This window comes from Tetrao urogallus (genome assembly GCF_951394365.1).
Source record: "Tetrao urogallus genome assembly, chromosome: 7".
NCBI lineage: Eukaryota > Metazoa > Chordata > Aves > Galliformes > Phasianidae > Tetrao > Tetrao urogallus.
In genome coordinates, this window is record NC_136820.1 from 6,981,143 (window position 1) to 7,125,321 (window position 144,179).

The 144,179-nt window shown below is 41.5% G+C and overlaps 1 protein-coding gene across 2 annotated transcripts; it reads right to left on the bottom strand.

The window, feature by feature from the left end:
* Positions 1–10,524: 10,524 nt before the first annotated feature.
* On the bottom strand, positions 10,525–107,597 carry ARPP21 (cAMP regulated phosphoprotein 21; the record flags this gene model as incomplete). 2 transcript variants are annotated; one of them, XM_079538639.1, is made up of 20 exons in its annotated part: positions 10,525–10,782; positions 11,939–12,087; positions 45,882–46,008; positions 54,185–54,448; positions 56,734–56,838; positions 58,958–59,127; positions 63,924–64,154; positions 70,385–70,614; positions 73,607–73,666; positions 75,388–75,425; positions 81,244–81,345; positions 83,068–83,176; positions 97,580–97,720; positions 98,589–98,648; positions 100,153–100,231; positions 101,450–101,600; positions 105,619–105,708; positions 106,510–106,545; positions 106,989–107,030; positions 107,430–107,597. In XM_079538639.1, the coding sequence occupies 20 exons, from the start codon at positions 107,595–107,597 to the stop codon at positions 10,525–10,527; spliced, it is 2,610 nt and encodes an 869-aa protein (XP_079394765.1). The 2 variants fall into 2 exon arrangements, with proteins under 2 accessions (XP_079394765.1, XP_079394766.1); XM_079538640.1 differs by lacking the exon at positions 106,989–107,030.
* Between the last annotated feature and the right edge of the window lie 36,582 nt (positions 107,598–144,179).

Sequence of the window (144,179 nt, forward strand, 5' to 3'; positions counted from 1 at the left end):
TGAGAAAAGTCATTCTGTGAGAAAGCATCCCAGGCCTTTTCTCTCCAGCTGCGACCCCTGGGATACGCTGCACTGATGCATGTTGAATGGATGCATTCTGCTCTTTAATGCTGCTCAGTAAAACATATTGGGGATCCAAAGAGTGGGTGATAACAGGAGACAGCAGGCAGTGCTCACAGTCATCGGTCTCCCTGGAAAGATTTCTGTTCCCTGGGTGCCCTTTATCCCACGTCTCCCTGCCTGAGAGCTGGACGCTGGGCTGCTCTAATTGTCTTGTCTCCCCTCTGTCAATAGAGAGAGGAGCTGAGACTTAAAATGAACCATCTATTCTACCCCAGACACTGCGCTCTCTGTAAAGGATTTGTCTTCACTGTGAAAACCTGAGGTAATAGCTCTTCCCCTAATGAAGGCAGCAGCCGCAAAGGGACGTGTGCTGTTCAGGCAGCACCGGCTGGGGCTGGCTCTAATGGTGCTTTTTTTCTGCCTGCGTTTCTGTGTGAGCTCAAAAGATCAGTCCTCTCCCGCAGAAACGCTCCCACCATGTGGTTATTAGCATCACTTTCATCTCCCCTCTGGATCTCGGGGGTAACAGAGAGTTAGGCATCCTTTTCCTAGTGATCTTATTCATATTGCTGGCATTAGAAATGCCCTGGCACCTCATGCAAGACCACACCTGGCCTTTTTGTGCTTGTGCTGTGCAAAGATTGCAGCAATAAGCACAGAGAGCAGGCAGCCGGGCTGTAACTACTCTTGCAAGCCATGTTGCTGCCGCAGGCACATGCCCAGTGCTGCAGAGGCTTTGCAACAAGCTTCTAGCAACGTGGTGTCTGCACGACCTCCCAGAAACTTCTCAATCCCTTCCCTCTTATTTACACGGAGCACAGCTCCACAACACAAAGAGGAGGGGATGAGGTGAAAAGAACGGTGAAGACAGGGAGGGGTCTGGAGGGTACATGTGAAGAGCTGCTGAGGGCCCTTGATTTGCCCAGCCCAGAGCAGAGGAGCTGTGCCAGGGGAGAGGTGGGTTGGGGGTTAGGGACAGGGTCTGCAGCAGAAGGCTGTGAGCATGGAACAGCCTGCCCAGTTACCTTGCTCTCAAGTATTTCTGCTACTTCTGAACACAGAAGAAATTCTCAGCTTCTCACAGAAAGCTGTATTCCTTCGCACATTTTAAGACAGTCACTGGTACCTTCGTATTTGAACACCACTCCCTGTTTTGTAAAAAAAAAAACCTCTTGCTGTATTGATAAATTACAGCCTTACCAATGGAGTCCTGCACTGGGTGAATGGTTTGAAAAAATTGAGCTTCTCTCTACACGCTCATCCTTGGTCAGTGTGAGTTACTCTCACCAAGAGACATTTATGCTAAACAGATACACACATGAAAAGAAAAAACAGAAAAATTAGTTCTTTGATCCAAGCCCCAATTATTTCTTCAGCAAGGAGAGGCAATGCTTCTAGTTCTCTACCACAGAACATCTGCTGTAGCACGAGACGGGCTTCTAAAAAATACAGTTCCTGTCCAAGGGAGCAGAGAAGCACATGAATAAATGATAGGACAACTCTTAGATCAAAATTTTTCCAATGCAGTATGAATGCTTCATGTCCAGAGCTCATTCCACTGTAGTGTGACAGCTCTGATGCCTGCAACATCTTTATTTGCACATCTGCAGTAACTCCTTCCACCACATGCCAGTTATATATAAGCTTTCAGTCCCAGTGGACTGAGGAGATAAAAATCTACACATGAAATACTTAAAACAGACAATTTTTTCCTCCTCTCCATCTCCAGGACAGCAGGAAGGCTCCAGGTTTATCCAAATGTCCAGACTTTACCTGAGTGTCTTCCATATAATTTGGACCCCTTTGTCATTTCCCAATAATGCACTGATAATTTTAGCCCAGCAGAAGAAGGCAGCGAGCCCTGCGTTGTGTGATCTTCCAATCTCTATGCCAACAAAAGAGGCATCAGTCCCCATAGTGTTGGGGATGTGCTGCCCGGTGGTGTCATGCGCCCGGTAGGAAGGAGGACGCTGAGTGCCAGAGGCAACGCTGAACTGCAGCACACTGCACAGATCAGCCTTTCATCTGCGCAGATGAAACAAAAAAGAGCAGCCATTTGCATGTATAGGAGGGTGGTTCAGGTGCTGCACGTGAACTTCATGCAATTTCATTCCTTAAGTACAGTCAGGAGCTGAATCTCGAGGGGGATTTTGGGCAGGGAAGCTCTGGGCTCCCCAACAGGGATGCTGGTGGTGCTCTGCTTCATTTCCTGTTACAACAATGCACCAAGCAGGTATGTGTGCATTACTCTGACCTCTGCTGTTTCTAAGAACCTTACAAATATGTGCTTCCATACAAATATGTACACACAAATATATGCATACAAATATGCAGACTTTAAGATCTGATCTCTTGGTTTCGCAACCAATAGTATCGTCTGTGGTGCTGAACATAATTTCCTTTTAATTCCCATAGCAATCTCCACTAGAGGATATGACACTTTTTTTTATGCTGGAGCCAGAATTTGTCAAAATTTACCAATTAAGATTTGATCTCAATGTCAATTTTTTCTCTCCTTGATTCTTAGATGAGATAATTTGGTGTCCCAATACCTGCATGAAATTTAACACATCAACGATTATACTGTGACCTCCTTCACTGTGTCCTGTTACCAAATCATTCCCTCAAAGGCTCAGCAACACCAAATGTGGGAAACTGAAGCACAGTTCACAGGAGATTTTGTAAAATCTTCATGTTTTTATTTGAAAGGCTTCAGAAAAGAAGTACATCTTTTCTCATCTTTATGAACATTTTTACTCAAACATACATACAAAGAAGGCCCTTTCTCCCACCATCTGTCTCCCTGTGGCATAATGTTTGACTCCAGTGGGATTGAAGTCAGTGGGAGCTAAATACAAAATTTGTAGTCTCATCTACTATCGATGCTATCACACTGAACCGGGCCAGTTGCTACAAGCAAAATTGCCGAAGGATTTCATGTCTGTCTTTTTCCTAGGAAGATACAGTTCTTCATCATGGTGGAGGTGATCTGGTGTAGATTTGCAAGCTAAACCTGGCTACTGCAAGTGCCTTGATTCAAACCCACATTTCACCCTTAGGGTTGAAAAAAAACATATAGGCTTAGGAACTCTGAATTCTGCTTTTTATCTCAGGATACACAGGGCTCTTTGAGGGGACTCTTCTAAAGCATTCCTCTAGAGAATTGTTTAGTAGAGTTCAATGGAGATAATTTCTCGGTTGGGGAGCATTTATCTTTGCTATAACATTGTCCTACGCTTACATTTCCTTTTTACAACTGTCTTTTGTAAAACTGCAACCACAACATAAAAGACAAGGTGGTTGGTTTTTTTTTTTGACTTGCTTTCCTAAATCTGTAGCCCTTAAAACTATTCCTCAGATACACAAGGATGAGCTAAGGTTCAGTGCTTCATGAAGAACAAGCAGGCTCGCAGCCGATCTGTCAATGAAAACTGGGAAAAGAAGACTTCAGTTCTGCTTTCTAGCAAGTCATCCATGAGTTTACCCAGAACAGCTGCTGTTCTTCAGCCTAAGAGCTAATCTCAGGTGCTCCACTGCAGTTTATTCATACAGTGCCTCCATCAATTAACCTCTGTTAAGTCAATTACAAAACACTGTAAAAAACACTCTTAGTAGCAACTATATCTGACGCTCAGAAAAGCCAGGACATTTGACCTAAAATTACAGATTATATAAAAATAAAGTCACCTGAAAAAGTATTTCAATTACTATCAGCTAAAGGAAAAACCTCTTAGCACAAAAGCGTTGTTCAAACATAATTACTCTTTACAAAGCTAATGAACAATTACATGCTACAGAGAAGAAATGAAAGATGATGGAAAGCTATCATGAGGCACTTCCCACTGGAAGGCTTATTACATCCTCAGCATGGCATTACATCCCTCTCGGAGCAGCAGAACAACATGCTGCATGAGGCCAGGAATGGTTGGTTGTTTGTACAGTTAGAGGCATTTGGCACAAGGATGAAAATTAAGCTCATGTTAGACTTTCCTCCTCCTTCTGATTCTTACAGGTTTTTTTACAGGCTGATGCCAGATGATATCAATGCTTTTTAATTCATTTATTAAGCACTAGATGATGAGTGTTGCTTTAGAGAAGGGCTGTATCTAGTCAGGCCTGAGGCTCATCACCAGTCATCTGTAACAGCATCTGGAGAAGGGTTAAGAATAGGGCAATTATGTGATATTTCTTTAGGCTATTATCTGTCTCTATGTGTACACAGGTTCTCTGTATCTAGCAACCTTCAGTACAGCCCCATCCCATATTTGAAGCCAAGCCTAACATCCCACAGCAAGCAGTGGAACAGGTTGTCTATACGTTCCCTGAGAAAATAAAAAAAGGGGGAAAAAAGGGTGCTTTGTTTGTTTTGAAAACTTCTGTTTTAATAAGCATTTTATTTCTTTTATTTCCCCTCGTCCTTGTATCAGGAGAGATAGTGAGGAGCCTTCTCTTTCCATGACTGGTGAGACATTGCATGAAGAACCACAGATTGGGGGTTTGTTCTTCTGCCATGCCATGTGCTGGAAAGCAGAATTTTTAGTAATATTATATGCAAATTCTAACACTACAAAACACACAGTGGTATAGCAGTACTTCATGCCGCTTACTGACTGCTGGACCAGCCAACCTTGGGAACACTATGTGACACTGATTATTTAACCATCAGTCCACTGCCACAAAAGCTCATTATATCCAATTTTCAGAGGAACAAGAGGAACCAGCAAGGAAGAGTCAACCCTTACAAGTCTTATGAGGAGTGGCTGAGGGAGCTGGGATTGTTCAGTCTGGAGAAGAGGAGGCTCAGGGGAGACCTCATTGCACTCTACAACTTCCTGAAGGGAGATTGTGGTGCAAAAGGGTCTGGCCTCTTCTCCCAAGCAAATAGTAGGACCCGAGGAAATGGCAAGAAGTTATACCAGAGGAGGTTTAGGTTGGATATTAGGAGAAACTTTTTCTCTCAAAGGGTGGTCAGGCACTGGAATGGCTGCCCAGGGAGGTGGTGGAGTCGCCGTCCCTGGTAGTGTTCAAGAGGCGCCTGGATGAGGAGCTACGAGATATGGTTTAGTAGCTTGTGGCACTGATAGGAATGGGAGGATGGTTGGACTGGATGATCTTGCAGGTCGTTTCCAACCTTGTGATTCTGTGATTCTGTGATTCTGTAACCTTTCAGCCAGGCGAGGGGCAGAAATTCAATTAGAAACAGGGATCTTTTGCACTGAGCTCATAGCCACTGCTTGAGAGAACATGGTGATGTTCCACACCAGAAATTGTATGATGAGCTAAGCATGAAGATGGGGGCATTTGTAAAGAATAGGTCCTGGGCTAAGTGTGAGTAGCATATTCCTGAAGTCTAAAGAAATGATTCTCCTCAGATGAGTCAGCATTGTGCCCTGGCAGCCCAAGGGGCCAACCATACCCAGAGGTGATGCATCAGGCCCACACTGCCAGCCAGGTAAGGGTAGGGGTTGTCCTGCTGTGCTCTGTGCTGTGTGGCCTCACTTCCAGCATTGGGTGCTGGATTAGGCATTGCAATCTGAGAAGGACATAAAGCTGTTGGGAAGCATCCAGAAGAGGGCTAAGAAGATATAAAGCAGAATGAAATATAATGCTTTGGAGTTTGTGTTACTTCTAAGCTAAGAATCTAGAGCTTCATTCTTACAGAAAACCATTACATTGTTTGAACCATTGCTTCTACTTCCTTTTGAGAGACAAAATACAGTCAATCTGAGATGTCACCATTAAGTGAATGAATTAATGAATGAATGACTAAAAAGATGTGACAACTGAAGAGGTTTATTATTCAAACATTTTATTTCCAGAAGGTGCATTTCTCAAACGTATTTCCAGATATTATCTATCACCTCTCAATTTAGGTACCTGCAGTGGGTCCCACCTGGGGTGCCGGCCCGTCCCCTGCCTGTGCCCGGTGAGAGCTGCAGGTGCCATTGGGGCAGGACGGGGCTGCCCCTGCACGGCTGCTGCGAGGGATGAGGTGAGGAGGGCCCGAGGAGCTGCCGCTCTGCTGCCTGTGGGTGCCGGGGAAGCTCCTGCTGTGCTGGGCCAGGTGTAAACCTGTGTCCCGTGTCACATGGAGGAGCAGAAGCGAGCAGCAGAGGCTGCTACTTGGTGGCAGCAGGGAGGGGGCCAGAGGCTGGCATGTTTCCCTGTGTGCTGCTGCAGCAGGTCTGGCAGGGCTGGAGCAGCACTGGTTTGGGTGGTGGCTTTCTTAGGGCGCTTGAATGGTGGGGCCCTATGGGTGCTGCTGTCTCTGTGCCTTCTTCCTTTGGTGCTGCCAGCAGGCTCCTGTCTCGCCCAGCAGCTGCTCCCTGCATGGGCTGGGCACCTGGTCTGCTCCTCAGGTGGCTCTTGTTCAGGAATTCCTGCAGGGCAGGGGCAGCCCCTTGCTGGCAGTGTTCAGGCAGTTCTGGATCATCTCTCTGGAAGTGTGGGTGAGAGTAGAAGAATGCAAATACTCCATGGTTTCAGTAGCGTGGCGTCTGCAAGGCAGTAGCTGTGCATTCAGGTGGAGCACTGCAATGTCAGCAGTCTGCCAGAGCTGCTCTGTAGGTCCAACTAGAAAAAGACACCAAGTACGTCTAGCTGGGTTTGCTCAGCCCAGAGCAGAGGAGCTGAGGGGAGGCCCGATGGCGGCTGCAACTCCTCACAGGGAGCGGAGGGCAGCGCTGAGCTCTGCTCTGTGTGACAGCGACAGGCTGAGGGAACGGCATGGAGCTGTGCCAGGGGAGGGCCGGGTTGGGGGTTGGTAAAAGGCGCTTCACCAGAGCACGGTGGGCATGGAACAGGCTGCCCAGGGCAGTGGTCACAGCCCCAAGCTGCTGGAGTGCAAGAAGCATCTGCTCTCAGACACGGGGTTTGGATTTTGGGAGGTTCTTTGTGGAGCCAGGAGTTGGACTCGGTAATCCTTCTGGGTCCTGAATCAGATTTCTCTTTCAGCATTCAAGCACCCAGTGGTGGTGCCAGCATGTGTTGTCATGCTACAGAGTGGCTAACAGGGCAGAGTGGGATGCTGTCAGCATGCTGCTATCTCCCTGTGCCATTCCTTGCTGCTGGAGTAATTTATGCAGTCTGAGTACAAGAAGCTGTTCACATGGAGTTAAATGGAAACATAATGGAATACAGTTTAAGAAGGAAATCACTGGCTTCTCGTGTAGTACAAAGGGCAAAACAATAGCAGATGGCATCTGTCTTCTGTTAGGATGTATAGCTCACATGAGTTAGACACATCCAGAAATCTAAGCAGTGTCCTCTGATGCAGTCAACAGAATTCTTTGGGGTTTTTTTTTCAGTGCAAATAAAGAATTTTAAACAAAACAACAACAAAAAAAGCCAGTGGCAAAATATATACTGGGCCATGGGAGAACTTTCCATCAGTTGCAAAATCTAAAAAAGGAGAAAGCAAAAACACAGCCACAAAGCAATTCTGCAGCATTTTGGTTGCATTTATATACAAATTGCTTTCTTTTTTTCTCTTCTTCTTCTATCAGTGGCTGAATGCATTTCTAGTTTAATAGGAGAAAGCTGCTAAGCAATTCAGTTCAGAATATTTTCAGTAACAAAAGTAAAATTTAGAAAAGCTTAAAAAATAATTTTATGATATAAAAATTAAATTAGAGGTTAACTTTTGTACTTCACTTGATATGGAAGCAGAATTAATTTGTAATTCTTCCATTATAAATTCTTCCAGAGTAAAGCACCTACGTGCCCCACCATGTGAGATGTGTCCCCCATGTATATGTTACCTTAATAATTAGGACATTTTTCATGGCTGAGGGAGATCATATTTGGTTTCCTCTTATGCCTAAGGAGATTCAAACTCTATGGAGAGTGAGGAAATCATGGGATGTAGGCTGTGTCTGGGTGGTGGCTGTGACCTCCTCCTGAAGCTGCTCCATTTACACAGCAAATTAAAGCTGCCCTTCAGCAGAAATGTTTCTGGCTCTGCAGGTGGGTGCTCCTGCACGAGGCTGTCTGCATCTTTTATGTGAGCCATTCACTGACTAAGCAGAGGGGGGAATTCACAGCATTGGTCATGGATATGCTTGCCAAAGGGACGTGACCAAGACAGTGGCATAAGAAAGTGAGGAAATTGTGTTTTAACAGAAGTGACATTCCCAGGCTTTGCTTTTTGACTCCCTTCCCAGTTGCCACCACGTGAATCTACAGCCCATTGATGTAGGATGCTGAGGGGAGGTGGTTTTCAGCAGGCAATTCATTCGGATCTCATGACGCAGAGGACGATCGATTAGGTTAGAGTAATGCTTCGGAGAAGAAACAAGATTTCAATACAGTGGTTGCTAAGGGGTCTCTTTACTCCAGACACTGCGTACAGTGCTTTGCTTACCCTCCCCACCAGCTCAGCCTGCCCTGCCCAAGGTCACTGGTTGTCCCTCCTGCTGGATTCAAGCTCTGACTGGGAAGGACGGCCGTTCATTCCGCAATCACTCATTCAGCAGCGGCAAATCCAATTATGTGTCATTACATGAATGCTAGGAGAGAACCCTCAATGGCGTTTAAAACGTTAAAAAGCAAATAAGCCACGCGACGCTGGGTGTCTGAAATGAGAGTTCTGGGTCACAGGCAAAATTCAAATGTTGTGTCTTGATTTAGAAAAGGAAAAAGAATTCAATCAGTCTGCTCTCCCCAGGCGTTTCACCTCTAATTGAAGAGCGAGTCGTGTTTACCTACCTGCTCTTGTTCTTGACTGTCTCTCAGCAAATGAGTTGTGATTACTCTACAAAAAGTCAGTGTTCCGCTTTTTTACTATCCCGCAGGACTGCATTCCAGTAGAAATCCCACACTCTAAGACAGATATGTTTATCGTATGGAAAAGAAAAATATTTGTTTTAAATGTGGGTTGTAGCTCGTGTGATTCGTGCTCCCACAGTTGAAGTGTTTAAAGGAAATGCTGTTCTTAAGGGAAAAACCAAAGCTGCTTTACGTTTGGATTAGCCATGGCCAAAGGCATTGGCGACTACTATCAACATGAGTGTACTTAAAATCCTACTAGGACACATGCTGATTTTACACACAGAAGCATCTCAGGCTTTCTCATGATACGTGTGCAGAATTCTGGGGTGCACAACTGCAGTCTGTCTTAAAGAACTGATCTGAAAGCTGCTTAAGTGAGAGAAAAAAACACACTTGTCTGGTAAACACATTTGCAACTCAAATGTTCTCATCGCTGAAGCAGTCTGAGGAACTCTATGCAGCATTTATGAATGCAGAATAATTGATCAAAACAAGCTGGGAATTTGGGTGAACATGAATGTAATGAGAAACACCGCAAAAACTTTGATAAAAATCTAACTTTCTGGCAAAGCACTGTTCCACATGATTTAAGAGCCCGAGCCCCAAATGTATATTTCATCCCCATTACGTGAACGTAACGGATCAGATTCATGGGCAGTCATCCTTTTGTTTCAAATGTCCTTATAGCTACAGCAGCAATGACTGGGATGTATCTTTCTGTGGAAGAAGTGCTGGGTTCTATGGCTGCTGCACCAGTGGCAACTGACCTCCCACAGCCAGTGGAGGAGGTCTGCTGGACATCTGTGCTTTATGTTCAACCTCTTGAACGGGTGTAAGGTAGCGGCTGTAGCAAATCATGTTGGTGACGTCAGTGGAGCTGGGGACTGGAAATGCACAAATTTAGTTTAAGATAATCTGGCACCTCTGAGTGTGTATGCTCATATTTCTAAGTGGCCTTTGCAGCTATGGTGCTGTATATTAAGACGTTCAGCCTTTTCCCCAAACTCCCACAAACCCATTAAGCATAATTTTCCCCTTAGCCTCACCTAAAACAAGACAATAGAGAATCAAAGGGAAGATCACTCACTCAGAAACAGAGAGGAGACCAAGCAGGTGGTAGAAAGATGACCTTTCTCCATGAGGTCAAATAGCTTTATTGTGATTAAACACTACAATACAGTATATATCCATAAAAAAAACTCTATAGTGTATATAAATTATTCCTTCCATTCAGTAATTCTTGCTTTCGTTTGTTTTTTTTTTTTTTTTTTCAACTCCATTACAGCTTTGGTACAATGTGATTTTATTATATTTTTTTAAATACTTTTAGCTTCACAAACTCAACACAAAGTACAAAACTAATCCGAATCAGGGATATTACAATCTACACAGTGGTGTTCAGTGGTAGGAAAAAATCTTACCTCAATGAATTCATGTCACTAGCTAAGCTATAAAGGCATACCTAGCAGACATGACAAAAATATGCACCATTAACCAGCAAACATTTTTTTTTTTCAAAATTTTATTTTATTTTATTTTTTTACAGATTTTTCCAGCAGCAAATCACTTGAGCATAGTCAGTACTTATGTCCTCAACTGATCATTCTCTTGTGTTCCTCTTCATTTGAAGGCCATGAGATATTTGTCAAATAATGCACCGCTATCCTCGTATATCCGCGCTAGGCCACAGCGTCAGTACTTGACCTGCCACCCTGCATTGTTAATGCTCGCACAGTTTGTCCTGCAGCTGGCAGAAATAACTGGAACGTTATTGGAGGGGCAGTGTGGGGCAATCAACCGTAGGTTGTTCTGTGGGGCAGGAGGTATGACATTACAGTAAACAGGCATTCCAGTGGCTGTAAGTGTTCCTTGACCTGATTGATTAGGTAGCATGATTGGTTGTTGATATGATTGTTGTGGCAGTCCTTGAGAACCCTGGGTCATTGGCACCTAGGCAGGAGTAGAAAAACAGGTCGAAAAAAGCAGTAATTAGTAAATAAATTCAAGTAGGTCCTGAATATTTGAGTTTTCCTTCTGTCTGAATTTAGGTATACAGCATGCTCAAACAATGTCCTGCTGCTGCTCAGAATGGTTCCAATCTTTGAGGACTTTCTGTTAACTAGAGATGGGTTATAGCGAAATCACCGTGCTTCTTGGTACCATCAAGTGGCCCTGCCATGGTATATGGCTGAGGATGAATTGCCCACACCAGTGCAAATGGAAGACTCAACCCTAATATATTTAGGCCATTGAAAAAGTGCAGGGCTTCAACCTTTAAAACACATCTTCTGTATATTAAATCTGAAGACATAAAGGGAAAAATACACAAGCAATTCCTCCATTTCCATTTGGGTTGACGTCGTGTTTTCAGGGAAGCTGATGGAAGAGGTGAATGGATGCTTTATCAGTGCAATGTATGGAAATGGATTAACATCATTGAGTTTCATAACTTTCCAGAGGGATCGCCAGGAAACATAAGCACCAGCCACTTTGTAGGTGGTCTTGTATGCTCTTGTCATAACTCACAGAACCCAGGTATAAGGCAGACGTCTGGCTAACTTATGGCCTTGGTAAAACACAAGTCACATCCTTCCTAACTCCAATAAACAAATCTCTCTCTGGCCACAGCATGTCTCAGAAGGCAGGATGAGATCCTCTCTCTTAAGACACTGGCAACAGTCTTCACAGATGAGTGATTGTTAACTGGATCAGGCAAAGCCCTTAATTTTATTACAGAAAGCAGTACTGCACTGGCAGGAAAAAAAAAAAAGGGAAAGAGAACAGTGTTTCTGTCTCTTATTTCTTCAGTTAATTTTTGGCACAAGAAGTAGTGTAATTCCTTCGTGCTTTGTGAAGTTTCACCCGCACTGCAGGCTGTAATAAATAGTTCATTTAATGTATTCCCAACTCACAATGAAAATCGGGAGTATTAAGAATACATAAACAGGAAGCAGAGAAACCAATCTGACTTAAAAGGGCATTTATCTGGAGACCTCCTGCCACATGCTTCCCTAATGAAGTAATAAAGACCATTCCGTGACATGAAAACTTAATTCAATTACGCACTCTGCAAAGAAAAAAAAGCAGTCCTTGCAGCTTGTGATACCTGATAAGACGACATGGCTGGATACTGCACCATCATGCCTTGCACCTGGTTTCCCTGATTATTCATCAGGCTCTGGCTTTGGGGAGGCTGCTGCATTCCCATGAGGCCCTGGAACCCTTGCTGCTGGTTCGGCAGGACAGGCTGGTAACCTGCAAGAAGAATGCCACCTTCACATATGCTTTTGCTTTTAGGGTCGCAATTAAAACCATTCTCAGTCACGGTGAACATCCTGCAGCCCTGCAGGAGGGGAGAGGCCACCCTGAGTGACATGTGACGTCAAGATGCAATTTAAAGCCCTAGGCAGACACAAGGTGCCACTGGCTGCCAGTTTCTTCCTCTGAGGCCACTCCCCATGCATTTCAAGGACACCAGTACTTGGCAATCACCATCTTACCTGGCAGCTTTCCTTCAGGTCACACTTCTTATCTTCAGATTTGTGCCTCAGAGAGCACCCTCCCTTCCTCTTACCTCCCTTGCAATGCTCCACCAGTATGACGTGTACTGAGATGGCTTTATTTAATCAAGAACAGCATCTATATACTCAGCAGCTCCCCTTCGCAAAGTTTTTTGTACAACTGGCACATATATGACATAAGGGTCATATTCCATCCCACTCATTTCACATTTGGCACAAGAGGAACTCAGAAGTACCTGCCCAGGGATGGAATTTTGGTGCTCCTGCTCCAGGCCCCTGTTGGTCTGCGTTCAAAAGCACCAGCTTTTGTAGGACTGATTGAGAAATGGGCAATGCCCTGAAGATCTAGAGGGCCAAGCTGTTAAAGAGGCAGGGGCGTGGATGGGAAACAACGTGACAGCAACATGACCCAGCCTTGCTGGTAAGAGTGAGCTTACTGGTGGAGGCTAGTGGTTTCAGATGAAGAATTTTGCAAAAAGAAAAGGTGGAAACAGAAAAGAAGATGTAGAAAGATCCTTGTCCTTGAAAAATACAGCCAGCCAGGGTCATTATGGATCTGTGAATAATTCCTCCTCGAGTCATCTTCGTCCTTTAGCACTCATATTTTTAACATGTAGCTGTGCAGCGCACTACTAACTCTGTGGCAATGTTTTCAGAATAAGCATATTTCAGGCAAAGAAGAATTATCAGAAGCAGCAATGCTGTGTTATTTTTATATGAAAAATGTGTGTTGCGTCTGCTCAATTTATATTCATGAATAAAGTACATGGTTTGATACACTCAATGAATTGGAAATCATCACCTGAGTATTTCTTCATTATGTAAGAAAAATAAAGTTACTTATGTCTCTGTTTCTGACAGTCTATTGAGAACTGACAGTTTTCCTTCAAAACCTTTCCTGATGCTTGAGAAATGCTGGGGATCTCTGGGATCTCTGATCATTTTGGGGCATTAAGGATGCCTTTTCCATAGATCTGAATTAATGTCTCCCGTCAGCCAGGCAAAATAATAAAAACAAAAATTAATTCTGCCAGTGATTAACTTGGCTGGAATATAACGTCAAACGTCTCCCCAGTGCATCAGATTATTATACATTCAAATTTGCTCTTTTCCTGCACACAAACACAGAGTCAGCATATTTTTCAGTCACAAAAATTACCAATATCAGAAATGCTCTGACTGAAGTTTACAGAAGGCTTATGAAGCAATAATAAAACCGCAAGTCTTCTTCTGCTCCTTTATACCAATTATGGAGAGAGAGGGCAGAAAGGACAGAAATAAAAAATTTAGCACTGCTATTCTGATATCTACAGGACTGGAAATTTAAGCAGAGAGGAACTGACAGTGGAAGCCTCAAAAGAGAATTCATTTCACATCAGTGGCATTTGTCAAATCAAGGCGCAGATGCACCAATTACCAATGGACTGATGGTGGACCAGAGACCAAGTGATGCGAATCTGAGGAATGCTACCGAATATTGGACCTGGGCTCTGGACCATGATGCACTGACATAGGGTAGTGACAGGTGCTCCACAGACAGGCAGACACCACTGGGGTCAACATGAAGCAGCCCTGCTGTCAGCTCTCAATGTAACTGCGTTATCATTATTTTAATCAGGCTGCTGCTGATAGTTGTCTCTTCACCTCAGTGTTGTGCTCCGTATTCACCAATTAATTTATTGCCCAGTGCTGACATGGGTATCAACCTGAAACAAGTTATGAAAATGATGAGGTGCCACCTTTATGCCGAACACGTAGGTGTCATCTCACGGGGTTCAGAGAACTTCTACCTGCCAAAATGTACTGACAAAATCCTTCTCTGTATCAGTAAACACTGCTTAGTAGATCACAGAATCATAGAATGACTTGGGTTGGAAGGGACCTCAAAGATCATCTAGTTCCAAACCCCCTGCCGTGGACTGGGTTGCAAACCACTAGATCAGACAGCTCAGGAACCCATCCAGCCTGGCCCTGAATTCCTCCATGGATGGGGCGTCCACAACTTCTCTGGGCAGTCTGTGCCAGTGCCTCACTGCTCTCTGAGTGAAGAACTTCTTCCTAACATCTAACCTAAGCCTCCCCTCTTTCAGTCTATATCCATTCCCCCTTGTCCTATCGCTATCTACCTGTGTACAAAGTCAACCCCCCTCCTGCTTGTAAGATCCTTTTGAGTAGTGGAAGACTGCAATGAGGTCTCCCCTGAGCCTTCTCTTCTCCAAGCTAAACAATCCCAACTCCCTCAACCTTTCATCGTAGGAGAGGTGCTCCAGCTGACATTATAACCACTATGCAGTTTAGGTGCAAGAATGCAAAATGTGTTAAAAAGGTTCAAGAGCTGAAGTCTGCCAGGCTGTGGATTGTTATTTTAATGACCCCATTACTCTTTCTTCAGAGTACTTTCTTCAGCCCAGGGGGCACATACACCCCTCATCCATGTCCCAGCACAGAGTCCTCACTGCCCTGCCAGTCGAAGAAGACCTCTTTCCCACTCTCCTGTGCAAGTTATTTACAATGCTCTGACCACCCAGAGGGGCCTCAACATAAGCAGAAAAGTACTTCGGATGTACTCTAATGTGCTTCCAATGTGATTAGATGGAAGCAAAGAGATCTTAATGTAAGAATCTGCCTGCACAGTGTCCTGACTATTCTTTGTCTTTAAGGGAAATTGTCACTTCTGTGGTTCAGAAGCAGCTACTGTAGTCTCTTAACCACAGCTCCCTTGAATCATGAATTGTGTATGGGATGTTCAAGGTTACTGGTTGGCTTCTGTTCCTGCACAAAAGCGAGAGGAAAGAACTGGCACATTACAGCAGTCATTTGTACAAGAAGCTGTTAATACCAGAAAACAGGTGTTCTGAATTTTCCACCTCTGCAGCCCAAACTTGGCAGTTTTGACTCTTCATTTCTTATGTTTTCTCACACGGTCCAGAGAAAGAATGGAGATGGGAGAAGTAAGACTCCTCATTCCCGATGGCCTCAATATCTCAGCCTTTCAGCAGTGCTTGTGAAACTCTTATCATTCTAGCAAACCACCCATTTTTTGAAGGCACAGACTATCAGATTGCTGTTTCCCCAACACTATTTACTTTGTACACACACATGGTGGTTTCAATCTGGAACTCAGCTCTCTCATGCTTCTGACACTCATATTTTTCAATGAAATGAAATGACACGCTATTTATTTTTCAATGAAATGAAAATACGGTGTTCTCAAAAGGCTCTGGAGGAAAAGCCATGCATTGCTGGGCAGAGATGGGCCTTCTGGGGCTACACAGGTATCAGGAAATGGGTGAGAACAGGAAATGGCACCATGCTTTCTGCAGTAAGTTTTGTTCATACTTGCTCTTTTGCTCGTTAGCTTTCATACTACATAAAGTGTAATCCTTAAAAGCCTCTTTACTGTCCCCTGAGAACACACATACGTGGGTTATTTTCTAATGGCAGTACACATCAGATGAACCATCCTATTACTGTGAGCTCCTGGGCCTCTTTACTGCAATTATATCATCCTGCTCCATGTTATCTCCGCTACAAAGGAGGATTTTTTAAATCAGGGCAAACATGAGAGACATTGTTAAACAACCAGAGGAACAAATCGTGCGCAGAATTTCAATGAACGCCTCAGAGGAAAAACGAGCCTTGGATTGCAGTCTAAATGGAAGAGGCCGACGTATCATCAAGGTAATGCTCTGAACCTTTATAGCCTGCATCACCATGCTGACAGTCATCTAGCTGAGACCTCCCAGAGGGAGAAACACCACATGAAACACCCACAAATGTTTTAATTTCTTAATGAGGCTATGGAGCTTAAAAGAGAAAATGCAGTGGTCTCGCACCCCTGCCAGTACCATCACCCAGAGCTGTACTTATAGCAGGCTGGGTGCTCTGCTAGCCTCAGCACATGTCCTTCGTGAACAGCACATCCACTCCTTTCAGATTTGAAGCATATATTAGCAAGATAGCTTTATACTACGTGCATCAGCACTCCAGGTAAAAAGCAATCAGCACTTTGGACGATGAGAATTTTGCCTGGCACGACTCCCTGAACCGCATATCTTACTCTGCTCTCACCGCTTGTTTCTAACAGTGTCTTGCATTCCAAACTCAACAGATGCAAGCACATAAATTCGCAGTGGTTTTTGAGTGATCTGAAAGCTCATCTGCTTCCTTCAGTGCAGCTCTTCAAGAAGCCAAGCCGTGGTCACCAGCTAACCCAGGACACAACCAAAAGGTGTGTACTTTTGCAACACACTGCAGCAACCTGGCCAAGCCAAGTCCAAAAGGAATTCCAAAGGAAGACCCCAGGAGAGCTCATGGGGCTGGGTACAAGAGTTGGCTGGTAGATGGTTCTTGAGCAGAGTAGAAAATGGCATAATTACATTACATGGCTGGAAGATAAACCTAGAACTCTTCAGATTAGAAATAAAGTGCAAAATTTCAGCACAACCTGTAATTAGGAAGGGTGCAACTGACCTGGAGATGAAGTGCATTTGCTGTCACCTGAAATCTCCAAAATGAGAATGGACGACTTGCTAGGTGGCAGCTTAATAAGAACTTCTGGGAAGAAAGGTATAATTAGAGCATGCACTGTGTCCAGTACAATTCAGGCATTCAGTTACATGATCCAGACTTCAAAAACTTATGGAAAATGTTAGCCAGTTAGCTCTTGATATTTTTTGAGTCTTAAAATGAAAAGCACTGAACTCCTGTGTGTGACATGGATTCCCATTCCTTCATCTCTTTCCTTTGATCCCATACCAGTGTTGCCACCAAGCTGACCCCACATGCAAAGAACTCACATACAAAAGGTGACCGCTGAATGAATATTTCTGGGCTACTTCAGGTTGCTTCCCCCCATTGAAGTAATGGCTCCCCAAGTTTTGCAGACTGAATCTGATCAGTACCAATTTCCACAATTTTGCCAGGCTATAATTATCTTTAAATATTAAAATAAGGTATGAGTGGGATGCAGGTTTTGCTGATAATGATAGAAATTTAAAGTTACTAGCCAGAGAAGAAAATCTGGCTTTGTAAAACTACAATTCAGTCATGCCCACAGCAGCAAGTTTTGGCAACTCGCCTGTTTGCCAAATGCTCTGAGTTGGTCCAATCCAAAGCACCTGCAAAGCTGGAAGAATGAACAAAAGTGAAGCAAGCAGTTCAGCAAGAGCAAATGCTATCTTAACACAAAGAACCCTTTGATTCTCCAAGAGTCCCTAACTAGTACCTGTAAAATACAAGGAAAGAAAGCAGAGCGAAGGAAGTGGGCTCCGCTCTGCCCTTACTTGGGTTCAGGCCAGTTGGCCAAGCCATGGGACACGTGTGTCTCCCCCGTACAACTGAAAGAAGGAATGTGATGCAACAGATTTCAGCCAGCTAGAACAAAACCCTGTGTGCTAGGGGGGTGTGTTGGTACCTCCTGCTGATGCTCTTTGCCTCACATCTGTATTGCAACCAGATGTTCACCTCCCAAATACATAACGACCACCTACAAAACCTCCCCAAACACTGCTGGCTCTGGCGCACTGTGCTCAGCCTGGCTTCTCACATCTGCACTACGTGTTACATTTCCATGGCTGCTGAGGAAATCATTTCATTTTTTCCACTGTGCAGTTGGTCAGTATTTGGCTAGTTTCACACAAGTAGCAGACTGGAAGTCTCACTGAAAACATTGCTGTAAAATTAAGCTGAGCTGGATTTCAGACTGCAGTTTGGAATTCTCCCATAGAAGCCACGCTAATTAACATCTCCCTACTGGTGTGTCATTTTCTGCACCAGTCTGAAGATTTAAACTGTGTCTTGTGCAGCTGGAATCCAAAGCACTTTGTACACAGTGTTGTTGCTTCAGCTTGGATCTGAAATCTTATAGATGTGCTGTAAGCTGTATCTGCTGCAGTGAATCAATCCACTCCTACTGTGTCTGCTTTCTCTCTGCCCTTCACAAAAAAGTGTCTTCACCTAGTAAGACAGTTGGGCTTTGTGCTCCCCTTGAAGGCATCTCAGATAATTTATGGGTGTAAGCTGGATACCATGTGAGCTGGAAGGACAAATACACAGCAGCTTAACACTAAAAATCTATTTCCTTCCCCTCAAAACATTAGACCATGCAATTGTTTTGTTTTCATACACGCACAAAGGAAAAACAAGAGCACCTCTGCCTGAAAAGGTGGGGTTATAAAACATTCACAAATGTTTTGAAACAAAACAATTTACATTCTCAGTACATAATTGCCGTCAGAATTGCAGCTCCCAGGTTCCTAAATTGGCCTTAGCTCTGCTAAGAGCACCTTCCTGCTTCCTGAATCCGAATAACGGAATCATTGCTGGCGGGACCACAGAAAAAGGATCGCATCCAGCTGCATTGTAGAGCTCAGCAAGATGTATGCATCAGAGATAAAAGACTGTTAGACTTTATTATCATAATAGAAGGAAGAAAAGCATTGGTTAGAAGACAGCTTGTTCCCCCTGCTTTTCATCTGGCTTGCAAAAGTCTCTGTTCCACAAAGTCAGCAGTGCAAAACAGAGTGTTAAAGCTTTTTCACTTTCAGAAGAAGAAATAAAATGTGGAAGTTGGCTGCAATTTTGCATTATTTCAGAACGACCCATTTGTAGGATTTGGTTAAAACTGCTGATGAAAATACCTGTACACAAAAGAAAATCTGTTGCGCGTAACAACTCTGAAATCCCCCGCTGGGTAGTTATATCCAGCTGGTAGAGCAGAGCCTGTCTCATCTGCTGAAACCTCCCATCCTTGTCTTTGCCATTTATTCTTTTTCAAAAAGCTATGTGAAATCTTGTTTTGCAACCTCAGAGGCTGGAAGAAACCCAAAGCACGGAACATCTGAAGTATGGTTTCATGCACTGCTGCAGACACCACAAACAACAGGGAACTTCCCAGTTGCTAATAGAATGCAAAGATCAGAGGAATAACACATCCCATAGCTAAGCAAACCCCCCCAGTGCAAACGATTTAGATCAGGGCCTCACAAGTCTATTTTTAACTCTGCCTGTCCTACATAAACTGGAATGAGGTACATTTGTACCAGATCTGAGAGTGCTTTGTGCATAGCCTTTTCTTCCAGAATAGTAACAGCGTAAAACAAATGGCCCATCTTGCTGGAAGAAGGCCTCCTGGTATGGTGGTCTAGATTATGCCAGTGTGAAATGATGAAAGTAACACCGCATACCTGTGACACTTTGAGCTTCTTACATGTCAGCACCAAAGAAACATCCGTTATATTTTCTTTTACCCTTTTTCTATAAGCCAGGTTCTAACTGCTGGAGACGAGGAATAGCATCAATTGAAAAAAAAAAACCAACAAACATTTATATATGTGTGCTCACTCTCTAATGGAGAATGGTTTCATAAGGCACGCTGAACTGTTGCTTAGACCCTTCCATTCCACTATTCAAGCAGCTGTCTTTTGGGCATATATGCAAAACCATAGATATCATGAAAGATGTTTTATGAATGACTTAAAGACGCATACCTGCCCATCAGTTACTTTTCCAGACCTGAAAAGATTTGTTTTAAAACTCTGCATGCAAAAAAGCCCAGACAGATAAGAGATATGATTAAATACTGTCATTATATACCTAATGAAATCACAGACTGCAACATCTTCTGAGACTAAAATTTTAATTAAGGCAGGCTGGCATTTTGGCTTTTTTCCTTCCCCGTGTTCCAGGGCAACAGCAGGTAAGGTCAAACAAAAAGCTTATGTGATAAAATTGCGTGAGAGCACTCCTAGGAGACCTGGCATTATTAACAAGAACACGAGGAAGGGCACAGTTGAACAGTTCAAAGATAAATGATTGCATTCAGTTTACTTTTCACTATCAGCTGGAGAACCCGAGAGCTGGTTTTTGACGAGGAATGTATGTTAACAAGCATCGAAAGGAGCTAGAAAGGATACAAATACAGGAGATTCAGAGTTGGGGGAACAGTTTAAAATCTTGATCTATTCTTTTACTTCTCTACACAAAGGATTTTTAAATTACAGGGACAGCTGTAAGCACAACTTGCTACTGCTAAGTGGCTTGATGCTGAAAATAAACCTGTTCTGGCTGAGAACCTAAAACCATGTTATTACGTGATGCTTTAATCGCTTACTTTATTCTTTTTTCAGTTATCCTTCTATTTTATGTTTAAGGCTCTTTAGTTCCTGTTTTTCTGAACCTATCAGAAAAATGGTTCACTCTCCTTCTCAAAGATAAATCTGAAGATAAATGGACGGGTGCCTCTATCAGACACGGTATGCAACTCAAAGCTTCAGCAAGACTCAGAAAAGAAAATTCTATTTTTAAGACAAAACCCTTTTATCTCACTTCAGTAAAAATATAGAGGGAACAGCCAGCTGCAAGCCAAAATAATTGCAGCAGAGTAATGCAGGGCTCCATTACAGCAGCATAATTCTGGTGAAGCAGCTGATCCAGAATCCTGGCACTTACTGCAGCCCGCAGCCTGACTTAAATGCATTAACCCAGACAAAGCATGTGCAGCTGTTTTGGTAATCAGAGGCTTCTGAATTTTACTGGAGATAAAAAAAAAAAAACCAACAAAAAAAGTCACTCAGCCAGCAAATGACACAGGTGATAGTGAGGAAGAAAGTATTCTATGCTGCTGAACTAAGTACTCAGTCATGTGAAAGGAAAGCCTTTGGGAGATGGATTTGGAAAGGGTTTCCCTTTGGTTAGCATGATAAGCAAAGGCAGATATCCAAAGCCAGCCTGGTGCCTGCAGGGTGGTTACTGGAAGGCCTGGGGAGCAACACTGAGAGAGGTGAGGCTCCTCATCCCAGAGCAGCTAAGGCACCGAAGGCACGTGCTAAGAGCTGCTGTCTGGTGCTGGTGGCATCAGGGAGGTCTTGAAGAGTGCTGTGGAAAAGCCAAGTTCAACTCTCCTGCTCTCAGCCCCTGCATGCCAACCCTACTGACATTAATAAGAGTTAACACACTTGTGGGCAGGCCAACAGATCGCTGTGGAGTTTCAGGCTTGCTCTTAAGAGCCCTGCTGTTTAAAAAACAAAGTACATGCAAATCTAGTCACAGCTCTAACTCAGTCACAGGTTTGTTACACAGGTGAAGTCTGCTGCACCTCCTCCTCAAAGCACTTTTCAGTTTCAAATGTATAACTTAGGCACAGCAAATAGCTACTTACAGCTAAGGCCAATGTAAAATTCCCTTCATATTAATAGCTAGATTTCTTTGGCATATGCCATGCTGTAGTTCTTGTTTCACACTGAAACTGTGAGATGTAGAGGGATGCCCTTGCCAGCAATACATTACAGAGGGTCTTCCTGTACAATGAGTACGTAACATTGCAGTCTGGATTTGCTGCTTTCAGAGATGAAGTGTTTACATATTCTTGCAGAAGAGCTGAACTTGCTTTGAAACTAACACAGCGAACTGGAAGGAAAAGAAGCATCTCGTGAACTATTTTATCACTGTTATTTTCATGAGGAAGCAAAAAACAATAGCTTTGACTGAAAACTGCAAGAAAAAAACTGTTCTTTTCTTCTTTCCACCCAGATGACTGTATTCTGCATAATTTCAGGATGTAACCTCAGTTACAAATGCATTTATTTTTACGCATCAATATTTTTCATATCTTTCTTTTAGTTCAGGGCAGGAATGTCAACACAGTAGCTGGTATGAACTTACACTTGGGATACATTCAAACTCCTACCAAAAAAACACTGGCACCAACTTAATTCTTGGTATATACACACACATATGCACATACACATATATATGTATCAGTGGAAATGAACAGATCGAATAGAGGGCTAAAAGCATGTTGAATAGTAGCCCACGTGGTGCAAGCTCTGCAGCTAACCTAATCACTTGCTTTAGTAGGGAGATGCAGGGCATGTGGCAGCTCCAGACTGTGTGATACAGCCATTCAGCACAGGGCTGCCCAGGAGAGTTTGTATAATGAAAACAGTTGAGTAGCATCCCTTCAGGTAGACACTGGAGAGATTTGTCCTTATCTGATCATGAATGGTTCCTTCACCCAAGTCAGGTGTCAGTATGATCCCTTTCTTTACGGTGTGGAATGGTCCTGGCTTTTCTAAGGACACCAGGCTCAGAGATGTATTTTCAGCTAAAACCATCTGCAGATATGACTGACAGTGTCCAAGATATAGGAAGATAACAAATGTCCTAGTCACAGACATCATCTGGGCTACTGGAATTGACTGAGCACAGCTAATATCCGTGCTGGTGGTTTGAGCTTTGGAACACAGAGCAGGCTGCAAGCAGCACAGCTCATGAGATGAGCAGTACAGTGTATGATATGCCTTGTATGTATGCACTTCTGTGGTTCTGTTCTGTTATACTAAGCTATTTCTGCCCATAGTCTAACAATTATTTGTAACTGCCTATCCTCTGCTTTTGTTAGCAACATCTGCGTATGATGGGACTGCCAGCCACCCAAATAGTATGAGGTGTGACCCCAAACACAAAACCAACAGGAATAGATCTGAAAAAGGTCTAATACATCCATGCAAGCTGCTAGCACACAAATTTAATCAATTTCGGCACGTTAATTCCTGTATTACATCAGTCTGATTTTCTGGATTGCCTCCAAATAAGCAAATTGCCCATTTCCTAATCAACAACATTGTATTAGTATTGGTGAAATATCTACAAACATAAGCCAGGGGTGAACTTCCACTATGCCAGCTATGCAAACTTCAAGGAATCGCTGCAGTTTCTGCACTGAAGATTGTTTGTTCTTGAATAGACAAGGCAGCTAGAGACTGAAATCTGAAATCCCAGGAGAACTGCACTAAGCTCTCCTGGAAAACGCCATCAGGAAATCCCAGTACACTCAAATGCTTTAACAAGCACAAGTGCTTAACAGCTGCAATCAGGTACTGCTGATCCCCACTGCTTCTGCGCACACGTTCAGGTTAATGCATCACACCACTGAGCATGAGGAGCTGTTTGTTTACCTCCACCATAAGGGCACAGCAAGTTGCGGGCTGCGTCCCCCAGCTAGATGCGAACAGATGCAAGGATGATACTGAAGCCAACACAACTTTGATGGAGCATATGTTAGCCCATATGGGTCCAACTGCAAAGATTGCATCTCTTCTGAGTGCGCTCACGCAGAACGTAATCCAAAGACTACCGAGGTTAGCAATCAACTTTCACTGACTTTGCACTGCCCTGGGAGCACTCACCTGCAACATGGTGATTACTCTGGCCCCTGTACAGCAGATCCCTTCAGCATTTAAACTTCTAAACATGCAAGCAGATTTCTTGTTTTCAGAGCAATGATTTACAGGCCTCTGGACTGACGCCAGGGAACTCAAGCTTCTTGATGGAGGAAATCTCCAATATGAGATACTGGGATTCACAGTATATTACTCACAGTATAGCATCAGCATCTTTTAAAAAGCTTCTGAGAAACTTGACCAGACAGGTGCAATCAGCAGAAGGAAAAAGAAGCCCCACTGCAATAAATTCAATTCTACAAAATAGCATTGGCTATGTACCAAGAGATACTGGCAATTGTAAAATAAATAGCAGCCAGGGAAGAGTAGGGCATGTGTGGTACAAGCAGAGTGTTTCCAGACATCCTTACAGTGCAAGCAAACTCCTCTAATTTACTAATTGATCCTAGTTCAGTTTTCTTGGTTGTCTTGTTATTTCAAAAGAGGCAGTAATGGAATTGGGCTAGGGATTTTCTGCTAATAAATTACAATTAAGATCTTCCATTTCCTTTGTCTTTATCCCTTGAAGTACAAGATAGAAGACGTTCACATGATCTTGATATCAATCTTTCCATACAACTGCAGAAATGTAAATGCTTATTTCATTCTGCCACGTGTATAAAAGCAATACATCAATTGCACTAAAACTAGCCTGAATCTCCCATCTAAACCTGTGTCTTGAATGGAGATGAACAGCAAGATCTGCAGATGCAGTCACCCCCAAGCCTAGTTAGCTTCACTCACGGTCATACCATTCATCTGGCAAGTGAGGAGGGAGTAAGTGAATGGAAGGCAAAAATGCCTGAAAAACTAAAACATTCCTTTCTGACATTCCTAATACAACCAATTCTAAGACTTCAAATTTTTTGTGTGAATTAAAAAAAGAAATGGAACAGTTTAATTGTTCATAGGCAATTTAAAGCTTTTGCTTCATTGCTTGGTTTGCCATTTTGGGAGAAAAGAGATGCACTTCACAGGAATTTGAGGAATTATTTTTCTTGGTTGAAGAATCTGCAAAATCATGCATTTAAATAAACTCATTTGGTTGATCAGGCAGATAAACCTGCAGATCATTCCTATCACAGGCAGATGCAATTTCAATTCCTGTGTGGGTGGGCAGAACAAGATGAACAATATTAATAGAAAAAAAAGAAAGGAAGGTACAGCATATGAAAGCTTCCACCTTTTTTCTTTCTTTCTTTCTTTTTTTTTTTCTCTAAAAAAATAGGGGTTTTATGACACTTGAAAGTGTGAGGATTAACAACTGGAGGCACGAGCTCATTGTGTATCCACATAAGAAATGAGTAGATGTGACCCCATCAGCTGCAAACTCTTCTGCAGAGAAGAAATCTTGGTCCTAAGGGAATAAATAGGAGAGTGAAAATGCAGAGGAAGGATGGAGGTGGCTTCAGAAGAGACTTCCTGGTTTTTAAACTCATTCAGTTCCTGGTTTTTAAACTCATTCAGTTGTCCAAAAGACTGACAGCGGTGCTTGGGAAATGGGGAGACTGCTGCTAGAGCTGGTCTGGGGTTATCATTGTGAAAGGATATTTTGGTTAACCCAACCAGTGCAACTGCTTGAGAAGGTGGTCTGTCAAGCAAAAGCACCTTACTAGACTAGGTCTGTGAAACCCACTGGATCAGCTCTGAGCCCTGCCCTCTCAATGTATCTGCAATTGTGCAACTGTAAAGCATGCAAGATTTAATTTCATTAGTCAAAAAGGAAGCACAGCACACATTAAATATAGAAAAGAATATGGAATATTTGTGCTTTGTCTGCTGTAGGGAGATGCTGGCTCTCAGAAATCTTTGTGACAGAGCTGCCATGAACACTGAGAAGTTATGTGTAAGGTCTGCAATCGTGGTTGATGCTACACATTCAGAGCAATGGAAAATGCACAGACCAAACACATATGGAGCCTTCAGCTCAGCATAAAGACTGAGGACAGTCTGGGTGTGTGGTCGCAGTAGGCTTCTGAGGCAGCAGCAGGATTTTTTCCTTGCATACATGATAAATATTGATAGCTCTGTGCTTGCTTACAATATAGTACACTCCAAATGCATTACTTCTTTCTGTGTATTAGTTTTCCCATCTGTAGAATAAGGTATTGAGGGGAGACTTCTTCATGAGACTTCACGCTTCAGTCCAGCAGTGCTGAAAAGTGCTATACACGTTCCTGGATAAAGTCAATGGAAAAAAAGCTGATCTTCAATATAATATATAATACAAAGAGACCTCTAGGTACTGAATTTGTTAAGAGTTGTGTACAGAGCTTTGCAAAATTTCCAGTTGGCTGAAGAACCTACTTTGAGCCAAGAAAAAGATATTTTTTCTGTCAGCATCTCTAAGGGCAGGGCTGAGTTCCCACAGCCTGAGGTCTGCCAGTACTGGCAAGAAGGCAAGGAGGAGGATACAATGAGACTCATCTGCTGGAGAACTGGTCTTAGAACACAGGTCTCAGCAAATCGTCAGGGCCCGCGAAGAGTTACAAATGTACTCTTTGAAATTAATCGGGAATAGTTTTGCGAAGGCCTTCCAGTGCTTGCCTAGAGACAACTGCCAGATCCTGAGATTCAGCTGATGGGAGAGAGAGGTCTTCTGTGGGTGCAGAAGGTAACTCAGTGCTTTTTCGTAGAATTATAAGTATATGCCATCCTTTGCTGCTCTGCTCTTATAAATTACCTGAGTATATAGACAGAGGTACATATGCATTCCCACACAATGACTGAAATTAATGCAGCACCATCATCCAAGTCTACTTTTAGCTAAAATGGCTGTCTTCTGCTTATGTCCTCTGGATGGTGTAGCTGATTTCATATACTTCTGCTAGGGCTGCACGAAGTCAAACCACGAAGCAGAAATGTTTCTCCATGTAAGATTTATAACACACATTTTTTGAAGTGGTAGCTGATGTGCCCGGCCAATTTGCTGAAAATGTCTGTGTAGCAGAAATTTTTGAAAAGAGAAAATCACAGGATCTGTAAACACATCTGCAGAATGCTCTTTAGTAACAAGTGATCATTCTGAGCTGCAGACCTTGAGAATAAATGCAAATTTCTCTAACTGGAAAAGGACAAATGTAAGTCATACCTTCAGACTGCTCCTCGTGACACTGTATTAAGTCTGCAGCTATAAACTTTCCTTACAATAGCACCATTCTTCAATTTTAAACAATTAGTACAGCTCCTTCAAACTAAAAAGCAGATGAATACAATCTCTACCTTCTAGCAAAAAGATCTGCAGGAAATAAAATAATTTTCCAATTACAAAAAAAACCCTAATTTATACACCTTGCTTTCATATTCTGAAATAAGCCACCACATCAATTAAGAGAAAAGCACTTTTTCCCCATCACAAGAGAAGCCGCTGCAAATTGGTTCATAAATATTCACTGGTACTTTAAGCAGGGCCATAAAAAGGATACACTTTACTGCCTGTCCCGAAAATGGCATATTTAATGCCAGAACATCACCAAGAAAAAAGAGCTAAGGAGAGGCTCTTGCTGCAGGCACCTTCCAAGGAGCAGCAAGGTCCTGCACAGACTCAGATCATGCTGAGATGTTCTGCTGCTTTGGCAGGAGAAAGAAGTGATGGATGAGCTTGTGTCTGTCCAGAGCTTACAATGACAGGTGTGCCTTTTTCTTTTTTAATCCAGGCAATGGATTACTTTGGTGAATATTCTGCATAGATAGAAAATGAAGTCTAGGAAGGAAGAAAGCTCCTGCCCTTCCTCACCGTCCTACTCACTGCAGAGACCATATCTGGATCTCTGTGTGGAAGAAGAGTGGCAGAACCAGCCACAAGCAAAGCCACACAAACTTCATGGAAGAATGAAAATTAAGAAATAAAAAACAAATGCAAGCACTCTTAAAGCGAATTAATTATAATCAGATAATGGATGTAACTGTAATACATCCATAAAAGCGCTGTCTTCTTTACGGGGCAAGGCAAAGTTTCCATTTATATGTATATATATCAAGGCTGCTCAAATCCATTTGATACAATAAGTTATGATGCATTACGATTTACACAAATAAAAGTCCAGCATAGCATCACGACTGTGAAGTATGAAGATAACATATTGTGCTGGCAAGTGATAAAACTGCTCGCAGTGACAGCTGTGATTTATTGAAGCAATTCAAATACACTTTGAACGTATATTAGCTTCGCCTCTGCCCACAAAGGGCGCATTTTAGCAGGGTAGGCCACACCAGTGATAAATTACATACCAGCAAGAAGTGAAGGCAATTGGCAACATCAGATGCCCAAAGGCCCCGAATCGCTCTGATAATGTGGTTTTCATGATAATACCTCACATGCAGCGGCATCTGAGCACCTACAACATATCAAAGCTGTGTTTTGGTTGGCTTTCTGGAAGATAACGTTGCAACGGTCAGAGTGGCTGGGACTTCCCAGCTAAGGCTGACAAACAAAGCATTTATAAATTGGATGTGGAAAAACATTTGGCACAGAAGGTCGCAGTTGAGCTGCTACCTTTTATGCAGAAGCTTGAAAATAACTCCTCCTGCTTCCAGGCTGTAGGCAGTAAACAACCACAGGCTTGAGGCCGACAGGCTGCAGCTCCCATACAACCTGGCTGCTGCAAGGCTACAGACAAGACTGGTAAAGCAACACGAGTGCTGCCATGATTCCATGTGCCACAACAGAAAGCAGAATATACAATATTTGGTCACTGCATCCATGCAGGCATTTGCACCAGCATTTGTGAAAAGGAACCTAGTTACTGCTCGTGTGTCCTGTCTGCAGTGACAGCAAGGTTCTCCCCGCAGCTCAGAGGAGCACTGAAAAGAAACAGCACAGTGCCAAAGCATCCTCCTACAGCAAGGTCTTATTATTGTAAAAGCATCAAAAAATATTTTACTGTAAGATATTCTGTGCTGAAGTCCACTTCACAATGCACCAGCAGCACAGACCACACTGAGAATGACCTCATTGCCTGGGCTTCAGGAGTTGCCTTTCTAAAGAGATTTTGTCTCAAGACTGAGAGCCACACAGCAAACAGTAGAGTCCTCCCATTCTGACACCCTAGGAAACGGGCCTCTGTCTCTTTACAGCTCCAAAATTAAGAGCAACAAGTGAAATTAATGGCTTGGTCAAAGCAATCACATCTTGCTGTGGATCGAAAGAAGTTTAGCAGCAATTATACAGTAATCAGCTCTTCTCCAAACATAATGCACATTTAACAAAGAGTTTGTTTCTGGTGGGCATTTTTAAACTTCTGTTAAATCCAAAACAGTCCCTCGAGAAAAGATAATCAATATTCATTTCCGTAATACCCATTACTTAAAACCTGAGGACCTTGGACATAATGCATATTTCTAGAATGAGTTCATGCAACTTCTTAGAGAAAGTTGGCCATTTCTTGAATTTATGCCAGTAAACGTCTGAGAAAACTGGGTTTTTGCAGTTAGGCTCCATATGAAAAAGCACCAGCGACACTGTTTCTGAAGTGGTACAAAATGGCTATGTACAAATTGATACCTAAAAAGTAAGCTGGGTAAACACATTCCCTAGAGTTGGAGAGCTGGAGAAGATGCAAAAGTGTCAAAACCTAGCAGTTATTTTCCTAGTTTTCCTGCATTGCATTGGGAGAAAAGAGCTCGAAACTTTTTTGAACCTGCCCTCTTATCTTTTTCTTTTTTTTCTTTTAACTGACCTAACAGGTGGAGGAAGGAAGATTTTCTCCTTGAGCTGAAATTCTTGGTAGTACAGAAATTACAGATCAGTGTACATTACTGCTTTCATTTATTTACAGCTCTGTAGCACCATCATTCTTCAGAAACACTTGTAGGAATTGAAATGTTCGTAAGGTAACTGTTATTCTTAATAGTTTTTTCATTGCTAGCTACTGGAAATATGGATTCAAAAATATTATAAGCTCAACACACAGTAAAAGAATTCCTTTAGAACAATTATGTTATTTTTACATAATTATTATGGATATTACGTATATGTAATACGTAATTATGATTTTTACACCACTTAATAGAAGTACAAGGCAGAAATTAAAGTCAAGCAAAGGAGAAGGACAGGAACATTCTCGTTTCTTCAGCAACAGCAGCTTGAATATCTAAAGCTGTAAAAAGGAAGTCTTTCCTCCCCTTCTGTTTTTTTCCCCCCTCTGCCTTTCCGGTGTACTTTTGCTAAACTACCAAAGGAACCTTTTTGCAGCATCCCTTACCAATGGACCAGAAATATTCTGTCGAGTTTTTTATCTCTGAGCAGGGGATGAATTCTCCCCTCTCTACTGCAAATTGAGCAGGAGGAAGCAGTAATTATCACAGTCCAGAGTTTCCAAGTCATTCAGAGTTGCCTGGCAATTACAGGAGAAGCAAGAATACCCTACCCTACCCCACCACTCGTATTTGCTTGCTGTTCTGAAGCAATGAAATAACCCTTAAAGCACTCCAGTAACCTGGGTAGTAAAAGCGAGTGGAGAATGCCTGGTTTTATCCCTCCCACACCCTCGAACGGGGATGGACTCCTGGGTCTCCAAGACACTATTATTACAGAACAAAACAGACAATCTTGTAACACAATGAGCATGCTGGATTTATGATTTCAAGACTCTCTGCAAGGAAAAGGGTAAATGGAGAACACAATCTGCTCCTCACTCTATCTCCCTTTACCCATTCTTTTTCTATACCGCTCAGAAACTTGGTAAAGCACAAATTTCCTCTCCTCTCTTCTTTGTTTTTAAAACCAAGCGTTCAATCATATCCACCCACAGCTTTACTTTAGGCCTTTATCAACTACAGTAATGCAAACAGCAAGTTATCGTGAAAACTGGAAATTCTCCATTTATATCAGGTCCCTTAATTTTCTTCAAAGAAAACAGCAGCACTTTTCCCAGGCCTAATACAGTGGCTCTGGAAAGCTGCCATAGATGGTAAATACAGTACCACGAATAAGGCGTAAGTATTTTACCACCTGCTTCTGGTAACTGTAATATGCCTTTTTGCTGTGTTGCCTTTCTAATGAAAGCAAAATTCCCCCGTATTACATTCAATTTTTCTGTTTCTGTTATGTCAATATAACAATCTTTTGTAACAAGCGAACAAAAGCTTTTCCACCTTTGTGCGATCAATGTTATTGCTCAAGCAAAGATAACTGGCATCTCTTTGTTAAGGCTCTATTTTCATGTACTGTCAAATTACAAATACCATTCTAACTCAGCAGATAACAATCTGCTTTTCACACTAAGGGTGAGGTGGCCTAGGTGGAAATACTAAATACCTTATACACCCTTGGACATAAAGCTGTTCTTCCACAGGATCTGCACACAAATACGAAAGCAAACTGGACGTGATGGTCTGTGCTGATACACCTGTCCAAAATGTCAGCTCATGGCAGCAGAAAGTTAAGGTTTGATGTAAACATTAATCCTCCTTCTATGCCGGAATCCAGTGAGATCACAGGACTTTCCCTACCTTCACATGACTACAGGACCTTCTGTGCTTGCAGAACAGCAGGCAGATTTACTCCTACAGGCAGGTGAAGAAATACATCTACAGCCAAGCACAGACACCTGTATAGAGATGTGCAGTTCTCAAAATGAAAGTCAAGCACTGAAAAGTGTAAGAAATCTCATTGCTTGGCTAGAGCTTCATTGCCTTAAGGGGTCACGCTCCCAGCATTTTAAAACTGATAACAGTTCAGTTTTGTGTCCACATGGCCTCAGAGAGCACCAGGGTAGTGTGGTTTAATATGCAGAAATCAGGGAATGGCAGTGCAAAAGCAGCCCCTAAAACATTAATTCCAGCAACTGATGCATACGTGAATAAGATGGAGTATTTAATTACATAATAATCATACATACTGCAACAGAATTTGCCCTGTAAATTGCTAATGTGACCACCATCAGAATTTCTCATCTTCCTATTTCCTCTGAAGCACGGGAGGACTTTAAAATGGATTTGAGCATGACAGCTTGCAAAGACTTCACCTTGACCCTCACATAGTGCTAGACATTCTCATGCACAGACAGATCAGTATACATTGCTAGCAGTTTTCTCCAGATGTATCCATTGTAAGCCATGGGGAAAATGCCATGAGGAGCACACTAAGTAGCCAAAGTTTGAATTTCAAAACCAAGATTCGATTAAATCTGCATCTGCTTTTGCTAGGGTGCTCAACAGGGTATTCTCACTGGGAACTATCTTGTCAAATGTTAACCTCCTACCCTGAGGTATGCTGGTGTTCCAAGCTGCAAGTTTTCTTTCCTCGTTTAATCCTACAAGGAATAACATACCTGCCCACACGTACTCCTCGTCCTCAGAAGTCACACATGAAGGTCTTTTATTAATGCTATAAAGTATGTTCTTTGGAAAGCAATAGGTTGACACAAACCTCACTACAAATGGACGAAAAAGCTCTACATAAACGTTACCTCGTTGTCACAATGCCCAGATGGTGAAGACTTTAAGAACTTTGGTGCTGATCAGTTGGGACCTAAACATAATCCACATGATCCACTGGCTGGTTTTCATGTGAAAGCAGCCAAACGAGGAGGGCTATTTCAATAATTCTTGCTTAGATCACCTTTCCTATTATACAGTGACTGCTCTTAATCTCACAAAATTGTTTTCAAGGGAAAAAAAAAACAAAGGAAAAAAAAAACAAACCCAAACACATAACATGAAGAACTTTTTAAGTAACACTAAGGTGCTGGAACTAGAAGTCCCTCACATTCCTGCAACAAGGGACAACTCTCTGAGCCCAAAGAATTCTTCCTGAGGATGCTAAAGGCTCACAGGCTGCATTTCTAGTCCAAAAGACACAGTGAGTTGTATCAGATGCAAGTGTTTAGAGAAAGCTGGTTTTAAAAGAAACAGATTCAGTGTCTTTTTAGTTCCGCTCTTCTTTGGACACTAGGAAGTAACAGGTTGCTTTGGTAGCCTCCTGTTGAGCAAAGGTAAAAAATAAGCTGATAAGAACCCAACAAATGCTTAGTATCTTTGCTGTGCAGCAAGATTGAGGCAGTTCCTTAAGCATCCCACAGGCATTCTTGACTTGTTTCTCTTCACCCTGGAGGCCCTACCTTCCCTGCCAGTAAGTTGCTTGGACATTGGACTAGATAATAGATAGCCTGAAGTCCTCCTTTGACTTACAAGTATTAAAATAAAAATCTTAAATCCAAACTGCTGAACATGAAGACAAATTAGGCATTCTTGTGTTTACTAAAACTGAGCGTGCAATTAACCACCTGCACAGCAGGATCCTCCAGCATTCTTCCCATTCCAACAACAACAGTGTGTGACAGGTCTGTCAGCATCACAGTACACATGAAAAACAAGCTAGATTACATTTCTAATGATAAAAACTTAGTAAGGTTTTCAAATTTCTACAGTATATTATAAAAAATGGGTTACTGCTTTTTTCACTCCAGAATCTGTCCAGACCCCATGATTTTGAAAACACTAGCAAAAAAGTTAATGCTCCTGTAAAATGGTAAAATGGATATCAACACAAGTCTCTGACATTCAATTTTGTGCTTGGTGAGCTCAGCATTATTAGAGCAACTGCAGTAATAACTACCAGTGTATTTAAACACGGTGGTACAGGTTTACCAGCCCATTTTTTGTGCCACTGCCCTCACCTCAGCTTCCTTTTCGGCACTCAGTAGCCAAACCTGGTGTATTAAAACTTCAATTATCCTACAAGAAATATGCAATTTAGCATTTCTTTTCAAAGCCCGTGTTGGTATCACTCAGCACAGCACTCTGCTGGGACTGCTTCACAGCACACAGCCACTTGGCTAGCCAGAGACTCAGAGCTTTTCCTCTCATTTTCAACTTGATGGATATACTGAGTCTGTTCATTTACAGGAGAAAATTCAGAAAAAGAGCTCTTGCTGATTAATTGTGGCCTGCTTGGAGGTGGCATTTTGCTAGTCAATCAGAAGCAGCTCTCTAAGGTAAATCATACTTTCACACGTCTACACCCATTCCTCCAATAGATCGCATCACTCCATATTTACACAGGGGGCCATACTGTAGCACAAATAAGATGTCTAATGCATTTCAACTACCACTGTAAACTTATATTAACAAAGACTGAGTAGAAAGAGCAGAAATCAAATTAACTGTGCCCTCCTCATGCTTCAAATTGGTCAGAAGTCTTAGCCCAACCACACACCTATTACCTGACTAAAACAATTCTTAATAAAAACAAACAGCTCTGCACTTCCACTTTCTTATAACATGGCAAGTAAATACTCCAAGAGGGAGAAAAGGAGGGGGAAAAAAAGTAATGCACGTGTACAAGCTACATGTGCATGTACAAGTTCCTTTTATTAAGTTCTGTCAAACTGAAGCATACTCTGTTAGCTTGTGCAGCCATTCAGCTAGTCTCAAATTCGCAGAGAGGAAACAAGGAGTGCATGTGCAATTCAGGCATTACGTTTCTTTTTCACATTTTATAAAACTCAGAAATCTCTTTAGCTTACTTTGTACCCAAGCTATAGAGGACTATCAACACCTGGATATAATAGATAAAAGCACCATACTGAAGACCAAAGATGGTCAACCTTAGTGCTGATCCAGGACTGCAAGCAAAGTAGATTTTGGTTTAGGCTGTAAGCAGACAAGAACAAACCTACCTTTTCCTTTAAACAATGATAAATGTTCAGATCTATGTGCTATAGAAGCAAAAATACTGTTGTTACCATTGAACTGAGACTGTAAGGACAGTAAGAGCATGACAGGCACAAAAACAGTCTTCAACTACAGCACGACTGTTCAATCATCCCTTTCAACACAAGAATTAAGGGACAGCAAATGTAGTCTAAGGGTAGGTCCAACAAAACAGTCCAAAAGGAGGTAATTCTCTGTACAGAATATAGCTAGACAGTAAAGTGCCTTTCCCTGAAGTACTATGAATATCAGAAAATTTACACAGGCTCAACAAAGCAACCAGGCAAATACAGAGGGAAAAATCACAGAAGGCTTGTAAGTATGGAGGCAGGAAGTACATCTGCTGCAGACTGCCTGCAGGCAGGAGGGTTTCTGAGGAAATGTGACCATGTGCCTGACTGTTCTGCTATTCTGCTCAACTGCTGCTATTCTGTCACTGCTGAAGAGAGAATATTGGATTTTTCCTCTCATCTGCTGTGGTTGTCTTTCTTTCATTTTTTAATCAACAACAGCTGCCTTTCTTTCTTTCATATTATTTAGGAAGTAGTTACAGGTCAAAAGCTACACCTGCCCTTTGCTCATAAGCCACGTCTGAGGCACCATGACACAGACACACTCAGTACGTGCTAGCAGCAGAGCCCGCCCATGGCATCCCAGCTGCTGCTCCACCTGGACCTTGAGCTTTTCCTGTTCCTGGTTCAGAGCTGCTGGGTACAAGTCAACAGCCACCAGCATCTACTGAGAACTGCAATGCTGGGATGTCTGTCACTGCTACTTCAGCATCAATGAAAGGCAGAAGTGAACAGTGAGGACTACAGCACTTTTAAGGAGAGAAGTGCAATGGAGCTTTTTCTCAAGCAACACTGCAACTGTTTTTTCTTCAGCAAGGACAACAAACAAGTATTGTTTCCTATGGCTATCACAGAGAACAGCCTGTAGAAGACTGACAGGAAGTGTCTTGTGGCTTCTTATCATTACGGAGCTAGCCAGGAGGTTGGATGGCTCCTGTCTATTACTCCACTGCATCAGTATGTTGAGACTTGCTTTCTGGAAGAGCTTTACTTCCTTCATTTTCTTTCAACCCCCTTTACCTCTGACTATCAGAGCATCCTTGACAAAGCTCTGTGACAAACTGATGGCCCATAGCACACACTCTTAATCGATACTTTCATTAACCGACTTTCACTGAGTTGTTGGAAGTCTCAAGGTGAAGTGAGGTTAGTAGCACTGCTTTGGGATACATAAAGCATGTATGGGAGCTGCAAGGCACAGCGGGGCAATCTGTAATGTCAAATAGCACCTCTCAGCAACTCACCAGAATGGAGCCTGCTGTGTACGGAACATGGATGCTATCACTGACAATTTCATGGAAGGTGGCACTGATGACACAGGGTTGAGAGCAGATTATTTCAAAGCTGTGAAGACATGCATGCACCTTGGACATCACTTTCTCCATAAGACGAATCCTATCATGCTACATTCTACATGAGCTGTAGTTGAGAGAGCACAGTAGTGTTTTTCTGCACCAGCACTGCAGTACTTACAGATAGTTCATCATTTGGTGATAACTTGGGCATAGAAAGCACTCTGTAAAAATCCAACTCCTCTCTTTTACACACAAATCACAGTCAAATTCATGCTTTTCTAGAACAAAGAACAGCAGGAAACCTAATTCAGATTTCTAATTCCTTTATTACATGATATAATTATATTTCACCAGATTACTTCTGCCTCGCAACGTAGCTGCATTTATAATTGTTTGTTGCCCAGCTCAAGGTTAAGTGAAGAAACAGCCTCAGCTGAGATTCTGTTTAAGCCCTTATTTTTCACAATGTGCTACAAAAGATTAATTGCTTTATATTCTTCAGTGAAGATGGAATTAAAATTGCTGTTTGATATGAACTATTAACGCAGCAATCATTTTGAAGTTTCTTAAAATTAATACATTTCCTCTCCTTTGCTTAATCCATAAAGTGGCACTTGGCAACCTTAAAAATTTAATTTTTGGAAGGACCTGTAAAAAATCCAGTCCTCTGCACTCCTACAGACTCACTATCTGCTGAAAGGCAGCTCTCAACAAAGAGCAAAATGGCAATCCAACAATACTGAGCAGATCCTATTGCAGACATTCTGTTTTTATCAGCATGCTTCTTGGAAGTCCTAAGGACAGTGCTGAAGTGTATAAATTGTGTTGATAACACAGCCTGGCAAAAAGTGCAAGGATACTTATATGTAGCCTAAATATCTGCTTGCTCAGAGAAACCTGCACTTTTTAATGCCACGAGACTAAGAGCTTTCAGAGGGATGCTTTATTTTAACATATATATATATTTTGTCTGAATCATTTATAACCAAACAGGGCCAAAGGTACATCAAAGCTGCTCCAAAAGTAATGCCTCCTGTTTTATTGCGCTGGTTTACAACATCAGGGGTGGATGCTGGTGGTATGGCAGCAGGGGTTGAACCTTCCCACCAAAATGCCATTACATGTTGTTGATGTGTGCTGGATGACAGCAGAGGGGCAGTCTGACCAAATGGCGTCTGCTATGGAAGTGCAGATGAAGCAAAGGTGTGTCACCACATCCCTCCATGTGGAAAATATTCCCACTGATGTTTACTGACGCTTGCTAAATGTTTATGGAGACCAAACAGTGGGATGTGAGCACAGTGAGGAGGTGGGTGGTACGCTTCAGCAGCGGTGACAGCAACACTGGGTCACCTCTTCTGGTGCAGATTTTTATGAGCACGGCACACAGGCTCTTGTTCACTGCTAGCAAAAATGCATAGCTAATAGTGGTGACTATGTTGAAAAATAGTGTTTTGCAGCCAAGACTTTGCTATATCAAATGGTATTACTATGTTCTTTGTATCTGTTGCAGCATCCATGGAGATAAATAGAAGGCATTACTTTTGGAGTGACCTACGTATATAGTCTAAATGAGCTTGCTTAGAAATGGTAGCTTTTTAAAAGTAACTTCTCTGGGCTAAGATGTTCCAGAAGGACTTAATTCTAACCTGATTTGCTTTGCCCAAGTCACGTAGAACTGGATGGGACTACTTTTGTTTGCATGGCAAGTCCACTCAATATGTTACGGCTGTGGGTTTTTTTTTGTATAGGCAAATCCAAGCAATAAAAAAAGTAAATATGATGGGAAATTCAAACACTTGTAAAAACATGACTTGCTTTGAACAGTACTGTTAAAGACAGCACACATAATCCTACATGCATGATCCCAAAAGCTAATTACCATTTTCATTATTCAGTGGAAACCCTAGGTGCTCAACATTTCACAGACAGTGAATAGGCAGTGAATGAATGAGCAGCTGTGACTGTAAAAGCATTTTCTTTCTTTCTCTGATTTATCTAAGAAAATGAACATTTTTAGAGGCAGCCAACTGCCTGGAATTGGAAGGCTGAGACCTACCTTAATATTCCTTTAGTCCTGGATGCATGTTCTTCGCTGCATCTCAAGGGTGAAAAAAAAACTCTTCACATTTCTATGCATGGTTCTTAGCACAGAGAGCTCTCAAGGCTAGCTGTGGCTCCTAGGCACTGCTGAAGTACAATAATCATTATTACACAGAGTGGCTTCTCCTTTTCCTTAAGCAGTGGTGTGATGGTAGACAAAAGATTGTCTTTTACCTAGACACTGAGATCCTGGGCACTACACTGAACATAAAAATTAAATTGAGAACAAGCCTAAAGAAGAAAAATCTGTGTTAAAATACTTATAATCTTAACTCTTACAGACAAGCTGGGATAAAAGTTCACTTATTTTCCCATTATCCAGGTAAGGTTGGCTTAGGGATTCAAACTTTCACACTGTGGAAACATCTAGGTTAAAAAGAGCATTTTTGGAAAAATGAATTTTTGTTCAACACACTGAGTAATGACTTGCCTCTCCATCCTGAAAATAAGATTCCTGATGAGGATATAGTCATCTCTCACCAACAGCTCATAAACAAAAGCAGGAAAAGCAGGTCTAAGTAGCACTGATCACTTAGCATAGGCCATGTTAGTTCTGAAGTGAATTTATGTAAAATGACTTGTATTCATAGCTAGATCTCGAGACTGGCAGCAAAGGCTGAGTAAAGAATTGCCACTTTCCCTTCTCAATCTATATCCCATTAGCCATGAGGGAGTCTTCACCACAGTCTGCAGCAAGAAAACATGAGTTTATCCTTATCGTTCATAATGATAAATGCCAGAGATGCCCACTGAAAGTGAAACCTCAGCAGGGACCATGTATCACTAGTAATAACAGAAATAATCAAGCTGTTGTTAGAATCAGACACTCAGACAGCAAATTCAATTTTTTTATTTTGTGCCCAATAACAATGACAGCTCCTAGCCCTCATGCATTACAATTAGCTCCCGCTGCAGGAATGCTCCCTGCTCTGGTGAATAATAAGCACACTGCAAAGATGAGCAGGACCTGGGGAAGAGTTGGAGAAGTGCTGGGAGAGGCACCACACATCCTTCCCTGTCGCTAAGGAAACCAGCTCCCATGCTTGGGGATGCTCTAAAGAGTTTGACTCATTCACACTCCCACAGCATGAGCCTCACTTCCCGTCACTGGCAATTAAGATGATTATTTAACAACACATCCAGTCTATGTGGTGGTAAACCAAAAAGAAAACGTCCTTGCACGTGGCCTTGCAGAGGGCTATGTTCTTGCAGCTGGCTTATGCCAACAGTAACTGACTGTAACTAAAGACTGAACAAAATCTAGGTAAAGTCTCTGGCAGCTTTTCACATATCAGGAGGGCAGGTCACCAAAACACTGCTTCAGTTCATGGGATATCACTTTTTAACTCCTCTCCACTACCACAGAAGACACTGTGGCCTTTCTTTCAGGCAGCTCACGCCTCTTTTGAGCCCCACAGTCTACAGACCTCCTGTAAGCAGCATGCCTGAAGCAGCACTGGAGATGTCCTCCACCTCCCAGATGAGGAGTTCTGACAGTGGTGGTGTTCCACTCATTCTAGCAATGGGGAGAGGAATTGGCAAAAGAAAAAAATTATTAAGAAAATATGAAAACCTTTGCTGTAAAGGGCTACAAACCTAAACCTCTCAATTATTCAGAGCTGGAAAAATCACAAGAAGTGGAAGCACTGTGCATTGATAGAACACAGAATTAGCAATAGAGATGATGTATGACTTTCTGGCAAAGAAAAGACAGAAATATAAAGATTCTTTGTAGACATTGTTTAATACCTCAGAGTGCTCCCTACGTCTTAGCATGGCCTCTGCAATTTTTTGCAAGGGATGTTTTAGTGTGCTACTCATTGCACAGCGCTGCTAGAAATCTTTTCTCTCTCTGTTTACTCCTGCTTATTAACAAGTGTGACATTAATACATACTTATTTAGTAACATATATATATGTATTTCAGTCTGAAACTCTAGGAATATATCAGAAATAACTTAGATTTTAACTAGAACTAGGAAAGTTGAACAAAACTTGAGAAAATTTAAAAGAAAAGCCCCAAAATGCCTGTCTTAAGATACATACAAATTTCAGTTTACCAGGGTTCTCTTCCCTCAATATTTCCTCCCTCTCAGTGTGAATGCAGAACACATGAGGCATGTGAAAAGGAGCAAAGCTGTTCAACGGAAGTTATTCTGCCTTTTAATTTTCAAGATCCAGAATGCTACAGGAAGTTTAGTGGTACTCATTCTGCTACTAATTTAAATTACAGTTACTCTGCAAAACCAGATGCTTGTCGCTTATTGGTGCACCTTTTTTGCTTAGTGCCTGAAGGACAATTTCACTTAGTGTTTCTAAGACTAGAAATTTCAAAACGTTTTGTCTCACCCAGCCACCTCCTGACAAGTCCTACATGCAGTAACACCTTCAGACTCCTCTTTCATCTACCTAAGGGAAGCGATGCAGGAAAGGTAGAGAACACTCCAGAATAGCCAAGATCCTGGTGATCGTTTTCCCATCAGTGAAAAACGTAAGACCTCCTTGGGCCAAAGCATGTGGAATTCTCACACCAGAGGAATGCCTGAATTATATGGTTTGCCTCCAGCACTACATTTAAATATCTAAAACAGTAAGGCTCTGTCTGTCCTGTTCCTGTCACAGTTCTGTTACAGTGAGAGATACCCCCTTGAAAGCTCCTCAAGAAAAGCAGTGTCTGCTGAAAAAATACAGCATTTGCAACTCTGGTTATTCTATACAGATGGACACCTTCAGTACAATTCTCTTCCAGTAGTGCAGTAAGCAATTACTGTTGGAAAAACAGCTTCTTTAGATAATTAGATACTTAAAATTTGAAGTTGTTTATGTTTATATAAGCACAGAAATTATTGGTGGCATTATGCAAACAAATCTGTCATGGACCATGAGCTCCTGTCAGACTGCTAATGAAAGCAGTAAGCTATAATCTTTCTTTATAAGGTTCTGTAATGACCACCATAACAAACCAATTTTTTTTCTTTCTAGTGCTGCACATTACCTTTCCCCCACTTTTTTTTTCCTTCTCAGTATCAATTTTTAGTGACAGATGCTTTTGGAAGACAGAAAAGATGAAGGAGATTTGAACGTAGCACTCTTTCACTGCATCGACACCAAAAAGTTTAAATTGAACCAAAAATCAGTATTTCATTGTCAATTTGACTCTATTTGTAGTTAAGCAAATTTATGGATTCTGTTAAGGTACATTTTGTCTTTACTTAAAATTTGTTTTGGAGATGCATGAGAGATTCATTTACCTCTTTTTTTTCTTACTGGAAATCTGTAAAGCCCACTAACAGTCATTCATCAGAAATATTAATTGTCCTCCGTGACAAACACCTGCTGTTGACACAATATCCAAGCACACTTCCTAAGCAGAGATTTTGTATCTGGACAGTGTTCAGACGCATCCCTTCCTCACACAACATCTTCCTTTTGTCAAAGATACAACTGTACATAATGAATTGCTCTGCTTTTAGGACAAAGTGTAGATCTCCTATGAAATCTGAGCATACCAGTGCTATCTGGACACTGAAACAAGTTATAAAGGAAACATCTGCTGATTCTCAAACAACCAAAAATCCTAAAACCACTATATTGACTGAAGGAACTGCAGTCCAGCCACTTATGCTGAATACCATCTTATTTTCTCTGGATATATTACAGTGCAAACTTTTGGCTGAAAAAAATATTTCAACCGAATGCTAAAAGCTTTAGCTTCAATTTCCTTAGTAGAAAATCTTCATTGCCAATGCAAAACACATGCCACATGTTTTTACCATACAACTGTGTGACAAACCAAGCTAACTGCCTTTCAGTTGCACAGCCTAAACAAGAATCTAAACATGATTTTATCCATAAAATTTATGTAGTACTCTGAAATTATCTGGAACATGCGAGACAGACACACAATAATGAATCAAAGTAGGAAAAAAAAATCACATAATTTGTTGCAGCTTGTTCGTTGGTGAACAGCAACAACAGTTATATTTCCCAAAGTAATACTCATGTACTTATCCCTCTCATCTTTATGAAGCACTTAAAAGATGAAAAATCCTCTAAGTGCAGTGCACTTACTGTAATGAAAGTAAATACAGACACACAGACATAAGACAGCCCATTGCTGATTTCTTCTACCATGGTGAAACGTAAATCATTACTGACTTGTCATCAATATATCTCTATTTTTTATTCAACCACAATAACCAGGATTTAACGCTTTCAAAACCACCAACATAAAGGTGACTGGATGAAGAAGGAAATACTGATGATGTTAGAGGTGCAATTTATAGAGTACAGCTAGATGAGAATACAATAATATATTTGCTTCATGCTTTTACAGAACTGGGCATTGAGAAGTATTGAACATGCTGACATGCTAATAGCAAGACGTGCACAGTCTGAAAAAAAGAAGCATTCTGCTTTTGAGAACAGTCCTCTGAGCAGAATGCACCTAACACGCTCTGTGCATGCCCTGGTGTGGCATCCTGTCTTGACTCAGACAATCTATGGAATCACTGCCAATGCACAGAACTGGATAATATAATAGTGCAGAAAATGCACCATGAAGAAGAGTTATGATGGCACGTATCCAAGTGAAAAAGTATTTCTGCTCATGCAATGTGCTACCAAAACATCAAATACCACATCTTTGACTGGGTCCTGAATAGAAACAAATATGAAAGTAAAAATCTTCATGGATAACATGCTTCTGCTAGGAATTGTGTCACTTCTCATGCAAGCTTTAAAAAAAAAAGAAAAAAAAAAAAAGTAAATAAGAATTTCTCATCCTTCTCTCCAAATAATTGATTGCTGTCAGAACTCTAATCTAATATTAGGTGAGCTCATCTTTTTTTCTGCCTTGGAGCCATTTTAACTTAATATTGCTCTCCTTCCAGAACCATGAGAGAATACAGACACCCTTAGCCACTACAGATGCTGCACTGATATTTTACTTCATCTGCTTGCTATAAAAGTCACCAATATCGCTCTGCTCCTGAAAAGACCTTTTCTAAGAAAAATGAAAACAAATTGCTGGCATTAGATCAGACTTCGATCTCTGCAGCCCTAAATGGGAAAACCAAAATCCAAACTCCCAACTGGTGCTTTGAAAGCTTCCAAAAGCCCCTTCAAGAAGGCAAACTTTATATTTAATAAAGCATTTTTCCAGGCTGATACTGCCATGTGAGCAGTCAATAAACCCAGGCAGCCAGCCTGGCTCTGGGAGAGCCTACCTGCACTGCAGCCATGAGCAACATGAGCTCTTTGTAGAAATCATTCCTAAAATCAGCCTTTTGCTTGCCTCTTTCCCAGCTGTTCCCCCTTCCCATCGTCAGTACCCTCTACCTGTGCTCTGTTTCAGCAACTCTGTTCTCTGTCACATCTCCCTTTTGCCATCCCTAGTCACCTCCAGCACAGGCACAACCTGCTCCCCGCTGTTCTGGAGCACAGTAGGGAAACGGTTGTCTGAAATACTCAGTCCACAGTTGCTATTTTCCAACCAATACACATTTCTAGGAAGGTTTAGAAGTGTTTTTCTTTTTTATGCTTTCCTAGCCTGGTTTCTGAAGGATACATTTGTGTGATTACCATGTCAGTCTTCCTCAAATAACCCCCAAAGTAACTTTGCTCAGTGTCTACTTTCTGTCAGGTTTGACAGATGGAAACTGAGAGGACATGATTCTTCTGAAGGCTCATAACAGTCAGTGGCTTGAAGGAGAAACATGCCACAAAGGCACAGCAGAAGCTACTAATTATCTGCAGTATGCAGGTGTCCATCCTTGGACACCCGATCACTGAAATTTCAGTCATCACTTCAAATTCTTTCAGTGATCAACTATGACCATGAATGTTACCTCCTTAACATTTAACTGACCTAAAAGTGCTCCTGACACTCTCCAATTCCTGCCTCAGAAGCAACTTTTGACACTACGAAGTTGGTAACACAATCTGTATTGGCTAAGCTAAAACTATTTCTGCAGATTCTCAGTAACTTCCCAGATTCCAGTCAAAATCTCAAGTTGAAGAGATTTACAAAACTAAACAAAACACCAGAAACATAGGATGGAATTCACTTTGCTGTAGGCTGTAGTTCCTTTTCTTTGGACGCACGGCGCAGTACTGAGCCCCAACAGCAGCCACATCCTGATGGTACAAGGGGGATAACATCTCCATCCTGGTGCACATCCAAGGTGACCCAGCTCAGGAGCCTACCTTCATGAATTGATCCCTGCATCGTATCTCAAGGAAAAGATCTGCAGGAACCTTCAGGCTGCTTCCTGTAATGCCTGTCATATGCTCAGACAAGAATTATCTAGAAGGATGTATCTGAGCACAAAGGATGAAGCAGTTTGAGGAATTTGTTCCCAGTGAAGTCTCAAGATTTGAGAATAGCTAAATGCTTGCAGTTGCCACAGCAGGGAGTCTAAACCGTAGTCAAAATGTTTTCATTTTGAAACGAGATAAGAATAATGTTTCCAAGTGTGCAGGCAGCTGAAAGAGTGAATAGCAGGAAAAGATTGATGTGCCAGAGATTTTACAGTCTCCTTGACTCACGTTTTCCAAACATGCACAGAAAATGATGCAGTAAACAGAAACAAAATTTGTATTTGCATCTCTGCACTGTCTGCACTCAAATGTAATGGCTACTGTGCTAAAATGTATCTTTAAAATTATGACAATCTCAAGATCAAAGAGCTGAATTGTCTCCAGAACATCACTTAAGCATTTCAGACCATCTTCTTTGCCCTTCATTTACTATAAGCCCCACTATCCTACAGATGCAGCATTAAACTGATAAATATGCTTTCATAATAACACAGCAAAGCCAGATGTCTTTTAAGTTGATTTGTATTTGGGTTCAAAGATCCACTACATTGAGATAATAAATATGGTGCCAGACCGCCAGGCATGAGAAGCTGCAAGAGACAGATGACCTCTGTGCAATATCTCACCTCCTTCTTTCTCAGGAATGTAGAAACAGAAAGTTAGGAAAGCAGACGCTGACAGCCACCACAATTACCGTCCAAAACAACACCATTTTTATTAAAGCATAGAACAGCTTTAAAAAACAAACAAAAGAAAAGAGTAATCAGTTGCTTAGTTGTAGCTGTGTTTGCTGTGTCTTTGTTTCCTTAAGCGCCTGAGAGAACATGAACAAAATTGCCAGCAGTCACATTACAAAGACAGGGTGACAAACTGGATGACCCTGTACGTCTTGTTCACATCTTGTGTCTGGGTTCTTGACTTGCATCTTAAAAGGCTTTCCTATCAATGCCTTTGCAGGAACCCGCTATGCCATTCAGAGGAGTTTCTGTCAAACCCAGACAGAAAGATGAACGCTTTACCCTACCCGGCAGGTCTGTAATTGCAAGCCCTACCAGGAAACAGCACCACCTCCTTGGGGTTACTGTTAAGAGATATTATGTGAATGGAGGTTTGCACTAAAGAAACAGACAACTGATGACTTAAGCAAAAACCTCCAAAGCCAGAAGAGCTGTTTATTCGTTTGAAACGCAAGGACTCTTCCACAAGCGTAACCCTGCCCTCCCCAGCATGCACCTACCCATGTCTGCCTATGTCTCTCTTACTCTGGTGTCATCAGGAGTGGCATGACACAGCAGGAAAAGAGACCGGTTCACTGTGAGACCTGCTACTCACTCTCTTACAGTGTAACGGCCCCCCTTCCAGCTGGACATTCCTGGGGAACTGCTCCCTCTGGCCCCAACCTCAAGGACCACCTCACTGCTTCCCAGGCCCAGGTACAGCAGAAGGCGGTAGGGCACAACCAAGATGAACACAGCACCAACCCGGTCTGAGCTGTTACAAATCTTTGGCATGGGGCTGAAACATGTCAATTTACAAATGTTTTGTGGAGTTCGCATGATGAAGGGTAAAACCGTGCCTTGAAGATGTGCTGTGATTGCTCATGTTCTCTCTGTACCCCTGTCATGCAGAACACCAAGGACATGGCACTGCATACAGGACAGCAGTGGTGGAGAACGCAATCTCCATTCTTCCATTGCTCGGTATCTCCAAGCACAGTTTCTCAATTTTCAACATATTTTCAAAGAAAACAGCAACCAACTTTCTCCGCTATTTTTCAGTTCACAATTAAAACACAACCAATAAACTTCATAAGCAAAAGGCACTGTGAGTAGATGGAGAAATGAATAACAGACATAAATACCTGCTTGCTGTGCAGTCTGTGGGATTTGTTGACTCCGCTGTGCATTGTACTGAACTGAGGCAATGGGTCTGTACTGCTGAGTTGTTGAGGTAGGGTACTGACCAGATGGGTAATAATACACTGGCATCTGCAGGAAGAGAGAAATAGAGACATCAGAACCTAACTATGTACTCTGAAACTCTTTAGTGTTTTAGATTTACAAAACAAAACAAAAAAAGGAAGGAGAGCATGAGTTAAAGTAAATAGGTCAGCAATAATTGCAATCAAGAGGAGAGATTTGCATCACATCTCTTCAAGAACTGCTGGTTGCTTTCAGCTCTGCTAGGAAAAGGGCTGCTACACAGTTTGCTCTCCGTGCTTTAAGAAATAGATGGAAATAAGTGGCAGTGAGAAGAGACAAAAATACATGATGCATATGCAGAAAACTACACACAAATTAAAGAAATTGCTGTAAAATATGAAATGCTGCAGAAAAATGAATGCAAGTGACACCATTCGTATTAACATAATACACAGAGACAGCATATTAAACCACAAAGTGAATGCTGGAGGACATGGTCAGTTTGAGGCAAAACTGGAGTAAACAATATATAGGAGAGATAGCGGGAAAGACAGAATGCATATTGCTGTGATACTTGTACAAAACTATTATTAATTTCCTACTTTTATTAGCTACATCCTTACGTCAAGACTTCCCTTTTAAGCTTCTCTCATACTTGGTGTGCAAAAACAGTCATAGTGGTTTTTTTGGGGGAGCTAAGGGTAGGCATTGATCCAGCAAGTTCTGCTAAGGGGGCTTCTCTTTTCTGTTATTACTACAGAACAACATGTACTACATCACCTCATCATGGAGCTGAACATGAAGGCTGAGGGTGACTGGAGCTAAAGATTTTTCCTGTACAAGCTGTATCGCCATTACTGAGACATGAGCTAAACAGCTTTCAACTGACCCCTGGCAAGTTCAAAGCACTCAACATTTTTCATTTTCAGCTGCAGTTGATTCTGCAGGTACCAAAGTTCAAGAGCTTATGGTACCAAACTGCAGAGGGAAGCAGGCTTCAGTGATGCTTCCCTCACAACTTTTACCACATCTTTCAGCATTTCTTAATAAATCACGCAGTATTTATCCTACACAGACACTTCCACAAAATCACAGAAAATGCTCTTGTTTTTTTTCATGCAAATCTTAGAACTACTTTTGCCACTTTTATTTCCATGGAGGGAATGGCTGTGGAGGAGTTGAACAATTGATTATCCATAAAATTTGAAATTCAAATTGTTCACGTTGGACAATCTAATTATCCATTAAATAAATATCAGTGAAGTAAAGGTAAGTGCATAATTTTGTATACAGAAGGACACCTGAAAGGTGAGGATATGGATGGCTAATTGGGCAAGCGAACACTAATCAGCAACTACTGTGGAAAAAGTATTGGGATAAACAGTACTGACTAGATGATGTTGGTAAAGTGAAACCCACAGACAGACTGATAATTAATATCACCTGTCAATCGAGAAGATGAATTCCCATTTGTTTTTCAAGAATTGCTATTTTTTCTCTTAAACCAATGGAAATCACGTAGCGTTTTTGCTTTTGTTTTTCTCCTCTAGATGGTATCAGCTAGATTCAAACACATACGAAGAAGACACAAATGCTTTGACTGAAAAATGCTGTAAGCTATCCTCCTTCTAGACAACACCAGGTGGCTACAGCTGTTGAGTCATTTGTTTTCTTGAAGAGTAAAGTAACAAAAGCAAAACTTGTGAAATGGGCAAAAAGTACAATTAATTTGTTTCTCTGCAAATAAAAGCCATAGGGTATCAGGAAAGTAGAGCCAGACATCAGGGTACCTCAAAACAGCCTGAGTAAGGGATCAGGCCATTTTATCACACTAAGCTCATCATGTGGAAACTGGATAGTTCTCAGCAAGACACAGAAATAGCAGAGTTAAACAAGGTGAGAGGACTCAAGCTTAGTGAAGTCCCTGAAAATAGTTGATCTTGCCTTGAAACAGAGGAACAGATCTCAATTTTTAAAAAACTATTATTTTTATTACGCTACGCTACAAATTAAAGGTTATTAAACCTCTCTGGAAATACTCCCACTTGTCCTGACTGCAGCTTTTAAAGGATTTAAATTTATTTGATTTACTTTAAGCTTCCTAATTTTCCTTCTGCAGACATACCTCTAGATATTGGAAAACACGAGTGTGTATGAAATGTCTCTCATGGAAAGAGATTGTAGATAAGAGCTTTAAAGTGAAGCCTAAACAGCGTAAGTTTTGAAGTGAGCTTTATAGTCGAACGTGTACAAAACCTGTACTTACACTGAAACCCTGGGTGTATTTGGAATTATTATTTTTTAATCACACATTAACCTTTCAGAATTAGTGAAAGAGTTTTCTCTCATCTTCTCAGTTCACTGGGATCTAAAACATTTGTTATATACTCCATTTAGAAGCTTTTCAGAGTGTAATCTATCACCCTGAAAAATGTTAGTGGTAGGAATACTGGGTAAAAAATCATTTAATTTATAAAGATTGATGGATGAATTTGCTAGTAATCACACACTGACTGAAAAGAAGAGATCAGGCATTAAAAAAACGGCTTGGTGTAAAATGTAAACATGAATATAATAAGTCTTCAGTGACTGAGGGGTCTGGAAGGATCCATTTTCATTTATCTTGAGTACATCAATACCTCAGTAGTTGAGACAAGTTATTTGTTCTTTAGTGAACAGTGAAATTAGAGGAAGTAAATACTGCTTACAATGTCTACTCAGACCCTCCTGAATTTTTCAGTTTTTCATTACATCAGCATTACTAACATCTTGCTCATGTTCTCTCCAAATAAACACATTACATTTCTGTTGAAGCCTACTGAAAAGTCGACTTATTTTTGAATTACTTTCCCATGTGAATACACAGTCTAAACTGGAACCTTTAGCAAGCGCAATGTATTTTAGCAAGTATAGCATTTATCATTTACAGAACTGAAAAGTTTTGACTACCCTAACAAGTAAATCAACTCAGCTATATGGTTATCCTAAAAACATCTGAGACCATAATCCAAGAAGATGCTGTCTTTTCTCGCCTGTAGACTTTACTCCATTGTCTTAATTGTTGACATAGTAAAAAAATCCCCTCTGTAATAATTACCCTTAAAATTATTTGACAAGTGATCATTTCCATTGGAGACATTCTTATTCTGAAGGTGAATTCCCTCTTTGGATGCTGACCATTAATACATGTCTGTGTTTAGTCTTTTTTATTTAACTTAATCTGCAACAGGAGTGGGCACATTGCTTCCAAGGCACCCATGGCCATGAACTGCCATCATTTTTTCTCCTTTCATTATGCTATGGCTCTACATGATGGGCAGTGACTCAACAGCACTGGCTTTCTGCTTTCTTCCATCTACATACAGTTCAAAAGCTCTTTGTTAGCCTAGGTCTCTCAGACTATTCTCTAACAGCTTCCTTTAAATTAGTAGGTACATTGTTTATTTTCTTGCAGTAGGAATACAATTCCACACTTCCTTTGGACTGATTTTCACTTTCCTAGCTTATCTCCCTGCTGACTCGCAGCTTGATTCTGCCAACTCATAGGCACTGCTGATGTTCAATTAGGTTTGAATTAACACCTTCACCTAGATGATTAGTGATGCTGACACTATTGCTAAAATGGCAGCTACGATTACCTAAAACTGGAGAAAAGACAACAGAAACCACAATAATGTCTTGAAGCATGGAGGAACATTTCTTTCCAGTATAGTTACTGACTGGGCTGCATCTTTCGTTAAGCATTTCTCTCTTCCCTCCATCCTCCATAACAACTGCAAGAATAGTAACAAAAAATAATGGCCTGTGTGCAACACCTGCAGGCACCTGCACTTCCACCAGTACGATTTTATCAGGTCATTAAGACCCACCAACATGTAGGAATTCTGCCTTCAAATTGACTCCCAACCTTTTTTCATGTCTCTCACTGGAGCCATGCCATGAATAAAGAGTTTGCCTCATGGTAGCTACAGAGTCTCTAGGAGGTGGGATTCTAAATAGAGCCAGCTCAAATTAATGATGACAAAATTCATTCAGGTGAAAAATCCTTCAACCTGTATTATTTCTCCCAGCCTTTCCAAGAATTTGTACTATCTCACTTTTGCATATCACTTTGCCAGTACAACTTTCCCAAAGAGCTAGAGGTGGAAGTAACTTCAATGAGTGTATGCCTTGTCATTATCACAGTATTTACAGTTTTCCCCATCTCTTCATTTGCAGAGGCAGAAACAAGCAGCAGCAAATGTTGAGCAATGACAAGTACCAATGACAGATCGCTTCCAAGTAATGCGGGCCCTTACTGGCAGCTTTGGGCCCTTAAGTGCTACAGAAGAATCATCAGACAGAGAAGAAAATTGAGAAAGTGAAGATGATTGCTATTTGTGATACAGAAAGCAAATAGGAATCTGTTGCTAAAAGTCTCTTTCAGCAAACACAGACTAAGGGGTTTTTTTGCCAGCTGGCTGAACAAAGACAGATTGCTATTTTCAGGTTATTAAATCATGACTTGGTTGTTAAACTGAAGAACAGCTGTAAGGAAAGATGCAGCATAAGATGTATAAAGGGTCCTCTCATCACTTCTTAGGCAAGCTCTTCGGAACTCAAGTCTGCTTCTGTTTTGATACAGAATCTCAGAGTGCTGTTGTATAGCCATATTTTCTTGAACTTTGATACAAAAGCTAATAATAAAAAAACAGTACCTTTGGGCTTGTAGGCTTGGAGAGCTTTCCTTGCTTCTCTTTCAGCCTACAAAGGAAATGCTCATTCTCACAGTACTTCTACCCAAATTTTTGTTGCTCCCATTTTCTGACAGCACAGAGGGCCCCACAGCCAATCTACTAGAACCTTATAAGCAATGCATTTATGGGAACTAATCAGCCATTAGAGTCAAGCCTCCTTTTTACTGGTATAAATCCAAAAGAAACATTCAAGATATAAAAGTGCTTTTACATTGATTACTTTGCATTGATTAATGCATCACAGTGTTTGCATGCATTACTACCCCTATTACTCTTTTTGTTTTTAAGACTCTCTCATACTACCTGACTTGGCATCTGAAACCAGCCTAGTGTTGCATCTAAGTCCAAAACAGTAACAAGGGATTCATACTGAGAGTAAGTCATTGCCACAGTCAAGTTGTGTTGTGACTGGGGAGGGGGAGCATGGTATAGCTGCCCTGCCCAGCAAACTGAACTGGTAAGGCTGGTAAGGGAACCTGCAGTGGAGGAACTACTATTTCTCAAGGCTTTGCTTAGCTTTCTGTAAGAGAGAGCCCCGGTTTGCCCTATGCATGCTATGAGTAGCCCACAAACTACCATGCCATATTCTACATCAGGATTTCCCACCTGTCTATTCTGATGCAAAAAAGCTGCTGCCCTGCCTCCCTCCTCAGCAGACCAAGACCGCTGTACTTTCATAATACACAGGCATGGGCAGAAGGGCCTGACCTCCACAAGCCCACTTCCACACAGGTATCTGAAAAATATGGACTTTTTGGAACAGTGACAATTTGGAGATGAATGGTGTGCATGTGCATCCTTGCATTCCTAAAGAAAATAATGAAAGTTGCTGCAAGCTCAGAAGGTACTTATTTTGCCTTCAGTAACTCTCCAATGTGTTATGATGCAGGAGGAAAGTCCCTGTATGCACCACATCTGGGGTACGGACACGGATAGCAGCCAATAGACACACCGTTAGCACAGCATTGGCCCTACACCAGCCTACAGATAAAAAGGCACCTCCTCTTTACATCTCTTTTCAGAGAATTTCTGCCTCACCACTAACAATAGAACAAGTATTAATAATGAGAGAACACAGCTTCACAGAGACACTAAACTAGACTGGGTGAAAATCCTGCACCCAGTTTACCCATCACCAGGATGAGGACTCACCACTCAGCCCTCAGATGACCAATGCATGACAGTGTTCAGCAAGTGGCTGTGAAGTAAGCTCAGAAAAACATAAACATTGATAAGATCCCCCATCAGTCTTTTCTTTATAATAAACAGTCTCAGATCTCAGACTTTCCTCGTGAGGGAAGTGCTCCAGACCCCTCACCATTTTTGCAGCCCTCCGCTGGACTCTCACTGGAAGTTCCTTGTTGTTCTTGGACTTAGGAGTCCAGAACTGGACACAGTATTCCAGGTGTGGCCTCACCAGGGTAAAGAAAGTAGAGAGGGAGAAGAACTCCCTTCCTCGAACTGCTGCCCACATTCTTTTTAATGCACTCCAAGATACCATTGGCTTTCTTGGCCACAAGGACACACTGCTGACTCATGGTCACCCTCTGTTGCCCACCAGGACTCCTAGGTCCTTCTCCACAGAGCTCCCTTCCAGCAGGTCAGCCCTGACCTGTACTGATGCATGCAGTTATTCCTCCTCAGGTACAGGACCTTACCACTTGCTACTGTTGGACCTCATCAGGTTCCCCTCTGCCCAACTGTCCAGCCGGCCCAAGTCTCACTGAATGGCAACACAGCCTTCTGGTGTGTCAGCCATTCCTCTCAGCTTCATATCATCAACAAACTTATTGAGGGTGGACTTTACCCCTTCATCCAGGCTGCTGATCATGTTGAACAAGACCAGACCCAGTACCAAACCCTGAGGAACACCACTAGCTACAGGCCTCCAAACACACTCTGCACCACTGATCATAACCCTCTGAGCTCTGCCAGTCAGACAGTTTTCTATCCACCTCACTTTCCACTCATCTATCCCATGCTGCCTAAGCTTATCTATGAGGATGTTATGGGAGACAGTGCTAAAAGCCTCGCTGACAGCAAGGTAGACAACATCCACTGCTCTCTCCTCCTTTACTCAGGTGGTCATGACATCACAGGCGACTACTGGATTGGTCAAGCATGATTTTCCCTTGGTGAATTCATGTTGCTACTCCTGTTAACCTTCTTTTTTTTATTCCACTTGCTTGGAGATGACATCCAGAATAAGGCGTTCCATGTATGCCATCAGTGCTGCAGAGGCACTCGAGAGATGTGGGGTTACCAGAAGTGTTGTGAACCTTGGTTAAATATGCTTGAAAGCACTGAAGACATTAGGAGTTAGATGTGAGGAAAGACTGCTGGACAACCCCAGCTTATTCACCTATAAAAGCAGCCTGGACCAGGCGAGGAATGCATTAGGGGATTCTGCTTTTCAGATCATCTTTTCACCTCAAGATTTGGAAAAAATTCCACATTTGACAAACACTGAAATCCTTTCCTAGCAGTCTTTTCCATTAAGAAAGTCAGTTTTAAATTTGAGCTCCTAAATATTATTTTTCGTAGACCTTTTCTCAGAAAAATGGGTGTAGAGCTTATAACAACAGATACAAGGGATGCCACAGTCCTCTGTGGGACATGAGCATCAGTACTTCATTTATTTTTTTTATTAATTAATGAGGCACTAGATCTTTAGCCCACTTAAAGAACTATAAAAGCACAAATTCTTCAGAAAGATGGCAACATGGAATTGTGGTAACAAAGACAATTACAGATTTTTGCTAGGAAGTTAAAAGCAAAGAAGCACTAGAATTTAAATTCCTTTTGCGCTAAATAAATAATGAACTTCTTAACTTTATTTTTTGAATACTTCCTTCAAAAACAGAAAAAACAGGAGGCATGGTATTAATAATTTGATTTAAACTCTACTTTAAAATTGTATCTATAATTGGATAAGAAATTTGGCTTTTTCAAGTGTATGCTTTGATAATAGGCCAGAAAGTCATCTGTGCATTTTACTTCTTGACAGTAATCACTTTCAATATTCTGTAAAGGTACCCAGGAGACAAGTAGAGATGTTTGGTAGTGAACAGAAAAACATTATCAGTCTTCAAGAAGACAGTAAAAATTACTGATCTGTGACATCTCACATGTTCAAGTCAATTAAATATGATTAACGACTACCTGGGCTGGTGTGGATGGTGCTCTTGATATATACAAGGAAGAAGGACTATGGATATTTACTCACCCTCCTCCTCCATATTCATCTGCAGATGTGTCCTGTAGTTCAAATACACATTCAAAAAATGGTTTGGGGATAAGGAAGGAATTGCTGAAACCCCAGAACCGATAGAGGCTTTGCAAGTTTCCTGCTGCCTGCAAATCTGCTAAACCTTTGCCAAGGCAGGAAAACAATCAAAATAATATTTTGGAGAATATCCTGGAGAACATTTTTAACATTGTCTTTCTGATTTTACAATGAGCACCACGCCACACTGGCAACAGAAAGAAGAGGAGGTTCTGCCTACCTGAGCAGGTGGTGGTGGCTGTTGCACAAAGCCCTGGGGTGGCGGTGGTGGCTGCAGCACTTGCTGGGACACTGGTGGACCTGAACCTGTAAAGCCTCCTGGGGGAAGCTGTTGAGTTGGGGAAGCCATGATGTAACCCGTCTGCTGAGCAGGCTGCTGTAGAATGGGTGACGGGTAGACAGGACCAGAAGGCGATTCGGGGTTGTCTCCAGATGACTGACGACTTAAGCTCATCTGGTTAAACTGGGTGGTCATGTCATCTCGCTGCAGGGCAAAAGTCAGTAGAAAACGATGTAGACATGATGTCTGCAGTAGACGTTTAAGCAAATCAGCAAAGCAAAATAGGTTCAAACAGAGCATGAGGGGAAAAGGATTTGCTCAGCTCGAATAAGTGCCAAACTTTGCAGAGATATCTAGAAAGAATGGAGGCAATTAAAACGAAAATGACTTTAAATGCTCTGACAAAGGGTGCAAGGTGGTTGGCATGGCCTGACACAAAAGCCAATTATTTTGGCTTTTACCCTCCCCGTGTCCTTTTTTTTTTTCTCCCCCAAATGTCAGTGAACTTTACAGTGTTCAGAAGATGACATTTTCAATATAAAGGGCATGAAAGTAACTTTATGATGAATACCTTTTCGCCAAACACAAAATTCCTCATCCAAAGACATGGTGGTAATTTCACCTGTTTTTCAAAATGATCCCAACAGGAATTCACGTGCAGATCTTTTCCTTTTTGGACCGTTTTGATAATCCAAGGTTGCAAACATAGAGAAGGTAAAAAAGCTAAGCTTTTGGTTCTTATTTCAAAGCTTCTAACGCAGCGTTGGAAAGAAACAAGTTTTATTTGACTGCAGAGGGGAAAAAAAGTCTATGGTAGGATGAACATACCGCGTTAAGTCAATGGACCTAGGTCTTGTTACATGCTGGTAATGATAGAAGGATTCTAGACAGTACCTGTTCAGTCTTGCAAAAAGATTCGTTGAAAATCAGCTCTCAAGTTTATTTCACGAAGGTCAAAGATTTATAAACGTTGATCTGTGCATCTTCATTTGTGCCCAGATTATAAGACTTTTAAATGTCCAAGATAAAAGTGTATTTTACATAGTAATACACCCCTCATAAAACTATCTAGTGTGCTAATATGCAGATTTCTTATTCCCCCCCTCAGGGATGGGCAATAAGCAATGCAAAAAATCATTTATATTTAAAACATCAATTTCGTTTTATAAATGGACTGTCTTTGATTATGTTGACATTCCTGTGGCGTTTACTCTCCAAAGTTATCCTGCACAATATATTTATCTGCAGGAAACTTCAGAACAGAAAAACATGGCTTTTTGTGGTAAGCACAGCAGCAAGCATTTGCTCCACAGCCTCACCCTTCTGCTCTGCAGAAGGATAATATGGGCAATCATTTTAAACACTCTTGTCCAGAGCTTCACGAGGCATAAGAAAGATTGCTATTACCTTTAGTGGCACTCTCCATTCATATTCAGACACATAAGTGGTCTATCTGAAGTCATTTCTTTAAAAAGGTAAGATATTTGTTACCTGGATGGCAAATGACTATAAGCACATTCAATGAGAAACTCCGTTTAGTCTGGAATGTCTTTGGATTTGCACAACAATTTGTACATTGTGCATACATTTCATGAAGAAGGGGAAGTTTCCCTATTAAGATAGTCTAACTTGGCTTTTTATGTTTTAGTGCTTATCACGAGAACAATCTGAGATGCACGGGAGATACTTTTCAAGGAAATTATCACTGAGATATCCAACTTCTGTTCCGCACCAGACATGTTTTCTCATCCTTTAAGTGGTACTGTTCATCTACCAGGCATTAGGAATACTATTCTAGCTGCAAGGATCCATTCAGCTTTGTTTTCATCTTTTACTGTAACTAGGTGACATCTCCACCTTGAGACAAATCGGTCATAAACAAGATTACCAGGGAAAATAACAAGGAGAAAAAAAAAAGATCTTGCAGTGCCTCTTAAAACGTCAGCTTTATTTTACAACAGTATAATCTTAGCCCTGGAAGCACCAAACCAGATTCAGACTCCAGTGCACTCTTTATTATACATGGGCCATTAGTGTTTAGCGGTGATGCACGATAGCATCACACCTTTGGCAGATGGCTCACCAATACTCTGCTTTTTAAGTGCTCTGGAATGATCAGGGGATAAATCTAGGCAGTAGATTTAATATACTGATAAAATAAAGGATTTCCTAGAGGTCTTCTCCAGCTGCAGGCAGAAAATGGGGACAATATCCAAATCTCAAATACCCTTGAGGCTTCAAGGTTTCCTTGAGGCTCCTACTAACTAAGTAGATAGCCCTGCTCCAAACTTCATCGGCCAGGTTGGATAGCAAAAACCAGTGGAGACATTCTTACAAAATGCCTGTCAGTGCTTAAAAATGTTAAGGCCCAGAGGGATTTAGTTGGATCTGTCCTGGGGGAAGCCCTTGCAGTCCTCCCCAGATGCCCTGGAGCATGCTCATGCTCACGCACCCACTTCAAGGAAAGAAAATACAAAAGTCTTTAGTACCACAGAAAACTGCTGCGTTGGAGAGACTGGCAGGAGGTGCTGGGGAGGATAAGAAACTGCTGGATATTGGACTGACTGAGAAGATGGCTGCATTGCCTGAACAGGCTGCAAAATAAACACAGTGAAAGACAATAAGTACAACCCACTTAGAAAAAGAGATAACAACAACAACAAACTCTGTTTCTGAGAACAAAGGTCTCAAACACAGCTCTGAAAATGCAGGTGACTCATCGCCAGAAGAGAACAAGAGGTCAGGTACTGTGATTTTAGTCCTCATTTTATCTTTCCACAAACAATTCTTTAGTACAGACTTTTCTCCTTATGTTCTTATATTCGGTGGCTGCTAGATGAAGTAAAGCCACAGCTACGCCTTTTTATTACTGATGGGAAGCAAAGCCAAATTATAATTTTACATTTAATTTACAGAGATAAAATGGAAGAGCAGCACGGTGTAAGTTTACATTTGGATTTTGCTGATAATGACTGATTTAACTCAGTGTGTCATAGGCAAAGGAATAATGATTGTAGAGCTGCTTTGGCAGAACATAATAGCTAGCAAAATTAGCAAAAAACAGGCTGCAAATTAATGACAGAGACAGGTCTGTCAGCTCAGAGCAGATGTTTACCTAAGTGAAAAAACAATTTTCTACAGCACTGTTGCCCTGGAACAGCTTTACTATTTCTTTTATTTTAATCTCTCGTTAAGCTTGACTCTTACAGAGGTTTGGAACCACCACCTTCTTCTATAACTGCTGAGACCAAATGAAGAAATGAGAGCCACAAACATCAGTGCAACCACAGTAACATCAAAGCAACTGCAGTGATTTTAAACGTCTCTCGGGATAACCTGGGATGAAACTGTGCCCAATTGTAACAACACAAAAAGTACAGAGGATCTTGGCTGCTCTTAGAGCGAGTAGGATATCACATCTTTGCTGGAGTAATTCCCTTTGTCTGCCCTGTAGTCCACCCTGAATGAACAGATATGCAGTGCACAGTTTGAACCAGACCCAAAGTCTGCTGCCTGTGCTTACCCATCGCTGGCCGTATGCCATGGCCATCCAGGGCCCAGGGAGAAGAAGCACCATGGCACTAAGCCTAAACTCCTCTGCTGTTTCCCCCTACTGCTGCAGCTCCAGAGCTTCTAGCTCACAGTAGGGTCATGGCCAGAGTATGGGGCAAGGGCAGAAGACAACAGGAGGTCTTTCTGGGGGCTAGGGCTGTGAGAGAGCTACCTACAGAATAGGCCTGATGTAACTGGAATGGGAGAGTCAGCAGGGTCCCAAGCTGTACTTGAATTTTTGAACTCAACCCCACTGCTGTGGAAAGGACAGGAAAAAGTCCAAAGCTGTTCACACAGCATCAGAATAAATTTATGCGTGATGGGCCAGAGCCATGGAGAAAGCATAGGGCCCTTGAAGATCCACCAAGTAGTAATGTTTTCTATGTTTGCAGTACAAATTCCCCACCTTCTCCTCCCACACTATCCTTCTGGTTGGGTTTCAGTTCTGCCCTCAGCTTGGCAGACTATACCCCAGGAATGATGGTGACAAAAATCTCCAACCCTATTTGGTATGTGTAAATATTCTGCATATGGTGTACCTACGTTGCATGCCTCAATTCTCATACCAAAGGAGGAGAAATCCATAATGAGAATAGTAATCTAAAACTCTTTTTCACAGTCTATCAGCATTAGGGATCAAACTTGCTAAGTGTAGCTGTTAGTATAGTATAAGCCTACACATGGATAAAAACAGAGAAAATGTGCAGAGTAATTAAACATTAGGAAGGAGAAACCATTAATATACATTCACCTTTACTTTCAAAGCTATGGAAGGGTGGCTGGTAAAGAGTGAATATAGATCTGTGCTCCCACGCCTCCACTTTCAGCAATTTGTACTGAACTACAGATTACACCAGTCTGAAAATGAATGCTTCAGCTTCTATTTGCACGGCAGTTTTTCCAAAAGAAATTTAAAGACTATATAGACATACATCAACTAGCTTAATATTCCTTTTCAAAATGAAACCATCCTTTAGATGGAATTTGAAAGGGAACTTTATTTCTCCAGCTGTTTCATCCACATTGGAAATACACGGTTTTCTTCAAAAGAAAAGAACAGAAAGCATTTTGTCTAGTTGCAGCCTTCCCTCCCCTAATCCTTTGGTTATCCTCCATACCCCTGAGAGCTTTGTTTCTTTGTCCAGCGGCCAGCACACCTACCTGTGTGACAAGGTGACTTGCCATTTGCTGCTGAGGCTGTTGAACCTGCTGAGGCTGCTGGGATGAAGGCTGTTGCTGAGACTGTCCCACCATCTGGCTCCTCATTGTCGGCTGGCTGCTGGGAGGATTGTATATTGCCGGTGTCCCATCAGGATTTACAAAGGGTTGACCTGGAACAAAACACACTTCCTTTGCTGAACATTTTAAAAAAATGACTGTTTTCTGTATGAAATCACATCAGCTTGCTCCAACTGATCACTAATTGACCCGCCACAACAGTAAAGTGATTGTTTTTCTCATTACATTATCAGCCATCTATTTTTTTGCAGGCAAGGCAGATAACTGATATTTGTTTTGGCAGTACCCGCAGGGAGTAAGCAAAAGGTTGCCATGACTATAAGATGATTCAGGTGCTTTTGTTACTGGAAATCATTCAGTGATGAATCAATTAGTACTAAGACTGAACTCTGGAACAAACACTGAAAGCAGAGGATATTCATGTACATTTTACATCTGTACAGTGGAGGTTAAATCATAGAATCCGAGAATGACCTGGGTTGAAAAGGACCACAGTGATCATCTAGTTTCAACTCCCTGCTATGTGCAGGGTCGCCAACCAGCAGACCAGGCTGCCCAGAGCCACATCCAGCCTGGCCTTGAATGCCTCCAGGGATGGGGCATCCACAGCCTCCTTGGGCAACCTGTTCCAGTGCCTCACCACCCTCTGAGTGAAAAACTTCCTCCTAATATCCAACCTAAAACTCCCCTGTCATAGCTTAAAACCATTTCCCCTTGTCCTATCACTATCCACCCTCGTGGATGCAACTGTAGAATGTATGCAACCACTCTTCATACACCATACTTCCCAGACATACAAGAAAAAAACCTTTGTTACTAATTTATTTTCACACTGTAGTAACAGTGCTGTTCTTCAGAGAGTGGTGCCCTACTACAGGACGCAGCCCCAGAGGTCATCAGGGAGGAAACAGTTAATATATCTATGAAAATCTCTTATATAAGAAAAAAATTCTACCCAATTTTTGCTAAAGGCAGTAGGCGGTATGTATGTAACAGGTGCTGAACTCTTTTTGCTTCAGATATAACAAAATAAAATATTAACAACTTATCCTTGCCCAAGTCACTGCCTTAAAAAAAAAAAAAAAAAGAGTTTTCCTCTGTAGGCAGTATTTTTCCTTGACCTCAGTTCTGTTCAATTCTAACAGAAATTCATAAATCAATTTAATTACATATGCTTACTTAAGAAAAAATAAATTCTAGGCACAAAGTGATGACAATGAATATGTAGGAAAGTGAAGTAGGAATATCCGAGATGAAATAGGAGATTTGGAGGAATGTGGTTACTCTGAGTAAGAGAAATAAAGAGCTTGTGTTTTTTATGCCTCCCCTGGTACAGGCAATGCCTCTGCCTATTCCCATCTATTCATTGCTCAGTGCTTTTTTGTTCCTTCCTCTTACTATTGTGATCAGAACCACAGGAGAAGAGCCAGATGAAGAAACCTTGCCTTCCCTCACCAAAGTACGAGCATTTTCTGGATTAAGTCATATTCACAGTGGGAAAATGCGGGAAAGATCAAAGAAAGTGGAAGGGAGGCATGGGTCAGTTGTGTGCATTAGATGGTTTCCTGATAGTTGCTTTGAAGATCCTGGGTGAAAAATGGCATGGAGAGAAACATTTGTGGCTTTTTTTCCTCCTTAACTTGGGAGTCTCAGGCTGCAGAAGTATTTTTACTAATGTGCAGCATATAACACTTAATCACATCCAGCTGGCGTCTCCTTATAGGTTTGGAAGATTCAAGGCCCACCAAAGAAAAAGAAGTAGTGACAGGTTTAGTTAAACGTGACCTTCTTATGAACCAACTGTGAATTTGCTGGCAAACAACACAGCACAAAGCTGCAAAGAATAAACACGTGTAACAGAAACGCCACAGACTGCTGTCCATAGGGAAAACCACTATAGGAGAGGCTTAGAGAGAAAATGAATCCAAAAAGCAGTAAGTGGGCTACTGGGAACTGGACTGGGTGAGCAAGGTAAGAGGCTCCTGAAGCATGTGGCAAGCACTGAAATGAAGCCTTAAAGAAGGCTTCATTTATAGTGACTCAGAGAAGGAGGACAGGACCAGAAGAGAAAAGGTCTGGAAATGCTTATAAATATATAAAGAAGATCTTTTAAGAAGAAATTTTGAAGTAGGTAATGAAAAGGAGAGATCAGATGCCAACATGGAAGACATATGTAAGTGATGAACTGTGGCCATAATAGAAGGGCAAAGATTTTGATGCCATCTGAAGGAGTAAGAATTAAATGTAAATGCTCTTAAATGGTGAAAGGGGTTAAGTCAGAGAACATGTCAAGAGGAATCCTTTAAAGGGTAAAGCTGGTGAGGCAGGTGAAATGGAGAGTGAAAGAACACAGCTGCATAAACAGTCCCTACCCAAAGCTTCTCTATCTGGGGAAGGAGACGGCTGAACTGAAAAAGCTGAAAGAAACTGTGAATATGTAGAAGCGTGAGTTGCCAACACCTGAGAAGGAGCTGAGCAGTGTAATGAAAGCAGGGAGGTGCTGACAGCATCTGTGGATGCCATTAGAGGCTTGCTGTCAGTGACTATGTAGTGTGAAAGGAAGCAAAGATCTTAAAGGGCATGGTGTTAAGATCCAAAGAGAGAAGACAGGAAGTAACCACTTTCTAAAAGGAGAATAAAGAACTAAAGAATGATGTTACACAGAAAAAGAATCTATTCATTACAGGAAACAAAGCTCCTTTTTCCTTTTCTTTAAACTGTCTTCTCTTCATCTATGTTTCTGACAGCATCCATCACTTTGATAGTTGAGCACAGCATCCAGCAATCTCTATGCCTCCTCCCTATGGAGCGTCTTTTGTAGCGTTACTGTAATAAGATGCAAAGATTTTGAGTCCAAAGAGTGGAAAATTTGTAGCATGTATTTTGCTGCATGTTAAAAACACAGCAGACGCTACAGTACAGACTGGCTTCCAGCACAGGTAGCAGTGTGAAGCTATACATTTGAATCAGTAATTTCAGTCCTTGTAAGAATCTGCTCCTTGCATTTCCTTTAGTATGCATATATTTATTTACAGATAAGCTACAGAAATAAGACATGCAGACTGAAAAAAAATTAGAATTACATGTACATAAAAACCACTCACACTGTGAATATTAAACATACAGACATGGAACTTGGTTATGCCCCTGCAGACAACGAGGCACACCAAAGAAAAGACCAGGCACTCTGATCTACAGGCAGCACAGACAGGCATTATGCCTGTAGCAGACACAGACTCCCTAGGTAGCAAGGAAAAATATGAGCTTGCTGATGCAAACTGCTGAACTGCCAAAGCTGATGCAGGGTATGTTTCTCTTAAACACCTCTGATAGCTTGCAAGTGTGGTGAGCTGCAACCTTTATCCTTGCTATAGCCAGGAACGGGTACAACCTCTGAGCCGTCGGTTTGACTGGAGGCAGCAGTGATTCTTTCCACTTGTTTCAGCACTAGCATTTGAATTACAGATGGACTTCTGCCTAGGCCTGATGGGTTTTGTATGAAATCACACAAAATACCTTCATCTGTACTCTCCTAGAAACTCTGATGTTGCAGATAGTACTCTCAGCTTCCAGCACAATGGAAATAAGTTCATAAACACGGGTTTTGTAGAATACCTACCTTCCATTCAGTTCTCTCCCATAATTTGGCTTGCTAAGAAATGTCTAAAAACTCCACGTATGCTGCCAAAATTAGGCTCTCATATAAAGCATATCATAACTTAGGAACAACTACACAAACATTAAAAGCTTTAGAAAAGTAAGCGCACGCACAGGTTAATGAGTCAGCTCTGTCTGGAAAGAACTTAGCACTTAGAACTTAACTTCTCCCTGATCACACATACGCTGATAGGTACTGATTATCTCCAGATATTTCTATCTCTATATGCCCAAGTAAAGCTTGGTTTGATGGTTTTTTCAGGAGTGATTTTCTTAAATGTAGCAACTTTCATTTTTTCCTGATTCCATTCTAACTCAACATTATTAGTAGTGGACTCACAGATCAGCTCTACACATTTGCACCCAAAGGCAGAGGTGTAATATACATAAAGTACTGGTTGTAAGTAATAATCCCTAAATGAAAAGCTTCTGAATGCTCCATTGAGGACTTAGAAAAAAACCTTCTGGAGTTCAACTCTGAGCCCCCTGTTTAATGGAAAAATTCAGTGCACTGTATGCTTTGTTATTTTAATCCCAGCATAACTCAGCTAAGGATGACAGCACAGCTAGTCACGGTCACTGAAACAGTGCAAATCACTGAAGAAGCATCACAGTCTCAACCTCCCTGAACCTTTTTAATGCTGTCAGTATAATACTGTGGGGAGCAATAGCGTAACATTATCTTGACTTCATCTGGACCAAGGGAGGAACAAATTGCCTTAGACTTTCAGCAAGCACTCAAGTTCAAGCTGAGTGGCTTCTAAAACGCTTGGATGACAGAAAATGCCTAGTTAAAACTGCAGTTCTAAGCACCAGAACAACACAGAATTGAGATTACAACTTTTTTCACAGAACTCCCTGTTTACATACAATTGCTAATAGCTCAGGTAAGAAAACTAACTCAGCAGTGCTATTTCAAATGCCTTTTGAAATTCTTCTATTACTAAGTACAACCTCTAGAACTTTGAGCATCACACTGTACTTGCACCATACCTCAGCATGCTTGATATGGAAGAGTATCCGTTTCTACTAAACTTTATGGACCCTCAGAGGATTCACAGCCAAGGAGTGCCAGGATTTCACAAGATGAATACCCTGCCCAAGACTGCATGAGCACTATGTTTTGCATTACTTCCCACCACAGAACCTCTCTACAAACAAGAATTGTGCTGAGTTCCCAGGTGACACGAATAACACTGAAATGCACGTGGCAGGAGCACACTGGACTGACCTGTGTGTGGATTGAGCAGGATACTGCCAGGAGGTATCCCTGCAGCTTCAAGTGGAAGAATGATATAGCTGGTGTTGCTGGGAGCCACCTGGCCACTCATCCCGTTCTCAGGGTAGGACACGCTGCCCGAATTGCTGGCAGTCAACCCGGGGACAAGAGGTGCACTTTGGAGAGGCTGATGTATTCGTGACAGGGATCCTGAGGAGCCAGCACTGCTGGAAGACTCTGAGCCTAAAAGAGAGATGGAACCGCAGTTATGAGAAACCCAGGCTCCCACCAGACATGTCTCATCTACAGGGACAAACATTAGCAGTAGTGCATGCCCAGCTGGCAAGAGTAGGGTTTTTTTTTCCCTCCCCATCGAGCTCAGTATTCAGATTAATTTCTACAATTCAGAAGTTTCAAATTCAACCAGCTAAACCAAATGTACTAACACACACCTGTGACTGGGAGGAGGGGAGCTTCATTCTTTTAAAAACCATACGTAATTTTCAAACTTCAGAGACTCTACTTGTGTATTGGTTTCCTTCTAAGACATCACACAAGCAACCTGTTATCTAACAAACACAGTGTCTTTCCAGATCGCCATGGATTGTTGTGTAAAAGCTGATGCAAACTTTCCTTCTCCAAACCCCATCTCCATATGGTAGCTAGGCAGCTACAACAGAAATAGTTCTCTTATACGAGCTGTGCACTACTTGCCATTGGCAGGACCCTTAATCTGCTTCTCCAACATTTAATCAAGAAAGTTGTAGTGATTGCAGAGGACTTTTTTTTTTTTACATTTCTGTAAATACACTCCAATGTTGTCTTAATGTACTTGTTATTTATATTTCTCTGTGCATACTGAGGCTGGAAAATACAGATTATCTCTGCAGGGACAATTCTATTTATTTGATCATTTAATATCTCTACATTTCTACAACTGCAGAGATTTTCTTGGAGATCATCCTCACCAAACTACAAGTGATTCTTGGCATCTTCCTGTCAAATGTAAATGCAGATATGGGAGTTCTATTTTCCTTCTGCAGGTCCTTTTCTGCTCTTCTCTGGCCATTCTATGTGCATTTCATACTGCTTATTTGAGTTCTCACTTTACTTTCTCCTCTGTTCTGCCACCCATGGAATTCAATGGGTTAGAAAGCTACTTGGAGATTCCAGACAAGATTCCATAGCCCGCCCCCCAGCCTGTTATTATTTCTAAGCCTATAAATACTATCAAACCTAAGTTCAAAGTCTTCTCTCCCCGTTTAGTGCTATTCTGAAGAAGCACCATTAGCATAAAAGAAGATTTCAGCTATGACATTTGTTATTTTTCCCTCCTTTTCAGCTGTTTTCATGTCCAAATCACAGACTGATCTTTACCAACATCTGAATGTTAAAAGCCAAAAGACTGTAACAAATTCAGATGTACTCATCAAATGGAAGGCAGAAGCAGGAGAACGATCTCTGAAGCTACCACCACGTGTTGGCTGAGACGAGAGCTAAGAATTGTGTTCCTTAAAAGATCACAGACCTGCATTCCTGTGTCAGTAGATCAAGTTGGTGATTTTGAAAGAATGCAAACAAGGTGCAAAACCATTTTAGCTATTTTCTTAATATTTTCCAAAATATTCCAGAAATTATTGCCTAACCACTTTTGCCACAATTTATCCTGTCCACGATAATCCATTTTAAATTTTCCCCTCATTACAACTTCTTATCAGTTTAAGTCTAGATATATTAAACCAAATAAATCCCAACACTAATGCTTGGAAATTAACACCAATTAATCTTGTCTTTGCAGCTCTGATTAGCCGTTTTCACGGTTTCTAAATTTGGAATAAGAAATCACCACAGAATGAATTCAGTACTGTAACAAATGACCAAATAAAAGAGAATCTGACTTTATTCAGACTCCCATTAAGAGATGCCTTCATAAAGTCTTCTGAAAGGATCTCTGACTAAATGAGATTTTTGCCCCCATTATGCAACCCAACGTCTTTTTTCAGTATGTAATACTGGCTACTTCTAGATTTATCAATAATTTCCTTGCTGCTTCACAGCTGACATAATAGAAACCTTCACATTCTCATCATTTCCCGTTAATATATGTTAAAGTGTTCTGAGAAATACAGCGGTTCAAAGAGCAGTGAAAGAGAATGAGACAAAAATCACCACAAAACCTTAATAGCTTAATTTTTCAGGGGGAGTGTGTGGAGGTACCATTAGTTTCCCAATATTCTGAGCACTAGCGAGCAATGCAACACATTTTGCTCCATTTTCTTCGGGTTAATATTCAATATCTAATGGATTTGAGCCTCTCTGCTCAACTCACCTTGTGAGTCTATGGTAAATTTTCCCTTTGTTATCAAATGGGCTCAAGTGCTACCCACTGCTTGCTCCAGCAGGCCTTCTGTATAAGCAGGACCATGCTACATTTGGGAACCACAATATCACAGGATCACAGGGGCTGGAAGGGACCTCTGGCAATCACCAAGTCCAACCCTCTGCTAATGCAGGTTCCCTATTTGTCTGCTGCTTTCCTAAGTCACTTGTAGTATTTGCATGTTATAATCCTTGTTGTCTTTCATGAGAATGGCATGCGCTCATGTGAACACAATACTTTTCTACAAGCCTCACTTCTAAAAATAAGATTGATCATTCAGCACAGTCAGCTGGTGGGAAGTTTACGACTGGAAGCAGTTGGCTTAAAATTTATTACCCACACGTCAGCATTCCTGCTATTACTCTTGGACTTGCAAAACCCATCAAGCTGATGTTTGATCAAAGGAAATAATAAAGAAGCAGAAATCCAGTTCCAAAATCCAGACCCAATATTATAATTCACAGAATATCTTATATATATATATATAAAATGTTAACGTATTGAAGTGCCTGCAGTATAATAGTCTTTGTGTGACAGGAGTAGCAGTGAACACCTAACAGGAGAGATTAGATCGTATCTCCGATTACTTGCAGCCACTCCAAGGAAGTTAATGATTCCTACAGATCTGTATCAACACAGCTGATATCCCCACAGCCATCTTTTCATAAATGGGAGAGAAAGAAACACACTCCAACAGATGTGCATTCCACACTATGGAAAATGCATTAAGAGAAGCTAAAGATGCAGCACTGAGACCTTATAAGCCTTTCAACAGTTACTAAAATAAATATAAAGCCACATACACAGGCACAGAGGACATTTCTTTGGAACACATCTTGTCTTCCCTCCTGATGAAGTACATTAAAAACTACTGTAATGTGACAGCGAAAATAAGGTGATGTTTATGAGCTAGACTTTTTCTTGATGTGGGTGGTTACAGATTGCACAGATCCATCTTTGACAGCCATAGGGACACTCACAACTACACACATTTAGTCAACCCTGAAAAGACAGCTCTGCCAATGGAAATCTAAACTAAGATTTTGTAGGCTGTCCCTCAGCTGTCCTAATGTAATCTGACTGCAGTTTGTTACAGTAGTAAGTCCTAATTTTGGCACTCGATTACAACCTAAATAATACATCCCTGTGTCTACTAAGCTGCAACATAATGAATTAGAAAACTTTATTTCAAGTACTGTATTTAGGTTCTGTATTTTTTAAGGGGAACAGTGCCTTCTAAGTAATCAACAGGTGCATGAAAGTAATACTCAAACAGTATGATAACCACATAATGGGTTTCAAACAGTTCCTTTTGTGAAATCTGCAAGAATTAAGTATCATAATTCCTCTGCTAAACTCTTATTGCCATGCAGCTGAATGCAATTAGAGTGTAAGACTAATAGATACTGCTAGACTCCACTGCAGAGAACAGCATGTTCTCTGATCTGTCATTGCCTAAGGGGAGGCAAACTTGTTTCAGTGCTTCAGTTTCTCTAAGCCCACTATGCAACATCGATTACTGATTTATCAGAAGTGAAGGCTAAGGGCAGAACATTTAATTTTGGTGAAAATATTTAGAATTATCCAGAAAGACTACAGTGCTAATACTGCATTGCAATATATATTCCAAAAGGCATCTGTGGGCCATCGGTGAAAATCCTTGAAGTCTTATTATCTGAATGCCCAAGAAAAGTATTTGACAGGTCTTCAGGATGACCATCAGATGTGTAGCATAATTTTCACATTTAAAATAGTGGAAAAAATTTTTCATTGTTTAATCAGTGGAAAACATTTTGACCTACTGCTGCCTTTAGACTGATTCAGTATTTACTGTGTTTAAGACAAAAAAAGCTCTGAGGGCTATATTATATATATGAAGAACGAACACTTCATCAAGACATATTTCCCTATCGTTTTTTAACAGTTATTCTGCTCTGTTTTAACACCAGTCATTGACATTTCAGAGAGGACAGAAATAGGGACTCAGATATTATTTCCTCTGGCTTTCCTCAGGCTGACTGACAAATTCACTTTGTGTCCCAGCTTTGAAGGTGTGACTTCGTTTTGACATCCAGCCTTGCTCTTTTCTCTCTCCACTCTTCCTTTTATTTAACTTATTTTCACTCTTTCTATGCATCAACTAGCTTCCACAATGAAAACCTCTGCGTTAAAAAAAAAAGTCAGAGCACTTACAACATGTAATTGCTCTACAAAGAACATGGAATTTTAATATCAATGATGTTTTAAAAATGTATTGTAAGAGCTCTCATTTGAAAGCAATTTGGGGTTTGGTGCCTAAGGAGTATAGATGCACTTACCATTATTCATATGCTTTGGAGATTTCTATTTTAATATATCTTCCTAAGTGCACCCTTTACTATGCTTGACTTTAACACCAAAATGGCTACTTAAAAGCATTAATGTTTTGCAATTAGATGTCTCAACCCGCCAAACCGGATTTCCCTGACACTGTCGTGAAGGCTCTGCACCTCTGCATACCATGTTGCAGAGTACACACTGGTTGTGCTACATGCACTGGCTGCTCTACCCAGAGACACATCCAGCCTGGCCTTGAATGCATCCAGGGGTGGATGCCCCACATCCCTGGAGGCATTCAAGGCCAGGTTGGATGTGGCTCTGGGCAGCCTGGTCTGGTGGTTGGTGACCCTGCACATAGCAGGGGTTTGAAACCAGACAATCATTGTGGTCCTTTTCAACCCAGGCCACTCTATGATTCTATGGAACATAGAACATGCTTGTATTCAGGAACAATAAGGAATTGAAAAAAACAACAACAACAACAACAAAAACCCAACTATACTGTACTAATATTTATCAAAGACAAAATAAGGTCTTAAATCCGTAAGATTGCACATATGGAGAAGCAGAGTAGAACTACAGGAGAATCTTAAGATTCAAAGCCAGTGTTTGTTCAAGGTAAAAGGAAAGGTAAAAAGAAAGGTAAAAGAAAAGCAAAAAAAGAAAGATGCGGGATATTGTGAATGCTCTCAGCTTCTTCAGGAGCAGCAGGGTTGGAGAGAGCACCCTTCTGACCACTGGGTACCCTTCCTTCTCTGAAAAAAACTGTGGCTGTGTTCAAATTGGTGACGTTTAGAACACAGTTACAAAGTCAAAGGTTTCCTCAGTTCACTCCGAAAACACCATTCCTGAGCATCCTGAAGCAGAGCAAAGGCTACCATGCCATTTTGGGAACAGGAATGAAAACTGGCTAACAAGGGTCTGATAAGCAGAATTAAAATTAAGTATCACCCATAAAGCACTCTCAAGCTGAAAAACCACTAAGTGCTAAGTATTGATTACCACTTGTCCTGTACTATATTTACCAAGTGAACCAAACCAATGGGATCATCTGATGGGCTAATTATTTATTATGCACTTTTACACAAAAATACAATAGAGTAGCTTAATGGCGTGGCTTGAAATTACTTAGGTCCATGCCCTGTGACTCACTCACATGTTAATGAATCCATGAAGTTAATGCAAATAAATGCAGAATTCCCACCAGGTTCATAGTACCCTTAAATGATGATTTCATTTAATTGGAATCAAACAAGAAAATGGAGAGGCTGCAGGACCTCTGTGAATCCAGAGCTTCTGATGGCTTCTACCACAGCACACTGGCTCATCTGCCAACAGATGGAGAGGCAGGACTCCAGCGTGCAGGCGGTCTGTATTTTAGCAGTGACGACAAAATGTTCTTAGAATTCTCATCAGCTGTATGACACAATTCTTCAGGATTCAAAGAGTAAGATATATAAATAAAAAGGTGCAATCTGTGGTGCAAAATAAAAAGGTGCAATCTGTGCCATTCATTTATTTTGTTACAAAAGCTACTACCTTTTGAGGCTACGATTAGAGGGAGTGTCCAAATAGGAAATTGCAATACTCTATTCCAAGAAAGCCTACTTCACATCTAAGGTTTGCAGATCTCAAGGACCAGGAACTGTCGATTCCTATCAACTGAACACCCAGTAGCCAGCCACTAGCATACACAGATGGGCAAACACACCTGCCATGTACGTTTATCACTGTGCAGCAAAGAGTACTGCGAACCCAATACAGTACTAGCTACCTGTTTTAGACAGTTTGCCGGTACTTCTGTTACTTGATGAGCTATCTCCTCTTGTCAGGACGGTTATGCCACCAAAACTTGCTGTCTTTGTTATGGCTGGCTTCAAATTTCGATTTGAACTGTCCGAGTCTGTGCTGCTCCATGGCCTCTGGTGGTCTGTCCATTTCAATTCATTCTCCGTGCTGCTCTGCCGACTGCCAGATGCCTTCCCTGTGCTATCTCTGTTCCCCCTGCGGACATCAGAAAACAAAGATTCATACACAAACAAAAAGACTGTCAGGGCAGAGCCTATCTTTGGGTACCCTGCAGTGAGCCAACTAAAGAAAAAGGAAGTACTCTGCATTTACAGAAGCATGCCTAGAAGGGGGAATTTGACCCCAATACTCATCCACCTTGAGCAAATTAACATTGCTGCAACTCTTCTCTACATGCACAGCACTTACCAGTGCTCCCCTTTCCCATACATCCCAGGAGCTTTTCACTAGACAGGACTGATGAAGCAATATCACACTGGGTGACGTAGCATATCCACTGCCTGTTCACCCACCTACCACCTCAAGCAATACCTCGATATCTCTCCCTTTGCCGTCCATCAACTGTAAGGCTTTCCTCGCTAACACCACTTGCCCTCTACCTTTGTCTTCACAACTACCCTCTTTATTTCTGTTCTACCTCATCGCTACTCATCTGCTCTGAAAGTCACTCAACCCTCTTCCATGAAGGTGTCTTCATAGAATCATAGAATCACCAAGGTTGGAAAAGACCTAAAAGATCATCCAGTCCAACCGTTCACCTATTCCCAATAGCTCCCACTAAACCATGTCCCTCAACACAACATCCAGTCTTTCCTTGAACACCCCCAGGCTCGGTGACTCCACCACCTCCCTGGGCATCCATTCCAGTGCCTGACCACCCTTTCTGAAAAGTAATACTTCCTCATGTCCAGCCTGAATCTCCCGTGCCGTAGCTTGAAGCCATTCCCTCTGGTCCTATCACTAATGACACGAGAGAAGAGGCTGACCCCCAGCTCACTACAACCTCCCTTCAGGAAGTTATAGAGAGCAATGAGGTCCCCCCTGAGCCTCCTCTTCTCCAGGCTGAACATTCCCAGCTCCTTCAGCCCGTCCTCATATGGCCTGTGTTCCAGATCCCTCACCAGCTTTGTTGCCCTCCTTTGAACCATTTGCCCACCTTCCCACCATGAGCTCAAACTTTTCAACACTGATGCTCCATTTAGAGACCCCATCAAGTTTGGTTTTCTCCCCTCTATATACACTAATAACATCATCATGTTCCCCCTCTGCCTGTGTCCCAGCTTTAAGTTGCAAAAAGCTCTGGGTAGAGACTGCCTGTCCTTGAATAGCTGCGGAGCATCCTGAGTACCATGAGTGACAACACAACAAACTGGGAGCAGACAGCAAAAAACAGTGGAAAATTTGCCTTTTGATGAATTACACTGCATTGCTAAAATGACAGAACCAGCATGCCCTACTATGGCTTCATGCGCTATGACCCAAGTGAGGCTTGCAACACTGACTTTTGGAAGGCTTTCAGAAGACATTTCCCAAAACTCTGTCTTATTCTGCAGTCGTCTCCATCAAAGCACTTTCTACAAATCAAAAGGATGAGAGTGGATCTATTGCCTTTCCACTCCCTTTCTCCCTGTGAGCGTGGCTCCTGCTCTCTCACTGGAGAACGTGCCAAGCTGTGCCACTCAGGACGAGAAGGAGCAGGGTGCCAGGACGGGATCAGGCTGGTGCATTCCTTGCCTGCAATCAGAGCCGCACACCCATGTGATCGGCAGCATTTACCTGTTGACCTTTGCTAGACCCAGACAGAGGGAAAACACGAAGAGAAACAGCACAGAAGCAACAACATTAAAAAAAAAAAAAAAAAAAAAAAAGGGAAAAAAAAAAAAGATTTAAAAATTAAAAAAAAAATAAATTGTCTTTAAGATTTAATTGGAAAGGAAAAAAAGTTCATTATTTACAGATGCTTTTGCATTCCTGTGCTTAAACATCAGTAATTCTCTTATTTTTATATTCTAGTGAAAGAAAGGGAGAGAAAATGAATGCTTATGCATCCCCGTTCTCTGTAGTTGCATGTTACACAAAATTCCTACTTGCTCCCCAAACCTGAATAGGTATCATTTATTAAGAGCCTCTGCGTGGATATTTCTGATGCTTCCTCACTCCTGTATGCCCAATCCAAGACCATCAGTTCACCAGGGCTAGCCCAAAGCATGGAGAAGTTTTTCTGCCAGCTCCAGCTCTTCTCCTCCACCCGTGGACTTGTCATCTCCTGTGGCTGCTGTGCAGACATGCACAATTGGCAAACAGATATACACATCAAATAATCCCGTGTCCTCTCACCTCATAGTAAAAATCATGTTAACATAGGTGATACGAGCTTGCAGTGACAAACTATCACTGCTACAAATGCAAACAGCAAATCTGGCCATACCCATGCTCTACTAGATGAAGGATAATGCTTCTGAAAGAATTCATTACTTCTGCCTGCTCTGCTTAAAGTCTGTGGCAGCTGATTGGCTTTATAAGCAGCTTGGCATGCCAAACTTTGATTGATTTAAATCTGTTGGTGCTCCTGGCATGGGATGAGAGTCTGTCTAAGTTCCTCAGTTGGATCAGGTTGGGTCTTCCACTGCCCAGGTGCTGTCCATGAAAATATGGATTGATTCTTTGTGTCATGGGATGTTCCTTGGGATACAGATTATGACTGAATAGTCTCTGGGCAGATGGAAAAAGGTTTTGGAACAGAAAGGCAATGGAGAAAACTTTTCCCAAGCACTGATGCTTTAAGATAAAGAAACAGGTTTCACCTCATTACATTTTTATTTCAGCTTTAAATAAAACAAAGAATGGAAAAAATGTCAGGCTGGGCACTAGTCTGTGAAAAACGCCTGAACTACAGCTAAATGGACTCCCAGCAGTTACAATAATCCCCAAATTCTGGGAGCCCAAACAGCTGAAAATCTAGATGTGGTTCCGGAGCTGATGATCAGTAAAGCCAAAGGAAAATGTCCTGCCCTGATCTCCTCATTCAGAGAGCATGGGATAAGCAAGATAAGAACTTCAGTGCTCCCTTCTGGACAGAAAAATGACATACCCATACCCAGGCAAGGTGTCAATGGCAAGGACACAGGCAGAATCACAACTGAGAGTTACTGGGAAACAAATATTAAATAAAGTAAGCCATACAAACCTAAACAGCTGTCTTTTCTTATGGGTATCATTGCATATGCTACTGTCTTCCAAGAGCCTACTGAAAAAATGAAAAGAAAGATTACGGTAACACACACAGTAATACAAATCTATCTTTAAAATTACATTTAGTTTCTAGCAATATCTTCCATCTTGCCCGCTTAACAGTTAAAGAAGCAAGGCTAAAATTGGCCCCCAACTCCCATTCCTACAACTTGGCAATCAACGAAACATAAGCAATGTCAGCCAGGGAGGCTGAAGGCCATTTAATATTTCCTGTTACCAAGCAAGGTAATTCTCAGAAGCCAAGGAACCATACTTCTACATCTAAAAGAAAATTCATTAGAATGTCACCTAATAGAACATAAAAATGCAAGCCAGCAAAATAGTGCAAGCGTAATTTTAAGTACTTGCTATGTCCCTTGGAAATCTCTGCAGCACAGATAAACGCTCAGGTTCAGCTTTTCAGGTAGACGAAAAAAGGCAAAGCACTTAAACATGTGTGAAACTTCCAACACAGCAAATCCACAAGATTGCTCACGTGCACAGAGCTCAGTATGAGTTTAAGTGTTTCACCTGGCCGATGGCTGTATGGCATGCAGCAAGAAAAAGCAGTGCTCTGATCTTCACCTGAGTGTGCATCCTCACACTTATTCTCCCATTCCCAGGGATAAAAAAGCAGGTTTATGGGAGTATCTTCTTTTGGCTTTTCAGGGTTCCTCTGTTAGAATTTTTATTTATTCTGACAAAATGTATCTTGTGATACAGAAGCAGCAGCTGAGGTAATGTACTGGGCTCTCAGAACACAAGGTGGTTAGGTGGCAGTGGGACATCCTGAGGGATATACCTCCTTCTCCCTTCAGGACCATCCACCAGAAAGGCTGTTTTGTACCGCTACTGAGGAGTCATTTACCATGGGAACAGCCTTACTCATAAATGACAAAAGTAAGGATGTACAGAGATAGAAATACTGTGAAAGATGATCTTCTCGAAGCCAACAATGAACAGTTATAGAACGTGCGCAGCTCCAGCACTCACCGGTGAAATGCCCAGCATTTTGATTGAAATCCTTATCTGCCATAATGGCACACAGTTCCTAAGATCTTCCATGCTTATTTATGGCTGCTACAGAGCTTTGTATATCATATACCGTCAGAATTAACACACAGTTTCTTCTTCCCTTTGCTTGAAGTGGATTTATTATAAGGAACCTGAAGAACCATCACACAGTAATGCAGTAACAGTTGGCTCAGGTACCATCATTGCATTATTACAATGCAGGACCACAGCAGGCAGGACCTGGGGGACTCCTGAGCCCTCAGCAGCAACAAGCGGCTCAGTGCTGCCGTGAAAACTGGGTTAAGCACCAGAAACACAAACACCTTGTTTCGTAAATACCATCATCCAGCTGCTGCTCGAGTGCTTCTGAAAGATCAGTAAGTTAAATTCTGAGGGCACTCCAGAGACAGATTAGTCACTTGAAATGAAACATTAGATGGGCTTTCTCCTACGCCACCACCCTGCAACCACCTTTTGAAAGTGAAATGCAGAGTATGGGGAAAGCAGCACTAATACCTCACTTATTTGTTCAAACACAGCATTGCAAGGCAACCCCTTCCTCCCCAGCCGTCCCTCCCTCCCCAAAGCAGAAAAACACCACAGTTGTTATGGATTATGAATCTGTTCAGTGCTTTTGGCATTAACAGCTATGGATACACCAAATAGTAAGAGAGAAACAGCTAGAGAAATTTAAAAAAAAAAAAAAAGCTGTATTTTTTTTACCTGTTTTCCACAAAAAGGTTTTCCTGGGAGCAAACTGACTGAAAAATAAAAAAGGCATTGTATCAGACGTTCTAGATATGCTCTGCTGTTCCAATTCCTTCCTTGTTTTTAGAATTATCTCCCCTGGTCAGGCATAAGGGGATTTCAATTCATGCATCATTTGCATTTGCAGAAGACAAGAGGGGAAAAAAGGTCAAGAATGAGGTCAGGCCAGTAAAATAAATTCCATGCATTACAACACATTGCCAACAAGGGGTCTCAGTTTGGAAACAAACTGAAACTTCTCAGCCCTGAGATCAGAAGAAGGTGGAATGTGCAAAATGCTGGTGATTCAAAGGGAAAAACATTTTGCCTACATAAAGCGAGTTTCCACAAGTCTGCCCTACCACCCAGAAATAAGATTGCAGAATAGCACAGAGCTGCAGGTAGGGAAGACAAACAGGAGGAGAGCATGCAAAGTCAACAAAGTTCTTCAAAGGGAGAGAAGATACTACAGCACTTAGAGATACTAAGTGATTTTGCGTGGAGAAGAAACAGCCATACCCACATCGAGATATAAAATGAGGGTAATATTAATAATAATAACATCAATAATAAAATCTATTGCAAAAATGTTTCTCTGCTGGAGGACTTAGATGACTTAGACCCCGAGAAAGGTGAAGGGCTCGGAAGAAATAAATCCTATTGGCAAGTGTGTAATTCTTCAGGCATTACTTAATTTTTTTATGCAGAGAAATGAAGCTGTGCTCAATTTCCCATGAATAATTCTCCCACTTGGATTTTTTCCATTTCCCTCCCATTTCATGTTCGCTACACAAAGTGCCTCGCAGCTGCCATTGGATTATATCTCCATGAGGTACAGAAGAAAGGACAGTCAGTACTCATAAAGAATTTAAACAAAAGGAAAGCAAGGGGTTGAGGACACCACAGCTCATGGCCATCCCCTCCACAACAGTGGGACTCAGCTCAAAGAATAATGGCACACCATCATTACTGGTGTCACTTTCTACTTGTACAGGAGATGTATGAACTCAGCCCTGAGGGCACAGCGCAGTTTCTCTTCAGCACTGCCATTTACCCACCCAGGACCTGATCCAGGGATGCTGTATGGAGCAGGCATCTCCCTGGTGGATGCTTCTCAGGCAGGCTTCCAGCCTGCGCCCCACCTGAATGTGAGGAAATCCAGAGGAATCGAATGCACAGGGATCTGGGCTGCACTGGTGGCAAGCACATCTCATTAGCACAAAACCTTGGCATTTCAGGGCCAAGGTTTCCATCGCCAGGGATTGGCTGCAGCAGACCTAGGGCTCCATCCCAGGCTAAGAAGAGATGTGAACTATTCCACTGGGATCCTTTGCACAGCTACAACACTTCATCTGCTCCCATTTTATGTTCCTCATTCACAAGCTTTCATCAACAGTTGGGGGCTGCGTGGGCTTGAGCACAGTCTAACAAGTTTGAAGTCTACTGAAATCCCCCTGTAGGTTTGTACCACCTCCACCACGAGGCGGCACCTTTTCTTTATTTCTCAATATGGGCATAGGCTGAAAAGACAGGCACTTTCTTCATGATGTTACTCTCACTGTTAAAAAATCTGATGGCTAAGCAGCTCTGGATAGCAGTTCAGCTACTACAAGGCCATGACTCACCTTCCTGATCTACAGCATCAATAAGCTTTCCTAGTACTTTCAGTTGAGCCTTAAGTACATACACAGATGTTGTGAAAAAAAAGGTTTTTAAAACTCTTGGCTCTTTTACACCAAACAAAGACACTGACAACAAATCTACTAAAGGAAAAAAGGTTATGCAAGATCACCTACAAATTCACCTCCTCAGGGACTTCTGCATGCAAGATTTCCATTAAGGTTCTCTTTATGACTAACAGTCACTTATGAAACTAGTCTTTCATTCCATAATTTCCCAGAACCTTTTTAAGTCTCAACTGGAAGACGTGCTTCAGCTCTGTCAAGCACAAGGTATACTGGGGGTTGCTGTTCTTGTTTTCAATTACATTAGCCTGCATAGATAACAATTAACATGCAGCAATATCCTGCAGTGGATACCATCAGGCAATCATCTGCATGTGAGTTAATGAGATTTGATACATCTCAGGCTTACAACTAATGCTAATTGCTTGATCTGCAGCAAAAAAGGGGGGCTCTGTACAGCCATACTGCAGTCTTGATACCTGTGGGTTTATGCTAGCCAACAGAAGGCATTTCCTGGTTATGTCCATTTTAAAACCTTTTCTTCCCACTCTTTTTACAAGATAAGTCAAGGATAAAGCCAGCTTTTCAAACATTCCTTCAGTGACTCCTGAATCAGGGAGCAGTGAAGATCCTCCACGCTTTCTTAATCAGAGGAATCATTATTTTACCTAAAGGATCTGGCCCTTCAAAATATATTGCTTAGTCAAAAACAGCCGTAACAATTAACAGCCAAAAATAAAAACTGTGATGTATTTCCTTTATTAAGTACCCTGTGCAACATGGACAATTCCAGCATTTGTGTAACTAATAAAGCATCTACATTTTTCAGTGAATACACAATAATTACTAGAGAATACGTTGATGAACAGTGAATGGTTCTTAGGTGATTCTGGCTCATGAGGTTATACATTGCATTAACCTCAAAAAATGAAATTTCCCCTAAGTAATTTAATTGCTTGTCTCTAGAATCAATTTTCTGCATGCTTAAAAGCCAAACTTACTGTGCCATTTACATATACATTCAGGATTCTGAGTTAAATCTATAATTCATATTGATGTGTATTGAAAGAGTAACATACACCTTTCTTTTCTTTAAGATTTTAGTAATTATTATTTTCCTCAGGGAATTACTTTTCAATGCAACAAAAGCAACTGAAGCAGCCTAGATGAGAAACTTCTTTTTAAGACCTGAATACTCCAGGTCCTATGTGCACTTGGTCATAAAAATGACAAGCTGTTGTAAAGCTGGGTTTACAATAAAAATGAGTTTATGATAGAAAGGTTGCAGGCCTTACAACTGAAAAATAACCTTGAGCATTAACAGAGCTCATGCAGTGCTGGCTCAGTGCTACAGCAACCTACAAGTTTAGGAGGTACGTGCTTAGCAGTTCCTATTGCAGTGAACTGATCAAATACACTCACTCTTTACCCACCCTTTTATTAAGTTACGTCATTAACATGCTTCTCTCGGTCCCTGCCACCTGCTACGACTCTACATGACAGGAGTCATTAGAACCTCCAGCTTTCCTTATCAAAATTTATGATAGCCAACACAGCAGATGGAAAATTTGACAGGGAGTATAATTTAGACTGACTAATATCAGACTAATCATCATGAGGACTATCATAATGATAGCATTATTCATGAACGTATTTATTTTAAACTTGGAAATGAAGATATCTGGTGCACTGGAGTGCTGCAAAAATCAAAGGAAGGGCAAGGAAGCTTTCTGTTGCTCAACATGGGGGGAGCAGGTTAAGGTATTTTTCACGGTACTTGACACATGCACAGGACTCTCTGCCTCTGTCCCCAGATTCCCTTTTTCTCCTAAATTTTGCTCTGAATTCTGATAGTTGGGTTGATCTACCTTCCACAGAGTTTGGGATTCTTGAGGCATATTTTGAGTGATGCTAGGTGCAACAAGGAACGGCTGCACCTTCACTGCTGCCCTATGGAGACTTCTCATGCAAGTCCTCTTCATGCATGCTCTAATTAGAGTGAAATATCCGTAAACCATTTTCTAAGGTTCACAAGCAAGGCATGGATAAAGGCTTGACTACAGGAGTGTAAATAGCATACAGGTAATAAAAATACCACATGATTAATTCTTCATACCATGATTAATTCTTCTCTGTCTTTCTACATCTGTAATTTGCAAGATGACAAGGCTTACGTGCTTAGGTACCTACCTCAGAAACTTGGGGAAAATGGATTTACAAATGATTGCAGAGTTCTTTAAACTAAAAAGTCCTACATGCAGCAAGTGGTTACCTACGACAGGAAACCACACTTCTCCTTCCTAAAATGAACCAGAACGTAACACTGTCCACCACCACAACCTCACAGTGCCTCACTATGAGGAGTGCTCCACTCAAAAAAGCCCAGCTAAGAAACAAATTCCTGTTAATATTATCAGTACAACTTGCTGAAATTCAGTGCAACATGGCGTATTGCTGGCTCACTAGCACCTACAACAGCAGAGAGAGAGACCAAATGAGTGGATATGAGAGAGAGAGGGAGAGATCTACATTGCTATCTGGAAACATGCTCACTCTACATCCATATAGGATGCCTGCCACAACCAGACCGTTGCTTGGACCTTGCTAACCCAACAGACCACAACAGCCTCCAACTGTGAGCAACTCAAAGCTCACCACTTGCCCTCAAAGCTCAACGGTCTAAAAATAAGAACACCAGCACATTGGGGAGCAAGTTCCAGCACACCTCTCCAGCCATCTGCTTCCCAGCCTGGCATTTCTAGCTGCTGCTTTTTTAATAACCTTTTGCCTCATTCGCAGTCTGCTTCAAAACCCAAAGATTTTTTGGTTTTGCACAAGTTCCTCTGTAATACACCAGAGACAGAATCTTTCATACAGAAGACAGGTTGCAAAAAGAGGCTCATGAATGACTCACTAACTCTACTGTACATACCGTGACAGTATGCACATCAGACCCACGTGCTAAAAGCATAACATAAACTGAAGGGCTTCTGTTTTTCTGCAACTTTCTCTAGTCTAGAAGGAAAAAGCCAGGCTAAAATCATTCAGATGTGGCAAGCTACTTGTTAACGAGCAAAACTTACTCATCACAAATGAGACAACACACACCTTAACACCATAGAACATAATCTCCTAAAACAAAAAAGTAACTTGGATGTGTGGAACTCCAAAACCAGAGCAAAATAAAAGGTTATCTTAGACAACAGCGTAAGTCCTGCAACACAGGAACAGTTTTAATTTAAAAGGACACTGCCAAATATGATTCAGTACATTTTAATTGGTTTTGTTCCCATCTTCCTCTAAGTGGCAGAGCTCCCACAGAGATGTGAGATAAAACAAAATGGTAACTACCCCCACTTCCTTTTTTTCCCTCTCCTTTTAGGATCCCTTCATTACAGCAGGACAGCAAATTGTAATTTTCTTTTTTCAAGGAACATAAAGTAGAGTTCATAGATGTGCCAAATTTAAATGTTTTCCCCTAGAAATGTAGCTTCGTTAGTTAAGCTTTTTAAAAAGTTTTTTTTTCAAGTTTTTTTTTTTTTTTCTTCTTTTTTTTTTTTTTGCAAGACCTATTTCATTTTATTCTATTCATGCTACAATCACCAGCAGGACTCCTTCTGATGGCAGAAATAATCAGCCTTTTCAGAAAACCTGTGCAGCTCCACATTTACCCACTGACTTTTCTTTGTCCTCAGTGTCTCAGTTGTACAGCACTGGTCCAAAGCACATAACCATCAGGTGGCTCTGCTGAATGCTACTTGAAAAAAAGCGTGATTTGGCTTGAGGTATATGAAATAATACGGCTATTTGAGATCATTGAGAGTGTCCATTTAAATCGCTGCTCTTTGGTTGGAAAAAGAGAAGGAAGAAGAAAACCTCGACCACACAAACATGAACATTCAAAGGAACAGGATAAGCACTTCTCAGACAACATGCTGGGCTTCCTCTTTCTTCTGCCCATATCCCTGCAACTCTCAGTGTCTCCTCCTCCTCCAGAAAGCAACCTCAGCACCTGAAGCTTCTCTCAGAGCCTTTCCCTGCCACCTCCAGCTCATGGTGCAAATCCAGCATTCACATTGCAGGGGCAGTGCTGGCTGGCTACCGGGAAAGGTATGGCACTAAAGAGGCAAGGAAAACAACTACTCACATCTTGTGCAAATATTCTCTCCCTCACTCTCTGATACTCCTCTTCTCTCTCTTCAATTGATTTACTTCGTCTGTCATCTCTAAATGGAAGAATTCTGTTTTGCTGAGCAGAAAAAAAACCAGGAGGGTTATATAAGTTGAGCTGTTAAAAACTGCCGTTAAGAAACTGTCAGCTGAGAATAATCAATGTTCACTCAAACAAACGAACCATGAAAATGATAGCTTTCACTCCTAGGGCACCCGAGGGCTCCCAGGCAGATGCTGCCCATGGAGCCCAGGGCTGAGAGGAGGCCTCCTGCCCGATGCCTGCAACCCACAGCCCTAAATCCACCTGTTGTCACCCCAAGCCTTTGCTTCTGACCATCTCTCAGCTATCCTAGCGGCCACGAGATGGGAGGGCAGGCAGCACCTATGAGATCAAGGAAGAAAGGAGGGAAACCAGGCAGTAAGACCTAAGTTGTGAGCTCTAAAAGAAGCCCACCAAAAGCTCGCTTACTAAGGAGAAGTCCCAAGCGCTTTGTACAAGAATTTTAACCATTTCCATGACATAAGGAACCCCCTAATTTCATTTTCACTGGGAAAAGCGTGGCCCTTTTTGCCTAGCAATAAACCAGAGTGCAGGAAGTGGCTGTGGCCTGGGGAGGGAGGGAAGAGAGGAGGGTCCCCAGCAAGAAGCTCTTCGTTTGTGGTTACATTACGGGCACTGCTCTCCTCCATCCACTCAGCACTCTATGATTGGTCATGCTGTGTTCCTTCGACTGAACCCCACGTTCACCGCACCCTGAAAATGCCTGAGAGTTGACGTCTAAGCCAACTGAGATGCAGCCTAACTGCAAGGCTGCTGGATACGATGTGGAGACAAGGGAAACAAAAAAGAAAGGAAAAATCAGTCCTTTACTGAAAACATGAAGGAGAGTGGCAATGAGAGACTCACTAGAGCAGGTACCTCCAACAAACACAACCTGAGCAAAGAAAACACACACAGTCTTCTTACCTGGGAGAACTTTCTCAAAATAGCAATTTGTATCGGAACCTTTTTTGCTTTTCTTTTTTTTTTTTTTTTTGTTGTTGTTATTAATATGTTCCACATACACAGCTTGCACGAGACCGGAACAGCACAACACTGAGTAAAGGCAGCACAAAGCCACGTGCTCCCCTGGTGCTCCCTACACATCGCTCACCTCCAGCAATGCTGCGTTATGGGATGAGCAACACGGGGACTCTGGTGCTGCGGAGCATGCACAACAAGCAGGTCAGTCACACAGACAGTAACACACGGTGAGGGCAGGGGCGGGGGGGAGGGAGCTAATAGATGGGACTGATTCATTTTTGGTCAAAACTTATTTTAGGATAGTTTAAAAATCAACCTGGCCTCACCATTGCATGTTTGTTTGGGGCTTTTTTGTTTGTTTGTTTGTTTGTTTTCTCCTTTTTGGGCTACACCAGTTTATCATCGGTCCGTACTGAAATCCAGCTCCGAATGGATGGGTACAACTGAAGGAGCAAGCTGTAGGGAGCGGAACAGCTGCCATCGTTAGGCGACACATGGAGAAATGCGACCAGCACGGCCTTCCCACGCAGCCCGAGCCTCGGCGTTCCCCCCGTGGGCATGCAGCACGTCCTGCCAAGCAAACCGCCCATGCAGACCCACACGCTGCCACGGCGCAAGCGGCCGCGCAGGGCTCGGAGCTGCTGCGGGGCAAGGAGCAGCGGGGGGGAGAGGAGAGCAACAACAAAAGAACAACAATAACATCAGTCAGCCCGCCTCCAAAACAAAAGAAAAGAACAGAACAAAATTTCAGCCACTCTCGAGCCGAGAACCAACCTGATTGTCTTCTTTATCAATACTAGAGTTATCTCGCTTCAAGATAAATCGCTTCTGGGATTCTTCACCTTTTTCATCTTTTAAATGTTCAGAAAACCTTTGCTCTGGTCTGCCAGCAAAGTAAAACATAGCAATAAAAAAATCTTTCTTTCGGCTTTAGTTCGATCTTTATTTTCTCAGTGCTCTTTGTTTTCACAGAGGCATTCAGTGCAAAACCAGTCAACATTGGTACTCATCGTGAGATGCGTCCTATAGCAGCCTGGGGCCAGCCCTGCTGCTAACTGTTATTGCCATAAACAGCTTTTGTTGTTGTTATGTAGTGAGGAGCGAGAATTCACCGAAATACTTCTCTCTCCTCTCTGCGACCGAAGGACAGGAAAACAAATTAACATGCTGCATGTTAATTTGGCTCCTTCAGTAGCAGGGATCTCCAGCAACGCGGCAGCTTTGTGGCACCGAACCACCTTTGCAAGTAATGCAAAACTGATCGAAATCTTAAGAGCAAAAGCAAGAGCTTCTTATTCCTAACAAATAAAACCATAACCGGAGGGACTGATGGTATTTTGCTAAACAAGTAATTATCACCGTTAAGTGAGGAAAATATTCCACAAGAGTCACAGAGTATCAATTAGTTCACTGAACCCATCCAGACATTTATTTTTTAAGAGCCAAACTGTACAAATTAGAAGCTTCACATTTTTAGGTTCCCAAGCCAAGAGGAGCTGTTCCACGTTCCCCACGTTCACACCTTGTACAAAAAGCAAACAGCAAGAAACATCTTGTGTTACTGAGCTGGCCACTGCCATCCTTTGTAGCTGACAACAACTCCAGGATGTGCCAACTCCTGGACCCCAACCCATAATAACATGTTGTGTCCCACTGATTTCAGCAGGGTGACCGACGGTCTGGAGACATGAAGAGCTGGAATTCATGTGCTATCAACCACTGATAAATCACAAGCTGGTTTTGAAAAGCTGAAGGAGCACAGACTGCTTCCAGCAGTGGCACCCTGAGGAGATGCTTGTGCCTACTGAACAGACCTCCACAAACCAGGCACAAAACTGCCACGGACAGAAGAAGTCAAAGGTGGAGCTGAGAGAATTCAGTGACTTCATAAGTAACGTTTGAAAGCTCTCTGCAAACTCCGAAATGAAAGTCTCAGCTTTGCTTTATTCCAGAGTGGAAAATTAAATCTTGGGTGAGATCAGCCACCATTTTGTTGTTGTATCACTCAGATTTGTATTTAACTAATTAGCAGCGTATTTCTAATCAAAAGACAGCACATATTCATGCCATAATTATAGTCCACTGCAATTCACCATCAGGTGCGTAGGAAACATTTATAATGAACTGCTGAAAATTTAGAATTAAGATACAGCAGCTCTCCTGCCTCACTTTCTGTATCAATTCCACAAATTCCCACTTTTGGGCACAATTTGCGTTTTGATGACAAAGCAACAAAACACAATGGCCAGATTTTCACAGACTTTGAGTGTTACAACATTCTGCCCATCAGCTGGAGGTGTTGGCACTTGCAGATACTGGGCCCACAATGCAGAAGTCAACAGACTCCGCAGATGCCCTTAGAGTCACGGAATCATTTAGGTTGGGAAAGACCTTTGGGAACACCAAGTCCAACCATCAGCACAGCCAACCAAGTCTCTTCGGTGACCCAAAGGAGCTTGGCTTTTTATAACAGTTCCATGACACCATGGGTTGCTAAAGGCAGAGGTGGTTTGTCTTACCAGAAATGCTACAAAATCCAATTAATGGACTGCTAGGTGGCTCGTTCTGCCTTTGTTCTCATGAATAAGCGCTGTGTCTATACACTTAGAACAGAGGATGAGCACCTGCAGATACTCTGCTTTGAAATCACCAACTGAAAAATGCTGTTTTTCTCGTTTTGTGGCTTAGAATACAAACTAAACCTCTCTAGATGCACTATCACTGTAAAATTTATAGCTATGAGCGATCTGTTAAGGATCTAACAAACTATGCAGTGCACACAGTAAATATTTCTGACTTTAAAACATAGAGGAAAGATTTGAAGTTACCAAAAGTTAGTAAAAAAAAAAAGGTTAAAAACAAAAGCAACTAAACATCTCTGACTACTAACACAGTTGAATAAACAACATGCTTTTAATAGTTGATACATTACTTCTATTTTTAAAAATCCAATTTTCACTTCCTTTAGTGTTTTTAAAATGTTTCCACCTGTCAGAAGGTGACTGGAAGGAGAAGCATGAGATCAAGCCACAAGCCAGAACTAATGAGCTGCTGGTGCCAGTTAATAAAATTAATCTACAAGCCCAGTATGTGATTGATCCTCAGTTGTGAAAGGACATTTGTTTGTGCAGAATATGATGGAGCACAGCAAGGCTATGGGAGTCTACTATGTGAGTAGAGACATAGTATTTCACCTGGTGAAATCTGCTGCAGTACTTTATGAATTTGAAGGTGAGCCAACGGATGGAAAATGCGAGAAAAAATATGTGATTTTGTGTAAGATGCAGCATACTGTCAATATATTAATAAGATATATAGTTACTGCAACACTGAGAATTCATCTCATGCAAGCCATAATTAGTAAGAAACCACATTCACTTTTCTTCTATGCTTTTTTTAGCACTGATAGTGAAGAGTTTGCACAATGCACTGGATTGTGTTCATCCATGTAAGGGAGTGAACTTATCAAGCTTATTTAGAGCGTTGATCTTAAGGTCTTACTCCAAAGCATGGGATGCGTTCATTTCCACAAAACAACATCGAATCTGGAACTTACTCACTACTGCCACCTTAACAGACACCTTGAAACACCAACCACACCTTGGTTTAATTCGAAGTGGTAAAAAATGGGACTGGCATAACCTTTTCAAGAAGACGCTGAGTATTTCTGAAGACCTTAAATATTGCAACTGTCTTCCAGACACGCAAAGAAAACAAAACAATACCAAAAATAAAAACAACAACAAAATGCTAAAAAAAAAAACCAAACACAAAAACCCACAACCTACATTATTTATCATTTTGAGAGGTTAATCCCAACAATACAGTGTACCTGTGTATTTCCATGCTAACAAAAGCGTTAAGAAAGTAAAGAAGTAAAAGAAAACAGATTTGCAAATATATGCTTACAAAGATTGCTGCCCACATGCATGACAGTACATATTTCATTTAGTTCCCATACCTGGGGATCACCTGAGAATCTCAAATTCCACTGCTCCAAAAAAGCCTAAGGAGGGAATACCAATTCCCTTTAAATAAATGGGATTTTGTGATTTGGGGAGCATACTGAGAAAATATGAATGCCTTAAAGGCACAGAAACCAACACATAGGAGAGGGAAAAAAAGAAAAGAAAAACAAAAACCTGCACAGAAGAAAAAAAAAAGTTGCTTTTCTTGGATATAACCCTTTTGATCACCCAAATATTTCTCAGTCAACAGTACTGGTGTAAGTAAACCATCTGTTCTCTAAAGCACAACTTCACAAAACCACAAATTACACATGAACTCGTTTAGCATTTCCTACAAGTTGTGAGCTATGAGTACCAATTAAATACTTGTCTTTCTGGCAGTGTGTTCCAGAGCAAAAAGCAGTATATTCCTTCCTTCCAGTGAAGTTTTTATACAGTTTGCTACAAAATTACATGACAGTTTTGCCTTTTAAGACAAACCGGTTCTCAGAGTAAAACACTGCTCTATGCATCTTCAAACAGATGAACGCTTCCTGTTAGCATTTTATAGTCCCTTAAAACACAACTGCAAAACAGACCCTATTTAAGCAAGAATCCAACCAAATAGATTTTTCTGGACAACAAATTTTCCCTACAACTAAGCTTGCATTTTGGAAAGAGGAAAGCTGGTATAATTAGGTAAACTTTTCTGTGTGTCAAAGTTTTAAAAACAAGTTTAGATTTTGATAGCAGCATCCATTATAAGATTTTTCTGTTGTCATTATGGCGATTTTATTGTGAACTAGTTCCATTCTTCCATTCACCTTAGCAGAGTTCCTCTCAGTTTATCTCAGTATGACACAGAACAGAGTTTGTCCCCCAGGCATACTCCTTAAATGGAATATTTAAGGAGAATTCCCATTATGTGCTCATTTAATGCTTTTCATTCCAAGTCAACCATTGTAAGTAGCAATGTAAAAAAAAAACAAACCAACCAACCCAAAACCACTATCTAAGTGTCCTAAGCAGGTATTCAGCTTTGAATCAAACTACAGACTCTAAAAACATTTTGCAGAGTGGTAACAGCCCATGTATCCTGATGGGTAAGGAAGTCACAGGGCTTTTGGCTGTCTCACGTTTAGAAACATTTTAATGCACTTTCATAAATCTGTATTGATATGGGAGATAAGAAATGAAATAGTGGGGGAAAAATAATCTACACTCATTTAAAATAAGCTATTTAGCTCTGAACTAACTGGCTAAGACACGGGAAACAGAGATAGCACACACCAAAAGGACAAATGAAATGAGACAAGCATGAGCTTTGTATGCTGCTCTTCTAAGACGCAGTCACTGCATTAGCAGAGCGCAGAGGCAGCGTGGGATTGTCAGGGCTGAATTACACAGCACATAAATCTTTATTACGTGGCATACGTTTCTGACAGCACTATGGCACGCAGGCCTGTGCAGCACAAGATGCCTTCAAAAGGAGCAACAACCTCCCCACGTGTGGAAAAGACAGTTTAGCAGCACAGTGCCTGATAAAGGAAAAAATCTAGCAAGCGCTGTAGTGCACCTCATCTGTAAAAAACCTCCCAGGTTACAAGTGAGGCAGCTGTATAAGGAATGCAGTATAGGAAAGCGAGTTCAAAAGTGGAGATCGCTGTGGTGTGCACAAGCCTGAAGGAAAAAAATCCACCAGCTCTGCATTTGCAATGTGATGTTCACTGAATGTGCTAAATGGGAACAGGGCGTTAATACTCATCTCCTGAATGGCAATGCAGAAGGGCAGATAGGTAAAGTAATGGGGCTGGGAAGGGGCAAAGAGCCCCCTGGGTACCCGCAGGATCATCATCTGGCAAACACAAGTAAGTGGCTCTGTGTTCTTCCATAAGCACACCATCAGGAGAGCAATGGGATGGTGAGCGCGGGCGAGAAGTGTCTCTGCCGACTGCATAAGGAGAAGTTATGAAGATTTAGGGCGCTGTTATGAAGGTGTTCCGATGGCTTAACTGCATTTTCTTGTTATTTGCACTTGTCTTTAATTAAACCAACTGCTCGGTCCGACATCACGTTGGCCTCTATTCTGCAGGCATGCTGCTGCACAGTATGGCATCCTTTCTTGCTTTGCTAGTTTGTGAATATCTACTACATCTGCCTGCTGTGCTTTTTTGGTTTTATGCTGGAGGCTCTCCTAGTGCTCTGCATTATAGCCACAATAAAACTACATAAGCATTACTTTTTGGGCCAAAACTCTATTATCTGCAGTAAGAAAAAAATGACTTCTTTGATCTTGAAGGCATGGTGATACGTTCTGTGAGTTTGAGAATTTACAAAAGTTGGAAGCAAATGCTAGCACTGTCAAAAGGCACCAGCAAAATGATGTAAGGCAGAATTACAGCCCTAGAGCTTAAAATTCTTTGATTATATTCCCTCAGAACAACAGTTTTGAGAATAAGGACAGAGTATTTTTCAGGGTTGATGGATGCTCTAACAGTTTTTAAAAGTCAGAGTAGGAATTTAGATACAGATAATTGTTAAAGCACAGTGCACTTCTATTATCATAACTTAACACTTAAAATCACTCAAGATGGCATTTCAGGCTTTTGGAGGTTGATGCCTCATTAACAGATTGCTGCTTTTATAGAATGAGTCACTAAGAACTTCTGTTACGATGACAAAAGCACACTGAAAGCCATAAAAAAAAATCTACCCTGTACAAGGCAGTTGGTAAAAGGTGCTGCCTTCTCCAAAGAGCAGGAAAAAAACCTCAAATACCAAACGTTACATTTTTCCTGGGTAAAGACAGTACATTCTTAGCATTTTTCAGAACAGCATCTGCAATCTAATCATGTTCTCTACTTATGACTGAACAACAAGGATATTAAATGTCACAAGTGATTCTGATAGGCATTCTCCCTCTCTCATGGAGATGATCGGCCTTCAGATAAATCTGACAGGATTGAAAGGAACAGAGCTGGTAATACAGCATGGAAGTTATGACTTTTCCTTGTTGCTCACAGCGTGAGGTTGATTCTGTCACCAAACCACACTCTGCAGAGCAGGCAGGCAGGCTGCCACTTGTGAAAAACCAAAACCCCTCATCTCTTCAAAATGTTCTGCTTTGGGACCCTGGCAGGATGATCCCTGTGCGTTTGGCACCAGTAGTGCTTCCCGCTATGAAAATGATGGTTAACCTGGAGGCTGCAGGATGGACAAAGATAATACGCTATGAATCTCTTCTGTGACAAGTTGTTCTGTGAGGGGACCAAGGAAGGGGCCAGATCCTGCAGAATTTCAGACTGCACAGTTTAAAAAAATCTGATCTAACCTTCCCATAGCACAGCTCGTGGCCTTGACAAGCATTCCGAAAGCTTAATTCCAGATAGCAATTCTGTTTTCATTTACAGATGCAAAAGCACAGCACTCCCTTGAGAGTTCACCTGAACACAGTCTTCAATATTTGGCCTGGTATTCTGGGGCCAGAATACTCAAAGACTGCTCTGAAAGCATGGGAGAAACCAGTAAGCCAAGGGTATTCTGAAATACCAGCTTTTCTGCTACCCAGAAAAGCTTCTGCCTTCTCTCTCAGTCAGGGACCATTTGAAGAGCATTGAGATACTTCACTGTCCTCCTGTAATCAAACTAGGATTACTTCTGCGGCTCAGGAATTTGCTCCTCCTGCTGCCAATCCCCTGGCTTGGATTCAGTTTTTGATAGCAGGATTTGTATCTAGACTTCACTAGATTTTGCAAAGCAACAATTTATTTCCAGATAGTAAAGACACCTGAGTAGTAACATTGCTTACCATGGAATTCATTAATATTTTGTTATAAAGACTAGGCGCTCCATGAGTAGAGGAAAATCAGTGTTGCATAACTGCAGAGATCCATTTAAAATTACATTTTCACATCTCACAAGTTCAAAAATCAACAAGGAAGAGAGCAACAAAAGGAAAGCGAGGCTAAGAGTTGAAGGCTTCCAGTGAAGGCAGCAAGGTGGTTCCCCAAAAGCTAATTGAGAAACTCCTAGTCCTAATGAAGAAACCACCAGTCCTCTTCAAATACACCATGTGTACAAAGCAGTGCTCTGCTGCATCACAAATTCTTGTGTTTTACTTCCACTCCAGGTCCTGCTGCAACTCCAGCAGGAACAGTCATGGACCAGAAGCCATTCCACGAATGATCACCGCCCTGAAGTGATGGTTTTTAATAACTTGTCAGATTCAGCTTGGAGCAGGGAGCAGAAGCAACTGACTTGGCTAGTCAAGAAAAAAAACTCAAAAATCATTACATTTTCTCCATTTTCAGTGATTATGTCATATTTCCTACATTTAACAAGAGGCAGGCAACAGAATGGTAAAAGGCAATTACTGAGAATAACTTTGACCATCTCAAAAATTCCCTTGCTCACTAATCAGTGCCTCATTTCTGCAAACTACAGCCCAAATTTTAAAATGTTATTTCAGCCACTACAGAAGGAATTAACTGAGTAAATCACAGATGCCATTTCAGATTTCCAGACCTGCCTGCAGTGATTCAAAAATATGAAGAGCCCAACAGTAGCTTGATTAACAGGCATTTTCCTGCTACAGGCTGGATGATCACACAGAGACACTGGTTAACGGTGATAAAATATGCACAAGCTTCCCTCAACTCAACTGTCTCTTGCTATTCTATAGCATTCTTGGCAACCTTCGATTTCCCCAGCACAGCCCAGGTGACCATAACCTGCATTTGTCAAATCTGCTAAGGAGTGGGACTGCAAGGATTAAAAACCTAGAAAAAATAATACATTTCCTCTAATTAATGCTTAACTAATATTTCATTACACTATACAACAGCTGTAAATTACATGTCCACCTTAATTACAAATAATTTAGTATTGATAAATTACATTGGATGAAAATTTAATACTGGAGCTATTAGAACTGGTTCATTTACCCTCACATCTCATTTACAGAGCAAGACATTCCCATAGCTTGCAAGTATATGGCAAGCAATGATCGAAGTATGAACGAAGACAGTATTTAAGAGTCATATTCAGCTCAGCTCTACACATATTATTTTTTTTTCTGTCTTGCATGTAAAACAGGCATGAAACTAAAAAGAGAGAACACGTATTGAGAAGGAAAAAAAAAAAAAAAAAGGTTGTCCTAATTCAAGTATTGTTAATTTAAAGAAAATGAACAATTTTCAAAAATTAATAAGACTGGGATAAAATAACCTGAATCTCTTCCAGAGGTTTCTTCCAGAAAAGAGATTCAGCACCAAGTACTGAAATGATGAATACTCAACCCCAGAGAAGGCATTCAGAGGGGAATGTACTTTATAACTGAAACAAATGGCTGTAGCATAACATTAACATATTGCTAAAATGCCAATCAGTTGGTATCATGCACAGGACTCTGCTGGAGGTGGATGTTTCCCAAATCTCAATGTGAGATGTCTAATCCCTCTTAATGTTCTTCCCAAGAGTTTCTTGGCAACTTCCTTGCTTATTTTGGGATGTGAAAGCCTTCCCCTGCAGTGGGTAAGGTCAGCAATAAGGGAAAGGCTAAAAGCTGAGCATCACAACAGTGACGGCTGGGACACCAAGCTTTTCCATCCTGAACACTGTTCCTATTCCCTTAAATTTCTCAATATATTCTAAATTTAGTCATTATTTTAAAAATGAATGTGTCCAAGAAATAAAAATCCAAGAAAATTATTATCATTCGTTATTTTAAATCTACATACACAACTATGAAGCTACATATACTCCATAACTATGACTGTGGGTTTTTATTGCTTTAATCAATGCTTTTAGTGAATTCTTAGTTGCTTGATGTTTGTCTTAAACTGGAACAAAATATCTTGGCCAATTATGGTGTTACTGCTCACTGACATAGCTATTCCATTTAAGTTGCAACGCAGCTACTGCTCACCCTTGTATTTCTGTCTATGTTCACACATGACTCTACTACGCTGACTGGACATCAACAATATGCCAGAAGGAATGTGAAGATATCCCCAGCTTCTGCTTATTCATAGTAGGTGAGAAAGAACTATGCTGTAGTGAGCATGGGAAAGAAGGAACTACAATAGAAAACAGAGGAACACAGCTGACTTCAAGCTTCCTTGAAAAAAAGTAACATAAACCACAACAGAAAGGAAATAAAAGCAAAAATAATGCTGTTCATCTGTTTTCCTGTCTCATGTGGCTAACAAAAGTGATTCTGTTCTCATGGGATGATTACCCCACTGCATGCATGACAAGGATGCCATAAGGTGCTTCAGTGCAGGTGCAAGATCATACAGCAAACGGCTTGCCAGACAAATGCTCTGTTACAAGATGAAAGTGAAAAACAAAACAAACACCCAGCAACTAGAAAACCAGTTTGTGGTTCAAACTCTCACAAATGATGATTGCTTTGACTGGAATCTTGCAAAAAGGTATATGCATTCAGGTATACAGCATAACTACTGCCATATACCTGAACAAAACCCAGCTGCTACCAATTGTGTATGGAATACACTCTGCCTTTCCCATCAGCAAACAAGCACTTATAGAAATTGAAGTCACTTACACCAAGCAACCACCAACGCCTTATTCACTCATGGGGAAAGGGATACTTTGCTACATGCTCCAAAGGCCATTATGTTTGGCATCCCAATAAAGTCTTCTTGGCACCTTAGTTTAGAGGAAAAAATCTTTTTGAAACTAATCCTTGTGGAAGTAGTCATCATCCAGTGCATATCATTTTGCTGATACTGAAGTCCAGATTCTAATCATAAAATGGTGAAATCAGCACAGCACACCTCTTCTAGCACAGATGATATCCACAAAAGATCACTTCGTAAATGCACAAAAGAAAATCTGAGAACTTCACCTCTGTTCAGGTGAATCAAATCCCCCTTACACAGAGGACATGAAATAGCACAGGCTAATAATCTACAAGACTAAGTACGACATACAAAGTGCATATTTTATATATGTGACCTGCTGATACAGTTTAAGTCCAGTCTAAAAGAAACTCCTGCAATACAGAAAACATCTTAGTACTGCCCAGAGTTTTTAGGGGCATCACAAAGGAACAAAGTCCCTTCTGACTGGGCCAGTATTATATCAATATTTACATACTGACAGCAGGAAAGAAGAGAATCAGTACAGTGATTAGCATGATGCTCTTGAAAAAAATTAGCCATAACTGAAGATGTGAGTGTTGGAATAAAGTTCATAATAGGTGTGTTACACCCTCAGAATGTATGAAATTGTCTAAATAAAATCCATTACGTAACATAAGCACTCCACCTTCTCCATTCTGATGAACCTTGCCACTCATGCATATACACTAATGTACACGAGTGCATGTGTGGGCTGTGGCACAGACACATGTGGGATGATCTCAGCTGAATGAAAACCCTCTCCATTTATCAAGCACTCAAAATGTACTTCCCCTTCATTTTTCCACCTATCACCATAAAATAATGAATGAATTTGATTGAACTGATAGGTATTATTATATGAATAGTCTTCAGGTAAAGCTCTTTCAGTTGTCTGGTAGGAAATTGTGAAGGTACACAGAATAGAAGGTGACACATCCCCCTTCTTTTTGGCTCCAGTTTAAGTTGTCCACTCTAATATATTGTTTCTATTCCAAACTTCTGTTGAGATCATCATATTTGACAGTGTTAAATTCCCTATGCATTTTAGTATATGACAGACAGACACAGATCACAGACAAACAAACATTACAATGCTGACACCAGCAATTTCAGAATGAATAAAGCAGCCTTCCCATTTTAAGTACTATTTAGAGCTCTCTGGATCTAAAACCAAAACAATAACAAGTAATCCTTTATTCATTGCTCACTTTTTCTCACGTACACTACTGAGAAAAAGATTTTAAAAGTTTGACAATTCATTTTAGGTAGAAGTTTGTAATATATTAGATCTGGAAAAAAAGGATATTTCTTTTTTGCAATTCCTTCCCTTTTTATTATTATTATTTTTTTAATTTAGTCTGAATTTTAAAAACCATAGTGAAAGGTAATTTTAGAACTCACTTTTCTATAATGAGAGCTCAAGAACTTTACGAAGCACTTTGCTAGTTTAGGTCATCTGTGTCTTAGAATTTAATTTCGTAAAAAAATACATCATGAATGGTATGGCTTGTTCATATTTCAATAAATAACAAAATAAGCACTAGATAAAGCCCCTCATTTTCAGTAGTTTTCAGACTGCAGAGCAGTCATTAAGCTATAACTGCTGTTTTAACGCTGAGAGTTGACTAAAGCTCAAAGACTGCAATCCCAGAGAGAATCAAATCCTAAAGCTTTCTTACCATCAGTTTCCCCTCTCCATACAACAACATGGTGGACTGGACAAAGTCACAGCCATACTTCCAGCCGTGGTCTCCTCAACGAGCACCTTCTAAAATTCTACCTCCCTAAAAGTAGCTATTGATTTCTTAGTGTCTCAGGTTTCCAAAAGTGGCAGTGTGCTGTCCTACAGAATGCCATTTGATGAAATAAATGAAATGCCTCTATTTATTCCACTGATATTCCTGTCCCCCATTTGACGGACTGCTCCATGCTGGGGCATTTCTATCACAGTGGCGTACACCCAATTTTACCAAGCAGCCCATCCACCTCAAAGCCATGAATTCTTCTGACTCTTGTGACTGTGAGCAGTCATGAGCAGCAAGACTGGAGGACCCCTGCTGAGCAGAGCAAATCCATCTCATTGCCTGGAGCCAGGGAACAACTCATCACCTGTGAGTGGGAGCCAAGATGTGACATGAGCCCTCGCTCAACTGAGACATAAGCTACACGATGCATATTCAAGCCCACATGGTGACTCTGCAGAGTCAGATGCTTTCTGAACTGAAGAACTCAAGCCTCATGAGAAGATGCAGCTATTTTGGGAGTCATACACCATAAGGAGATAATTTATTGGCAGAATGCAAACCTTCATAGTATCTATGGGACCCCCCACGAACTTGTATTGTACAATCAGCCTCATAGAACAGCATTAAGCACTCTGAACAGTCTTCTAACTGCTCTCGAGTTTCTCCGGTACTCTGGATATTTTCCAAGCAGTGATGAATAGAATCAACACTTTCCCAGTATTTAGTGTTGATTCTGAACTAAACAAAATTGCTTCTCCTTAGAATAGTGAAACGCAGCGCACGTGAAATCACAGTGGATGTTTTCAGATGTGGAGCATTTTGCTGTGTTTAATAAAATCTCATCAACTCTTATTAATACTGGATAGTAACGTCTACTTTCTGTCAGAGCCAGGAACATGAAACAAACAAACAAAAAAAAGCAACATGCTATCTCCTTCAATTATGGAAAAAAAAGAGCCTCTGCAAAGCTTTATTTAAGGCGGTATCAATGCATGGTAAATAACATATTAGAAGAACCATGATGCGATATGAGCTCCATATCATTTAGTTATGTACCTTCAAGTCACTACAGAAGGGGGAGAAGTCTGCAGTTCACATGGTGCTCACAGGAAAGTTGTGCTCACAGTAACAACAAGCCCACCCACGAGCTGCCCATTAATGCCAGTAACCAAGGCTTGCCTTCTCAACATGCAAGAAGCTGCAGCTACCCCAAAACACCTGGACATTTTCTACTGTTGAATGGGGCTTCAGTGTTCGCCCCAGAAGTGCTGTTCCAGTGCTACCAATATGAGATGTGCAGCCACTCAGACAGGCAAAGCATTACCACACACCAGTGTGGTATTATCACCAGGAGAAGGCAACCTGGTGAGATCTGTACTTCTTGAACTCCAGAGGTGACAGATATTAAGGGAAAATGGATAGCAGTGAAGGCAGAGAAATGCCTAAAAATCATTAAAATATGATCAAATGTGATTTAAGATACATTTTTTCTTCTCATTTACAGTCCAGGAATGAACACTTGTTTGCTGCATACCCAGCTTTCTTTATTCATATCCAAATGCAGCCACTGCACATGGGCAGGTATTATCAGATCCTGAGGCTAAGAGTCAGCAGTTTGAGTGCTAAGTTCACTGAGTTACTGTCATTCTCTCATACTGACACCACTGTAGCACAGTTCATTTAAACCTTTAAAAACATCGATGTGTAAGCGTCATTTTACAGGTGCCTGAATATCTTAGGGGATACCCAAGAGAAGGATCTATAATAAATTTTCCTTAATCTTAAATTTGCTATGTACATGGAAGGTTCTCAAGGCTCTGAGAAATTACAAATACCATTGTGCTAGAGGGACTACCTGCTTCTGCATGACCAAAACCCGAGCCTTCTATGATACAAATAAGTATCTGTATTTATAAAATATACTTGTAAAATGCTATTACCTTATATCTGTAGTGTGTTGACACGTACTCTCAGCACCTGAGTCTAAGTAAATCACCTAATTGTTGGATATGTGAATGAAATAAAGGTTTTTATTTGTGCTACTAATTGAATACAGGAAATACGCAATTTTCAAATGGGGCATTAATGTTCCAATACCAGATACCAAAACTTAATTACCTGGCAGTAATTACTTCCTCTTCATTATATTGCTTATAGGTAAAGAGAGAAAGACCACTGCTTCCATTATGGCTAATGTACGTGTGGCACCTGGCAGAAGAAGCAATGCTGACAGGTGTGGCCATGATTGTATCTTTGCTGAATTGGTCAAAAATCTTGTACTGAACTTTTGCTAGCTTTGTACAGGATCACAGAGGAGAGCAGAAAACATGCCAGCAAACATTTAACCCGCCAGGAATTTTGCAATGCATTTCAACCATCAGAAGAACTTTATATCCCATAAGAAATTTGTGGTTTCTATGAGATTTGAAAATAAAATAAACTAGAATCAGGAAGAGGAGAAGGGAATGAACAGCGGCGGCAGGTCACGGAGAGAAATCAAATGCTAAATGATCAGGTTGGGCAGACAATGAATCCTGAAGCACAGAGAGCCAGAACCAGGAAAGAGGCAACCTTCCAAATACATTTAGGTTATTTGGGAGTATACTTGTATGGTATGAGGTGACAGATAAAGCAATAAACTCATTTCTGTAGTGAACTGGTGGCACTAAGGAGTCAGGGAATACAACATTCCAATGTGCTAGACAAGACGCTTGCAAAGGTCAGGGTGGCTTGATTTCTCCTTATTTATCTTTAATCCTTGAAATAAGGTGACAGTGCCAGTGTCTCTGGAGACAACTCTGTCCTCTCCTCCCCCCCTAAAAACTGATAAACAGTATTCACACCTTATTTAAAAAAATATATGTTTACTGACAAAAATGTCACACAGTCATAGTACCAACCAGCTCTTGTGAAAGGGAACGAGGAAAGCACAACAGATTCTACTTACATTCTGGTATTGCTGGTCTTGTTGATAATTACAGATTTCCCAGTTTGATCCACATTGTGATCCATCCCAAAGTAAGCTGCCACTCTGTGTACCAGCATCCTCTGATATGAAGACATCTGAGGAAACTTTTTATAGTGATTACTGGAAAAAAAAACACACACAACAAATTCCACTAATAATTACATTTTCCTCTGAGCTACAATCAATCGACAATAGCAATGCATTTCATAACCCAGTGGACAGTCTGAAAATTTCTCCTTTGTGCATTTGCACACTGATGCTCACTAAAAGAAGGCAGAAAAGAGTAAGCAAGTCTATTTACAGCTTCTATTAAGCACATTTCCACGCACTACAAAGCTCACACCTCATGCTGTCAACCAGGCACTACAGCACACAGATTTGCTGAGACACCAGCAACAGATTGCTGCCCTTCTCCTAAAGGACAGGCACAGAGAGATGCTGGGGAGATCTAGATTGGCACACTCTCCTCTTTCCTCTCTTTCTGTCACAGAGTTTATTTCCCAAGAGTGCAATTTCTTCCTCTGCTCCTATTCTGACTACTTTTTAAAGCTATAGAACAGTTTATAAAGAAAAAAAAACAAACAACCAGCACAACTCCCCTCCCCCAAAGTTCAGTTTTGCTTTCCAGCATGCTAGAATAACAGAGCACACAGGGAAACCTGCATGACAGCATATCTGATTGAGTATGTTTCTTCAGAAATGCCTGTGTCATATCCTTCATGCTAAAAGCTTGACTAATATTTTTGGATCCAACTGAGCAAAGCCAGTGGAAGCCACTGAAAAATTATTGCAAGAGGAAAAGCAAAAGGTTTTCATTTACATCCACTGTATTTTAAGCAGACACAATGTGTCAGGGCATAAAAGCCTGATCTTATGACGTGTCATCAAAAGGGCTCAGGATGCTGGGGTCCATATGAGTGCATCAATCACTCAGATGTGTTTCTGCATGCACACGCGACCTCTCAACCAAGTGCAGAACTCTACTTACTTGTTGTCACTAATAAAATCAATAATTTCCTGTTCCATTTTCAAGAGTATCATCCTGTCCCTGTCAAAAAGAAGAAAAAAACAAAACACGCAAGGAACTGTAGCATCAACTACCAATAGCCATTTTAGATCAAAGACTGAATATGCCAACATTTGTAAGGCAATTTTTCAAGTGTGGCCAGCCATGCTGATAAAAAACGAAATGTGTTTTGCCCTGGCACATCTGAAGAAGATCCCACTTGGCAGTGCTGCATCTTTCCTGACACGAAGACAGACTGAGACCTTCCTTGCATTCAAGCACAGTCAGAGGGCTTCCAGCCACACTGGGCTGTATCAATGTGTTGCCCAGAACACTGCCCTGACTGCTGCAGCTAGCCCTGGTGTCTTCTCACCATTTTTGATGGAATATGACATTTCCAGCTAGCCAAGGCTCGTTAGTGAAAAGAGATGCCATCCACATAAATGTCCAGCATTCTCGAGGACACACATCTTTCTGTAGGCAGTGAACATTAAGTGAGAAGACTGTGAAGGCTGATCTGGTTAAGAGCACAGTACAGATCAATGCTATGAACAGGGACTCCCAAGAGACACTGTTTCATTTCTTACTCCAAATGTTCTGTTTTTCAACTGAAAGTTCTCAAGTGTTCCTTTTTCCTCCTTCTTCCAACAGAAGTTTCCAAGCATAGCCCCATGTGTACAATTTTTGTAAGCCTGACAGAGTCCATCACTCCTTAACTCTTTTGAACTTTCTTATTTTGTACAGTTAAAACTGTTTAAGGCCTTTATCATCCACATCACGAGTGACCAACCTTTTGGCTTGCCTGGGCCCCACTGAGGGAAGAGAAATTGTCTTGGGCCAGTGTCTGGTTGTTGCTGAGTGATGGGTGTGTGCCCAGAGCTGAGCTGCGCTGCTTGGTGAGGAAGAGCTGCCACCATGATGGCATGGGGCAGGGCATGAAGCTAATTACCAACTGTTCTTGATTGCATGCAGCCTGATCTATAGAAAAGGTTACACAACCTGTAACCTATCATTACTTCTAGATTTTCTATTAGATGGCATCTATCTAACAGATTCAATGAAATTAATACACAAAACAATGTATAAATACATAACAAATCCTTTCTTAAGCCTTTAGAGGCAAATTTAACAGAAATGGGCTCACTGCTCTAAATGGTAGGAATACCAACAGAATTCAGCATTGTGCACAGGATTTTAATTGTCTACAGCAACACCAAAAGAAAGCTACTTTATATTCATATACAAATCTTCACTTGCAATTGTTACAGTAGCCCTAAAATCACATAGATGCTATATGCAGGAAGGTAAGAACAAAGACCAGATGTCACTGAAAGTGAAATTAAGTTACAGATGAGTAGGAATAGGAGTAGGGAGTAGGAATTGATGAGTTTTAACAGCTTTTTGTTCCATTAGAAACCTACCTTCCTTTACATTTTCCCTCACACCCATCTACAGAACTAATAAAACATGATGTACAGTTTATGGAATTTCTAACATTGGCAGGTATAATTTCAAAAGGCTCAACTCTAATGCAGAAAGTACCTACCTGGGGTTATTCTTTAATGTGTTAATGAGAAACTCATGCAAATCTATACCCGTTGAGTCTGTATACTCTTGACTGCAATCTGAAAAACAAAAACAAATACTCTGCGCTCGTTTATTTTATTTCAACAGTTATGATGAAGTTATACTTTAAACCAAGATCCATTTTCCAGCCACAACCTGAAAGCATATATTCAGAAAGAAAACATTCATTTGGAGTTCAAGTTAAAGTAAGTAAAGAGAAATTTGATCTTGGAAGCACGGGTGGATGTTCATGATTCCATTGTACTGTTCTACAGGACACAGCACCAAAAGCAGACATTGAAACAAAACATTAGGCATTTGAAAATCATGACAAACCATCAATGCCAAGCAAGTCGTTTCCATACTCTTCATTTAAACTCCAAAGCTTTTAGAAATGGTTTTACTCATCACTTTGTACCCCTTAATACATGCCGCACGCACAGAAAATGAGGCATGGTGCCAAGAGGAATTCTATAAACAGACTGAAAATCCAGTGACACCTGAAAGTAGGCGGGTAATGGGGACGTGTGACAGCAGTCAGAATTAATTTTCCAGCATTGCCACACTGCCTGAACCAAAGGCACGGGCAGATCCGCGAGCTGGCGTGAGCTGTGGAGAGCTCCATTGAAGCCAAATGACAATTCACACCAGCTGCGGATCTGCACCCAGGTAGGCAACGATTATTTTTAAGATGTTATGCTCTAACTTTGTACCGTGGATTAATAAAAAGGTTTTTCAAATATGACTTTGTTTAGATATAAGATCGGTCCTGAAGAAGTTGTAGTAGGTGATAGCAGGTGATAGGTAACTGCAATATTAGGCGGCAATGCAGGTTAAAGGTTGAAATTGCCTGGACTTCCTTATAGTATTTGAAAGAAATTCTCTGACATAGAGGAGTGATACTAACCAGGATTACTCTGCTGCCTACACTGCACAAACAACGTGTCAGTGTACTGTCATTACCAGAGAGAGAAAAAGAATATTAGCCAGAGACTTATCCTTTACATAACCACACACGCTTACATACATATAAGTTCACACCACCACAGTTAAGTATTCAAAACAATCATTTTACATGAGAAAAAAATATCCACACCAAACCATTTTGGAAGGTTTCTCACTTTCAAAGCCCAACATTTCTATGAAAAATTCATGCACGCACATTTCACATTCTGAATTATCACAATGTGTGGGAACGTTCCTGAGTATTTATGCACAAAGAAAGAAACGTATTGCTTATAAGAGCAGTTACAGCAGTTTAAATATTCCAAATTCACCTTTTGATAACATTCTGATCTTGTTTTTCTCACTGTTTTTATCTTTCTCTTTATTTTTATCTTTCTCTTTTTCTTTCTCGGAGTCATCTTTATTAGTTTTATCTTCTTCTTGCAAACTAGGAAAACTTGAAAGCTGTAGTTGTATCGATTCCTGTTGGGAAGAAAAAAATAAATAACTTTAGGGCCAGATTCAATACAGTTTCTGTGATTCGCAGCCTGTGGAGATACACGTTAAACTGCGTATGTCTAGAAAAGCTGAAGCCAGGTACATTTCTTTCCTATTTGAAAAATGATTTTTTTTCCAGGAGAATAACATCATCTTAGAAGCCAAATTCTACTAGCAGGTGATTTGAAATCTACGTGCTTTTAGTCTACCTACGTTAAAGGTGCATTATTCTCCACTTCAGTAATTCACTCTCAAGAGTTGCCAAAACAGTGAATTGCATTTCATATGGGTCTTTGTAAGGAATTCTAAAAATTAAGAAATAGCACGAATGTCAAATAACAACCAGTGGGAAAAGGTCTGAAAAATGAGACTTTTTCCCCAGAAAAAGCAGGTTGCAGGTTCACATGAACTGCTTTGTGCATGTAAATTCAGCATCAGCAAGACTGAGCATTCAGGCTCTGATAGAAGAAATACGCAGGCAAATTATAAACTCATTTGTACCCAAAATGGCTCACTGAGTTACTGTATTGCATATTTCACATCTAAAAATGCACAAATATTCCTTCAGCTGAGGGGGTGAAGTGGGCACTGCAATATTCAAACAAGTTGTGGTAAGCAAAATTCTCCGAGGCACCACATATCCTCAGAAACGCAGTACTTCAGAAAGACTGAGTCCCCTTGAAAGCATGTTTTAGCTTTAAAAATTAATTAAAATTGAGAATTCAAGCTCGTCGCATTTCTGATTTGCTTTAAGGAACTTGTTATTCCCCACTTCAACATCACTTACATTGTGTCCATTTGAATAAAATGCAAATTGCAATATCTTGAGAAATATAAATAATGCTACGGTAACTTCTGAAGAAAACAATCTGATTGTACAGAACTTAAGGGAGCAGGCTTTATGTGTTTATATTTTTTGTTGAAAAAAATCCCAAAATAACAACACATGCTTTTGTGTAAAAATTGAATTAAGCTGTAGCAAAGCTCCCTGGTAATGCAGTATTTAATACAGGAGAGTCCTGCAGGCCTGATAAATTTCTGGCAGCAGGTTAATGAAATCCAAATTCACCTCTGCTGCAGAAAAATCAGAATTTCTTGAATGCTACTAAATATTCCTACCTCACAATTTTTCAAAGAATAATAGCATAACAGAAGTATTGATAAAATGCTTCAAAATAAGAGATTTTTTTTTAAGGAAAAAAAAAAAAAAAAAACAAGACCACTGTAATTTAACTGATACTTTCAATATTTATTTTTTTAAAACAAGATTTTGGTGCTTTTCTTGTCTTAAGTAAAGAACAAATCAGCCACCACAACACATGTGAGACAAAATCCTAATGGCACAAGGTAGCAGCATAAACATGCCACAGAAAGACAGGAATTGGGTAATTTCTCAGTCTAATTGAATGTGGCACAAAGGACTCAAGATGAAAAGCACTGTAAAGTAGAAACAAAGCCTTAGAGCCCATATTTAATATGAACTACTCTCCTTAATCCCTATCTCTGTTATCTCTAGATGACAGTGCTAGCCAAGATCTCAGTGTACAGTAGGTACAAGGGAGGGACTGCTGGCCAGATGAGATAAGGGGTGACAAAAATGTCTGCTAACCTGCTTGGATGCACTGAGAGGGCTAAGATTGTGCCTGCTTTCTTTCACTTCAAATGGCAGAACAATTTCTCATTCAAACCCCACGCTTAGATCAACCACTGACAGAAGACCCCAAAGGACAGCCCTGAGCCCCTGTGCTGCCCCGAGCAGAGCAACCGTGCCATCAGCTTTCCAAACAGAGGAGAAAAATGTAACTGGCTGCGCCAATCTCAGGACATCGACCTTACGCTTCACAACGGCTGCAAACGTGCACTTACTGCAATGAAAAACAACAGACTGTGCACATAAGCACACATATGAACATACAGGAAATGCTGTCTTACATTTAACATAACGCTTCTATGTTTGGTTGCACTGGAAGAAACACACATGAAGGGCTGTAGAGTCGTGAAAGCAAGCTACTGTGTATTTTGTTATATTTTTATTGATGTTTCTCAATAATAAAATACAGTGTTAGTAAATACATTGATACAAGGTAAGTATAGTGAACAACAAAATAAATGTTCAAATTGCAGTAATACACGTATTGGTCAACAGTATAACATTAAAGGCAACATTCCTTGTAAGTAAGGACATAGTGAACTATCAGGTAAGCGTTCAAGATCAAGTAATACAGGTAAACAAGTGTTTTTTCCTTACACAGGAAAATGAAGGCAAGTATTCAAATATAAATACAAACATCAAGTCTGCAGTACAATCCATACTTTGTAGTTCTGGCAATGTACCGTACATTCTCTGGCAATTTATTTTCTGTGCTTTGTAAACCATTAAGATTAAATAATAATTAAAAAAAAAAATAAGAAAAATAAGCTTTTTCTCCTATAAAGTGAAAGCAAAGCAACTGGGTAGGCACAAAGCTTCCTGTACCCTTCAGCCAGTCTAAGGAGGAGGCTGCAGGTCCCATGGCAAAGCTGAGCCACGTTCATTAGCCAAAGGGCAGTGAGGGCAAAAAGGCGACTCTGACCTCATTGATCACACCCAGCCAACTTCATCTTTACAAAATGGAAGCTAGGTCCAGGGAGCCTTTCATCTCCCGTTATTGTTTCAGAATGGCCATGGACACCCCTGCTGTTCCCAGTGCAATCAGGTAGGGTTGGGCTCCGCGTGCAGCTGGAGCCCCTCTGCCTGAAGTAGGGAGGTTCAGTACAGATCCTGTGCAGTACATTATCAACTACCATGCCATGCTTAATACAGTCTCTTTATATTTATATTATTCTCTTTTTCATTCTCCAGTAAACAATAGAAAATACAAATGAAAGCAGAACAAAAGCCACGTGTGTCGAGCAATGCATGTTAAGCTAGCATATACCTAGAACAGAACAACTGATAAAATAAAACTAGCAACTGCATAAACGTCATTGTAGAGCAGTAGAACGTGGAAAAGTCCCCCTGCTAAACAACCTGGTTTTTGGTCTTTTAAAACAATAAAAAAATAGAAAAAATCTCTCCATATATGAGAGGAGAGCTGAATTTGATTCATTTCAAGTCAATAGAGGAAACTGAGAGAAAGTACACTTGAATGTGATTTTCCATTTTTTTTTGTGCTAGGCTCGCAAGAAGTCACTTCTTCAAACTCTCTATGGCTGATCTCGTTTGCACATATTTGCACGTACACATCTCAAATTACATACAGGCAGGCAGTGCTCATGTTATTTTGGTTTTAGTTTGTGTGTTTTATTCAAGTCTTGTTCTTAGCAGGCAAACAAAGAAGCATATCTAAGGTTTTCCAACTGGGGTATTTTTTTAAAGTGGGTCTACACAGACTGCCACCAGCGTTAGGCTCCGGGGTGAAGGGACAAAACTCTACCAGTCACGGGGAATACAACACTACCAGTACAGATAGACTCAAAGACAAGCTTTTTGTTACTGGAAAGTCTACACCAAGAGTTTAGGAAACAAATGCCACTTGATAGAAGGCACCCTTGACTCTTCCAAGGTATTCTGGAGAGCAAAGGACCTGTAGATTTTAAGTGAATGGGATGCTGTTATGACCTGGAGTCTCAGAGGACCCAGAAACCAAAGCATATTCATAACTGTATCTGGTGCAGCCTCAGAAGAGATAGCCTTAGAGAAAATGACATTAATATTCTTTTTGATTGTTACTATTTGTTTTTTTTAATTTTAGAAACTGAATTCTTTTGAATTCTTTTCCATTTGCTGAAATTTTCAGGGGGTCTGGAAGAAAAAGCAAACAACACCCTGTGACATAGTGCAAAACCAATATTTCAAAATAAAGTTCACGCTAAACCAGATAACTCCATAAAAATGTGTTCATTGTCAAATGTAATTCTTTCCCCCAAGAAACACACTGCTAAATGCCCAATTAAATAACGTAGCCATGCAGCAGAACTCGGAGGTCAACCATGCAGCTAACAGCAATGACTGTAAACGTACCTGATTGTCGTGAAGGGTTTCCGCTCCTGGGCGAGGGGATGACTCCTCACACACAGCAAGACTCCGGACGAGCTTTCCCTTAGCTCCTGACTGAATAAGACAGAAAGAAAACGAGAAAGAAAACACTCCTGCTGATCCCAGGTCCCATAAACAGCACATCAGCTGTCCCTAAACATCCCAAACACCTACTGAAGTAAATATCCAGTACAGCTTTATCTGACTTAGATACGGACAGAAAGCTATTGTAAGCTATGAGCCACATATGAGAGGCAGTTAGTTTCTTTGTGCTTTTAGATATTTCTGCTATGGTTCGCTTACACTAAATCCACTTAAAAAAAAAAAAATCAGAGTAGATAATCCAATACTAATAATAAGGAACAGATTAATAAAACACTCAAGTTTTACAGATTCCCAGCTTGGAAAACTATAAGAGCTTCTGCTGCCCTAGAAGCTCCTTTGCTCCTCCATACCCCTCCCTCTCCCCCAACCTGGAGTAAAATAACCTCTGTTACTTACATCAAAATTAAACCATTAAAATAATATTGAAACAAACATAAAATGCTCATTATCAAAGCAAAGGGAATAAGTATTTTCTTTCCTCATTGGCACACTCAGTTTAACATGAGCACATGAGCCCACAAGCATGTAAGTACTGGGGATAAACAATGGGATGCCTGACATATCTCACCTAAAAGAACTCCTCTACCTTTGTGCAACAGGATTAGAGGTAAAAAAATAAATAAATAAAAGGAAAAAACAACCAAACAAAAAAACCCACCACAACCAACCAGCAGAAGGCCATCACTCCAATCGCAGACAGATGTCTGACTCAAATTCTCCATCCAAACATGGCAGCTTATCATGCAATTCCAAACAGACATGGACCCTTACCTTAGATCTCTTTTTCTGCTGGTTTGCACCTCGTTTCTGGGTATGGTAAAAAAAAAAAAAAAAAAAAAAAAAAGAAAAAAGAAAAAAGAAAAAAAAAAAAGCAGTTTTCACTTCAGTAGGAAATGCGCACAACAAGAGCATTTCCGATAAGTAAAGAAATTAAATCATTTCTAAGCCAGTATTTTAATGAGGTGCTGATTGCCAGAAACAACTTCCCCAAACCCAGTCTGGAAAGCAAGAAGAACAGAGAATCACCTCTGCTCACCTCATCCATTTTAAAAACAGGTACAATCAGCACAAACACTGCATAGTGTTCTGTAATTTTTGCATAGAATAGAATTACAAGAAAAGACATACTTAAGTAAATGCTTCCCCTCTCCAAATTCCTCTTAAATTGTAGTCTCCCCCTTTATTTTATATTCCATTGAGCAAAATGGATTTAGACCCCCTCATTCGACACAGTCTTCTTGTTAAATTACCTTCTTAGGCTTTGCAAAACAACTTTTTGTTGGCAGTAACACCTACAAACCAAACCACACATTAAGTAATTATTCATTAGCATTACCTGTAAATTCATGAGATCAAGGTAGTTTTCTAAATCCCCAAAGAGGGAAAACAGTCAAATATTTCACCAAGCTCTAACACAGACGTGTAGGAATTAACTTCTCAGAAAAATTAATAACATGGACAGCAGCCTAAAGAGCTTGAAAGGTATAACAAATAACAGCATTTATTTTACAGGGAGATAAAAGGATCCAAATGAAAAAAAAAAACAAAACAACGAAAACCAAAAAGAGACAAGTCTCAAATTATGAGGGAATAAAACAAGGGAAGCGTAGGCAATGAAAGAGGTCATAGAAATGGAAGTGCAATGATAACACATCAATATCTAATGCACGCATTCCCTATTCCCATCTTACCTGCAGCTCTGTCTTGCCATCGCTCAGTTTTTCCTCTTTCTCCTCTAGTTCTGAGCTTTCAGATTTATTAAGGATACAGTTGTCTGGGGTTGCTTCTGAGATGGCAGACTCCTGCTCTTTCACAGCTTCCTCTGCTGTCTCCTGGTTCAATTTACCTTGCTCAGACATTCTTCCAGACAGAAATTAAAATAACAAGATTTGGTGACCTGAAAGGTCAAGATACCACAACACAAACACAAAAACACCAGGGATGAATTTTATTTTTTTTACATTCCCAGGCAAGTCATTTCATTCCCTTCAATAAATAAACCAAAGTGAGGAGTTCAGGAGTTGAGAGCTACGCACGCCTCAGCTGAAGTGATGCATTCAATTGACAGCACTGGGTAACAGCGGAATTGACTTGGGATAATTGAGCAGAGCTCCAAAACTGAAGAGTGCTGCAGGGGTTGAGAAACAGCCTTAAGGCAAGGCTCTGAGACAAGTGGGTGAAGGGACGGGGAGCGAGGGGCTCTGCAAAAGACCTCAGTGGCACCAGGCAGGGAAGAACCCGCTCTGCCTTACAGGTGGGCTGGCATGTGCTCCCCTCCCCTAGATCCTTTTTTTTTTTTTTTAATTTTAAGAAAACTACAGCCTCAAATGAAAGAGAATGAAAAATAAAAGACAAGCACCAACCATGATATTGTGGCTTTTCAACACTCAGCCGTGTTCTCTGTATATAACAGAAGCCTGTGGTGCTCAATATTGGTTAACAATAATAATAAAAATTCAGTTGGAGAGGTAATAATTCAATATAAACACGAAATCTAAATTTGGCAATAAAACTCTCAGGGCTTGCATTCACAGGCATCAAACTGACAGCTCCATTATTAAAAGTCTAAACCTCTTCCTAAGCCCCATGTCACTCTCCAGCACCGTGGAAATCCTACAGGATGCCCACGGCAGGTATTTCTGATGATGACATCCTAACCGAACTGCATTTACTCTTGGCTCACAATGGGTTGCAGAAGCTCTAAAAGCTTTCCAAAGTTAAAGCCTATTATTATTCCCCTCTCTAGCACCCTCTTCAAGCCTCCCCACTGATCAATTGTCAAATGAGACTTATGAATAATTTAATTATTTCTTCCTCTCCATCCATTTGGCTTAAGACGCATCTTCAGGAGAAACAACCACAGCTGAGGAGTTATTTCTATGAGTATTTCACAAAATCTCACCTCTTGTCTACAATGATACAGCGGTTATTAAGAAAAACCCCACTTTGCCATGTTTCTTTTTACAGCTTCTAATCAATACTCAGCAGATTTGTTAGCTTCAATTTTTTCCTCAATTTTTTTTTCAACTTTTCACTCAGCTTCAATTTTTGTAAAGCTATGCTTTAAGTGAAAAAAATGTACTAGTATTTTGTAACCTTATTCGTCCCAGTTTTTGCTTTTCTTTTGACATGATAAGCAAATAAAATCCTTCCAACATTACATCAAAACGCTATTTCCTTAGAGAACTGTGGATTTTGCAAGATAGGAAACTACACAGAATATTAAGCTTATAAATTTGATTGCAGAAAGCCAATTCAAGCTTTGAACTATCCTCATCCCCCTACTCCTCTACCCAGGAAGAGTAATGCTATTGGTTAACCTGCAGCTATAGCTGATACTTTGCTAAAATTTCAAAACATGATGAACTGCAAGACCAACAGTTGGTCTGCTAAAAGGTCCTTAATTTGCTATGGATTTATAACCAAGACGTGCACGTACATAAACTCTACGTGTTCATACCATCCCACAGCTCATCTACATGCTCACACGACATTTAAAAACCAGTTATAGTCATGGCTAGGCAGCTGCACTAAAGAAATCATTTACCTGAAAAACTGCTATAATTCCCACTGTCTTCCTAGCGTCTTCTGTTGCTCTTCGCTAGTTAAGTCCACGCAAATGATCAACGACAACTTGAGTCCCATGTCCCCATTAGCAGTTCAGCATGCCTATCTCCATGCTGCTTCTTCAGAGAGTTTGATGGATCATCGTCAACCTGGAAAAAGACAAAAAGTAAATAACAGTAACGGTAACGATCGTGGTATGGGTAAGGATGCAGTAGACAAGACCAGATCTCTAACACTAATGACCGGCTTCAAGTAAATCACTTTCACAGCTTGATCCAGCTCCACCTGTCTCAAAACTGCCTGCTTCTTCTCTAATGAAGGCTAGAGCCGGCTGTTCAAGGCATAACAGCTCCTACGCAAAGAACTAAAATTAACAATTGCATTATGCACTGAAGATTACTCACTTCAATTCTAACCTTTTTTAGTGAATTCCAGCACTTCTCATTAAAAAAAGCACATATACATATTTATATATAAGCTCATCTGTTTGCTTCAACAGAAATCTCTGAGGGCATGAGCAAGAAAGACTTGCTTGTTTTTAAACGACAGCTGCTGCTCCAACTAGAATTTACATCTTCAAATAGGACTGAAAATCAGCTAGATGGGGGTTTCTGGAAAGTGACCTCCTTTGCCAGGGAGGTGAACGGAGGTTCAGTAAGCCAAATATAAGTTGAAATGTTCAAGAAGAGGAGGTGGATGGGTTTGAAACTCTACTCCCCAAACAATGCCCAAAAGAACTTCCTGCTGTACACAAGGAGACCTCCAGGTTATCACTGGAGAAATACACCTAAAGATTTGCCTCATTGCACAGCATTGACTGCACTGCAACCAATATATACTGTTAATCAGGAGAGTGTTGGCCAACTGAGTAACTGGTGTGAAAGAATGTGAGCATTTTGGGACAAGGCTGATCCGCCAGCCATGGCTGCGTGCTGAGCTGTCCACTCAATGCTTGCCTGTGCACAGAGGTTGAAGCAGTTAGTACACGTCACAGAAATGGGAAATAGGAAGAAACCCACTGCACTCTGCTTCAGAAGGAAAAAAAAAAGTTGAGAATCATCTTGGATTCCTTGTTTCCAAGGCATACTGAAAGCCACACCTGGCTGCAGCTGCCAGGAAGTACTGGCAGATCACAGGAGCTTCCAGCATTCAAGTAGCTGGATGTCAAGACACCAAAACGCAACTCAGCGTTGCACAACATCAAGCCCTGCTCCCTCCAGAACTTCAGGCACAGAGGAGAAGAGCACGCAGCTCCATGAATTTCTACAACACCATAAACTTACATTAATGAAAGCATTTCCACAAGCCACTTAAAATTTGTGCAGAATAAGACACTCTCACATCAGTATTTCTAGCAGGGCATATTCAGTAATGTATCTCACAGAGAAACGTACTTTGACATGATGAGGGTGGCAAAGTAACAGCATGGAAAATTATGCCCAAGCACACAGGCACACACAAAAATATATTTAATAGAGCCAACAGCCGGAGAGGTGGTGGTGGCAAACCAATCAAAAAAAAAACAAAAAAACAACCTAACACCACCACCACGAAAATTAAAAACAAAGAAAAACACACAGAGAAACCCAAAGTTGTACAGTGTGTTGCAGTTCCACCTGGAAAGCAGCCCGGCAGGGAAGAAAACACTGCAATCAAACACCACCCAAACCAACTAACCTGTACCAAAAATCAGAACACAAACGATTATTCCAGGATTCTTCAGTGTACGACGCAGTATGCATTAACTATTCATAAAACTAACAGGACAAACCAAAAAACGGACCCCAAAGCAAGCAAGCAAAGAATATCACACCTAGGATGAGATCTCCTGCAATTCCAACACAGTTCTATGCCGTTGATGCTGAACATAATCTTACCATGCTCAGAGACAATTCCCCCTGTTGTTATAGTTAAGATTTCTAATGCCAACATGATTTTTCAATGGTAAGGTATGAGAAAACCACAGAATCTTAAGTTAAAACAACTCAAGTTTTCCCTGAGAAAGCAAACAAGTAGAAAAATAAGCTTACAGTGTGCAGCTACCACCTGTCAAACCTACAATGACAGTGTTTCTTGGGAAGATTCTTAAGAACTCTTCCAATTTTATTTCCGGGGATTAAAAAAAAAGGCAAGACGACAGGTATGGCTGAGACATATATCACTCAGTCAAGCTCCTCGTCTTCGCTTAATATAAATTCCCTCCTCCTCTAGGTAATTTAGAAGTGATGACTAATCACTTACATACTACAATACGTAAGATACACTTCTGGTTGTTTGGGTGGGTTTCCAAAAGGACTCAGATTTCTATAAAATACTTCAAGGGAGGATGCAAATAGCAAAATGGCATCAGGCAGAAAATAGCCATTAGAAGTGAGGCGTTTTGATGGCACACGCATTTCTATTTTCCGCGCGCTCCCAGGATCCCCAGTCACTCGGTGATGAGCATGCTTCTCGCTACTGTCAGACCTACGGTGACAGCTCTGCCTTGGAGAAGCATACTGGATCATTCTCCTCCCTGCACATCACAAATGTCAGCCCCGATTTGACTGTCAGGCCTCAGCGCTGGCGTGACGCAGGAGGCAGAACACACGCATTTGGAGCTTTCGACTCGGGAAGAAAGGTGGTTTTTGCCTAGCAAGGGGCTTTGCTCTTCCTCATTTAAAAGCGGGTCTTATATTACACAGTGTTGGGAGCTTAGACGTGGTCTGCAGGAGACTGCAATAACATCTGAGCATCTAATTTCTTAATGCAACATGAGCATCGCACGCAGCATGGAACAGAAGATACAGGTGCTCACCAAGCTGTTTGTAGAGCTTCTTCCCTAGAAATCGCATCATCAGTTAGCAAAGAATTTACAAAGGCCAGCTGATCAGCATATGCTGTAGGATGAAAATGCTGTTTTTTCTCAAATTGTTTTCTTTATCAATAGGGCTTTTGCTTCAAAAGCTGAGGGTACTGCTGTGCAGGAGCAGATGCTGCCAGAGCCCAGAGAGAAGGGGCTGCACGAAGGCACGTGTGCTCACATATGCTTGCATAACACGCACCACATGTATCCCCAGAAAAGCCCATAGGAAGATGTATACTTAGGTTAATGCACGAGTTTAGAAACTATAGATGAGCTGTCAAAAAAAAAAAAACAACAAAGGCAGAAGAGAACAACGAGCAAAAGCATCAGAAAAACCACCTCACTGAATGTCTGATAGGTGATCACCAACTGAAATTAAACAGCAAAACTTAACAAAACCCACAACAGGACAGTAAGCATGCCTGTATTAGGTGTCAGCAACTGCCTCCATGATCTCAAAGGTCTTGCCCACGTGTGTTACCTAAAGAGGAATTTTGAGATCCTTACGCTCTGGCACAGCTGCCCAGAAAAGCTTTGACACCCCATCCCTGGAGGTGCTCAAGGCCAGGTTGGATGGGGTCAGAGGCAGCCTTGTCTGGTGGGTGGCAGCCCTGGCCATGGCACAGCGGTTGGAACTAGATCTAGTCCTTTCCAACCCAAGCCATTCTATGATTCATTTAATTTCATTAAATGATTAAATTTCATTTAATCATTATCATCACATCCTCTCTGAGAAGATGAACAGTTTTTAAGCCCAAACACTTTAACCAGGAGCAGGCAGCACAGCACACCCCACCCGAGTGACACTCAAATGTGTTTTCCAAATAAAGCCATGAAGCACAGAGGTAAAAATGACTCTCCCACTGTAAGAGCTCAGGCATTACTTCCACTATGCAACGCATACTGCACTCATACTGATTCAAAGACAGCTTTAATTCATTACTGCTAATGCCTGGAAATCACAGGAAATGGACTACAGCATCACCTCCAACTTATCAGTCCACTCAGCCCTCAACATGTCAAACTCCCCACTATTGGACCCTCCCTTAAAAGTTTCAGCATCAAACAATCTGTGGCAATCTCAGGGTTCACATCGAAAGCGAAGCTTCAAGTCTCTGTCAGCACTTTGAAGCAAAGTGTTAGAATACAAAACCTATTAAAAAGAAAAATTTAAAAAAGGCAAATGAAGTAAATCCCAGAGCTTTTACTTGGAATACTCTACTGTCCAGCTGTCTTCTGGATCTGCATCACTAAACTGGCCATACAGCGCGCTCCCTTCCTGTTTTCCCACTGAAATTCTTTTATGCACTTGAAAGCTGCCTGCTTAACCTTAAAACATAAATATTTTTTAAGAAGTGTTTGAAGCCTTATTTCCCACCTCCTCTTGGTCTTCAGTTTGCCTCCTCTGCATCATCATCACAAAAGCAATGTAGCAATTGCCTACATTTTTTGGTCCTACGTGCCATAGACCTTTGCAGATAGAAGGCTATTTAGATTTATTCACTGTTGGCATTTTAACACTGACTGTCAGATAGCAGAGGCCAGTATTTTTTTTTTCCAGGCTGGCAGAAACACGAGCATCTTACAACAGCAAGCTACTGATACGCCTTAAGCAATCCAGCAAATCATCTTCAGCAGCAACAGTGGGCAAACACAACAGAAATAGATGAATTAAACTACTCTGGATAAGAATTCAGATCCTGAGACATCTAGTTGTCTTCTAAAAAGAAAAGAGGAGAGAGCAGAAGAGGAACAGCATCCCAGATGAACTCTGTCTTCAAAGGCATAAAGACTAGCATTGGCTTTCCTTTAAACCTGCACATAAAATCCAGTTTTTATGAATTACAACAGGGATGAGACAATTGTAACAATCAAAAGTTATAAACCACAAAACATTGCTTTATAACTGATTTCACTATTTCAAAGGCATCTTCTTGCTCCTGTGGATTGCCACCAAGATTTTTCACTTTAATCCCCTGTCAGAAGACCTCACGTCAATGTCATCATCTTCAGCCAAGCAGCAGCAATGATGTTCCCTTTAGCTTGTTTTATTTCTGCAAAGCTAGAAGCTTTGCCCAGGAAAATAAATAGTGATGGCCTACAGGGAAAGCCTGTTCACATACTTAAGAAAAGGCTCAACAAGTTGCTCTTTTATCTGTCACAATGGCCATTTGAAGTCTTCCAGGATCAGCATGAAAGATACAAGGTATTGGTTGGTCTGGCTAATAAATGTCAATCACAGTAGTTTATCAGGAGCCAAGCAATACCCAAACTTTTAACAAGCTAATCCAACATATAAATCAGCATCCTCAGAATGAGCTGTTTGCTTTAGCTCAGACTTCAGAGCACGCATACCAATTTGTGTCTCATTCCCAGACCTAATTTTGACAAATTTCCCTAGAATTGAAGTCATTAAACTACCTGGTCAGACACTCCTTGGCGGAAAACAGCTCCCACAACTCCAAACACAGAGACACAGCGGTTCCCAGTCACGCTTTTAATTCACACAAGTCTTCTGTCAGCACACACAAATCACCTTAAGTTTTACAACGACATCAATAACCAATATAGGCAAATAAATAATTGAAAAGGGACCAGGACTCCCTTGGCTCTATTGCTTGGCTATCAAAGGCGATCATATCCCAAAGCCCTCTCGAAAGACTGATCAGCTTTACTCAAGGATTACAGGGGTTCCAAAGAGCATGCCAGTAACACATCAGGGTGCCCAAGAGCCTCACAGCCTAGACAGGACACACTCCCCCACTACCCTGTTGCACACAAGTCTTTCCTACATTTTTCTTCTTGTGCCAATGAATGTTTATTTTCAACTGCTGTTCTGACTTCTTGATAGTTTTCCTGTGGGGAATAAGTGTACATCACCTCCTGCTCTGCTGTGAGGTTTAAGAAACACAACTCCCTTTAATTGTCACTTACACAGGAATACGCCGTTTCCATTGTTTACTTCCAGTCTCGCTTTTTATCCATATAGACAGATTTTATCCACAGACTGCAGGTCATAAACAAGTGTCCAGAGAAGTCATGATGCCCTATTCTGTAAGCCTCGATTACACCAAACAAAGCAGTTAAGTCCAAAAAGAAAAAACAAAAAACAAAAAACTATATTTTAAGTACTTCTAGCATGTTCTTTCAATAAAGCTTTCTGAATAGGCTCATTCAAAACAAAATTGTGTCATATATTTTAAAACATAACACGGGACATGGATGGCAATGACTCATAGGCAATTGCTTTACACTTCTTTCCAGCATTACCAGTGGATGAAGGCAGAAAGAGAAGGAAAATGCTGCAGGAACTGACCAAGTATCACTGATCCTCTCATACACTCGTGATTTTTTTTTCCCCTCTCCCAATTTATATAATGGTGTCTATATTTCATCCTGCCATCTCTTGACAAATTAGGTGCATTTTCACTAGCGCTAGCTTAATTGGCAAATCCTAAAATAAAATAATTGCTAACAGCAAAGCAGCATTATGCTGATGAACCAGACCCACACTACAGTTGCCAGAGCAGACAAACACTGACTGCCGAACAGCAAAAAGCTTTCACAGGAGAAAGAAAAAATATTATATTTCCCCCCAAAAGTCTTTTATGGTTACGGGAATTAATATAGTAGCTGCTCTTTTTTTATCGTAATACAATTTTCTTAAGCAAAACTGGCCTGCAGAGAAAGAAAAATTCTTCTTTTTAGACAAAAGAATTTTAAAAAGCTATAAATCTCCAGGAATTAAAACAACACCACTCGGAGGTATTTCCCTGTCACTCTGCTGCTCAGACACTGCACAATATGACTCTCCATATTAAGAGACAACTGGTATCAAGCTTGTATTAATGCGTGGCAAGTTTACCAAACTCGTATTCCAACCAATTTATGTAGCTAAAGCTTGAGCCTCTTCTACCAATGGCAATGATCACCTTTAGGGATTTACCAGGGCAAGATTGTTTTATAATTTTTATTATTACACTATTATTTTATACTTACCAATGCAGACACACTCCTAAAATTTCTTTCTGATCATGTTTTAGACAGTATATTGGAATATATATTCTTAGCTCTTGGCTTCTTACACGCATGACTAAACCTGGCAGAGCAAAGTCCAGGGCAAACAATTTGGGTAGAAACAATTCCCTCGTCAAGAAAGCTTATCTTAGTAGATCCCAGTATCCTGCCTAAAATCTCGCATGGAGCAGAAACAATATCTTAACAACATTCAATCTAATGGGGACCTGCACCTCATTCTGAGCTCTGAATTTCCTGAGCACGCTCACTTTTCCTTGTCACAGATCTGTTCCCATTTTTCTCTTTGTGTGAAATGCTTCTGAAGGAAAAGAAAACCACAGCAGAAACAACATTAGTTATCTTACCGTTCAAACACCACGGGAAGATCATAAACATATGTATTATACATAAATACATATTTATACAAGGTAACTGCACATTTTACATATTTACATTTTATATTTTACCATATTTATATAAATACCTTAATCTCATTTTCTCCGTCCAATTTTGGCTGGTTTTAGGCAATGCAGTTAAATAAAAACCCCATACTTAACAAAAGAATGCCAAAACACGCCGTGGTTTGAATTCAATGCTGTGTACTGCCATTGTATGAAAAGAAAAAGAAGGAAAAGGAAAACTAAGACTGTGACTTAGAAGCTAAGATGGCAACTGATTAAAGGATGTTACAAAAGCCAATGACATCATTCCACATTTCTGCACAGCGCTCCAAGCATTTACACACCAAGCATTCGCAGCTTACGCTCAGTTGTAGAAAGAACAAGGAAATGAACATCCTCTCAATTCCCCTGCCATCTCCAAAAACGTTGTTGGAGATTCCCAGCCTATGTAACCACTCATCTTCAGAAAAGTATTGGATATACATCACATTTCCTTCTCAGCAGCCCCAGCCCAATATAGTACATATTGCAGTCAACGCCTTAAGAAAAGCAAAGTGTCCAACCAAAGCAGCAAAACATCGAGCAGAGGTAAATTTGGGTATTTTACAATGGCACTCTAAGGGTTAGAGAGAAAAAGAAATCTTCAAAAGCAGTTACAACTGGAATTTGACAAACAGCAGAAACCCCGGTTTACAAAAGCAGGAGTGCCAGTTCCTACAGTGGATTTGAATCTTGAAGATATCCTGCCAGAAATCCTGTGGTTTCTGCATTATGTTTGCCTTTTCCAGGGAGTAATTCCAGCCTCTGTGTGATACTGTGAAGAAAAGAAAAGATAGAAAAAAAAATCTGGATCTCTATTTGCGCTTTTCAGGGAAGGAATTATGATGTGCATGAGAAAGAGAGCTAAGGAGTTTTGTTAAAGATGTAATTGCCCGCTCCACACGTGCCTAGCCAGAAGTTTCATGACACATGAACTCATAAAAGAGCAATGAACATACAGCACAAATGAAATATTCAAGCAAATGTCTCCAAGGAATACGTCCTGAAAAATTTAAAGCAGAAAACACATTTTATCAAAAAATACACTCAAAACCCACTCAAAAAAACAGTGAGGGTTTTTCTGAATACTTTAAACCTTGTTATACAGATTGAAGTCTCCTCAAGTCTCCTCAAGTTAAAAAAAAACACGACAATATCCAAAATTGTGTTTACCTGCTGTGAAACAATCTGTCTTACTTGGCACAGGAAACCACTAACTACATCAATGGTCCAGAAATAGCAAGATTTAAATTACAGAATAAAAGTGCGGGACAGAAGTTCTATACCCCATAGTATGTCCCACTGCACAATGGTTGCACCATCATTCTTTTCTCATTGCTGTGCTGCGAATCAAAGAGTGAAAAACAATCTGATTATAAAAAGTAGAACACTGACATGGGAGAATGGGGCATAGTTTAGTAAAGGTTGAAGGAAAAACAGGGGTGCTGGCTCTGCACTGACTGTAACAAACAGTGTTGAAAGACAGACCTCCGTGCTCCAGGTTTTTTAAAGAAAAAGTTGTATTTTCAGGTTTTGGTGCCAGCTAAATGGGACTTTTGCTTAATACTTTTTGGAAAAATAAAATGCAATCACAAAAGTTCAGGCAGCTGCCTATAAACGTTCTGAATGTTTAAAGTACTTCATAGCTTCAGATGCACCGAGTTCTCCATCTACAATTTCATGTTGGCTGGATATGAACGTTTCAGAGCCCTACTCCTAATTGTTTTCTGGAGGCATCTAAAAGTCTGTCTTTCATTGGTTAAGCCCAAAATTTTAGTGACATTTAAGCAACCTGAGCATGACTCTAAGTGCCTCTCACGCAGACCACTGTCACTGGTACAATTCTGCTGGCCATTTAAGAATGAAACATCCTTGGATTAAGACTCACAAAGTACACATTTTATTCCCCATCTGCAAATAGTCCTCTTAATGGACAAAATACACTTCTCTAAATATCCAGTCATATCAGTACGTGGAAGATACGTCACATAGCTAAGAATTTGGCCCAATACTCCTGGGTTTCTAGTAAGGGAAAGAAAAATGCTGTCTTCTGAAGAAGCTTGAGAACCTTTCCCCTCACTGAGAACCTGAAATTACTCTTAAAATTAGCTAATTTCAGCATCTTCCCAACAGGCGATAGTTCAGAAATCGGAAGCAATTAGCAGGGTTTGCATTTTCTTCTTTGAAAAAGAGAATGCCAAACAGAATATTCCACAAACTAAATGGATTTGCTGGGTAAGGGGAGGAACTGCACATTTTCTGAAGCACCCAACGGCACAGTTCAGTAGATTTTTTTTTCGACCCCACATTAAAAAAAGTTCCGCCTTGACTGCAGTTCACCACTTTAATCACATTGTGAGTCCAGGCTGACCTTCTCCTTGCAAGAACTACAACCATAACTTTACGCAAGGCAGAATCTGCTTGGCCAATATTTCTTAGTACATAACGCTATGCTTTTGAGCCTCAGGATTTCTTTTGATATCTTCAAGATTTTCAAAGGCTGATGAAACATGACAACTATGAGAAAGGGCAAGTCAATAAACATTCTGTCATCGTAAGCTTCTGAAGGATTGTGTTCCCATCCTGCAAATCAGTCTTCCTACTGAAAAAGAACTTACCCTAAGCATCGTCTAATTGCAACATTACAGATTTGTGCCTGTCATTTCATCTAGCATTACAAATTATTTGCCTTACAACTACATTATCTGCCTTACAACTTCCTTCAAAAGGCAATGAAAGAAGTAAAACTAGGATCCTGTACATTCTGCTTTACTTAGAGCACAGTCCATCAGCAAAACCAATCTTCTAGTTCAATATTGCTTAAAAACAAGTACCTACTGCACAGACTGAGAAGCTGAAAAAATCACACTTTCATGTGAAAGAATAAAGCACAGGAATTGCTTAAGGTCTGGTATTATACATGCCACAGCACACAAAAAAAATCACAGAAAGTACTTATGAAATTTGGTTTATAATCATTTAAAAAAAAAAAAAAAGTTAAATTTCAGCATGTGTTTAAAATACCCCCAAACTTGTTAAGTATGGGTGCTGACCATAAGCACCAGTTTTAGCAGATGTCAGCAGGAACAAGTGTAAATAATCACACACCAACAACTCTGATGGAGATTCATTGAACTTGCAATAATACATGACTTTCAAGTACATATGACTGAATGAAATCTTCCAACCTGATGAAAAAACCACAGTCCGAAATACCAAGTATTTTCTCATTGTAAGAAATGTCACTAAAACTAGTCATTATTTGATAGTGTTAAAATTACGGTAATATCTGAAAACAAATCTAAAAAAAAGAATTGCCTAACAAAGACATATTTGAAATTAGCTTCAGTTGACTTCAGAACTTACTTATTTCTCGAAATGCTTCTATTACTTACAGTATGAAGTTCTATTTCTGAACAACGTTCTCTACACTCTCCTTAATATACCAAGATTAAGTTGACTTTCCAGGAAATCTTCACTGAAAAGGATTGAAAGAGCTACATTTTTTTCTCCCCTTTTTCTATGCAGTGTACCTGATTGTTCTCAGGTTTTACAAACCAGCACTGACTTCTATGCACAAGGACATACAGAACAGCCAGACAAGTGGCATATTCTCCTAAAAGTGCAACTGGAGAAAGTTATTAATTAAAACCACTGGATAACTCAAGAAATAAAATATCTAGCAGCAAGTTCAGTGCTGTAATTTACTTTGTAGTAGTTCCACAGCTACCACAAGTGAGAAAAATTGTGGGCACAGTCTGAGTTGTTCTCTGAATATTTAAGTAACACGTTTAGGAAATTTGTATGACGTAGGAAGGACGGGGAACAAACGCATCGCACAGACAAATGTACTGAAAGCTCAGTTAAAAACCATAGGCTAATTTTGTTTCAAGTCAATAACCATGCCAGAAAAACCCTGATCCTGTCTTCCACGAACAGAGCACTGAAACCACCTTACGCCCGGGAGCTCAGCAAGCCTTATGTCTAAAGGCCATTGCTCTGTGCATCAGAGAACAGCTAAGCAGACAAAAATGTCAAAGAACAGCAATTTCTTCTCTCTCTGCCTCTTAGGAATCTTCATTCTCATAAAGAATTACACAAACAGCTCATAGAATAAAAACCATGCAATGTAAGCCATCTCTTCTAGTATATGACCATAAAAATATTTGCTTTTATTAAATCTTCATCTTGGTTTATAAGAAGGAAGTCTTGAAGCTGTGATTTTAATAGCCACTATCTCACGGTGCATTCTTCCAGCATCAATCCAAGATGATCAGCAGTTGCAAAGACAGAACTACTGAAATGAAAAGCTGGAGCTCCTATCAAATATTTCAGGAAATTCTTCAAAGTATGATTTCAAAATCTAATTTGTAACCTTAGCTAGATTAGAAGATTAAATGGATTACAGCCTCTTTAATGAAGGAAATATTTTTCATCTATTTCATCCAGCATCCTCAACAGCAAGCTTTCACAGCAGTTCCTGCCAACCCTTAAATGAGGTCTGGGAAGAGCTGGATCCAGGCTCCACCGCCTTCCAATCAGTCAGGGACACTGCATGCACCTGAGCTCCCTCGGGTTGGCCCTGCCTTCCCACCAGGTGCTCAATCTCAATCAGTCACTGCTCCAGGCTGTGACTCAGGATTTTTGCTACAGTAGGATAATAAAGACCCTTAATCATTCATTAATCTTTGAGGAAAGTTGGACACCTAAGCAGCTTGGACTCCTGGGAAAGTCTCAGCCTCTGGCCAATGATCTAACTAAAGGTTTCTGCATCTCAAAATTGAAAAATGAAATTACAGCAAACTGAACAAAATCATTTCAAATGCAAAACCCTGCTGCTGTTTACAAGCAATCACAGAATTGCAGGGACTGGAAGAGACCCCAAGGGATTGCTGAGTCCAATTCCCTATCTTGCTGCTCCACAGAAACTTTCAGTTTCAACAGGACTCTTTCAAATAGGATGACAGAAGAAAGTTTGAAGGACAGCAATAACACTGACCAGTAGCCATCTTCCTGAGCTGAGCAGAAATTATCATACCCTTGCAGGACCTGCTTCAAGACAACCTTCTAGACTATCTAAGTTAGTACATAAGGCATGCAGTAAAGCTTTACATACTAAGGCTAACAGCTAAAACATTCAAACATTAGAGAGTCTAAGTAAACACGATTAAGGAAGGATGAGATTGGAAGAGAGCAAGAAGATGATACTGACAGTCCACGAATCCCACCACAGGATGAGACAACAGGCTTGCTGTGTGATCAGGGCAACTTGCTGATGTCAGCTTCAGCACACACTAGGGGTCTGTTGCCTCACAGCTAAAAGTTTTAGTAACTCCTGATGTCTAGAAATGTAGCCTTGGCATGGGAACTGTAAATTGTATTGCAGAACAAGAACCAAAGGCTTTCCACTACATTGCAGAATGGTCCCACACCTTCTGGTCAGCAATATAACAATGTAAGTACTTTTATCTGGAAGCTATGAAAGCAACATTTCAATCTGTTTTTCTAAAACTATTTATCAGAGATCATTTGGAACTCACTGGGATGGAACACGGTCATAATGGGAGCTTACTGTTTTAGAGTTTTCAATTCACTGCACACACACAAATAACTATTTCTTCTTCTATCCGTTTTTGCTGCAAAAACATTAAAAGAGGGAGGAGGACTGGTTGCTATGCAGAGTTCACAAGGGTACCAAGCTGGTACTCGTGACCTGATTTTTATCACCAGCGGGCATGAAGAAATTTACATGCAAAAGAAAAAATACATTAATGTTACATTTCAAGAGAGATTTTAAACACACAGAAGTAGAGATTTTCAAAGTGATGATTCCCATAGCATGCATAATGTGTTATAAGGAATATTATCCATTGGTATATTCTATGTTTTATGCCTATATACGTATACCTTTATACGTATGTGCAATTCAGCATGGTTCTGATTGTTGGTGGAACCATCAGCAGCCATCCCAACAATTTCACAGCCAGAACTACAGCACTGTACTAATGGCATTTTGGTACATAATTTCCTTGTTTGTATCAAAAATAAGGGAAGAGAAGAAAAGAAAAGTTGCAGGAATTAGGGCAAGAAAAGAGAGGAAGAGAGCTATCACTTCTCTTGTTGTAATTTCCAAGTATATGTTACACTTGGTTTTAAAAAAAACAATGAAGAGAACCAACTTTTAGGAATACCAGCATTTATACTTAATAGACTTTTAAAACACCTTGCAAGTAAATCCACTATCCCTTTTATACAATACTTGCTACTGAAAGTGTAACGTGCAGCACCAACTACAGAGCTGGATCCCCTCTGGGATCTCAGTAAGGATGCAGCCAGACAAGGAAAGACCTTTGTCTCTCAGTCAACTTGAAGACCTTTCATTTTCCACTAACAAGTCACGAGAAGGTCTTCTGCAGGATAAATGGCTGTCTCTCACTTACAGTGATTTGCCTTAATATTTCAGTTTTGCAGATTTTTTCCCCCAGTTCCTAGCACATTTTACGTACAGAGATTATTAAAGAGGAAAATCTTAACCTTCCTTTGATTGTTTTCTCCTCTGAAAAATCCAAACATGCTCTTGCTTTCTGAAAACTTCACATTTCAAACTGCTGGAAACACCTGGTTATTTCTAAGAAGTGTTTTTGGAGAAAAGGAATACATAGGGAGTTCACAGCACTTTCTCAGTTCTTTTCTTCATCTGACTTCTAATCCATACTCACTTCAACTACATCTTAAATCCATGCAAGTTTTATAGAATCAAGCTTCCTTCAATGAAAATATCATGTCACCAATTTAGGAAAAAACCAGAAATGATAACTATGGCAGAAACCAGACACTTGGCTCCTTTTAATGATGGTACTGGAAGCAACAGTGAAGGAGAACTCGACACTTACAAGGGTGTTGTCTCCCATGTATGATACTTGGACCCCACTATTTGAAGCTGGTGACACGATGGTGCCACAATCACAAGTTTTCAAACTTATCAGAAAGAGAAAAGCTGAAAATTTCCTGCCTACACAACTGCCCTGATTCAGACTGTTATATTTATGTTCTCATCAATGACTGCCTGGTTCTTGGCTACCTCGTCTCCTAGCAAAATATCACATCTCTCATGTGCTGGTCATGATCCGAGTGTGATGTGAACACAAGTGTTCTGAAGGCTGTTCTGTTGCGTAGTAATTTTTCATATTTGGACATCCTAAGAAATAAAGTATCTGACATTTCAGTACACTGTAAATACTTAAACAGGACCTGCTTGTTTGCAGGATAAACAGAGCTGAGATTAACACCAATACTGGGCAGCAAGTAGGCTATACAAAACTTAATTCATTATTTCAGACTGACAACACCTGAAGCCAAAAAAGCAATTGAAAGAAAAAAGAAACCAAAACAAGTTTCAGAGGTGTCCTTATTCCTGTAACTGTCAAAAAAAATCACTTGACTACGTTGTTTAGGTACATCAATATTGTAGTAAAGGTACTGATTTGAACACATAGTCATTGGTAATGAATGTGGTTTACCTTCAGAAAAATAAAAGCTACAAATGCACCTGCCTCCCATGCTGTTCTGCTGCATCAATCCCTGCTGCTCTTTCCCTATCTGTCTCCCACCTATGCTTGTTCAATGCAAAGGGTCCTTTTCTTCAACGTGTGGGACTGAAAAAGGAAGAGTTTAATAAATTTCTGATCCTGTCTGCAAACTGTAGGCAGAATGGCAAAATACAACTCTTACAGATACTCAGTTAGGGAGGCCAGAACCAGCCTTCTAAAACGATTTAGAAGACTTCCCTCCTCCTCAGAGGACTTCTCCGCAAAAACTACTGAAGGGTAAAATCTCAGGCTGAGCAGAGGTAACTAAGGAGGCAGTTTTCAAATTTTTGGTGGAAAGCACTGCAGGTATTGTAACAACTGATAGGCTACTGGAAGACCAAGAACGTGGCTGTTCAAATCTCACTCATGTGGGCTGCAAACCACTGGTAATCTAGCATGTATAACTGTTCTAAAAGCCCTCCTCAAGAAGCCATTCCTTCCTCCCCAACCATTACCAAATGCCTTACTATTATCCTCTGTACAGTAAGACCTCTCAAGCCTTTAACTTTTGGATATTCATTTTACTTGGGTTGCCAAGAGCTCAAATACAATAAAAGAAATTTTTTTCAATGTCCGTGGAATTTTCTCAGTATGTGAACGTTTAATATCTTGTAACAATTGATTCAAATATCAGACTGCACCAACTCCTGACCACAGCACAATTAGCAGCACTGCAAATGAACTATGTTGTGATTGGCAATGCTTCTGCTCCAGCTTCCTCACCATAATCACGTACAGCTTTTGGCTGCAGTTCTACCCATGTACCAGGGGCCTCCAGATCAGCTTACCTCTTTCTGTACTGAAAATACTCTGCTTTCTTCTACAGAACACAAAGCTCTTCTCGCTTATGCCCAAATGTCCAGCGGCTTGCATGAGCAACCTGACAAAACTGTGGCTGTAACCTAACTAAAAACACCCCAAAGCATTTAAGTGAATGTTTCAAATTCTCTGGAAGTTAACCACATAATTTTCCTTGACAATCACTTCTTCACTTTTAAAAACCTCTTATGGAGGAGCTTCGTTGACTTAATGTGTTAAGTATTTTTATCAATTCAGGTATGTGAACCCATATTTCACACCAACTTCACATACCTAGCTGGAATCTCTGGCAACATCTCAGACAAGGGTGGGAGGTGGGGAGAACAAAGGGTAGAAAAAAAAACAGAATTACATACTGATATATGGTCTGAGGTCTGAAGGGGTAATTTAAGTACGTTGAATTAATTTCTGTTTCAGGAGACACAACATAAAACTTATTTCAACCGTCTTTAATTCCTCTGCCAAACATTTCTTTGAGAATGTTCCAAACTCACAGTAACCTCCCAGGAGAATATGTCAGGTTGGAGCTTTCTTGCATTGTTTCTGGGTTTGCTCCTACACTACGGATTATTGGTTCCAGATGTGAGTCAGGGATAGTAAAAAGCTTTACAACTACTACATTTGTTTTCTCGGTACCTTCAGCTCCTACAGAACCCCCTGAAGGAATCAACTGGCTTATCACAAATGGACCTGCTTTTGGGAAACTTCTGTTCTTGAAGAAGTCTGATCCCAAAGATGTACCATAAGACTTATAGACCTCTTTCTGCCCCAAAATGCTTCCTTGGAAGACTTCATTCACTTTTGTAGTGCCTGAGTTTGGTGAATGTTTATGTGATACTTCAGAGTCTTTGGCAGACTATCTTTAGAAGACATACAGAAGAACCCAAACAGGATCTTTTTTGATACTAGAAAAACAAAACTTTTTCTTTCCAATCAACATATTGTACATGTATATCACTGACTTGTACATGCAATTTTTAAGAACCAAAGAGACCATTAGTTCACTTGGTTAAATTTAACCTAACCATTTATTGCTACCTGGGTTTCACCTTACTGCTCATGTCCACAGTTGAAGGCAAAAATTTAATTGCAGCCTACGGCATGTGTGTGGAAAAAAAAACAACTGGGCATGAGTAAAAGTAGACAATGCTATCACTGACAATGACAGCAGAGGCATCTGTATTTACAGGGTTTCAGGGAAGCCAGTGTCAGTTGAGTGTCATGCTGCTGGGGACAAATGGGTAGTGACACCCTGTAACCACTGACACACTCCCAGAATTAACACTACAACATTTGCCACTGCTTTAGCATACCATACCCAAGTTTTCTGCAATATTAAGTCCTAAAGCAACATTGCAAGAAGACTAAGAAGTGACATACATGAAAAATGTTTTGAGTTTCTGACTCACTCTCCAAAGTCACTGAATTCAAGTGTCCTGCTTGCTCCTGCAGTGGGTAAATGTTCTCACCGAACAACTGGAAAACCAACAGTCCACACCTCAATGCTTCACCATAAGAAAACACTACCTTCTGGCTCATCCAGCCAATATAAAAGGTTTTCATCTGACCTTCCAAAGGACTGGCTAATGCTAAATATATGAATGTTTTACTACTGCCCCAGGCTTGTTTTACTACCAAATCTGGACTTGGTGCCACTAGCCATCTGTTTTATGCAAAATTTAAAATGCAATACACGTTTTCAACCACATAGAAATTGTTAGAAAACTGAACAAAGAGCTCTGCACCTAGGAACAGGAGGCAGCAGGGTGCTGGCTGACCCACAGGTCATCTCGGGATATCAGAAAAATCATCAAATTTAAAGGAATTCAGAAAAACTGGATGCTACTAAACAGAAAGGGAGGACTGGCTGAAGCAGGTGGGACACTGTACAATTTCCAGTCGTAAGAGAAAACGTGGAGAACAGGAAAGGCAGCAGAGCAGCTGGAAGAGACGACTCCTGTTTTTCCCCATTGCTGAGGGAAGAGCAATTAGAACACTTGCACCATGGTTGGTACTGCCTGTCTCTGGATAAGCAGGAAAACAGAGGGGGGTACAAACAAGCATCAAGAGGGGATGGTAAGAACAAATAACCAAAATGAACCAACAGCACTAGTTAAAATGTTTTAAAAAAGGACACACAAATAAGAGAAATAAAAAATAATAAAACAACAATCCATAATACTGTAAAATGCCTAAAAAGAATGGCACGGAGCAGTGACACGAGAACTACTAAGCACTGTAGCTACATCCAACAGTGAAGCTGTGGTGCAGAGGTCAGTACAACTTTAAGGCTAAAGCTGGGCTTCACACACATACAGAGCCCAGCAAACCAGATAACGTTAAGTAAGTTGCCTCCGTGTCAATCAGTAAGAAAACTTTGTTGAGTGAGAAATGACAGATCCTAATTCAGAGGCCCGAGATAGAAATTACAAAACCAGAAAAGGCAATTCAATTCTTGTGTGTACTTGCACTATCACAGCACTATCACACATTTCCACAGCACACGTTGAAAAGATGCTTGGAAAAAAATTTTTATACTCTAGTAATAAAAGGTACAAATAAGCAAAGGACACGTTTTAACTTTTGCAATTACTTTAGAAGCACAGATTTATAGGGAAAACTACTATTTTTAAAACATTGACGGGAACAGAATTAAATATGTTTTAAAATATTTAAAGGGAGATGATTGTATAAAGTCATCTGTATACAAAGCAAAGGTAAAGGCACATAGGAGGGGAATTCAGAGACGAATATAACGAAGCAGGTAGTATCTACACTGCAACCTTACCAAAAGCTTCCCCATCAAAATTTGTCTATTGAATCTTGTTCTGGAAAATAAAAATCTACATACTTAAGTGAAAGCTGTGTGCAACATATGACATTCGGATGTGGTTTTTTTCCTGTGAATAAGTACACAGAAAGTGTAGTACCTTCTGGTGAGGACACTGAGTTACACAGAGATTAAATCACCAATGAAAGGCCACTCTCCAGTGCTGGCTTTACACTCAAAAATACTTGTGCTGGGATGTGAATGCACAACTGAATACCAGCCACCAATGAAACTGTAAGTAAATTGAAAAGTATTGTATGACTATGCAGTAAGATATAAAACACGTAACAGGAAACCTAGAAATTCAGCAGAAAAAGCCTCACCTGCTTCTTTTGCTTCCCCTTTTGAAGCATGGTGCAAGTAATGGTAGCAATTAACTCCACAAGATAGTAGGCAAGAAAGTGAAAGACCAATAAAAATGCATTTATTCATGCAAAATATTATCTACAAGATTCATTTCATTATAAACCTAATAAGACTGAAATAACACAAGCAGTTTATAATTATAGCTCCGATTTATTTCCTGAGAAAGAGAAATGAACTGAGAAAAAGGCAGCACGCAAGCCTTGGTTATATTACTGACAACAAGTAAGGGGAGAAAGCATACTTGTGTCAGCATCTAAGTTCTGATGGGATGGTATTTCACTTATTTATGACAAATGCAGTGCTGAGAGCAGACTGTTATTCTCCATGTTTCTTCCACCACCCTGATTAGAAGTGCCTACACTTCTGAAAACAGCTTTCAGATTTCAGTTACATAGGAGGACTGTTTCTCTGGGGCATCCAGAAGAGGTCTGAGTACTTCAGCTGTCCACCTTACTATGGGATGCTGCACAGCATCATCACAAACCACATAGGGCAATCAGTAAGGGCAATCAGTACAATTTCAGTTCTAGTCTGCTTTCATTACCCGAGTTAGAAATAATTCCCAGTACTTTTCACAACCCTATTGGGAACATTCATGTATACCATGGGTTTTATTCTCACTGCCTACCACTCAGTACAAACACCTACAAAATGTGTATATTTCTGACATACTTTCCATTGTGCTGCACAAATGATCCTGGAATTGCATTTGTAGTTTGAAAGCAATTGCTATTGGTTTTTTCCTCTACTCACTTCCTAAACAAATCCTTTTTAAGAAAATTTCGTGCTGAGCAGAGATGGCTGGTTGCCTCTTTTCCTTCCCTGGAGACATCCACACTTCCGCAGATCTATGTGCGAGGAAGGGCAATTTGGAGCAGGAGAGTCAGGAATAACAAATACAAAACAAAAATAAAAACTGAGTAGGCATTTCTATTGCTGGGATATCTTTCTCCAAATTATTGGCTCAAGGTAGACCATTCCCCTCTGGAAATTGTTTTGTATTCATGGATCAGGCTCCACTTTAAGCAAAACCACATTTCTGGGCAAGTTTCCTTTTTTTTTTTTTCCCCTGTGTTACATATACGTATGTGATGAACATACAGCTTGCCAACCAGCACCTGGAGAAAGCCGCCAAGGTACTTCATTCCTCCTTTTCTGCTAGTGATTCGGGGAACATATCTTCTGAGTGGAATAACTGGCTGATTTATGAAAGGTCTGCTTTTGCTTCTTAGAATCATAGAATCACCAAGGTTGGAAAAGACCTAAAAGATCATCCAGTCCAACCGTTCACCTATTCCCAATAGCTCCCACTAAACCATGTCCCTCAACACAACATCCAGCCTTTCCTTGAACACCCCCAGGCTCGGTGACTCCACCACCTCCCTGGGCATCCATTGCAGTGCCTGACCACCCTTTCTGAAAAGTAATACTTCCTCATGTCCAGCCTGAATCTCCCCTGCCGTAGCTTGAAGCCATTCCCTCTGGTCCTATCACTAATGACACGAGAGAAGAGGCCGACCCCCAGCTCACTACAACCTCCCTTCAGGAAGTTATAGAGAGCAATGAGGTCTCCCCTGAGCCTCCTCTTCTCCAGGCTGAACATTCCCAGCTCCTTCAGCCTCTCCTCATATGGCCTGTGTTCCAGACCCCTCATCAGCTTTGTTGCCCTTCTTTGAACACGTTCCAGGGCCTCAATATCTTTCTTGCAGTGAGGGGCACAAATGAATTCTTGAATTCAATCGTGCATTTTATGATTGAATCTTATGTAGGGCAAAGCAGAACGTGTCTCTACTGTCCTATTATCCCCTGGTGCTTTATAGTTGGGCATCAATGGAAGAAGCACCCCTAGACAGCTATGACCTTATTCACAGTAGCAGTATTAGCCCAGTGGCACCCTCCTTGTACCAAGCTGCCTCGCATATAGCCAGCAATCTTCTCAACAGTTTTCATTCAGGACACATTAACAACTAAAAGAGTAGGTATAATGACCACATAGCATCTGCAATCATTTGGGTGGGCTGACGTACACAAAACAGCTTCCTTTATCATGTAATAGGCTCACCTGCTTCAATTTCCAAGTTTTGCACAAAGCTGAAAACAAGTGTTTTGCCTGTCTCTCTTCCATATGGAACCTGCCTCTTTTCTGTCAATAACCCACTTCTATATATCCCTTTGGAAAGGCAATTTAGCAGCAGGCTGCTAATCCAGTCATTTGGGAAACATCCTGAACTCAGTTTTGCTCAAAAATATAAATGTTGCACTTTTCAACCTAAGAGACCACAAAGTATGTGAATGCACATTTTGGAAGGATCTTAAAAGCTGTACCTGCTCCCTCCTGCAGAGCATGTCTGCCTGATCTGTAGCAACAGGGTTACACAGACTAGTATTTGCACACCTTTATTTGCAAGGATTACAACTAGAGAATTAACTGAAGTGAGAGCTTTTCTTCAGCCAACTTAAACGTAGGCTGTGTGAATGAAACCTCACTGTGTTCCAAGTCCCTTGTGCAATTAGAGAGATTTATAAATGTGCCTTAAAAAAAAAATAATCAGATTAACTCCTTAGCAAACAACTAAAGTCAGGAGTTCAGCTATGAGTCAGGACGCTGGCACCGTTATTTATGTAATAAAACACTCCTTAGTATGACTGGAACATGGAGGGTCTCCACATCACAGAATGTAGGGTTTGACTGGTGAGGAAACTCTTCAGTTCAGTGGTGCTTACTGGGATCACTGAAATGACTGGCCATCAGTCTGAATATCAGCCCATAGAAGAAGACTGGTTCCGAAGTACCGTGCATCATCTTTACACGTTACCACCATCATTCTTCATTACAGTTTAGAATACTCAGAATGTCCCCTTCAAAATAAACTGACAGTACAGTGGGCAATTAGTGAACTAGGCACGAATGGCAATCACATTACTGAAAATAACTCAGTTAAATCAGTAATTGGCAGCTAAACAGGGCATTTCTCCTGATTTATCTCGGCAATGAAGAGAGCTTAAAAACAAGAAACAAACATAGAAGAAAAAGACTAGATTTCCAGGAAACAAAAAACAACTTTTCATTTGCTGATAGCAAACTTACTGCTTTTATTCATCTGCCTTTATGAGGCGATTCTACAAATGCATTTCACAAGAAATTGATTAGGTATTCAGTACAGGTCCCCAGATATAGACAGATGCATCTCACTCTATCGTTACAGTCAGTCTCCTGCTTTCAAACATGATCCATGGCTACAATAGGAAGCCTTCAACAAGAGTATATCGGTGAAATACAAAATAAAACTCCATCTACACTCATTTCTTCATTGCATAATCCACTAATACATTAAACTGTATGCACTGCAATGCGCTCAGTGCTGAGCTAGCTGCTGGATCTCCTGCTCATACCATAGGCAGCAGCCCACCTGAAAGGTCAGAGAGCCAATGTGTGATAAGCCTTTGCCAACAAACACAGTCAAAAGCTTTGTCCTGTGGCATTTTCATTATGTTTTACTTTCCGAGCAAGTGAAGAACATGAAATTTATTGAGAAAGTTAACAATAAAAAAAAAAAATAATTTATATGAACAGATGGAGAGTTCAGGACACAACATTTTCCAGCAGCGAACACACACAGTTCTACAGAGCTATTGAATTTGCTCCCCAAAAGGGCCCTACATCTATTAACTGGAGCTCACACAGGAAGAGGTTCCAGAGAACGATGTTTTCCAGATCCCACCACAAAATCTCATTTTACAGATGGAATCAGAACTCATTCAGTGCTCTCTCCTTAGGAGATACCAGAACAAAGTTCAAAAAACCAAGGAACTGGCATACCTTGAATAATGATGACACTGCTTTATGGAGCAAGTCAGAGCACAAAGTGGGCAAATATCTATGGAATTAAGTTACCTGAAAAAACATGCAACTATAACGGATAAATCAAACTTTTCATCACTTCAAACACAGCTATGCAATTGATATGGACAGGAAAGAAGCAAAAGCTAAGAAACGTAAGTAAATGCTACAAAAAAAGAAAAGCCAGGGCAGTTTTACAAAGGAAAGGTCACAGGGGGCACAGCTCACATAATGAAAGCCCAGGAGGAAGAATGCTCAGAGGATGGAAGAAGCAGAACAGAGATAGTTGTGTTATGCATAGAAGGGATCAGGCAAAAGGCAGAGACATAAATGCTAGCATCTGCTTGAAATAGGTACACGAAGAAAGCAAGCAAGAAAAGAGTTTCTGTCAGGATAGCAGTGACCTCCTCCCCTTCCAGTAACCTTTAAGTCAGGCCTCTGGACTGGTTTGAATGAAGATGCCACCTCTGTGCATTACACTCAAGGATGCAGAAAGATACACGATGTCAGTGTGCTTTACTTTCCACTTTGCTACTGCCAGAAGAACTTAACATTAGATTTCCTCCGTCCCTCTGGATTTTTCTTCCTCCTTCTCAACTGTGTTTGTAAGGCTGGCTGCCTGAAATCTCAGTTTTGCAGTACTAAAATAGCACCTCAAGTTACTGGCCCAGACGCGAACACGCACAGGTCAAAACCAGAAGCCTGGACTTGCTTTTATTGAAATCACCTGTCTGACAGTAGCTAGACACTGACACTGCTTGCACATGCAGCTGATGTTCTGAAGAACACGTGGTGTTACACCAGCACACGCTGCCCCATTCCAACTACTGCACCTAGGGAATAAAGCCTACATTGCAGGGAGCATCCAATCTGCACAGCAGATTAGGTTACTGGTGCTCTCCCTTCAATGGGAATCCAGCAAGCACGTTCCTGTACTGCACCATTTGTTCCTAAAACAGAGTACAGTTTCAATGGCTCGGTCTGTTGTGATTTTCCAGAAAGCCAAACAATCGGGTGCTACCGCAGTTCCTCTCAAAGGACTGAAGCAATCAGAACTGATTTCATTTTCCACATTTGGAAATTACGCTATTTAATCAGTACAGTGTTTTACTGAAGTACCACTGATATTTCCCTGTCTTCTTGTCTCAACGAAGCAGTTTTATTACACCAGGATGCAGAGCGCCTGATCACGTTAATAAAGACGAGACCTGAAATATGTGTTTCTGAACAAACAAAAACAAAAACAGACGTCAGAGAAATCTACATTTTGACTTTCATCATCAGGACACTGAACGTAGCTGCAACACAGAAAAGAGTTAGCAGCAATTCTTTGAACGTACAGCTCTCTAAGAAGTCATCTGCAGAGGAAAAATTATAATTAGCCTTAGAGAGTACAAATTACGTTCGCTGCTCTCCTTCGTGAAGAAAAAAAGAAAACACAACAAAAAACCCTCAGGAATAACAAAAACATCAAAGCTGGCTTTGAGAGAGGTAGGCGCGTGCCGCATCTTCCTCCGCATTGCGGAACCGATCCCGGCGAAGGGGCGGCTGGACGTGGTGCCTGCAGGAACCGCAGCCCCGTGCCTACAGCTGTGCGGCCACTGGGAGCAAAACCGCACGCAGCCGAAGCGCTGCGTCACCCTTGGCATCTTGTAGTCTTGGTCTTTCCTACCAAAGCCTCCTTCCATTAACGCTGAGCCCTTTGCGGAAAGGTGGGAAATTCATGTAGTCATCGGGCCTTTCTGCTATTTCGGTAAATAGCTCGCTAATTTATGAGGCTGCTGGCATGTGGAGGCAAGTGTTATTAACGATACAAGCCGATTTACTTTCAGGGAGGCGTCAGCTCCACAGCAGAGATCCACTGACTCCGCACACCTCCCAGTGCTGCTGGGCAGCACGGCCTCAAGCACCCACACAAGGCCAGGCCACGCCGCTGTGCAGCTGCCCTCTGCCTCCTCCTCGGCAACGATGCTGAGATCTTCCCTTCTCCTCTGCAAGGTGGCAGACAGGAGCAATTCAGCAGCAGAATTCAAAAGCCACAGGCTATGTACGGTTCCTGTAATCTCAGACTGGAAGAGATCAAACGGGAATGCAGACGAGTGCCCACCGTGTCCTGATGCTCCATGCAAAGGCAGGGATCACAACACACGCGTAAGGAAATATTGATATTTTAAATCAGCAAACAACTCATACTGAGAAGAGACTACATGTGTGTCCATGCATTTTTTCTCTCCAGATAATCCAAATTTCAGTTACTCAGTCCTCAGGGCGTAAGTATCTCCTAACAACCCTCCTTCCCTTTGCTGTCCATTTATCCCTGATGCCCCAGTGCCCATTTCTTACCCCAAACAGCAGAGCTCTGCCCACCCGCCAGCCGCAACACCCCCTCAGCTCAGCCCCCAACTCCAAGATGGTTACTTCAAAGAGGGTCATTCAAGGACTTCTTTCCCATTCTGCCATTTCATCAGTGCGCAGGTTAAATAAATCAAAGCGGCATTATCCATCAGTAATAATTCACTGTCTTCTCAGTATGTAGCAGGATTCTCCCACTGCTTGCCACAGCTCTGGTCACCAGAGACCACTCCATTTTCCTGCTTACATGCTACACTGTAATGGAAAAGCACATTCAGATACACAAGGCTGGTAAATACAGCACACTTTCCAATCTAGTTAAACTTGTTATGTACGAATTTAAGCTCCCCTGAAGTCATACCTGAGTCAGAAACGGTTATCATTTTCCTCGTGTTAGCATGCATTACGAAATAAGGCACTTAGAGATGCCCTAAGTCACTCATTATGCTTTCTTTTCAGATCTGTGCCCATGATGTTCCTTTTTATTTCGTAGAAGAAAGCTCTGAATTTTCCTTAACAGAACAAAAGCCAAAAGCATGAAAGTCAGACCTCCTCACTTCCGATTTCACGGCTTATAAAGAACACAAATTATAAAGCTATCAGACATTTCCCGGGCTTCCATTAAAATCTGCAGTGAGCCTTTAGAGTGGACCAATTTATTTGATGTGTTTCTCCTAAAGCTTTTATGACATCATAAACATTTCTGACTCCACGACAAATACTTTATAATACATTAAGCAAACTCGTTTAAATGATTCTAACTGTTACGCCTATGGCAACGTAGTCAGAAATGGAATATTCACTTGCAAACAGACAGACCTTAAAGTTTAGTTTCAAGCACTGCAATTTATTGTTGACTTTTGTGCAACTGAAGGCAAACGCTTTCATATGAAGTCCAATGGCACAGACACCCAAAAAGCAGGGAGCAGGCACATTGTCCAGAAGTGCACTGTGTTGTACCTATCTCACATGGCAGCATCCACACTGCAGGCTGCTTCCAGTAAAACTTCCCACTAATTGTCACGGAGCATTAAACGACACAACAATCTCACTGTATATATAACGTGCTTCCAATCGCTGCAGTTTATCTACATTAGCTTCACTCAATCGAAGCTCTTTGTTCAGGAAGAAACTGTGGTAACTTTCTTCACACTAAATAAAGCACTACACCATAAGGAGCTCTGCAAGGCACCAAAAGCGAGGCGCTGGTGCTCCCTGCAAAGAACAGCACCGTTCATTCAAGGACTCGAGGAAAGTTTACAAAATGCTGCATGCGCTGGAGACATCGTGAGATTTCAGCTCATGAGGCAATAAAAACAAAAACACTGCTCTAGGATTAATTAATGACAAAATTATTAGCTGTTCAGGAATGTTTCTGATGACAAAATTCAAGTCTTAGAATATAAAACTGGCGCAGATGACTTTATGAAGCCAGTAAAAAATCACTGCTGTGCAGCCATAAAAATTGGAGTGAAACAGAAGCCTGAGAGCAGTCGGTATGTATTTATGTTTAACTGTAGACTCCAAACAAAAGGCAAAAAGACTTGAGAAATAAAAACAGTACTTAGCAGCAGGGAAAGAAGCTCCGTTTTTCTTATTGTTGATTATTTCTGAATACCCTCCTGCTGTCCATTTAAGCCTCCTTTTGACTTAGAGCTTTAAGGCACCTGATTTACGAGGAGGCAGCTTGCTCAGTTGGAAGATGTTCCCACAATTCTACAATTTTAAGCAGAGGCAGTGTATAAACAGCTCATATATAAGTCACAGCATTGCCTGGGACTAAACGAGAAATCAACTCAAAAGCATTAAAATGCAAGAACACTTTACATAGGGCTTTCCTTTCTCACAGTACTCCTCGTTAACTGTGGCTCCTGGCCTAAAAAGATCCAACAAGCCTCAGATCTGGAGAAATAAGCGTAAGGGTGTCCCAGTTTCTCAGTAGGTAACATTTTCTTCCCCTTTAAAGATGCACTTCTCACCTTACATACTTCAACATATGCTATGTGAACAAGTTGGCTCTGACAAAAGTCTTCCAGTTACTGCCTCCATATAATACCAGCAACCAGAAAACATCCTAAATCCTCTGCTGCTTCAGAAAGTCACTGGATATCCAAATCATAAATTTCAAATTCCCAGCTGTCACTGCCTAACTTTGCCTTCTGCATTTCAGCTAAGTCATACTGTATGACATTATCACTCTCTCACACTTCATGGCTTCTCCAGCATTAACAGAAAAACCCACAGCTAGCGGGTTGTCTGAAATGTTTCACATTTACCACACCAGCAATTAAATCTACACAACTCTTATGAACTTACTTTTGTAAAATAGGTTATTCGGTTTACTCCTCATTTTTCTGTATTTCTCACCATGTTTAGGACACTTATTTTCTTCAGCAAAACGGAATTTAGGTGTAAGAAAAAGGAAAGCCAATTTTTCATATACTGGCTTATTACTTAGGAATCCAGAATGGTGTAACATGGCTTAAGAATCTCAACACAAATTAAAAATAATATATTTTAATGAAAGGATGCTTTTTCAGCAACTCCCTTTTTCAAAGAACCTTGAAAGAAATGTACTGATAACAGATTACCTGAAATCACAACAGTAAAAAAGAAAGTAGCAGCACTGCAATGCTGCTAACAGGTGGAAGCGGGCAAATGCTGCCGGACGTTACAGAAGTCCTTTCTTTCTCCTGAAGTAGGAGCTCCAATACCCTTCCCCACAAATGAATGTAACACATAACTTTGAGTTACACGTGCCACAAACTAAGTATTAAATTAGACTATTCACGTATGCTTGGAAATTAAGATAAGCTGAAAAGAAAAAACATGAGACCTCTACACACAGTCCTTCTAAATTGAGTTCTTTGCATGCATCATCAAGTTCATGTACTGCATAAGTATCATATGCGATAATGCGGAGCCTCAGAAACAGTAATTAACTGCAGAAATGCAAGGAAACAATGAGTGCTTCAGCCCTGAAGACCTGCAACTTAGTGGTTTGGACCTTCACTGACAAAGGAGAACTTACTTGGCATGAATCCCTCACAGACGTCATTCACCAAGAAAGAAGCCTTAATTAAAAAGTTGGCTTTTTAATGCTTCTTTAAAGTTATTCTTCTAATGAATTGTGTGCACACTGCCATAGTCAACAATAGCCACTGTGGTCTGCGTATGGTGGAGTTCATGTCTTCTTAAGAACCCAAGAAAAACGTATCTTGTCTCAGTATGACCACCTAAAATTATAGATGCCTTCACCAATTCCTAAAGAAAACATGATCAAGCAGGAGACATTCCTTTCTCTTGTCCTAAAGGTATTTTTTTTATCGTTCAATTACATCGAAACGTAATGTTTGTAATAATCACAAACATAAGCATTTTAAGTTAGTGACACGTTTTCAAAAGTTACCATTTCACATATAAGGTGGAAAAATTATGAGACAGAAGCAGCAATTAGATGGGGTGTCTTATTCTCCGGGGATGATTGGCGTACGACTGGGGACTGGAAAAGGTCTTGTTTACAGGCTCTGTCAAAAATGAGATGCGTGACCTGACATGGTTTGCATAATTTCTCTGCAATTCTAGTTACCCAGCCTTAAAATGGCGAAAATTCAACTTACCTGGATTGCAGTTTGTCACCAAAACAGAACCTGTCCTAGAAACGCATGCTGCCATACAGATACAAAGACATTTACACACAGTACTTTGAACTCTTCCAAATCAAATCCTTCCCACTGGAATGTACGCAGCCTTTGCTGTGTACTCCTTATTACTCGTTTGATGAATGTTTCAATCTTCTAGAAGAAAAAGTGACCCATTTGCATGACTTACTACCTGCTGAGGACATTAATAATAGAACTCCAAATCTAATAAATGAACAAGCAGGGGACAAACGCATTTTGCAAGTTTATTATGCTGCTGTAGTTACATTACTTCTCAACTCGCCAATCTTTAACGGTGGTTTTGAAAACAACTTACTTAAAATGAACAGCATGTCCTTTAAATAATCACGTAGGTTACAAACTCTCTTTACAACTGGGAGAATAAGCTGAGATGAGAGCACTCAGTGGATCGCTTGTGAGCAGACCGTATAAACAAGGGTTCGTCCAATCTGCCAGAATCATTTTCCTGCTCTGAAATCAATGCCATCAAAACTGATAACACTACTCAAAGCCCACTACGGATCCTGTACGTTCTAAGCAGAGAGACGTATCATCAGCTGGTGTAAACTGACACTGTTCTTAAACCCTATGGAACTACACTGATTCACAGCTGCTAAAGATTTGTCCCTGGGTCTTTCTTTAGCACTGACAAAACCATGAAACCAAACTCTGGATGCTCTTCCAAATTTAAAGCTCCCATTGACTGCAGTGAGAGCGATGCATGAAGGAGGAAAGGAAGAGTGTAAGCATGCCATCCTAGATAAGCACACGTTTTCCCCCTCCCTCTGTTTATTCTAAGTTTCATGCTAGTTGTTAAAATTGTAACCTGGGAGGAAGCCAAGAGCGCGGTGAATTTTAAGATTTCTTTGGTTCCTTTGACGTACTCACTGAAATTCTATTTGATAACAATGATTTGTTAGGACAAATCCAGTTTGCTGCCATCGTGCAAATAACCCCAGTGAAGCCCACAGGAAAAGCAGCGCCATCAGGAAAACATGACTTGACCCATACTGTTACACCAGTAGGATAAAGTTTCATAGTGACTGCAGCACTGTTCTTGCATCTGTCTGTGATCTATCCTTGCACCTGTGTTAAAATTATGTTTCTTTTATCCTTCTCAAGCAGTTTTTCCTCCAAGGATATGATGTAGCGAACCCTCATCCCAGCAACCTTCATCCGCATGCCCAGCCCCAAGGCAGTCAGGACTGACACAGAGCAGGAAGGTGTAATTGCCCGAAAAAGGATTTTGCAGGAGGGGTACAGAGATGTTTCTTAGACCACCATCCTGTAAAACTGCAGGCAACACAGAGAAAATACGTTTGTTTTACAGACAACAATCTTTACGCAAGGCTAGTTTCTCTACATGATTCCAAGGATTGTAGCAGACAGCCAGTGCGTGCATTTCTGACTGCAGATACATGGAACAAAACAAGGCAGTTTTGGAGAACCATCTCTGCACATCTGGCGTTATGGCACACGCTGTATTTATCTAGAGGTATTTGCTTTACACGAGTATCTCAGGCGGTTTTATTGCCTTCTGCAAATACTGCATGCAGCAATGAAAACTCAGAAGTCCTGCTTCAGGAAGCTACCGATAAGAACATCGATAATCATTAAAATAGGTCAGCACTGCATTCACACAAAAAGAAAAAGAAAGATTTTAAAAGCGTTCCCTCACGCTACTCTGCCATTAGACATTTCAACATCAAAAAGTAAAATGGAACATTCCTCAACTTAAACATACCCAAATACAATCATACAGATCAACAGCACAGAAAAGAAATCATTTTCTAGCTACAGTTTGTTCCTTACAACTTCCCGAAGAAAAGAAAATCACTGTAGATACCACAAAACACTTTGACTTAAGAGCAGCTCATCGCTCAGCTTTCCGCACAACCGCATTTTCTTCGATAATCATAACGGAGGCATTTGAGGGATTTCCATTTTTACCTTTGCATTTCTCCTTTTCCAGTATCCATAACCAATCATCGCTCTGCTCTTCCATTATGCTCGGTACATCGCAGAGTGAGAAGCATCTTCAATAAATAGTATTAAAAATAGCACACACCCGGTCTCCCCGCCGGAGCATGCTCCGACAGTGCTGACACCTCAGCTCTCAAGGTAACCATGCCCAGCTGGGAGCTGGGAGGCAAGCCCTGTGTGAGATTAGCAGTGTGCAAGCCTAATTGCGCACGCAAACTTGCCTCGATCCGTGACGAAGGCTGCTAAAACAAAAAGCAGCGTGCAGTTAAGTGATGTGACTGAAAAGTTGCGGGTCAGTTTACAGGCGTTCTTCCCCTCCCCAGAACTCTCAGCTTCGACGCTTTGCGCTCACCTAAAAACTTACATGTGGCATTTTGGAGCGGGTCAAGCAGCCAACGCGCCAAGCTCGCGCACACCCAGCCAAGTGACAAGGCAGGGAAGCCAAACAGGTGACCCACAGACACACACATACATATACACACACACACACCTGCGCTGCTCCGTGGCTCCTTTGTTCCATCTCAGCGCTCACCGGAATGCAAGCCGGTTTGAGGGCTGCACGCACCTGGGAGCAGCGGGTGCACAAACGGCCCCGACACCGCGCGCATCCCCAGCCGGTGCAGGCAATGAGCGAATGCACAACACGACAGTCATTAACAACACCGCACAACGGCCGCGCTGGGCGAGCACGTCCGTAGACCCGCAAGCGGCACTGCTAAAGGCACAAACAAGCACGCGGCGCTGCACTGAGCACGGTAACGCTGTTTTAATGCAAGCGGGCTGCCGGGATGCCTGACAGCGCGCTGTAACGCCCGGCTCCCCTCGCTGCATGCAAGAACAACGACAAAAAAAAAAAAAAAAAAGAAAGATGCTCACGAGGCTCCAAGTGACCCTTCCTCCTCAAGTCACCACCCTCCAGAACAATGCTTTCCTCTAGCAACGCAGAGCGTATCCCTCGATGCCGGCGAGTGAAAGTTTGGGTTTTTTTCTGCGTGTTTCACATCGTTCTCCTCCCGGTACACCACCCCCCGCTGCCCGCAGCCCCACCTGCCTCTCGCACGCCGCCCCGTACCCCGCACCCTGGCTCCGGCACCTCCCGTCCCTCCCCGCCGGACCGCCGATGACACACAGCGTCGTCCTTCCCCCCCCTCTGAGACAAACCGCTGCCGCCCGCCGCCCGGCCCCACTCACGGCCCCGCGCCCGAGGCACGGACGGGGCGCCAGAAAGCACGCTGGAACGAAAAAATAAACGTAAATCGCAACAACAAAGGACACCGCGCCGCGCAAGCGCCTGCGATTTCTGTCTCGCTCTTGGTTTCGTTCTCTCGTCTCGTCGTTACCTTGCCCGATAAGGGATGTGCCCAGCGTCCCGCCGGCCCGGTGTCTGCGCTCGGCGCGGGGCCGCCCGCTGAGTGTACGGTGCCGCGGCCGCGCCGCGTTACAGCGCAGCGCCCGTCTTCCTGCCAGACATGGTCTCTTCCTCCGCCTCCGCCGCGGGAGGAGATCCGCCGCCGGCCGAACACGGTGCCGCGGTGCCGCCCGACCCGCCGCCGCCGCCTCCCGCCCGGGCCGGCTCCTCTCGCCGGGCTGCGCCGCCTGCCCTCGCCCCGGTCCCCTCCGTGCCTGCCCGGCTCCCCTCCGGCTCGCTCTCCCTCCCGCCCGTCCCCCGTCCTTTATGCGCCGCGCTCCCGGCCGTACTGTCTGTCTGCGAGTCTCTCCCTCTCCTTTCTCTCTCTCCCCGCCCACGCAGCGTGGTGCGCCTCGGACCGCAGACAGCGGCGCGCTGCTCGCCGGCTCCGCGCTCACTGCGCTCAGCGCCGCCGCTCCGGCTCGCGCCGCCTCGGCCACCTAGCAGGAGCCGCGGGCTCCGCCGCCATGGCGCGCCCGACCCTTCCCGCCCCTCTCTCCTCGCAGACACCGCGGCCGGGCGGCTCCTCTCTCTCTCTCTCTCTCTCTCTCTCTCTCGGCCCTGCCCCGCGGCCGTGCCCCTCCGTGCGCCTGGCTGTGCGCGCGGTGCTGCTCCTCCGGTCACACCCCGGCCCTCCCCGGCAGCCCTGCCCCAGCCGGGAGCTCACACAAAGCGCCGGTCAGGGATAAAAGGGGAGAGGGCGCGTTCGTCTCCTCTTACCCTCGCCAAGCGCTCCCACCCGCGTCCCATCGACCCCCCCCAACCTTAAAAACACGGCCCCCGATTCCAGCCTTAGTGAAAGTGTGCGTGTGTGGGGGGGGTGTTTTATCACTAATTTTGCCAGAGAAATCTGACAGCGCCTGCAGTGCTCAGCCGAGCTGCTGAAGAGGGGGGGAGGGAGGGACTGCAGCAGAGTTTGGGTGGTAGCAGATGAGCCACTCAAAATGGGGCACATGATCCCCATCTCCTCCCCTCCCCCTGCCAGGACCCGAGGATGGGACTTCTCCAGGAGCTCCTGCACAACCGTCAGGGTGCAGGGAAACGGCGCTGCACCGGCAAACGCTTTCCCAACACACAAAACCTCTGCCATCTGCTCCGAAAAATCACAGCTCATTTTACTCAGCTGAATAAATCCAGGCATTCCTTCTGCACCGGGAGAGGAAAGGGCCTTTACCTCTGCGCTAGGTGGCTATTAACGTGCAGTGAAATTATAGCAGTGCAGCACCAAATGTAATTGCCGTAGATCAATCAGAGCGGATCCAGCAGTTCAACTGCTGGAAGTGCACGCTCTGTGTAATAGCTGTGCGTCTCTACAGTGCCCTCCACCACAGTCACCTGAAAGGGGCAGCAGCGTTGGCACCGGCTGCAATTAGCAATCCTACAGATGAAAAATAAACAGTCCATCAGCGTAACGCAACGAGGTGCTAGAAAATACAGTCATCGTTTCTGTCTGCAGCGATACGAATAACCCGACTCCCACAGACAGATAATTCTAATTTAAAATACGCTGTGAAAAATGCACTCTGTTTATTACATGCTTTCAACAATTCCCTGTTTCCGAATAGTTTTCTACACTTAGCAACTGCAGAACTCAGTCAAATGTAGACAAGTACACAGAAGGTGTGTGTGTGGGGGGGGTGGGGGTGGTTTAGTGGGTATTATCCCAGCACCCCTGGAATCCCTCCTTCCCCTTACAAATGAGCACCTGCCATCACCAAGGACCACTCAGCAGGGTTGGGCTGGAAGAATACAGCGAGCACTGAACCGTACTGGGGAGAGCATTAGCAGAGTCCTGGTGCACGCCTCCAGTGATCACAGGCATTCAGCCAAGGACACCAAGACCCATGTGCTAATGCACCTCCTGATGTGGCTGACTCCTATGATGCACACACATGGCTCCATCTGCTCTTGATTTCATTGTTTAACATATCTTCCTGAGACGTGCTACAAGTTGCACCTGATGGCAAGAAGAGTGACAGAAAGGCTACAAAACAGCATTACACCGAAGCTTGCAATAGCTGGTGACTGGGGCAGGACCCATTCTTGACTTTGAAGTGTTTTTTCAGCCAAAGTTCATGCCTATCAAAGCTGCGTTGAAGATGTGCTGAAATGCAGAGGACCTCACTTGGGCTGCTGCACATCATCCTAAGCAGCCTACCAGCAAAGTTGGAGGCTGCAGCAGGACATGAAAGGTATTCATTCAATATAGACCTCAACCAGCCTGTAAAGGGGGTTAAGGGGATACTTCACAGCCTTGCCCCAGTCACTAGGCACAATGGGGCAGAGCTGCCACGTACCCACAGCTTCTCCGCAGTTTGGATCCTGAAGTGCCCTTGCAGTGGGAAGCACTGAAGCTATATGTCAGCTCTGGAAACAGATGAAAATTCATTCAAACTGTAGTCGTGGCAGTTCACTCCCCTTTCTCCTGCGTGGCAGGATGTTTGGGGCAAGCTACTGAATGCTGAAAGATGCCAGCTTCAGCAACAACAAAAGAGGAAAGGGAAATAAATAAATAACCCTCATCCTAGCTACTATTTCAACTCCGAATGGCAAGCAGCATCAGGCACAGCACTTGTGAGGAGGTGACACTGCCTCCCTTTGTTGAGAAGTCACCCAAAATCTTTTAGGAGCCAGTCCTGAATCCATCGTGGAGGTACTTAAGGCCAGGTTGGATAGGGCCCTGAGCAGCCTGATCTGTGGGTGGCAGCCCTGCCCACGGCAG